At 35.0% G+C, this 120677-nt stretch overlaps 3 protein-coding genes and 1 long non-coding RNA gene across 7 annotated transcripts; 3 read left to right on the top strand and 1 right to left on the bottom strand.

Moving 5' to 3' along the window:
• The first annotated feature begins 3466 nt into the window (after window positions 1-3466).
• On the top strand, window positions 3467-4601 carry LOC105207976 (cytochrome c oxidase assembly factor 3, mitochondrial). Its single transcript, XM_011177680.3, has 3 exons — window positions 3467-3591; window positions 4055-4146; window positions 4219-4601. Exons 2-3 carry the CDS (start codon window positions 4137-4139, stop codon window positions 4497-4499), a joined length of 291 nt encoding a protein of 96 aa, XP_011175982.1. The 5' UTR covers window positions 3467-3591; window positions 4055-4136; the 3' UTR covers window positions 4500-4601.
• A 63-nt stretch (window positions 4602-4664) lies between these two features.
• Window positions 4665-6184, top strand: LOC105207978 (dimethyladenosine transferase 1, mitochondrial). The gene is made up of 3 exons (XM_011177686.3): window positions 4665-5352; window positions 5427-5580; window positions 5670-6184. Exons 1-3 carry the CDS (start codon window positions 4722-4724, stop codon window positions 5944-5946), a joined length of 1062 nt encoding a protein of 353 aa, XP_011175988.1. The 5' UTR covers window positions 4665-4721; the 3' UTR covers window positions 5947-6184.
• LOC105207977 lies at window positions 5972-114453 on the bottom strand. 4 transcript variants are annotated; one of them, XM_011177682.3, is made up of 15 exons: window positions 113810-114453; window positions 112366-112404; window positions 47682-47904; window positions 28199-28604; window positions 24311-25765; window positions 11627-13590; window positions 10798-11009; window positions 9404-9668; window positions 8646-8867; window positions 8419-8568; window positions 8245-8352; window positions 7963-8115; window positions 7773-7889; window positions 7190-7291; window positions 5972-7076 (listed from the first exon to the last, which is right to left on the bottom strand). In XM_011177682.3, the coding sequence occupies exons 3-15, from the start codon at window positions 47805-47807 to the stop codon at window positions 6948-6950; spliced, it is 5409 nt and encodes a 1802-aa protein (XP_011175984.1). In that variant the 5' UTR covers window positions 47808-47904; window positions 112366-112404; window positions 113810-114453; the 3' UTR covers window positions 5972-6947. The 4 variants fall into 4 exon arrangements, with proteins under 4 accessions (XP_011175984.1, XP_011175985.1, XP_039308278.1 ...); XM_011177683.3 differs by lacking the exons at window positions 112366-112404; window positions 113810-114453 and adding an exon at window positions 104406-104858; XM_039452344.1 differs by lacking the exons at window positions 112366-112404; window positions 113810-114453 and adding an exon at window positions 104406-104858 and having other exon boundaries at window positions 9404-9638.
• Window positions 114454-114618: 165 nt separating this feature from the next.
• On the top strand, window positions 114619-117854 carry LOC105207980. The gene is made up of 4 exons (XR_851486.3): window positions 114619-114888; window positions 114966-115122; window positions 115401-115446; window positions 117355-117854. It is a non-coding gene; the product is annotated as an uncharacterized LOC105207980 (long non-coding RNA).
• Window positions 117855-120677: the final 2823 nt, after the last annotated feature.

Genomic DNA, 120677 nt, shown 5'->3' with positions numbered 1-120677 from the left:
GTGTATACATTGCTTTCTCATTGTTTTCGAACTTGAACATATTATCATACGAATGTATGTACACTCGAATGTTTTTTTTTCTTGTTATTTATAACTTTTTATTCGGCTATACACATTTTGAGTTATGTAAAATTATTCAATGGCACAGCATTTTATTAATATGGCTTTTTAAGCGAGATTTTCATATCGAAATAAATTCTTCGATTATCACTCTAGAGAACTGCGTTCAGCAACATCAAAAATATTATTTTATCCTTGTTGTTCAATATTAAACAAGGATAAAATGATACCTCTAATGTTTCTGTACGCAGAAAAATTCTAAATGTTGGAAAATTAAAAATGTTTCATATAATTTTTTAACAAAATGCTGAGTATATTTTTAAATTTTTTAAATTTATTTTTGGGCTGGTCATATTATCACTTTGTTTTCTCTTCCATTATATTCGTCGTCATATTTTATAAACCACGCCCTAAGTAAAAAATATTTTATAACTTTGAGTCTAGAATTTATTCAGCAATACTTTGTCAATTATAATCGTTCAAGTTTCAATATAAAATATTGATGATTATGATTAATAAAGTTATTGAATAAAAATTGAAGGTGCCATATTATTATCTCGTCCTCTTGTAGTTATGATATAAATAACATATTTTTCTATAAACATTTAGACTATTTAGAGGATTGAATTTGAATCGATATTTTCAAATCACCGGAAGGTCGCAGCTTGAAATTATTTTTCCTCGCATTACTTCTCGATGCGTGGAATTTGATGCAGGTATATGCCGTTCGTTCGTGAAATATGTTTAATCCGTTGTTATGAAATATGCCAGCGCGCAACGTGCAACGTCGGTTACTGCGCGAGAGAGTTTAGCGATCCAATTGAAAATTTATCCGAGCCGCCTAATCCACTCGGGAGCCGGCTACCGATTGTACGTCAAATTTCAGTGGCGGATCGCTCGCAATCTATCGAATTCCACGCGTGCACGTCATTATTAACGTACCGAGTGAGTACGTGAGAGCACCACGCGCACCACGGCTCTGTCAGGCTCCTCTCGAAAAGGAGCAGCCGATCGATCGACGGCAACGACAGACAACGACGACGAGTCTTTCGGATATAGCCGCTGACAGTGAATATAGATTACTGTCTACAATACTCTATTATACTACAAGGAAATAGATTTCATATCATTAATCAGCTTGCGGAAGTGGACGCATTTTCTATCACTTACGTGGACACTTCCATAAAAAGTGCATCTTATATCGATATCTTATTAAATAAATATTGTCAATCATTCTTTTGTAAATTTCTTATTATGAATTCCTCTGTCTTTATCGACGATCACTCTTAATGTACGTGTTTAATAAATTGCATAAGTATTGAAAAGGATACGTCCTGTTTAAACAAAAGATCGATAAAAAAATGATAGAAACAGATTCAAACTTTATATTGACGTTTTATCTAATTTTATAATAAAGTTATTGTTTTAATCGGATTCACATTTGAGCTACGGTAGGAAAGTTATCTACTTTTATTGTTTTTGAAGAAATCTTATTTAAACAATTAAATACTAATTTGAACGCGTATGGTTTTTCTATACAACTTGTCGAGTTATCTGATCCAATCTGAACATTACGATTTGCTTCATGAGCAGCTGTCATCGCGGAGATCGCGTATTTTGACTATGTGTATGGTGACGTTGAGGTATTAATAGTGTAATTTTCCTTTGATCCTACGCAGGATCAATGTTTGCAAAGCATTAAAATATAATACAAAAATTGATTTCTGACTTACCGACCCGATGCGCAGCCGAGCGGAGTTACTCAGCCACGAAGCTGCGGTGATACACTGTAACACATAAACATAAGATTTAAAAATTAAAACTGCACTAAAAATAATCAATATTTCAAAAGTTGATTCTGACAGGCAGATCTTTTAAAATTTAACTTTTAATTAGATATTCAGTAATTTATTTGAAAAATACCTTCACAAAATTTAATCTCTGTACAATTAATTGTGTATGATTCTTCTTTCTTTAAGTACTTTTTTTAATTTATTGAGACAAAATCAAGTAAAAAAAGACTATTAATTTTATATAAATAAGAATATTTACCCCAAGGTTGCTCCGCCGGAGCCAGATGCCTCTCCCAGGCCCCCTCCTCCTCTCAGATCCTGTAAATCTGTAACATACAAGTATAACAAAAATTATAGCAGCAATCAAAATAATATTTTAAAGAATAATTATGTAGTTTGTTAAATTTTACTCATACTTTAAACAGATATTAATAAAATATAATTTTTTTAAATCTCTGCACAATTCTTTATTTAAATTCAAATGGACGATTAAAATCCTTTCTAAAAAAAAACATGTAAAGAATGTATCAAATATATCGAAATTATGTATTGAGAGATTAATAGCGTAATATTAAATTTGTAATTTTTATGAAATTATGTAAGATAAAATTAAAAACTTTGCAGCGCGCGTCTGTTTTGTTTATTAACATAAAAAACATTAATAATCTGATATTTATAAACTAAAAACACGATAAGATTATATAGATATTTCTTATCTAATTCTATCGGATTTTTTAAGCAGAGCAATTTAATTTTACATTGTTGGAATTTGTCATTAAAAATGTTAAATTTTGTGTTAGTTCCTTAGTAAAAAATTTATGATTTTGTAACTATGTATTTTATTTTTAACTTTGTAATTTATAATTCCTTTTCTCCCCTGCGTAACATTTATTCTAGCTATAATGCATTTATTCTAGCTATAATACCTGCTTTATCATTTACTTAATAAATTAAATTGTACGTTTCCACATAAGCACGATTTTATCTATAATAAAACAGTAGAAAGCTTTTATACGCTAATCAAATGTGAAAGATATATTTAAAGTAATATTCAGTCTAAGATTATTCAAACATACCTTGTCAAACATACCATCTGCCAACAGAGTACTTCATTAAAAAATTAATTAATAGACGGTATATTTATTTTGTGAAAGAATAAGTAAAAGAATTGTAAGAAATAAAAGTTATTTTATTAAATAGTGCTTTTGAAATAACATATATTATCAGGCTTTTTTACTTAAGGCATTTTTTACCTCATATTCTCCGGATATTTTAGTAATTTAGAAGTTTAAATTTTGGCAGCTTAAATTCTTGGATTTAAAATACCCTTCTTGAAAGTTTAATAAGTGCCATTTTTTTTATTTGATATTTTCTAATAACTTTATCGATTGTTATAAATTTTAATTTTTTATCGGTAATTATAAATGATCGGCAATTAAAATAATAATGTTCACTACAAATAAATTTAAGATGTTGTATACACATGTCTCATTGAGATTTCTGAATACTTTTTATATTTTAAAACAAAAATATATTAAAAACGTCACGATAAAATTAAATTTTGATATTAAAGCGTGATAATATCAACGGAGATACTCGAAGCTGTTTTGCTGTTTTCGTGCATTGCGCATAATCGCCGCTGCGATGGCAGCAGCGCACTAGACGGTACAGGTGTGTTGAGTTACGTATGATTTTGCAATGTGAGAGATATAAGTCGAGTTATAAAATTTTTTTAAACGTATGTATAACTTGCGAATTTTAATAACATTGTTAAGCGTGTAAAGCGTCTCTTAATTTATATTTAATCGTCATGTGCACAAAATAAATAATGAACAATTATAATAAATTTAACTTAACCTCAAAATCTTAGATAACACTTCGAATAAAATTTAGTTATTCTATAATTTTTTTTTAATTAATTAACAATGTCATTTAATTTGTATTCATAATTTTGTAGAAGACTTTCTTTATTTTATTAAATTAAAATTTTAATGTGTGTGCGTGTTGTCTGGAGATAACCTGGCCTATATTTAGAACGCACTTATAAGTATGTAGCGCGCTTTTTTGTCATATTATCTTTATCATTTATTTATTACATATAAAACAATAATTAGGCCACTATATCTAAGTTTTCCAAGTTTATTGTTCACGATATTTATATAAATAGATAGGCAATCTTAGATTTTTTTTCTGTTTATCAGACCTTTAAAAGGCTGGAACTGATATAAGAAGAAAAGGAACAAATAGCCGTTCTAATTAATTGAGGACGCTGGTGTGTGGGAAATGGGACCTGGTGAATGATTTAAGTTGAATATTTTACATGGTACCTTTCAGCATAAGTAAAATTTAATCCTTTTGTTTACAGATAATCGAGTTCAGCAAAGCGAGGCTATGCCAAAAGTTGATATATTAAGAGACGTGGGAAAACTCAAGTCTACAGATATAGTTTATATGAAACGCATGGAAGAACAAAACTTGCAGAGAGCAAAGAAAGTACAAGGATATCGTAAATCTAATAATCGTACCGCTATCCCTTTAGGTCTTATAGCGATCGGGATTTACGCTTATACAATATATTCGGTTAAACAAGAAAAGTTCTTGGACGACTTTGAAGTGCCGGAAAAGACGGTTGAGAAGGCTGCTTGAAAAGTTTGTTTAGAAATGTGAATAAAGAAGTTTACGACTTATTATTTTAAGAAGTTTATATTTTTTGCTTATATAATAGAATAGAAAACTTGTGTAAATTAATATTTTTTTCTTTCCTGGAGACTGCACTTTATAAATCATCCTGTTTCATAAAAGTGTTTGCAATAGAAAAAAAAGGAATACAAATTTCTGTTCTAATTAAGGATTAAAGATTTTTGGAAGATGGCTGCTCCACGATTGCCACCACTTCCAACCATACGAGATATATTGAAAATATATCGTTTGAATGCCATAAAACGTTTATCTCAAAATTTCCTCATGGATCACAATTTAACTGACAAAATTATAAAGAAGGCGGGAAATCTCGCTGGAAGTCAAGTACTGGAAATTGGTCCCGGCCCAGGTGGATTGACCCGATCTATCCTGAGAAGGGTCCCTGAACGATTAGTAGTCGTAGAAAAGGATGAAAGATTTAAACCCACTTTAGAGATGCTGGCAGAATCATTTAGCGCGATTAATGGAAAGATGGATATAATATACGATAATATCCTGAACACGAACATAGAGAGTTTATTCCCAGAGGAGAAAAAAAGGACTTGGAACGATAAACCTCCGGATATCTTTCTCATAGGCAATTTACCATTTAGTTTGTCGACACATCTTATAATTAAGTGGCTACATGCGATAGCCGAGCAACGCGGACCCTGGGCGTTTGGCAGAACGAAAATGACGTTGACGTTTCAAAAAGAGGTAGCAGAACGTTTGGTGGCTCAACCGTTTGGGGAGCAACGATGCAGGTTGTCAGTAATGGCACAAGCCTGGACATTTCCAACGCTCCGTTTTATTATACCTGGTAATCGAACAGCTTTCATGCACTCTATTAAATTTGTTTTACAAAATCTTTATATTCCAATTCGTAATTTATAGGCAAAGCTTTTGTTCCAAAACCAGATGTCGATGTAGGAGTGGTGTCGTTTGCGCCATTAGTTAAACCGCGCACACAACACGATTTTAAATTCTTCGAAAAAGTGGTGAGGCACTTGTTCAGTTTCAGACAGAAGTACAGCATACGATGTATCGAGTAAGTTCGTTTATCTATCGATTTATCTCTATTATAATAAACAAAATCAGTTTTTAGAAATAAGTTTTGTGTTGATTCTTTTCTTACAGAACTCTATTTCCAAAGGAACGCTGCAAAGATTTAGGTTTGATGATGTATAAATTGGCTGACTTGGAACCGACGCTCAGGCCGACGCAACTTACCGTGGAAGAAGTCGATAGATTGGCGACCGCCTACAAATATCTGCTGGAGAAACATCCGGAGCTCGAATTGTTCGAGTATCGCACGTCTCGACGCTTGTTACCGCTATCAAAAACGAAAGATATTATAGTAGAAGACTATACAGAGACAGAAATGCTGGAAGAAACAAGTAGTAAGAGTATCTAATCGGAGCGATTTATACTCGGAGACATGCATCAAATTTCACTTTTATTAAATCGCAGGTTGCAATGCAGCAGATTAATTCGTTACAATGGATTTCTGTTAGAACTGTGTGAGGAAATCTGTAAATATACATTTATATACATACACAGAGTATGGCTTAATTCTTAATTAAAAATATAATACAATGTACACAATTCGCATTTTGCTTTTGTTAGACGTAGTACAAATACTGTTAATTGGAGGGAGATAATAATTGAAGAAATAGAAACAAATGTATTCCTAGTTTTACAAGTTCTTGATTCACGCCAATTATACAAGACGTATACGGCACCCTGTATCCTTGCTGCTGATTCACGCGAATTTTTCGATACTATTAATCTGCGAACCCTATGACCTCGAATCTAATAAAATCGACCATGTTAATATCATTTCCATAAGGAGCGATACTAGTAAAAAGAATCGCAGATGAAAAATGTGACGAATAAAGCATTTTAATCCGTAAACATACTGCGAGAAGATAACGATACCCAATACACCGGTCAATATCACAGCTACTCGTCTCTTTTTGAAGGGTTTAATCATTAATATTAAATATTCCTACATATATATGTAGACATATATATTATATGTGTACTTAAAATTACTCATTAGGAATTATGCGCTCTCGAGGCCACGTAGCATTTTATTTTACAGTGGTCGTAGGAAACTCAAGTTTCTGCAACGTACTGTAATAATCGAATATAGAAGGTCATACCTTGATTACTTCGGTAAGAACTAGACTTTCATGTCGCTCGTCGACGGCCGCATGTCAACGAGCCGAGGATATCCTTTGGTCTAGCGTTCTCTCTCCGCGATAAATCATTACTAATTCATCTGGAGATCATGTACGTGAATTTATCGCTTAAACTTTTTCGTACTGAAAAATTTCAGTGTCGCTTAAGAATGCGTTAAGTGGGTGCGATAACATCGCGTTTCATGTACGCCTATTATATCTAAAGCCTTTGTTAGTTCCTCGCTACACCGCAGATCATGATATTAGGAAGGGCCCCTCGACGTTTACGCCAAGCACCAAGGGACTGTGCATGAGCCTGTAACGTTCTGCACCATCTTTTCGTTCTTGCACCGTCCTCGGCCTGTAACAAATCGGTTTACCATTTATTTTTACTGATGTCGATAATTTTCTCCGCAATTAAAACCCGTTATTTCATCATCTTTGCACTTAAAAAAAATTATGCTAATATCTTACCTTAAATATAAACGTCTCTTTAGAAGACAATTCCTGTATTTCGAAATAATCTTCGAGATCCGTTTCACAACAAACTATGCATTTATCGAGGTACAATGGCTCCTGAAATGATATTAACAGTGTTTGCTGTTATCTATATAAAATAATATAATCATCTAGATAAAAAAAATAATTTCAGCTTATTAACTTTGATTTTGTTTTGCGTATTGATTCAAATTCAAACAGAAATATTTTTCGTCAGATTATTTGACAAAATTTTTTAAGAAATAAAGATTTAAAAATAAAAAAAGAATAATTTTTTTCATATTCTAAATTATTTTGCTATATAACAATATATCTAAAAATTATATAAAACCATTTATAATTCTACTATCTAAATAAATTAAAATTAAATCATCTTTAGCCTACCTAAAATACATTTGCATGTAATTTACCTTATCTTTATCTAGTTAATTTTAAATTAAACGTAACACTGGATATCGATGATTTTAAAGAAAAATTGGCATTATTATGAAGCAATATAAAGATCGATATCATTACGAGGTAATATAAAAAAAAATTATAAAATGATGAAGTGACTCACTCGTAGTAAAGAATATCGCCCGAGTTTCTCTTTGACCAGAAGTAGGGTAGCTTCCTTGATACCTATGTGCTTTGGAAAGAGCGAGTCGTCGTTAAATTCGGGATACTCGGCATTCGGCTGAAAATAAAAATGTCATTTATTATACATAAAAATTGTATTTCGCGAAACATCTTTAAAGATGTATATTTACCTTGCCGTTTGTGACAAGCATGGCAGTAACAGGGGCGAGTTTGACAGTTCGACCGCGTCTCCAATTGTTGTCAGTCGGTTGCGCCACCAGAAGACGTCCTTCGAGAACAAACCTAGCTTCTTCGTGCGCCCATTCCAAGATCTCGACGGCCATCTAATAAAAATTTTATAAATATCAATAACGTAAGAAATTAAATAATTAAGACTCAAGTAGAAAATTGAAGATTTAAACAATTAATAACTTTGAAATTAAATATAAAATAAACTTAATTATATAACACACCTTTCTCAGCTTGATATTCACCATATCCTGCTCGCCGGTGGACCGTCTGCCATTCTGGATAATCGATATTCTCCTCCATAATTTTGTTGACGTAACATCCTTTGCCTCCTATTAATTAAGCGCACATTTATTTTCAATTTTGTATTATATTCGTACAGCGCAAAATATACTCACAGCATTCATGTGTTCCAAATGTAGCTCGATGTTCGTTTGAGCTTGTTTAAGTCTCTTTTTCGCTTCTTGGATGTCAGGTCGAACAGAAGGTGTCGCTTTAAGCAAACGTGCCAGAAGCAGAGGATACTTCGTAACTCTTTGTACAGGAACCTTAAGAATAATGATGCATAACATAATTTGGTCCTTAGGTAAAGAATTGCGTCAACAAGAAATGAAGTAATAGTTACCATTAAAAAAGAGTTCAGGTTCATCCTTCGCAAAACCGTGTTCTCCATTTGAGAAACCCTGAGGAAGATACGAAGAAGTTCCTTCTCCTTCTCCAAATTTTGTAGTAACAGACTGGCCCCGCCTTGACGCGTGCAGTAACTCTCGAAAGCGTGGAGCATCCTTTCCGACTCGAGGAAGATCTTGCCCACGTCCACCGTCAGGAGATCCTCGTCCCCGGATACCTATGCGATTGAGAAAATCAGGCATCACAACGTAAACTTTCAAACACGTTAATAAACCAATATTTATAAGCTATTCTTTCAAGACCCGGGGTAATGTTTTGACACTAGAAAGACCAAGGTGGCCAATTTTCTTCTACACCTGATATCCTTTTGTGGCTTTCCATTATTTCTCATGTTTTTAATTTTGGTAAAGAAATTTTTCAATTTTATATTATATTAGTTGAATTTTTATTTAATTGTCTACCTAGAAGGTCGTCAAATCCAGTCCTTCTAGTGTTAAGATGCTAACATAGCTCTATGATAGTCGATTTTTAGATTTAAAGAGTTACACCAGTGCAAAATTTAAAAAAAATCGAAAAAAAATTTTTTTTTGTTAATTGAAGCCTTAAACTAATTAATTCTTAAATTAACTATGAATACTGACCTATGATTGATTTATAACATCTTAAGATGGTCTCAAATAAGGACTGATTAGAAATACCTAGCGTGCAGTCAATAGAATAGAAATACATATTCCCCGTTTACGATTTCCTTACCTGCGCGAGTTCCACGCTGTCCTTCAGTTTCTCGGCTAAAACGAGATTGTGTTCGAGCAGCTCCTCGACGTTCAGAAAGATCGCCGACAGTTGTTCCGACGTGAGAAGACCCGCTCTCAGCATCGGCCGGTGGAACTCCTCGAGTATGATCTGTAGATCTCTGCCGTACTTCTGCTCGGTTTCCACGATTTCCGTGATAATCTCTTTCCGTTCCGCGCGCTTCTTCGAGCACTTCCTGCACACGAAAGGCGCATAAACCACACCGCTGGAAAAAAAAACACACAGAAATAGAAATATTTGTGCGACGCCGCGAAAAACACGAGCGTTACATACAAGGAAGTCGCTATTGAAAGAGATTTTGTTAACGTCAGACGAAAGCGAAGGCGATCGAACGCTCGGCTCTGCTATACGAATTTGTATGTATAATCTACGCGGATGAAAGTGACTGTCGCAACCTGCCAGACGCATATTGCATTATCCATTCATCAAGCGTCAACCGCGTTCTTCGATAACGACACTTTCGCTCTCGGGCAAACAAGACCGGTGGCGGGAGAAAGTGGCCCACTGCTGTCTCCCGCGTATAGCGTTTGTCGCGTAATCTAGCCGGGCGAATTCTCGGGTCAACGAATTCTAAACACGTTCAATAGCCTTGCTCTCCGCTTGATAAAAACTGAACGTAGATACGCGGATAATTAATCGCGGAGACCTCCCGCGAGCGTTTCCGCGAATCGATGCGCTGATTATTCATTCGAGAGGAGACGATTTTCCCCCCCGATTGATTTCTCACGATTGGACAGGAGATGGATCGGCGCGGATCGTCCACGACGACGGACGCGCAGGTGGATCACGTCTGCGGAAAGTCCGCGACCGTGACGAAACGGCATTCGTTCCTCGATTCGCGGGATTACTCCTGGGAGGCCGGGACGCAGAACGGCACTTTGTTTCTCGGATTTATAGTTCAGAGGCGAATCGAGCGAATCCCGGCGCGGAACTCGCGGCAAACCGAATCTCTCACGGTCGAAACTCGGCCGCGCGGCCACGGAAGATACGCTCTAGGACTCCGGACCGTTATGTCTTCTTCATCTTCTTCTCTCCCTGGATCATCGAGCGCTATCATCTGCGAATCCGGCTGATAACAGCGGTACGATTTAGGACGCCGGGACACATTAAGAACGAGTTTTACGACGCTCTCGCAGTGCGTTCGCATTCAATTTGCGCGTCCGGCGACTCAAACGAGACGTGAAGCTATAAAGATGCGAGACTAAAATGTGAAAACGACGTGTCCATCAAGATACCAAGAGACATTTCCCCGTATCTATAGCACCGGATCGCATCCGAACGCATCGATACTATAACGGTCTCGATTGCCGATATTTCAAGTCTGTGGGGCTCACCTGTCTGTTATCAGAGGGTCCAGTCGCTGCTCGCAGTCCTCGCACAGCTTCGTAGCTCCGGAAATCACCTGCGGCATTCCGCCGAGAAGACTTCCCGGCCCGGAGGAGACGTTGCCCGTCCTCCAGCGTCTCGCGACACAACGAGTGCTACTAGCTTGGCTGCTCTCAGACCCAACTCCGCTGTCCGTTCTCTCTATGTCGACCGTTCTCGACTGCGAAAACAATAAGAGTCATTGACTAGCACCGTTTGCCGATATCTATAAAATTGTCTAGATGAAGAAACGGCCAGAAACTTGATCTAAGTTATTAGAACGTATATATTACTTCTATCTTTATCTTACAGAAAAGTATTATCTTTTTAAATTATCTAAGTTAATGAACAATGACGAATACGAAGTACTGTACTTAGCTTCAATCCTCAACTTATCATTTATCCTAACAGGAAAATTTTTGTTTTAAGCGATAACAACAGGACCAGAGTGCACAGACCAGGAAATAGCGCAATGTACAAATAAACTCCAAAAGTATAATTAATTTGAAAACTTTTACAAAAAAAAACTTTGTCAATCGTTATAACGTAAATTGTATATTCTCTCTGCATTTTTCAACTTTTTTATTGATCCAAATCAAAAGAGGAGCTTTCTATTAGATTGATTTATTTGATAAACTCTTGTTTTTAAGAAAGATTTAGAAATAAAAATATAAATATGATATTCTTATAACCTAAATTGTCTTGTTCAACAGCTATATTATCATAAAATTATTTAGATAAAATACATAATTAAAAAGAAAAATGAATTTTATCGTTGATCAGTAGCTTCGAACTTACCTTCAATGCCTCCGGTGAGCTAGTCAGGATAATGTTGCACTCTTCGCTGCTGTCGGACACGTTGGAGATCTGCGAACTCTTGGAACTGAGATCGCCCAGACTGGTCTCCTTCTGCTCGTACAGAGCCTCCAAGTCTCCCTCGGTGTCGTCCTCCTCGTCTTCGTCCTCATCTTCGTCCTCTTCCGCGGGACGCGCGCGATCCTTGGAATCCATGAGAAAACTCAACAATTCAAACTTAGTGGAGATGTTATTCTCATCATCGGGCGACGTTGACATTTTTTTGAAGAAGTCTTCCGGACTCTTGGACAAGTAGGTCTCGGTCAGTTCCTCCGAGTTGGACTTCTTAAAAACCTCCTCGGACAAATAGGGACCGAGAAACTGGCTCGGCGTGACTTTCTTGTAATATTCAACATCGCCGAAGTAGATTCTGTCCTTGATGTAATCCTCCGTGGGTGGCGGGCTCAGGGGTAACGGCGGCGGCTCGTCCGGTATCTCCTCGTAGATCGGTTCCTTGATCACCTCGTACGGATTCTCCTCGAGGAAGAGGTTCGTCGAGATAAAGTCGCCATCCGAGTTCAGGCTGGACGAGCGCGAGTAATTTGCTTCCAGAGTGGACTCGGAGCTCTCGTACTCCTTGCTCTTCAGCAAGCTCTGCTTCAGAATCTTCAGGATGGCCTGGCCACTGTCCTCGTCCAGGATTTCACCGTTCTCGTGCGCCTTTCGAAGGGAATCTTCGAGCAGCTTGGAGATGAGAGCCTCCTTGGACAAACCGGGCAATTTGGGAGAACTTTCGACGTCCTTGAACCGCGTCTTGGACTCCGGCCGCGCCGTTCTTTCATCCGACGTGTAAAATCTCGAAGACTGATTAGAGTTGGAAGATTTTATCTCAACGTTCAGCCTCTTCTGCTTCTCGAAAGTCGCCGGCTGTTCCGCTTGACGACACGACGAGGAAGCACTGTCGCCGAACGATATTGGTACTTCGCCGTTCGTCTTTAGATTCGTCTCGCCGTTTTCGATGACGTGACCATCCTTCCTGATCTGCTTGGAACGCGAATCGTCATTCGCCGACTCGACCACGATGTTCGATTTGTAATTCTGGAGTATCACCAGAGTGCGATTCTCCACGGAGTTCTGGACCTTCGGCGGATTCTCCGAGTTTACGGAGATCACCGTCGGATTGCACACGCTATCCTCTCCGCCGACGCTTATAGTCACTTTGTTACCCGGCGTCACTTCCGTGTTTGCATTTTGATCGCCGTTGATAAGGATGGACGTTCTCCTGGCGCCCTTCGCACTGGAATCCGGCCCGATCTGCAGCCGATGCACCAGCGGCGACGCGCGCGGACTCACCGTGATCTTGCAGACGTTGCTCTCGGGCGAGTTGATCTCGATCTTCGAGGATCCGTAGGAGCTCGTCGAGTTCCACGAGGCCGTCGACGCCGAGGAGATCGTCCGCCGATGATCCCTGATCGAGTTGGCGGGACTCTCATCCGCGCTAGAGTCACCGATCTTGAAGCGATGCCTCTGCCTGCCTGGCGGCGGAGACCAGCTTGTAGGTCTCATCGTACGGAAATGCTCGTTGCTCACGTCGGAAATATCGCTGCGCGCGTCCGGCGGCGGTTCAGCCTCCTTTTCGGCATTATCGGCGGTCCTCTCGGGAATCTCCTCAACGTTCTTGCCGGTCTCGATCTCGCGATCGGATTCCTTAAACTCACCGCCCGTTTCCTCTTCGGTCTGCCGCGACTCGTCTCTTCTCGTCGACGAACTTTCCTCGTCGATGTCTTCGCGCAAAACTGCGCACGTGGGCGACAACGACGATGACGATGACGACGACGACTCCTTCATCTTCTTGCTAAGACTGAGGCGCATCGTATCCGAGAACAGGATGTCACCCGCCGAGATCTGCGGTTTACTGGACGACCGGTCGCTTTGACTCCGCGTTAAGAAGGATTTTTTCGAGTTCTCTGCAGACAGCGATCGAGAAGGGATTAACCGGTAATTAAAGGGAATAACGACGATGTGATATTTTAGTTCCGCAATGTATGAATATATTTACACTTGCCTTTTAATGGCTGTGTTCTCTCCCGGCAGAAAAAAAGCAGCTCTGCAACTGTCACGAGATTTATAAGATTTAAATCGTACTAAAAAAATTTTACAACAGTTGTAAAGCTGCTTTTCTTGCTGAACGTAGCCGGTGATTACACACGAAAACTATGCATGCAGTATTAAAAAAAATATATAGCGTGTTGCGATTAATACATGCATTTTTATATTATAATTCTTTGAGTATACTCAAGACGTGCGACATCCTAAGTTTAACGTAATCGAGAAGTAAAAAAAAGGCAGAATATTAAGTAGAATGTGCCAACATATATGGATGAGGATCTATGTAAATATACTGAGAGAAAAGATTCCTTTTAATAAATATTAATTCGTCCTAATGAAATATTTACTTACGGTGTACATATAAATATTTACTCTATAAGAAAAAGTTTATACTAAAATTAAATTAGTGGTTCTTGTACTAAATATAATAAATATGTATTTACATTTAGTAAATATTTCATTAATGCTATTCGAATAAATATTTATTAAAATTTAGTAATTTTTCCCTCAGTGTGGCACTTGAATCAATAATAACAACGTACGTATCCTAAGAAACGCGCGGTCCTAAGAAACTCAGATTAGTATTGCATTGAATTTAATTCAGCTAGAACCAATAACTCGGATTATTTTCCAATTATTTTAAGTAGAATATATTTCCGTTCTCCTTTTCAGACTTGATTAGGAAAAAACATCAATCTATTTTCCATCGCAAGACTCGAAAGTATCTGAATAGCAATAATAATCACGTATCACTCGATGCGAAAATCAACGTGCGATTCGTATCATTTCAAATGAAGGCTTTCTTACACTGAGAAAAAATGTATTAAAGAAAATATTTAATCCGATACGATCAACTAAACATTGGGTTGATTCGACAGTTATTTAGTTGCACCAAAAAAAAAGGTGGTTCATTCATGTCAATCATTCAAATTTTTTACCAAGACTCAATTAAACCAACTCACTATTCAGTTGTATGTATCGGACTTAATACTTTAGTTTTTCAACAAACTTTTTTTCTCGGTGCATCTGGCAGATCTTAGTATTTGTCTAGGACACTCTAGGAAAACGAATAAAAGCGAGCCAGTGCGCTCGTAGTAACCACTCTACAATTCTCGAACTCGGATTATGAAACAGCGAACGATCTGCATAATTTAATTTTACGTTCGAGTACTCGGCGGTTTATTTTCTTTTATCGTTTTTTTTACGTTTTGCGTTAATGAAATGGAGGCATTTCTTCTCCCTTTGTGCAACGCAAGAATTTCCGTTCGGTTCACGAGTCTAGAGAACGTTTGCAGCGCTAAAATGCACCGGAAGGAAAACCGCAGATGTGAAACATAAAGCTGGAACCGGATACCCGTGAAAAGTGTGTTCGGCGATTCGATACCAAAATTTACTCCGACGCGTCTGAGAAAGTTTATGCTACTTCTTAGCAGATTTATAGTGGTATCGCTTCATAATAATAATAATAATGTGTAATTGCATTCGCAGAAGGAAAGTACATTCAATTTATTCTTTCTAGTAAAACAATCGCATATATCCTGGTATAAGACGCGAGAAACAAAGTTAAATTCCAATGAAGTTAACGTGCTAATTTGCTTACACTCTTAGCGATTTGAAGTAGTTTTGATGTAACCGTATTTGTTTTTTTATCACTTGTATATTTACTTTAAATTAGAATTTGAAAGATATCCACACTTTTGTTTAGAGAATTAGAATCTTCTATTTTAACTTTGAATTTGTATCGAGAATTAAGAAAGACTTGCTTATCAAGTTACATTCAAGCAAGAATGTCCTCATTTCAATGTTCTGCATTATATTTTGTTCAAGTTTTTAAGATTTCAACGCTAATCTGAACGCGCAAAGTTAATATAAAGCCATCATCGAGCGCTTCTTTTGGTACGCATTTCTATAGTGATTGGTGAAAGTGCACCGATTTTGGGTGATTCGCGAGTAAACGAGCGAGAAATTTCTCGCCGCGAGAAAATTCAACGGTTTTTCCACGGCTGCCCCACTTTATGCAGTCGCCAGGAATTTCTGAGACGCGTGCGATTATCCGGCCGCAAAAGCGATTGCGCAAATCGCCGATCCGCCTCGTTTATGGCTTTATGACTTGGATCAACTCCGTGCACGCAAAAGAAAAGATGAACTGCCGCTGGTGCGAGGTTTTACGAAACAAAGCATTGTGCCGCAACACGACTGATGAGCTTTCTTTGATGAGAAATTCAGGTTGAGCATCAGCATGACGTTAAATTCGACGCCAGCACAGATGCCCCACAAAATGCTTTCGAAAATGGTAAGTGCGCCTGTCTCTCACCTTTAGTTTATCATATCTTAAATTGTACATATACTAATATTTTAAACATAATTAAATAAAAGAAGCGATATAACACTTAAAAGAGTGATGCTAATAAACTATGTGCTCCATTTGAATTCACAAGTGAAATCGAGGGTTAAAATGGGTGTCACATTAAAGGTCTCAACGAGCAGGTTACAAATAAGTTAATTTTTATGACGATCCGGTTTCTGGTTCTGGAGAGAAAAAGGACCAGAAAAATTCCAAATTTTAATTAATTTCAAAACGGATTTTAATACATAAAAGCCTGACAATTGCGAAGTAGCGCAGCGGAGAAAAGAAACCGTCGTCCTGCGACGTAAAATATGTGTATAAAAAAATATTGGACAGCTCAGAGAAATTATCTTTCTAGATCTTTCGTATTTAAAAATCCGCTTTGAAATTAATTAAAATTGGAACCTACCGATCTTAACCCTTGCTCTATTTCGTGGGGTCAATTGCGTCCGAGTAAAATTTCCCACGTTGCGTACATCGGTGCAGTACGTGCTAAAATTACATAGTTTCACCAATTGTTGTTGCCATTTCACTTTTTAATCGTATCCTAGAAGATTGAAATTAAAATTACGATTAAAGACAATCTCATTACGGCGTATCCCTTAATAGAAGCGTAAAACACGAATGGCCCCACGATGTAGAGTGAGGAACAAAAAATTATAATGTAAGAATTAACCTTCGATTTCACCGAGTCAAAATTTTGGTCTCACTCTTTTTATTAAAAGGCCAAGATCTAATGTTTAATATCAATAGATCAATAGTCGCACGATATCTAAAACTCCTTGGCTCACAGTACACGCTATTGAAAGACGGGAAAAAAAACCCAATGTTCGCGCGCATCTCTTTTCCCGAGAGTTTCAAACAATTATCCGGCAAATAAGGCGGACGCAAAAAGAACGTGCTTGTACATCACGTGTAGGAAATGTAAACAATGGATCGAGAAAAAAGAAGTGGCAAACAAAGAGAGAGAGAGAGAGAGAAGAAAAGCTTAAAAGAAAATCGTTCTGAAACATTCTAGACAACGAGACCCAGTCTTCTAGAAAGAAAAGAAACGAGATAAACGATGAACGACGACGAGGTCCCTCGTTCGCACGAGGATTTACGCCACCGCGTACAAAACGAAGAAGACCGCTGATGATGTACGGGGACCGTGAATCGCCACGGTGTGAAAAAGGTTTTATCGAGCCACCTCGCCGAGCGCGCCGCGTCGCGTCGGCGCGAACGAGTGAAAACGTGAGAGATCTCTAAAAAGCATATAATTACATGGTACTGGACCATGCGCGCGAGCGGATCAAGGGAACGAACCGATGATTTATGAGGCCTGTGGGTAAACAACGACGGCGCGAAACAGTCAAGGTTCCCCACGAGCTGTACATACGATCAGGTGCATCCATTACAAGCGCAGCACGTGGCTGACGCGGTCTATGCTTATGCATGATCGATAGGATCTCTGAAATCCTTCGAGCACGTATCGAAGAAAATCTTTTCCACGCGTTTCCACTTTGTTCACTTTTACGTTCAATCTTTTATATTTATTTTTTAATTTCATTTTATTTAACTTTACGTTTAATCTTTTCTTTTTATTTATTTTTCATTACTTACATTTAAATATATTGCATCAGAAGCTTATATAAAAAAGGCGCGTATTAACCAAATTACGATACGAAATATAGTATATATTATAATAATAGACTTTTTCTGATTCATTCCATTTTTATATTTTTCTAATGGATCGTTGTAATATATATATATAAAAAAAAAAAAAAAATCATGCTGGAAACTTTATTTAAATCGTTAATTAACAGTACTGAAATAGCAATTAAGAATTTTAATTTGAATATTCAAATATGATCCAAATAGCGCAACAGCCACGCCTCAATTTAATTACGGGAAGATGGGCTGCGGTTATTAATTTTTTAAGTGGAAAGAGCGTGGCGAAAGCAATCCCGTGTAAATCATCGTCATTGAGTTATTACATTACTACTGAATTACCGTACGCGCAATAACAAAACGTGAAACTGAACGAAAAATAATCCGCGATATGCATCGAATGCACTTGCACGAAGAGCGCTCGTTCGTTCGTCCGCCGGCGCGGGGAGGAGAAACGAGCGTAAAAAGATTCTTGCTTGGGAAAAGAAATCGGCGTTTAGATTTTATAATTCGAACACGCCGCGCTCGCTCGTGTCTGAGCTTAGAAAGTAGACTGGAAGTAACTAATTAAGACGCGCCGTGAAGGAAGAACAGAGATAGATTGTGTGCAAAACAAAGAACGGAGATATCCTGTCTTTAAAATCCCTTAAGAGAATTATACACGCCGAATAACAATGACCGTCTTTAAGGATGTTTTGGCTATGCAATACGAGCTCAAAGTTATCGAAATTTAAAAACTGAAGACTTGTAAAAGTTTATTTTTTTTGTCTAATCAACAGCAAAAAATTTTGGTCGCAAATGTCCGAATTTTGGCCTTCAAACTGCAAAGAAAAAAAAAACAATAGAAAAAGTTGATTTACAATAGTTGTTGCAGCGAAAATTACTATACTTGACTACGGTTTCAAATAAATAACTTTTAAACAAGTAAGGAGATCTAAATGAAGTTTTGCACGAATATTTATTAGAGTTTTATTAGTATATTGTAAAAATTTTGAATTGGTAATGTTACTTTCCAATCAAATTTGCAAATAAATATTATAAAATGCAATGTTACTTAATAGGAGTAAACGAAAAATTACACAGATTTTAAACCAATAAATGAATTGAATACTATAGAATATTCTATATTATATTGTTGAAAATGTTTTTTTCTTCTTTTTTTTGAGATATGACGTGCGTCCTAAAAAAAGAGACGTGAAGCCGATACTCACATTTGATTGCTTAAATGCGATTAAAAATTTTAAAACAAAGAAAAATTGGTTTTATTTAAAATTATCTTAAAATCTTTTAATTAAAACATTTAGTATTTTAAAAAAGGCTTATAATTTGCATTTTAAATAACTAACTGTAAAATTGTCATGACTGATAAATTATTATTTTCAAAAGCGATGCACTTAACGATTTTCTTCGTAAGATTAATGATTTGTATTAGTATGAAAGAGATAAATAACAAAGCGGATGCGAAGAGGAGCGGAAACCTCAGTGCGCGCGTCGCGCTTACGAGGCGTCTCGGTCGCTCGCCCGCAGTTATCTAACGTGTTGTCGCAAAGTGCATTTACACCGGAAACACGATCACCGGAAATCATAGTAGGCGATCTGTTTAAATTCTCCGTTATACGTGCACATTGTGCCGTAAGCACAAATATTCACGAGCACTTATTGAGGTCGAAGCAAACGTAAAATATAAAAGAAAAAAAATTTTCAAAAATAATTTAACATTTACAACGTGTTTTGTGCAAATCAAGTTTCATTTTTATTTCTCTATGACGGAATAAATTACATAATATTTTAAAAGAAAGTGGAGTTATATAAATTTTCTAATTACGAATTTAACTGCAAAGGGCGATTGTCAGAAAAGATTGTATAAACAATTATATTTAATTACAACGTCACGTTGTTTCTTGCACAGAGGAGTCGCTTTTTTTGAACTCAATTTTCCGAAGATGCGCATAAATTACTCGACGTTACTGGTTGGCTAAAGGAGACGTTCAGTTAATCGAGATCAACGTCAGCCGACGCTGGTGCAACGGGGCTGTAGTCTCATTCTAAGACAGGAACGACTCTTAACGTCTCTCCAAGAGAAACTGTCAGCTATCTCACGAACTTTACTGCCGTGCTCGATTATTGAAGCATAACTGCTGAGCTACATGTTAACTCGTCTCGATCACTCGACGTATCGCGAGCAAATAACATCAGGCTCCAAAAAGTGCATCGGCACGATCATTATGTACAGCAGTATCGTACAATCACTATTGCACCGTAACACGTACAATACTTTGCTGTATTACTACTATTACAACTGCTGATTAATAACAGTGAACGTGAATTATGACGGCAAGCGAAGATCGCGCGCGCGGAATGTCAATTAATCGCGATATTAATTAATATGACGTACACGTGAAGAGAAGTTGTACGCGGCGGAGTCGTTAACGCCACGCTCGTTCTATTAATAGAACGGATTCACGTAACTCACAGATGTTTTTTTTCCTTTAGGGACCGGCACTCAAACGAGCCGCATACAAATCGGCCGGCGCGGCACATTTCAGCGCTCCGACGTTACTGCCAATCACCCGAGTTAATTCGCACGACTTTTTTCCCGTCACGTCTTATCTCGTGTCCGCGTGCAGACTCAATCTGCACTGCGAGCTCTACATTCTCGAATCCGCTCGTCACGTCGTAAACGTCAAATCTGGTTCCGAGTCCTTTGCGAGAAAAATCTAATTGCGCGAGGTAGCAACGTGAAAAGTCAATTCGCAAACCAAGTTTCAAAAATTTTTTTTATTTTCTTTTTTTTTTTTAATGATAAAGTATTTTCTTTTTTTCCAAAAAACAAAAAAAATATATTTATATTCTAATATGTAATAACAACAATAACAGAAAATTCTAAATAACAAGAAAACAATTAAAATATAATAATTATATAATAATCATAATAAATTATTACATATATAATTATAATAATAATCTCTCTGTCAAATCAATTCCCTTCATAATTGAAGATCATGCACTGACAATGAGAGAAAAAAAATTTATAGTGGCAATTATAAGGGAACAATCATACAAGTTTTGTTAATAGAATTATAATATATAGTTAAGTGAACTATACTATAGTTATTGCAACGAAGTTAATGATTAAGAGAGCTAATAAAAAATAGTTGAAAGATAATTATATTTGTAATATATTATATATTACTAGATATATTATATAGTATGTACTATATTATATAGTATATTACAACTATTTTTCATCAGTTCTTTTAATTTAGTTGCAATAACTATAAAGTTTGTATGGTTGTAAATCACTATAACTTTTTTCTCAGTGTGGTCTTCACTTGTTGCATGGTAACTGTCTTGGCAAAAGTATTCTCAGGTTTGTCATTACCTTTCAAGAAATGGTGATCAATTAAAAATCTGATATGTTCTGAGTGTATTTAAACTTGAATCTTTGATTCGGAATTCAAATTCGCAAATCTTACCGCCATGATAATAACAACTTTTATTATAATTGTATTATCATATTCTAATCGCTTTTTGTTAATTAGCGCTATTTAAGTTTTTTCCGTTTATTCGAGCAAAATTGATATAATCTTAACAACAATAAAACAACATGTATCTTGAAGTGGCGAAAGAAATTGCCGATGGAAATTATTCCATACTCAGTCGGAAGCCACTAAGACTTTCACAAAATTATATTTTCAATCGCGAACTTCCGCGGCTCCGGAATTCGCATATCGCGGTAGTCTCGCAGCAAACCGGCGCTACGTGAGGCACTTTGTTATCGGAAGCACGTGCGAGCGCGCTCGATACGATCAGCGAGATCGTGTTTATACCGATCATAACCGGGAAATACGCGCATCTCCTCCTTTCCCCCCTTAAAAAAAAAAATAGACGACGGGATCGAGTCGGATCGTCGTCGATCGAATTAGTATGTAACTATTCCTCCTCCTCTCTCGAGGCGTTTACGATATGCCGAGCCGCCACCGATGTGCCGATAAATATGTACATGTCGTTCCGTATAAGGCAGACAACCGCGGTTCGCATTGTCCCCGATCGTTTCGTATCTTTCCCACGCGTCCACTTTCGCGACCTCTCTCTCTCTCTCTCTCTCTCTCTCTCTCTCTCTCTCTCTCTCTCTCTCTCTCTCTCTCTCTCTCTGTCTCTCTCATTTCATCACGAGTGCTCGAGAAACGCGAGCCCACTGCACAATTCCGTTATGGAGTATCGCTCGCGATAAGTACGCGACAATATCGTTTTTGTTAAAATAATTTAAAATATATCCTTGCCAAAATTATAAACACTCAATTTAACGTCCTCGTGCGAGAAAGCTGAAAGAGTCGGTATACCGCGTCACCATTACAATGGGTGGCAAAAAGTTCTCCTTTGTAGAAAAATATAAATAATAAATTATATTAATAGAAAACTTTGATCGATGTGTGAGGACACAGTATAAATAATCGAAACGCCTTATCGGTCATTAATTAATCGGTTAAGACATTTCGATTTTTTATATTATAAATGGATAAAATTGAAATTGCTACCTGCGACGCAGACGGACGAAAAATAAGTCAATAAAAATTTTATGATCGACTTAGTAAGTAAATATTCGCATATCTTGACGTTTAAAGAAGACATCTTTTTACATCTAAGAAGATACAGTATTTTTAAAAATATGTAACATTATTAGAACCAGATTGTATATTTAAAGTAGTCAGGATAATTTGTCAGCTTGATGCCAGCTAACCCTGACCTTATACACTTTCGAATGCTCCAGACACGACTCACGAGTCTCCTTTAGGCGACTCTTTTAACAGCCCGAGGATAAGACTCAGGGACGTCAGGATCTGCTAACCTTTCTCCCCTTGTCATCGGTAAAACGGTCTTAAGGACGGTTATCCGCAGATTTCAGTCGCGCCTTCCAGCCAATATCCAGCATTAATTCGTGTTAGCTTGCCAAACTTTGCGCGCGATAAACATTCACGACCACTTATGCAATAAACGATAATTATTTATGCGAAAAAAAGGAGAAAACCTTCTATGTTCATTGTACACATTGTGCGCATTTTTACCTTGCGCATTTTTACCTGAATTTCATCGAAAGAAAAAATCGCGTCGCCGGTTTCGCAAATCGTAGAGAATTTGCCGATTTTTAAAACCCTCGAGAAACCTCAACTGTACACAGTTAAAAGAAGCGTGCGCGAGCACGTTATCCTTGAATGCGTAACTTTTTTTTTTCGAAAGTTCAGGGACAGCCTGATAAGTCGTGTCAACCACAATGGTCCATTAATCACGCGTGTATTAGCATAATGGCCGGAGGAGAGGAGGCTCGTGACCGCGACGATAAGCGCTGATGAACCGGTGCAAAATTACCGATGCTCGCAGATCCCCTATCCGCGATATGAAACAACCACGCTGCGCTTTTAGCCCGCTAATTTCCGCATGCGAGATTAACCCTTAGACGACGGTACGCGTACCGTCCCTCCGGGGCGAACCGGCCCCCGTCAGAAATCATACACCGACCGGTTATAGTTATCACCGCAGAAAGAGAGAATCATTAATTTACTTCTATATTATTAATAGCTACTAATGCGGCCCTGAGATAAGAGTTATGTCATTATAAAATTTTACACTAATATTTCGAGAAATGGATTATATGTCCGGGAGCATCACCGTGAAACGCGTTTATCGTTAATATATGATCTTGTATAGACTGTCGGAAGATTATAGCTAATACGTGAAAATAAATAAAGGGCGATGTAGTATCAACCGTGACGAATGCCGCTAATCGAAGAAATGATACGTGTTTGAATTGCTATTCCATGAAACAACTCATAAAAATTATAGCTAATGTATATAATTTTTATAAATAGATAAGATATATAAATAAATGTTTATGTTGCATTCCATTGCATGAAAAGCATAACAAAAATTTTCGATACGTTAAAAGATTAAAAAAAAAACATTAGATTGTGTTTTCTCTTTGTCAAAATGCATATGAAATTATTTTTGTCAAGTACTTGTACAAGAATGTTATAAATTTTGTGAAAGCACATTTCTCTATTCTTCTCAAATTTAATTTTTCAGTATAAAATACATGATTCATAAATAGAATAAATAAATTATATTGATAAAAATTTTTAATATATTAGCTTTAATAAATCAATTTATATAAATAAATAATTTATAATATACTCCATAGCGTGTCAAACAATAAAGTATGAACAAGTACACCAAAAAATAAAAAAAGGAAAAGAAACAAAAAATCAGATTGTGTTTTCTTTTCGTTAAAAAATAATGACTTATACGTAAGATTATTTTTTGTCAAATATTTGTTCTAATATTATTATGAATATTCATAATTTTATAATTTTTAAGACCGATCAAAATTTTATTTTTAGAATATGGAAAGTGTTTCTATTTTTCTCAAAAATGTTCGGTATAGAATACATAATTCACAGATAGAATGACAGAATAATGTTAACGAAAGTTTGTTAATCTGAACTTGTGACTAAAATGTAAAACTTCAATAAGTCAGTTACGCATGCGATTGATTTAAGGATTTCATAATAAGAAGAATATCTTACCTTCGGACTTTAGGATTAGATCCTTCTCGTCAACGGCGATACCCGGCAGCCGATCCTTCAGCTCCTCAATCTCGATCTCCAGCTCCGTCTCGTCCTCGAGCCTGACGGTTCTTCCATCCGGCAATCTCCTCTCCTCCGGTAATATCCTCTTCTGCTCTGTGGGAACGCCGATCTTCGAGGGGGCTAGCGAGTTGTCGAGCGAAGATCGCAACTCGCTACCGATCTTGTCTTCTTGCTTCTTGAACGCAGCGGAACGATCCAACTTCCTGGATGGAACGAACTTGTCTATCTTGATCCTGTCGGGACCAGGTGGCACAATTTTCTTTACTTCCGGCACGATTTTCGGCTCCTTGTACTTGACTCTGTCCACCTTTGGGTCCCTGATGTTTGGAATCGTGATGAAGTTATGCTTCTCCTGTTGCTCCTGCGGCACGATTGGCGCCTCCGTCTCCTCCTCTTTGAGCTGCTCAGGGTTATTGTCCCGCTGTTCCTTGCCACAATTGGCGATTCGGCCGATCCTGCTCCACGAGAGCCGTGTCGCCTCGGACGGCTTCTCGGGCGCGAATATCACGTTGTCGACGTTGAAGAGCACGTTCTTTCTCTTGCTCTCGATCACTCGGCCGCGCTTCAGGATGCTCTTCAGCGTCTGCCGGGCCTCCTTCAATCGTCTCGGCGGTCTCTTTGGCGATACCTTCGGTATCGGGATCCTGGTGACCGGCGGTGGCAAGTCGTCATCGTCGTCCGATATCTCTCTGGGCCTCTCGTTGAACACTCTGATCCGCTGACCTCCTATCGCCGCTACGGCACTCCTATTCGGTATCCTCTCGATCGACTTCACTTTCGACGAATCGAACAAGCTGGACGACCGTGTTCGGAGATCGTCCTGCTCCAGCGCGTTGTCCGACAGATCGTCGCTCAGATCGTCCTCGTCCCTCTGCTTCTTCAGTAACAGATACGGATTCACGTCGCACTCGAGGATACTTTTCCGCGAGTCCGCGCTAATTGGCGTTGCTGGTCCGTTCTTCCAGTCGTCCTGGCTGATCCTCCTCTGATTCGCCTCCCTTGTTGGCTTCTTCGAGACGTGAATCAATCTGGCCGACGTCGTCGCGGTGGAATGAATTCGCGAATGATTCTCCGGAGTCTCGTCCAGCATCCACTCGTCCGAAGACGCGCCACCACCATTGGTAAAACTGGGTCGCGATTTGCGATCGTCGTACCTCACGACCGTGCTCGGTTCCTTGTCAAACCATTCGGATCTGGACGCCGGCAACGACGTACCTTCGGACAAGCCCTTCCGTTCCTTCACGAGGGTCCGCGAGACCATGCTTTGGCTCCTGGAATCTCGCTGCGAGGACGGCCGATGCGGCGAGATGCTGCGCGCCCGCGATCTCGGCTCTACCAGCCGGTTCCGTCGCATCTGGTCGTACGGATCGTCGGTAGCGGTCCTCAGCACGCCTAACAAATAGGTTTAACCGTTGTACTCGCGAGAGCAAATCGTTCCGCAATCTTTTCGACTCGACTTGTTACGCCGACCTAGATCTCTAGATCGAACGAATAATGAAATTTCCAACGACGATGATTTCGGTTTCTACTATGGATGTCAGAGAAATTATACTTGATCTTTTAAGATTTACAATTTATCCTATTTTGCACAATTAATATATCATTATCAAAGAAATTATATATTATTGTATATAAAAATAAAATCATATAATATAAATAACTATTAAAAAAAATGACAATTTTCACCCAGAAAAAAGTTATGTTTAAATTGATGAAATTGTTTGCTTTCAAAAAAATTTTTTTTTATTAAAAAAAATAATGTTAGCCTTTATTAAAGTAAATAAATTATTTATTCAAATTATTAGTTTAATGTAAATAATTTTTGAATTCAAATATAATACTAACAGAAATGTAAGAAATAATTTAATTGGTCCATATTTAAATATTTTTTTCATTTAAAAAAGGATTTGCGTTGCACAACCATTTCTTTAATTCTAATAAAAAAAACAATTAAAAAATTTCTTCAAATTAAAAAAATTTTATTTAATGTTTAGCAATGTCCAAATTTTTTTTATTCAAACCAAGTTTTTTCTATTCGAAGAAATTTTTCTCTGGGTGTAAACTGAAAAACCGATTTTTTTCATCAATTCTCCCCCTTTAAACCAGGTAACTTTAGTATAATTTAATTTAACACATTTTTTATTTGATCTACAAAAAATTAAAAGAATGATAGATTAAAATAGGGTACCTATATATGAACTTCCTAACGAAATAAACTTTTTGTACTTGTGTTATCAATAGATAACGTATATTTCATTTATCAAAAATAAATATTAGAAAAAAATATAATGTACACAAATTTTTTTAACTATTTATTATTATTATTTCTATTTACCGAGTGCCAATGTAAAAGAAAATGCAAGCAAGCCGACGGTAGGTCCACGTTTACATTTCACATAATAGTAGAAACAATCACCATCGCGAGAGTCATTCAAGTGTAAAGTATCAATTGCTTTAATCGAGAAGGTTGTTGCTCCACATGTCTATTCTCCAAGTATCGTTTGTAGTACACGTTTCAAAGCGTCTCTCTCTCTCTCTCTCTCTCTCTCTCTCTCTCTCTCTCTCTCTCTCTCTCTCTCTCTCTCTCTCTCTCTCTCTCTCTCGGCAAACGAAAAGATGTAATCTGGCATAAAACGATTTAAATGCAAACTAAAGTAGGTATGCGAGAGCATCTCGTCGCTGAATAAAATTCAGTTATCTTGCCTGCGGCCGAGAACTTTCTGCGCTTCGCCGCATGCACGCTATCTCGAACGCGAGCAAGGAGAAAATCTCTAATACGAAGAGCGCGTACAATTAGAGCATGAACATCATCGGCGGCACGACAGGCAGGAGCTCCCGCCCTTGCTTATCTTTCGAGCTCGGAACACCCTCATACTTCACGACACGCAGCAGGAGGTTCCACTTCGTAGATATCTCGTTCTCTAACGCGTCCTAGTATCGTACGACAGACGAAAGAAAGTCCTTCCATGTATCGTAAGAATATTGAGAATATCGTTCGCAAAGTATCAAAAAGTAAGAAGAACGCAATCTTTATCAAATAGTCAAGGACGTAAATTAATTGGAAGAGAAAACAAAGTATTAAATATTAAAGGATCAAATTTAAAGCCAATTAAATGAGTTAAATAACACTGTGTTATTTTTAACTTCCGCATGTGCGTCGAAATTATTATTTTAACAAAATATGTGGTTTAAGAAACAACTATATCTAATCAACTCATTTCTATGATTAAATTGCTTGGTTCTTAAGTAAATACTATCCACATCAAAGTAAATAATAAAATAAATTTGAATCAATAAGTAAGAATTGACTCCAGACTTATTAAAGAGAAGATAGACTTACATAGCAGAATCTTGGCGCTGAACATTCTTTGTGATTTTACACATAATTCTGATTTTTTCAAACTCTCCGCCGTTACATTCGATTTCAAACGCAGCTCTTAAATTAAATCAGAATAAGTAATATCACAGAATTAAATTGACAAGTCAGCTTTACATTACTGACGACAACATACCATCTTATCGAAAGAATCAGAAATTGTATGTAAAATCACAAAGAATAATATTTCAGCGTCAAGATCACACAGGCCTATCTTTAATTGTATTAAATTTGAATCCAATTTAATAAATTTCTCCAGCTAAATTGTTTTAGTTGAATCGACAACATATGAAGTAGGAGCAGTGGTGACACACACGGGAACAATTAAAAATAACTCAAATCGGGTATACGAATGTAATACAGTGAAACGTCCTGCTGCGTCCGTTGGTAGCCGAGTATTCGAAAACACGGAGCGAACGACTAAATGATCGAAGATGCAATTTACTTACCGGCGAGGCTTGGCCGAGACCTCGTGGACGGTGGTAGCCGGCAGGTTCCTCCGAGGGGCAGACCGGCCACCCGGTGACCGCCGCACTTGCGGCAGCTGCCAAGCTTCCTTACGGTGCCGGCGAGGAACTCCGGGCAGGAACATACCACGAGCAACGGCGCCGTGCCCGGCAGCGGCGGCGGTGTCAGAAAGGGTCGCGGCGGGTCATGCCCGGCGAGCCGCGACGATCTGACCGTGCCGTACAGCCACGGATCGCCGCTATAGATCATCTGGCGAGAGAGCACGCTGCCGCCGCTTATGGTGCCCCAGCCACCCCTGCCGGAGTCATCCACGGGGTTCTGGTGCTGCCGCGACAGACCCAGCCGCACGCTCCACGACTTCTTGCCCTTGCTCAGAGTATCGTAGCTCTGCGATCAGTCAAGAGGGAAAGGCAATTGAGCGAAGATGATAAATGAAGGGTCAGGTCGACGAAGGAGCATCAATCATATTTATATTATTTATCGCATATAAAGAATATCATACTCTCTTTTTCTCTCTTATAATATCCAAGAAGCATATCGATTTTAACGTAATTACAATACAGTTATCTAATATCGCGCGAGAATACTTCCTTCTCTATTTTCCCTTTTTTTCTCTACGGTTATTATTTCCGCTTCTACGCAATAAATAATAAAGAAAGTAGAAAGAGAAATACGATGCTTACGACGGTCGCATTAATAATCATAATCCTAAGTTTTGAAATGAAATAACTAGCGAATATACATTTGCGTACGATACTTTTGTCGTAATGTGAACCTTTCTCACTACATCGAGATACGACGGTGTAATTTTCCAGCCCCATAAATACGCGTGTATTTTTGATAATCGTCAATCTCCCCTGCAGCCTTTATACGAACGGGAGCATAATGTCCTCGCTCATCTTTACTAACGTAATACTATATCGCTCGAGACATATAAATTGCCTTAACCATACATTCGTCGTCACGAAACATCTAACATACTTTTTATCGACGTGATCTTACGCTTGTTTCCCTGGCCGGTCGAAATTGGAAGTCCCGCAATAACTCCCTCCGTAAGAGACGTCCGAATGGGTTCGCTACGTACGTCGTGTAATTTGCGGCAGTCCTACAATAAGTGACTATCGGTAATTACGGATGCATCATACTGCTGTGACTCTTCAGTTCGGTCCGTCGATACCGCGGGCGCCTATAATAACTTCCTGGAGAACGGAGAACACGCGACATTCTCTCCCCTGAATAGCCAGAGTTATATACGTCCGGTGCACAAAACAGAGAAGCCATTGTTGCCTCCGTCATTGTCCCGGCCATCATTCTTCCCTTCTTCGGGAACGCTGTTTACCGAAGGTATGCCGTAGCCACGGCATGCATACGACATCGGCATTTACGCCCGAAGAAACGAAATTCCGATGCATATCATTGAAAACTTGGCAACACGTGTGCGTCCAGTTTTAGAAATATATCTTCTTTACGTCAAAGTAATTTATCTCTTATGAAGAGAAGAGAATCTTTGTTATGAATTCAGGACGACGTTGAAATATATTTTCAGATGAAACAGTGTTCTACATCTACACTCGGAGAACAATTCATAGTAATGACTCCTATACACGTTTCATATGTAAAATTTATGTACATAGTTCAATAAACTATTTTATAGTTGTCACAACTAAAGTTTTAATAACAATAACTATAAAACAGCTTGTATCATCACGGTAATACTTTATGCAAGTATTAGTTCATAGTGAAATAGTACCTCAACTATAATTACATAGTTATAGTAGACTTTACTACAATAAGTTATGACAATTATAGTTTACATGGCAGATTAAATATACTAAAAGAAAAAAATTACTATAGTGACAACTGTAAAGGAACAATTATACAAATTTTGTCAATGGAATTATAATATATAGTTAAAAGAACTATACTATAGTTATTGCAACTAAGTTAATAGTTAAGAGAACTAAAAAAACTAGAGGAATAAACTATATTATATAATATACTATATTACTATATTATAATATATTACTATATTATAATATAATATACTATATCATATAATCTACTATACAATACTATATAATAAAGTATACTATATTATATTATATTTTACAACTATTTTTTATTAGTTCTCTTAACCATTAATTTAGTTGCAATAACTATAATATAGTTCACTTAACTATATATTATAATTCTATTAACAAAATTTGTATTCTCATTGCCACCACTACAATTTTTTCTCTCAGCGTAACTATGATAGTAGTGGAGTAGTGAGGTTCAATGTGCTAGGAAAAAGAACGAGAGATCCTGAGTTCCAATTTCAGTCGGTTCAATTTCTCCGTCACCCGCACTTGCATTACTATTTCTCTATAATTTATCCAATAATTTTACCACAAATGATTAATACTACTGTATTTTCCTAGTTCATATAACTCATTAATATTTTTACTACAACTTCGTAATACACATGGTTGAGGTGCTACTTGCTCACAAATTTATAGTTGCTAATACGATTTTTTTCTCAGAGCCTAAGTTGATTAGCGATACTAATGAAAATACTTCCAACTGGAAAGACAATATTTTCAATATTTTAAATAATAAGTTTGTTGGTAATGTTTAGAAGTACGTACTACGCGAGTCTGAGAGTTTATCGGGAATATTTTAGATTCAAAGATAATCAGCATTAATTACAAGACAACCTACTCTCGACGCGCGATTTTTCATAATTACCAGTCACCCATAAATTTCGCTTCCCATGTTCATAATCAACGCGGCGCCGAGCCTTATCGCGGTTTATCGCGGCAGCGAAAGCGAATTCTCTTTATGCATTAATCTCCCTGCCGTGGCGTGGAAATACAGAAGAAAAACGCAGGAGCAAAATGCAGATTGCGCAGCCTCTCGACCCGACGTGTCACTCTCGTCCGTGATTTTATCCGTAAAGGGAATCGCTTCGCGTTCGACGAGAATCGATCGACGAATCTGTCGTTTCGATTTCCCTTTAACAGCGCATCCAGCCAAGATACGCTCGATCTCCGCTCTCCCCCGTCGACCTCTTCGCGTTCAGAAGCATCGCGAATCCCTTCCGCAAATCGCTGCTCGTCAGCCGCATTGCGTTCTCCGAAGAAGGAAGAACAGAGAGGACGTACGCGATGTGAGCCTCGATGGGTAAGTACAAAGAACCACGACGTGGAAGAAGCCACAGCGAGAAGGGAAAAAAGACGAAGGAAGCGAGAGGAAAAGAGAACGAAGAGGGACAGAAGGCAAGCGCGTTTCAGGGAAAGTGAACGATGGTACAGGAATCGCTCGCGATCGGCAATTTAAATTCGTTTCCCCTTTAGAGAAATCGAAGAGATAACGTCGCGCGCACATCCCGCGTATGCCAATCTCACGGGAGAAAGAGAGAAAGAGATCATGCGTTACCAGTGAGGAAGAGGCTGCTCGTATTTGTACAGATGTACATACAGATTTGTTCGTTCATCGCGAACGAAGAGGTGATTTATTAATGTATGTTTCCAGGAAAATGAGACTTCTCGATGTAAAGTTTACGGCAAAGGAAAAGAAAAATTCTGTCATAGATATCAATTCATTTACGAATTATGTTACGAAGTATTTTTATTGATATTTGAATATTTTCGAGCAGTATTCTATTTTTTCTTATATTAAAAGTATTACTAAATACTTCAGTAAGCAGTTTTTATTTGTGAGAAAATAAAAGTGAATTTTTCTTTCCGCCGAGTACATTTTTGTTGCAATAATGTATGAATCTTTCTCGCGAAGCATTTTACTATGTTGCAAGAGAGCGAGACAAAAGTACTGATAAGAAAAGCACCGAGGAGAACGACGATGAGGGCAAAACTGGAAATAGCGCGTCCAGAAAAAAGTCAACAACCAGCTGTATGAAATTTTAAAATCACTTCCCTTTAGAATGGGTGTTTGGCACGAAACGAGGCCTGTCCCGTTGCGTCGATCGGAAAAAAAAAAAACTACCAGGAGCGAAATGCGAAGAGAGACAAAGAAAGAGAGGAACGTCTCGCGAAAGGCGAACGTTGACGAGATGCAAGAAGTCCGGCTCGTGTCTAAGCGCGTCTAAGCGCGAACGAAAAAAGTCGATGTCAGACCGGCTTGGAGAATCGCGAAGAAGAGGGATAAGACGAAGGAGAAACTGGAGAACTGTTCTCAGCGACCTGTCCGGTCGTCGAGGAGAACTGCCGTGCCGTATTTCTGCAGCACGGAGGCCTTCGAGGAAACCTGCGCGTGAAAAAAAAAAATAGCAGTGCACGTAGCAGTCACGATCGGGTGCGATAACATCCTCTCGGTAAGGACTTCTAATAACAAGGCAAAAATATTCTTGATATACTTAATCTTATTGAAATTTTATGCCGTATAAGAATAAAGCAATATTAAGATGAGGTCTATGATTCCTACCCTCCTTCGTCGAATTAAATAAGATTGACTTGTTTAAAAGAAAAGTAACATAGTTTCAGCTTGTTTCAGCTTATATGTCCTTACATTTGGAAGAAAAATTTATTCGCTTGATTAATCGCTGTGCACATTGAGACACCATTCGGGCACAAATTTTTATAGAAACGATAGATAAATTTAGATGTATAATTTTAAAGTTTAATTTGGAAGTGCATTACAATTAACGCATCCGCAAAAATATGCGCGAAGCGAGTTCTTTGATATTTTATTAGAAAAAAATTCTTCAATTTTTCCTTCAGATCAACCTATTGTTGTAAGAAAATATGAAATTGCCACAAATTTCCATTGTCTAATCTAAATCTGTCTGAAAAAATAAATGGGACGGCACCAAGATCAAGACATTTTATTCTAGATTTAAAAAATTTTTCGATTTAAGAATAAAATATTTATCTCCTAATAATTCTTCTAATAGTCCTGTATCTTATTTTACGATACATAAAAGACTAATAACATTGAATTTAGAAATCTTTTCTGTGGGTGCAAGTTTGGCACAAAATTAGCATCGACGATCGCCCGGTTACAAAAATCTGACTGAAAAAAAGCCCCTCCCTTTCTCACCTTCTTTCTCCTTTTTTTCTCTCTCCGCGAATTGTGAGATAACACCCCGTGGGATTGCAATTCCCGCGAGAGGAAAAAGCACGATGCAATTTCGCCGACGAGCGACGCACCGTACCGTTACGCGTTGTTCCGAATGGGATTCTGCGGGATACACGCGCTCTCTCCAAAATCGCGCGGTGATCAACGGTTAATGCGCGCGCGCGTGGTTAACAAAAGAGAAGATCGCTCGCGACGATTAAATCGTAAGTTCCCGTGGACGAACGGGACGCGCAACGTTGCGCCGGAGGATATTGTTATCTTTGTGCGTCTCGCGAAATTTTTTTTTTTTTTTAATCTAATCCATTGAGTTAATCTATTCTATTATTCTATTAATCTGTTACCCGTTCAGCCCGCGCTTTATAATTATATTCCTGCGCGCGCTTATGTACATATGCACTGCGTTGCATTCCCCAATGCAACGCAGTACATATGTATACGCGAAACGAGAATCACATCTCAACCGAGAGAGCGAAGCGCGTCGATTTGTTCGCAACACACGTGCTTGGAGGCCAAATCTAATCTGCGATCTGCCGAGGAGGTCTGCGCGATATGCACTCGACCCCTTTTTTTTCCTTTTTTTTTCTTTATTCAATTGCGAAAAGCAAGCGGAAATACGGGCAACTCATCCTGCAATTCTGCTTGGTGACGGGAAATTATTAGTATTCTCGAAATATATCTCTCGACGAAGATCGTTCACCGCTCGGTGCAAATTCTTACGAGGTCCTGAAAACACTCATTATAGAGATTGCAGAAGAAAAATATGTTAACAATAACATTTGTCTGCGCGACAAAGAATGTCGCGATGCGTTTTCTATCTCACACCTGTGAGCATAATTTGCATTTGATACCGCATGGGATCGCACCTGCTGATATAACGGTTCGTGCGTGCAAGCGTCTTTATATACGTTTCTCAATAGTATCAGCATTAAGTACTCTCGTTATAATCTATTATTAATAGATTATAATGACTCGGTGATTGTAAAAAAAAAAAAGGAATTGCTTATTAATTATTGATCAAAAGTATAACAATAAAACTCTATAAGCGCTTCAGTGTTATTTAATATTAAATAATATTCCTAAAATATTAATTAATATTAATAAAAAAGTGGTTACATGTGTTCACTTCTGATATTATATAAATATAACATGAATATTTACTTCAATATTTTTAATTAGCGGGAATATTGTAACTTTTAAATGCAATAAATATAAAGTTTATGAATATTTTATGCATAATAATTTACATTAATTTTTTACTAAAATAATATTCGTAGAACATTTTCATAATATTCCGCGGACATTGAAATAATATACCGCGAATATTATTATATATAAAAACGGATATAAAACATTAATACAATATCTCTATAATGTTAAAATAATATTAAAAATATTGAATAATAGTCTCGGAATGTTATTTTAATTTTTAATAATATTCATATAATATTCTAGGAATATTGTAGCGTCTTTCATCTCATTAAAATAAAATTCTAAAAAAGACTTTGGACTTTTTCGAAAATACTTTTAAGTAAAAATAAGAACAATGAGAATAATATTTAATAAAACTCATGCATTCTTACAAAGTTACTTGTTGTATTTTCCGTCTTATTTGTTTCTTTTTTTTCGCACTCGTAGCAACAAAGCATCGTGCAACGTATAAAGCGCATAAGGTCGGAAAATGGGGCAGCCGACTGCCTTGAGGGCAAACAGCGAAGTGCACTTTACTTTCTCGTCCACGCGGGACTTTCGTAAAAATCTTGTCCCACAAGCTCACGTAAGAGCCGCCCGTCGGCCGCGGCCAGTCGAAAAACAGAAAGTAAACTAGCGAGCAATGCAACTCGTATGCAAGCGAGTATGTACACGTAGACGGTTACCGTGTCTGCATACAACTTACAGGTGCAAGGCGAAAATGGGCGTGGTTGACGAAATCGATCTTAGATCGAAGTGAACGAGAAATTTGTCTTGTGGCAGTATAGAAATGTGAACAAAAACGATATCGTGCCTCTCAATAAAAAATATAATTTTTAAATATCCATTAGAAATCGACCGATGAAAAATGTCAAACTTAACAGGTTACAAATTTTTTAATATAAAGTTAAAAAAATTAAGAAATTCGAGAAAAACGAGCAATTCAAATAAAGACGGTAAACAGAAAATTATATTTTAATATTAAGTCATTAATTAATACGTTTCGACCTTCACAGAGCTTCCATCAGCTAAATACTGTGTACGAAATATTATAATACATTAAAATTTTTTTACGTAATTTATACAATATATATACGAGCTTTTTCCTAAGAGTCCCAAGAGTATTTCTTATAACTATTATAACTGTTAGGAATCTTCTGCATTAAGGTGCGCAATGATTTGCTAATTACGTAAAGTAAATATTTATTCGGTTATATCGTGATTATCATGATAGTCATAATCTTGTTGGATATTTCTTTCGTGACTATGCACACCACGATATCCGGTCCTTCCGACTACGATTTATCCGTCTTCGTACGATAACTCGTTAAAACAACAAACACAGCCTTATAAACCTTTTCATATAATGAAAGCTTCGAGACTACTTCCTTTAGAAACTACCGGTTCGAGTGTGCGCGATCTTCAGATGCGCCACTCGCGACCGGCTCTTCTTCGATGTTAGTCCACAACCAACTCTCGACAGAACACGAGATAAAATATTTTCACTGTAAATCATACACTGCGAATACAAGATTCAGGAGAGACACTTGCTACTTATTACATAAAATATTTCGCAGAGAACTCGAAAGAAAAAATTACACGTTTAATTGTGAGAATAAGAAACGGTGAGGAACTTTTAATATTGGAAATCGCAAAATTGACCATCATCTCTCAATTCTTTCCATTTGTTTCCTCAAAGGAAAAACATTATGGGTCAATCACCCAAGTATTTCAGCCTAAGAAAGAGAAATACCGAGCGCAAAGATATCAAATGGATCGAATTGTTGCCAAGCTTTAATGCCCCGTATCTAATCGATCACGGAGCGTTAAAGAGTCTTGGGAAAGCAATCCAATCCATGTATTTTTCTCCTACGAAATAAAAAGACACGGGTATCCGAGATTCCTCTTCCGATTTTTCTCTTCGCTAATTCACGATGTTTACCAGCGTATTGCAGCCGACGCGTTTTAACCTGGCTGAATGAAGAAGAGCATGAAATAGGCATCAAGTACCCTTGAAAGAACATGAGATCTCGCTTTTGATAAGATACGTTAATTCATATGGCAGTGCGTTCCTAAGGCGATCCGAAAGAAGGATGAGAAGCGCGGCGCATGAAAAAATCCGTCGCGGCGGAAAAACGACGACGGTTCTTGCGAAAGGAGGCAAATGGAGGAGAAAAAGAATGAGGAGAAAGAGGTGGCGGCGGTGGCGGCGAGGAAAACGAATAAAAAGGAACAGGTGAAAGAGCACTCGCGTGCATTTTACTTGCTCATCTCTCGAGGTCATCTCGAGATAGACGGTGGACACGCGGGGGGAAAGCAAAACTCCCCCTTGCTAATTAATAGCTGTGGCACTACTGGTCACATACGGTCAATTCTTAGCATCGTTTCTCTCATAATTCACTCACGCAATGTAATAACATTTTCAAATAAAAATAATCAAATCTTAATATTTACGAATTATTTGTCATTCAATTTGCAGCGTTAAGATATATTTTACTTTACATCTTTATAAGCGCTATTCCTAGAATATTATACGAATATTATTAAAAATTAAAATAATATTAAAATAATATTCCGAGAATATTATTCAAATCTTTTTAATATTATTTTAATATTTCAGGAATATTGTATAAATATTATATATGTCCGCTTTATATAATATTCGTGGTATATTATTTCAATATTCATGGAATATTATATAAAAATGTTCTATAAATATATTTTTTTAATTAATGTAAATTATTATGCATAAAACATTCATAAACTTTATAATTATTATATTTAAAAATTATAGTATTCCCGAAAATTTAAATGTTGAAGTAAACAACATTATTTACTTTCATATAATATAATATTAGGTATCAGGAGTAGACATATAACCATTTTTTATTAAGATTCAATAATATTTCAAGAATATTATTAATATTATAATTAATATTATTAATAATAATATTAATAATATTCCTGCAATATATTATTATATTATTAATATTATTATTAAAAAATATGAAATATTAAATAATATTATTAAATAATTGTAGCGCTAATAGAGATTGTATTAATTATTGGTTTAACACTAATGATTATAAATATAAAAGATACTGTGTGTTTCTCTAAATACTTCTACGAGCCGTATAAATTTTTCCATAAATTCTATTCTATTCTCCGTAAGGAAAAATACGATGAGTTTTCTCTGTAAACTATCTGCCTTCGATGATAAAATATCTCTCATTAATGAACCATAACTTATGCTTTAGCGTCACGTATTCACGAGAAGTCGTCTTAAAAAGCAGACCGGCGGTTCAGTGTGTCGACAATTACCTTTCCGGATGGAAACGCGTCTGTCACGCTCAAGTAAGCGTACCTTTCCGGCTCGGATATCGATACACCGTGGCAGGCAGGTCGATGACTCGCAAAGTGTTTGAGAAATTATCTATTCCACCTCCGCGCTAACGACATTGTCTTTCCCGAGATACGGCCGGCAGGCACACTCCCGCCCTTACTTTAACAATATCGGCTCGCTCATGCCAATCGCGCAAAACGCAATAGTCATAATACCAGTCATAACTGCGGTAACAATTTCATTCCGCCCGTTACCGCGGGATTCACCAGCCGCTGCGTGGAAAGAAAGAGAGAGAGAGAAAGAGAGAGAGAAAAAGAATGGACGCGAGTCCCGGCTTTTATGTTCTGTGCAGACCAGATGTTCCGCCTCGGAAGTATCGTGGCTTCCCTGATTTAACCCTTCATTGAACTCGTGTGAAGAAAAACACTTCGGGATTGTGAGGCGTTCTTTAAAAAAATCGCTCTTTCATCTCTTTAAACAATTTAACATTTCTTTCTTTAAAACGTACCAAGATGCCTTTTTACAGAAAAAAAATTAGTATCAAGTCAACCATTATTTTCTCACGCATATGCAAAGATATAAAATCTTTGAAGAAATCAATTTGTTACTTACTTGAAAAATTTTTGTTCCTTCATGTAAGTTGTGTCTGTTTAAGATTATCAAATTCTTTCGAGATTTTATATTCTTGCATATATGTTATGAAACAATTTGTCAAAATTGTTGATTTGATACTAATTTTTTCTGGGTTGAAATTATAAGCACTTAGATAATAATTTTCGCTTAATGTACGTTTCAAATGATAAACAATGATAAACAATGTTTATAATCAGAAGATTTTATTCTTTAATTAATTCTAATTAATTTCTCTGCCTAAATTTTCATTCATTTTCGTCTATGAATGTTAATAATGTTAGAAAACGAATATAAAAGAAAAAAATAATGTTGAAATAAATGTTTAACTAAAGCTAGCATTTATACATGAAAGAAACACGATGATATTGTTATATCTCAAACATATGTTTGCCGGTGCATGCAATTCTGTGACGCTAAGTGCATGAGTTGTTTTGCATGCATCACAAAGCAAATCATAACTTTGAGAATGACTGACCAATGGAAAAATTTACGCAAGTACGTGAACTGTTACCTGATAAATGCGCTTTTATTTCGAGAAGATCGTGCACGATAGTGCCTCGTGCTCGCGACCATCGACCGCCTTTATTCCTTTCATCTTGAGAAAAATACACGTTGTTACGTGTCATTCGTCATTAATTATGCAAATTATCACTCCTCAATACGAATAATTAACGGTTGCAGATCCTACTTAAATGATACTTTGAACGCTGCAGCGACAATAATTATGCAACCAGATAGAACTGTTTCCTAGAGAATATCTATTACTGTATATACAATCCGTAATAAAAAATTTCAATATAAAGAACGTTTTACATAACGGGGAACGCGAGTCGCGAGTCGCAAAAGCGGACGCGACAATCAAACAAAAATAATACCATTGATACTTCTGACTGGTCGTCCCGTCAGAATTTGCGACCTGCGACCTGCGACCTGCGTTTCATTGTAGGATGGTTTTTATTGAAATTATCCGTTAGTCAATTTCTCTTTGGCAAAAAGGTCGGTCAAGTGCAAAAAATATTGTCAATTTCTCTTTTTACAAAATTGTTTAATACTGTTAATCGCGTATCCTAGTATTAGAACAATATTTTATTATAAACAATCAAATTGCCTTATCGGTCATAGGTGATATTTATCACGTGATTTTATGCATCTTTTTATGTATCTTTTTATGTATACATATTATAATTCATGAAACTGCGCACTGAATAAATTTTTAATCGTAAAACACAGTTCCAAATTAAGCAAAAAATAGCAATATCACGTTATTAAATTGAAAATCAATGTAATAATGCTAATAAATATCTAATGTGGCAATGATGTCAAAAGAATTTTTTACCCTTAAAAAAAAAAAATTTGTTGCAAAAAAAACTTCAGCCAATGTTTCATTATTTTATTTATTACATGTGTGTAAGATATTAAGTATTTATCTGATTAATTAATTTAGTCTAAAACTGCAGGTGCTATTTGTAAAATAACACCATGTTGGATAATTTAGACAATCATAATAAATTGTAATTAGTATAGTTACCTACATAATACCTGGATTAATTATGGACTTTCTATAATTTACAGTTCTTCCATTTATATACGAGTTTACCTATATATATGTGGATGTGTGTGCATACATATATACATATATACTCATTTATTATATTATGGTATTGCGGAGATAGTTGCGTTCACGCGCGCAAGGCATTATCGCACGCGATCTTGTAGCCAAGTCGACCGCGTGTGCATGCGCATCCCGGGGTCACGGTAGATGCACCGTGGATACATCATCCTTGTGACTCCACCGGTGCGTCTCTGCGTTGCACAACCGTACGTCGGTGTGTATGCTAAAATTCAACGCGTTATTATGACGCCGCTATGGTAAGTACCCATCGCGAGAGCGTTTCGATACACGCACACTGATCATTTTCGTAACATCTCGTAGCGCGATAAAGCTATATTCGTATCGGACAGGTGATCACAAAAATAATAATGTTCATAAAAATTCACGATAAGTATGCACCATATCTGATATTAAGATAAGCAATGAGAAATATAATTTGATATTCAAAGGTATTTAATATTCAGTTAGTATCATCTCTATAAGCACTACAATATTATTTAATAAAAATGGGTACATGTCCATTATTTACTTCAATATTTTAAATTATCGAGAATATTATAACTTTTAAAATGTAATTATAAAGTTTATAAATATTTTATGAATAATAATTCACATTAATTTTTGAACAAAAATAATATTCGTAAAATATTTTCATAATATTCCACGAATATTGAAATAACATATCACGAATATTATAAAGCGGACATATAACATTAATAACAATATTTCAATAATATTAAAATAATATTAAGGATATTGGATAATATTCTCGAAATATTATTTTAATATTATTTCGATTTTTAATAATATTCGTGTGATATTCTAGCGGTTATAAGGATACGGCTAAAGATACTACCGCAATGCTCTTGATTTCTAATTTATATAAATCGAGTAGTACGTGTAAAATTGAAAAGATGTGATAACTAAAAATGTTTTACAAACTTATTAATTAAAGACGCAAGATTCTTAATGAACTTCCTCTTCTTTGAAAAGAAGAGATCCTGTTAGACGGGTTAAGCAACATCGAGATAAACGCAACCCGGCTGTCGATATAACGATCGATCGCAACTCCCGATTGTCGTTACGCACGTCGAATCTTCCGAGATGACGCAAAACATGCTGCGTAATCGCGGGAAGGATTAAAAGGCGCTTATTAGTCGCGATTGAAGAGAAGAGGAAGCGATAGGAAATCGATACGAGAAATAGGATCTAACTATTTCTTTGCGCAAAAATTACGTCAAGGAAAGGAAAGTGACACGCTCGGCGGCCTGCGGTGGGCAGCAAAATTTTCACCTCGCAAAGAAACTGATGCTGATGGACGGGGATGTTAAAGATTGAAGACGAGACGCGTCAGTGAATGCAATGACTAGTGTTCGCCATTATGTATTTAATATTATTTAGATAATGAAATGGTTTTATCTTATCTTCATCTAGATTATTAGAATGTATTATATATTATCTCCATCTTTATCTTGGATAAAAAGTGTTATCTAATTCAAATTACCCAAGTTAATAAGCATGTGAACAACAACGAGTATGAAATATTGTCCTTAGCTTCAATCTCCGGGTTATTATTTATTATCCTAACAGCAGAATTTTTTTAAGTGATAACAAATTGTTCAGATCAGAAAATGATTGGTAGCGCTGTGTAAAACTTGCTCTAAAATTATAAAGTCCGAAAACTTTTACAAAGAACATTATCAGAAAGAGAAAAGAAAGTATATATTTTCTCTATATTTTTTCAACTTTTTCTTTATTTGCGTGCCGATTGAAATCAAAAGAGGAGCATTTTTTGTTAGATTAAATTATTTGAAGAACTCTTGTTTTTAAGAAATAAGAATTTATAAATAGAAATATGAATACATATATTGTTTGTATATCCTAAATTGTTTTGCTCAACATCGATATTATCTTTAAATTATCTAGATAAAACAATGTATAATTCTATCTTTTAGCTAGATAAATTTCAAATTAAATCACCTCTTATCTCAGATACATTTACACGCAATGTGTCTTATTTTTATCTAGATAATTTGAAGTTATCTAAGCGCTACACTATGGTGATAACAATTTGATATTCGTAGAATCTGCAACGTTGGAGGAAAGATTAGATAAGGAAACCGGTGGGGAAATCGGGTTGCGAATGTGAAAACTCCGAGTTCAAGTGCGCTCATTTGATCAAGGGAACGAATCAACGAGTTGACTCCTAATCGCTTATTGGCGTTCCCACAAAATGTTAGTTAAAGTTGAGAGAAACTCGCGCGCGTACGGTTTCATGCGTAAAAAATACGATAATGTCGTTCATTACAAGCAAAAATTTCTTCTATGGACGTAAGTTGCAATACGGTGCAAGAATTTACGCGTAAAACTCGAATAAAATCTCACTTTATGATGTTCGTAAAAAGAAAAAGCGCACATTTCTCAGTGACTGAAAAGCAGCGGACGTTTTAGTTTCACATAATACCGACAGGCACTTGCATCTTTCATTCGTACGAGATGCCACGTTTATGCTTAAAGTAAATGTCAAAAATAAAAAGAAAACGATTTCGTCCCGCAATTAAATTTTTATAATTGAAATTAATATTTACATAAGAGAATGTATAAAATATCGAAGATAAGCATTTCTTTAAAGAGATATGGAAAAAAAACTCGACGTATTTAAAATATATTCAAAGTAACGACTTCTGTCCTCTTTTAAAAGTAAAGGGAAACAGCAACGTACATTCTACCGACCCGAGAATATATATATATATATAGAAGTATAAATATATAAAAGTCACGATCAAAGACAAGAAATTGCGGGGGAATAAAGTCTCGAAAGTTCCTCGTAGCGATGTGGGCCAAATACTAACTAAACCAGTTGCTCCGGCACGCAAGAACGGCGAACGCTCGAAGGAGCATGGAAAGTCACGCGCCTGTGAGAAATCCGTGCACCATGCTCGAATAGTTATATAAAGTATTACCGGTCACGCAGCGTGGCGCGGAATCGCCAAATCCTGAATTACAGAATTGCTAACGGGCAAGTGGTTACCAGATGGAGAAAGAAGCATGTAATTTAGCGAATCGTCGGGTTCTTAAAACGCATTCTGTTGTCATCGGTTCCGCCGTATTTTCACACGTAAGTAATACAAGTGGCTGTCAAATTATGACAATCGCTTCTGCCTGTATTCAATGTGCTCATTATTTTCCCAATGCGAGAGAAGCAGTCGCGATGCAAAGATGAAACGAGGATCGTCGCCCCACTTAACGTTGAATTTACGACGGCGATACTTCTCGCTGGTCCTTCAACGAAGAGAGGAAAAGTAGGAAATGTAGCTGTTAATAAAATAACATCTCGCAATTCATGCGCATCGATATATCTTATTATCGCCTCGTGCGCGATTTCAAACGTTTCTTGCTCCGCTCGGTTTTTTATTCAATCAGATCTCACGCTACTAGGTGCGAGCCTTCGCGTAATAAACGTTGAAAATGTTTATTAAGGAAAAGAGGAAACCAGATCGAGGGGAAATTACAGTGCAATGTTGTCAACCGCATGCTTTCGCGGCCATTTAAAGTCGTGAGATTTATTTTTAGGCAGTTCCGTTGTAAACAGGGTATTTAGATGGTGCGTGAGGTGCGTAATTACAGCGCGTGCGCTTATAGAAGCGGTGATTTATACGCCAACGATCGTGTAGAGTTTGTTCCTCTTACTTTCGCAAATGTTCGATTCGCGATATCACTCTCCGCGGCGCCGGCCTTTTGCCGCATAAGCGTGCGGGATTACTCGCGGAATTGCGCAAATTTATCCCCATTCGTAACACTTGTCGATGCGGTAGAAAGTAATGATACTTACAAGCGCCGAGTAATGATACTTATAAATCCTCTTGCATTAGTTATAAATGCGCCGCTTATAGATCAATGCGAGTAAATATAACACCTACGCGAGTTTTCGTTTATTGTAACAGCGTCATCTTTATCGTTAATCACATTTAGCACATACTTAGCACATACTAAACACGTTCACGCACACACGTAATAATGTATGTTTCAAAAAACTTAAATTACTCATAATAATTTATGCAATTTCATGCATAATAGCTGATCAATTTAGCGTTAATCGATCTCATGATTGAAAGTACTTTATTTAAAAAGCTGCATTCTTTCATTATTGCAGTCTCACGATATATAATCGTGTAATAATGCAAAATTGTTACTCGATAAGAAAAGAATTGTATGGTTTATTAAAAAAATATATATAATTTATGCAAATTACGTATTAATTATGTACAATTATACGAAGAATGTATGTCACGATTAATATCAACCGGCACTTTGGTACCGACTAAAGCTACTGACACTCGAGATTTCCGCTGAGGCAAACCCGAGAAAGGATACATCGCGATCAGGATGAAATAAATACGAAGCATTCAATCTCATAATCGACAACGACTGGTTTTAAGATAAAACCGAGCGAGCCATTGTCCAAGCGACAGAAGAACCGAAGCACGTAGCCTCAGCTTTACGAGCGCCTTTACATCATTGTGATAGCCGTCCTTCGCGAAACGTTTTCTGTTTCAGAATTTCTGGTTTTATGTTGCGCGCCAAGTTTCCCTCTTCGGGTTCTCTACTTTCTTCTTTCGTGATATGAATCTCGTAATACGATGTATCAAGTTCAATTGTATAGAGTTGGAAATCGTGAAACGTTTTAAATAAAAAGAAAGACGCAGCTTCTACATAAGCTACATAATAGTGCAGATAATAGTGACACTAAAATGATAATTATACACTGAGAGAAAAAAATGTGGTGGCAACTATAAAGGGACAACCATACAAATTTTGTTAATAGAATATATTATATAATTTTGTTAATAAAATATACTATATATAATATACTATAATATACTAGAGATAATATAATACTCACAACTATGTTTTATTAGTTCTTTTATCCATTAACTATAATATAATTCACTTAACTATATATTATAATTCTATTAACAAAATTTGCCAGCACTACAATTTTTTTTCTCTCCGTACAAAAACAGTTAACGTAATCTGTTATCTTGTACCAAATATTCTCACTTTTTAAATACTTTTATTAATATTAATATATAAAATAAAGAAAATCAGAAATATATTACAAAACAATTTGGCATTTTGTTTCAATTTATGCTTGGTATGTGACGTCGATATTACAACTGACGACTTCTTTTTATTGTACTGACATTTGATACCTGAACATAAATAGAGAATTTATTGATATTAACATACCACTTTGTTGGATTATACTTCATAAAATAAAAAATAAAACTGGATACATGCATAAGTGCAAACTGGAAAGTATCTTATGAGATGATAGCAGTTTTTGTATCATTTCAAATTTTGCAATAATACTAAATTAAGTTTTTTCAAAATAAACCTCACAAAGTCGACTTAACAGGCAGTAATTTTACTTTTTCGCCTTTCACATGAGTCATCTGTACAAAATACAAGTTAATATATGTAAAAATTCCCAGATGTCTGTTACTTTTATGTAAAACGTTTTTTATACAAATACATTACGCTGTTCCGCAAGACGCAGCATGTAGCGCGACATTACATAAAGATTAAATTAAGTTATTAACGTAATTGATCTCATAATGTTGCGCTTTTTAGTCTCTCCTATATGTTTTTTATTATCTTACAATCTGTCTCTTAGAAAAATATAAATAAAACAGTTTTAGGACTATAGACCTGTAAAATGATCTAATGTTATCAGTAATATTCACTATTATTTAAACTATAAGAAAAAATCATGAGAATATTATTTTCGCGTTTGAAGAATTCGTTTTTAACTGATTTTAAACAAAAACAAGTCGTGCAAATAAAGTGCAATGTTCAATTTTCGAAAAAAAATAAGAAGGCGTCAATTTAAAACTTACAATTGGTATTGGCGAATTTATATTAATTATTATATTAATTACATAGTCAAAATTCAGAGATTTTTTTCAATCAATTAATTTCGTTTTAATGGAAATAAACACCACGATAAAACAAATGCCACAAGCTCTACCGTAAATTTTGTTCAAATCTCTTGCGACGTAGGCAGGAATATAGAAATCCAAACCGCAAACCCACAAGCGATAAGTTTTTTAACCGTCAGTGATGGTTCGGCGGACTGTCTATCGAGGCAAGTGTTAAGCGGCACTTTGCGTGTAATTCCCGGCCATCGTAAAACGTGAACGCCAATTCACGCTTCTTAAGCGATTCAATTCTCGGTCGATAGTAAAAATCCTCCCGCATGGCGATCGTAGCGCTGAATCGCTCATCGGTGGTACGATGACGGCAATTAAGCGTCCAATAAAGTATCACGTCGTCACGAAGGGTACTTACGTTCAGCGAGCGTACATCATAATATTGCTTATTGCAACAGATCCGGGCTACTCCGGGACGTGTTTATTCCTGCCTTTAGATTCCACTTCACTGGCTGACGAGCCTCGCAAATACTTTGAATAAAACATCAACGCGATTAGATACACGTATACGTGACGGAGAAATTTGCAATTCGCGATTGCAATCACGTGCTACCGCGATTACGTAAGAGAAAATGAATACGTCTCGGAAGAAGAGAGAGAAAGAGAGAGATCTTTCCCTTTTCTGTTCCCCTATAAATGTTTTACCAAGCTTTATAAAAGAATATCGTTTACTCGTAGCTTTCGATACGATGAATTATGAATAAAACAATCGTCCAACACGCAGGCAATGCATCCTTTAGCTTCGCTTTAATGTGATACTCTGCTCACTTTATAAATGTGCTGAGGAGACAACACGTGTCGGATTATTAATCCACGTTGACGACTATCAGCGCCAATGTTGCTCAAGAGTAACGCGGTACGCGGAACGAAATGGAAAGGACGAAGGCAGAAGAAGAGTGGAGGTACAAAAAAAAAATCCGCGATCCGGGAGATAGGCTACGACGTCACGTTCATTCATCCCCGCGTTATGCAAGCGGCTTATATACCCAGTAATTAACCTATCCGCGTGCACTTTCCCTATTTTGACACGCCAGCACGGCTCATGCATCGTTCTTCCTCTGCTGCTGCCACTGTTGTTGTTGTTGTTGTTGTTTGTAAACATTCGTAAAACGATCGATTTGCTTTTTGCAAAGAAAAACTCTAATACGCCATGATATTGACTTTCCCTCTAAATACTTGGCCGTACAAGCGCTCTGTATCTAACTAATTACATGCCACACTCTCGTTACGTAAAAGCGTTTTGCCCCACGCAAAGTGTCTCGAAAAAAAATGACGACTATCGAAGGCCTCTCCTTCGTTCGTAGACGTAAGAAGAGAGCCATTCAGAGCTGCAAGGTAGCAATTAGACTACCCGGAGAAATGCGATACTACAGAAGAAAGCTCTCCTTAAGAATCCGCTACAACTTGCCACAATGGCTGTATCTAATGACCGACCGCAGATGAGGTTCCACGATTCCAACCTCGGTTGTGTCCCGTTACGTAAAACGCCGCCGTAAGAACGTCTCTCTCGCGCATCAGACACGCTCTCTCGCGCATCGCGTCGTCGCGCGACTCCAATCGGACATCGAGGAGATCCCGGATATCTCGCGGGCTGTGACGGATTTCGAGGGCTATCTTACCTTGCCGGAGGTGGGCGAGCCAGACGTCGGGCTCAGGCCCTGTTGAAGATGATACATTTTGGGAGTGAGCATAGCTGGAGGTGCGCCGAGGCTACCCGGGGCGACAGCCACGCTCGTCATGGTCATTTCCCGCGATGGTCGCAGACCTCAGTGTCTTCGCAGCACCAGCAGTCCGCGTCCTTCTGTCCCTCGCGCAATCTCGCATCCTCAGGTTGTGGCGAATCTGTAATGTGACCAAAAAAAAACATTGTCTCCTTTAAATAGGCCGGTAATTATCTTTTAATAGAGATGTATTACACACATTTTACAGTTGTGTTAATATTTAGTCTTTGACCCCTTGCCGTACCATTTAACTCGACTAGAACTAAACCACGATTGTAACTAGCGAAGAATCATTCCACGAATCTGACTCGTGATATTCATGTTTGGTACAAAATTTGTATCACGAGTCAGACTCGTCAAAGTACGGCCAGGGATTAAATAATTAATAAACTGTTGTATTACCCCGCGGTGGTTACAATCAAGATATTATTAGTCGGGATTCGTGGTCTTCGTCCTGAGGATTAGGACCCACGAGAAAGGACGTCGCTTGGATGGACCTCTGGATGTGGCCAGATTTCCGGTTAGAGAGTTTCAGACGCTTCTTTTCTTTTGTTCTTACGTTACGTATTTCGGTAGTTGTACATACACTGTTGGTTCTTTACAGGTAAGCGCCCGAGAAGTATAATCTCGATGCATGTTATCAAGGTGTCACGTTACTGCTCGACGAGGAAGTCTCGCACGGCCGTAACATGTCTCGTGTCGTGTTCTAAGTAACTCTTCGATCACCCATCATTAGGCAACCTAATTTATACTGCATAATAACGAGGCATCGGATGTCGACATTGCCAAATAGGGTCACCGCAATTCGACATGACCATATATGGTTATTGTTGAATTTAGCTTAGGCCGCTCGCGCGACAACCGAATTCTGCCAGCTTGCATTTCCGAAGCAACAGGCACTCGTAACGTGATTGTTGCTAAGCGGAAATGCATGTGCTACTGAGGCTATAATAAAACTAACATATGGAAGTTGTTTCCAGCATATTTATAGTTTATTTATTTTATTTTATTATCTTTTATCGTTGTAATACTAAAATTTTTTTAATTAATGACAAAAATCTTAATGCTTTTGTACAACATGCTTTTGTATTTTAAACATTCAAGACAATTTTTGCAAAATTTCATTGAAATTTTAATTCTAATTTTGCAAATAAATAAATTTTGTTTATTTACAGAATAACTGCAGTGCAGAGCAATGAAACTATACTTAAGTCATCCCAAATACAATACATAAAGTACTTACATTTAAACAAATTTTTGTCATTATTTCTTAATGCATTTTTATTTCTTAAAACACATTTCTTTGAGAAACAATGTTTGATCTAGATAAAAAATCATCACCAAATTTTTTTGTATTATTTCCAAATGCAGTATACAGACGATCTGTAATTTTTTCATTTTATCAATATTTTAAAAACAAATAAACGCGTTTTTTAATAAAAAAATATTTAAATAAATAAAGACACTCTAACATAAGATTAAATTGCTTCATAATAATTTATTATGTAGCTTTATAAAGAGCTGTATACAATTAATATTACTTTCTTTATATCTTTGATTGACATCCGAGAAGATATCTCTCATCTTAGCACATCAAATAAATTTCTATTCTAAGCCACATTTACTTGCGTTATATAAAGAGGTTTTAAGCCATATTTAGATATACAATAAAGATTGAATTAAAATCTCAATAGTGAAATCTACGTTTCAACGACGAAATGATGAGTTCGCGTTCGACAGTAGCAAAACGGTATTTTCTTGCATAATCGCGATGAATTACGGCACCCGACGATACTACCGTGCAATTTCTCTCGTCAGAAGATCACGATTGCACAATTTTATCGTCGCGCCAGACGATATTCGGTCGGCCGGACCTAGAAAGCGTCTAGGAAAATGTTAATTCGCCAAAGTTACGTGCACTGAATACTGCAGAATATGTATGTTTCGTTGATTCTACGCTTGGCTAAACACTCGCATAATATTCGTAGTTGACATTTTCGACATGCGGTTAATACATCTGTGTTAAACCGCTAATATTCACGGCGCCACATTTCGATCGCGATTTCGTCACTCGGTTACTTTATTTAGGCACGGCAATGCGTACAGTTGTAATTTTCAACATTCTTTACTCTTTACTTCTAATTAAATTCGTATTTTTAATTTATTATTTTATTTCATTGAAGTATTATAAATCCAATTCTAATTATTAGATATAATTCCTACTATTTTAACATTTATTTTTTTACATCAGCAACACACATCAATGTAAAATTTATAATATAATATAAATATTAAATAGGATTAATTTGAAAAAATCAATACGTAATCACGTTATTTATGGTTGCAAAGCACAAATTTGAAAATCGAATACAAAACGCAAACTCAATCTAAATTATATGCAAACTCAATCTAAATTATATGTATCGTTTAATCAATCAAAATAGATATCAGAATTTATATAAAAATCTTACGTAAATATATGCTGTATTATGAACTTGATCAATTCTAATATTCTATTTAAAAACTTTGATTCTCTCATTTACGATCTAAGATCCAAACATAAAAGAAAACAAATTTATCAATGAAAAAAAAATAATATGTTATAGTTTAATAAATAATGTATCAGCTAATTATTTCAGTCTCTCACGTATGGAAAACAGTACGTTAGTTTCGAAATATTCAAAACGAAGAGAATGCATTTAAATGATTAAAATATAAGAAGTGAGAAAGAGACGAGTCACACGTGAACCTCTCTGGATCCACACGTATCGTTGTTGAACGAAGGAAAATTGTAAATAAGAGTGTAAGCCACTCAACGGTCTGCGACTAACAGTCGATGCAAACGAGCCCCACAAATTAATTCCACAAACGAGGGAACGCAATGTACGAGTGACTCTGTAGCATTTAATTAACAGAGCGAGAGACTATCGAATAAATGGAGCGGATAACTGTTCCAGAGAAAAAAAAAGAAAAAAAAAGGAGTACCGGCGACCCGAGCATTCATCTAACGATGACAACTGCGTCGTGATGCACGCTGCATTTAACGGTAAAAGTCCGATAAAATTTTGGGAGCGATCGTCATTTAATTTATTTGAATCATTAATTAAAGGAGAATAGAAGTGCAAGCGCAGATTCCTACGGTTCTCGTGGTTAAAGAGGCAACGGCATCGACCCGTTTTTGCTTAATTTCGTCCGACGCACACCTGCATTAACGACGAAACGAATTTAAAATTTACTTTACGGCTCTGACGATTTGTAAAATTCGCTACAGTTCGCGGAACCCGTTGCTTCCTCGCGGAGTGCGGCCCTGCACGAACTGCATTCGTACGCACGGGGCTCAAATAAAGATGTCTGCAGCGAAGCCACCGACCGAGCCGACGCGTTACGACCGTGGAATGCATTCTCGAGATTCTTGCTCGTCGATGCACCACCGGCCGCTCGTGATGTATGAGTAAACACACGCCGGGCAATAACGAGACGGGCAATAAAAGCCGACTAGTCGGGAGCTATTTTTGCGCGACGTCGCAGGAGAAGGAACCGCGAAACGCTCATTAAAATCAGAATGAAGGCGACATTAATCGCACGAGATCGCAAATGGCGTCGATTTATCACACGATACAAATTATACGACAATTATAAATGTGAAGCGCGTACGGTAGATAAATGCTAATGATAATTACATCTTTTTTTTTACACACTGAACTATCTTACGCCTCTAATACCTTCTTTCTTATATTTCTAACATTTAGGAGAGCGCGCAATGTATTTTCCACACGTGGAAACACAAATGACCGTATTACACGAGCCGCACGAATGCGAATCGCGTTTCATGAATTGCAAAACTGGAAACGAACAAAGAGGAGCAAGCGCGCCGACTCCATAACGGGGAGTGCGCGCGACTCGCCGAAAGACAATGATCGGCCATTCGCTTTCGTAATGATACGGTACGGGTCTAAGACCTAACGTCGAAGCGTAAGGTATAGCAGAAACAGCCGAGGGCAAAGTCAAGACACGTTGCAAAACGAACTAAATAATATTGAGCTATCATCGGGACCTCGAAATCGCCGCTCGATACTTTCCCATCTGTCGCGCCTCTTTCTCTCCGTCTACGAAAAATAAACTGGTTCGTAATTACGCGTTGCAGAGCAAAACTGATTCGAATCACGCTATCCCCCCCCCCCCGATACTCGCGTCGAATGAAAATGCCGGTCTGACACAAATACAATGACGAAGAAACGAGAGGCTTTTTCAGCTTCTCACCGCAAGAAATTTTAAAGAATCCAAATCGATATTTTTCCCATTAAAAAGTTTTACGGTGTCATTTTATTGGGTGGGTACAAAAATAATTGTTTCTGTTATTTCGAACTTTGATGGCTGTAAACTTTAATTTAACTGCGTTCACATGTGATATAGCATTTTAAAGCGCGCAATTTAGTGGCTTGTTTTCACAGTTTAATCTTGTTTACTTTGGAAAAAAGACGCACCCGCGACCTTTCTCATTCCCAAGGCTCTCGTCTCTGTTACGAAATGTTTGGCACCAATATTCGGCGATGGTTTCCTAGCAAGGTGTTGAATATTTTAAATTTTAAATCGCTCGAACTTGCTGCTTCCCGATCTTTAATTTCACAGCCTAAGATAAATAAGAATAAATAAAAGTACAAAAACTGCAATTATTTTTGCACCAAATAACTACAAAGTTACATAACGACAGAAATTAAAGAAGGTAATTAAAATTGGCTCGATTTTTTTTATTAACTGACAAAATATTTATTCGGAAAAATTAGAAAGTAGCAGGAAATAAATTGTTATTGAACTTTCGCTGCGAATAAATTGCCTCTAAATTCCTCGAAAGGTTTTCCATCAATGAGAAATGGGGAATGATAGTGGAACATCCTGTATGGTGTGTTTGGTGCGATAATGACGTTGCGATCGTGCGTCACGAGCAATCAGCGACGGGAATGATGATGTAATCCACCGTAAAACCGAAAGACCGCGCATTTCCTCGACCGTGTAAGCCGCGAGCCGAGGAGGCACGTGCATTCGCACGGTGTGCACAGCTCGTTGTACATCGCCGATAAATCGCCGCGGTGAAAAGTAATAGTCGAGGAAATCGCGCATAACGGACAATTATGTCGTTACCGTACGGCAATCAGCGGCGCGCGGGTCTATCCGAAACGCCGAGCAAATCGCAACGCCGCGCCGTGCGAAATCTTACGACTTTACATAACGAGATGTTTTTCCTACGGGCCCTTGAACGAGAACGACTCTCGGACCGAATTTTCGGCGCACCGACGCAAGTCTGGAAGCGACGAATCGAGGTAGGGCCGTGCCAATTTTTTAGAAAGAGAGAAGAATGCAAATATAAATTGATAAAATTTATTATAATTTTAGTTGGATCATTATCGTAATTTATCTTGACAGTAACACCGAAAAATGTGAAGCCAAGATGTCCTCCAACTATAAAGTCGTGCCGATACTCAGATTACGGAAAGCGAGGTGAATGCAAATATGAGTTGATAAAATTTATTGTAATTTTTGTTGGATCATTATAACATAATTTATCTTGGCAATAACGACGAGAGAGATGTGCAGTCAGATGTCCTCGACTACAAAAAATCGCCATTATTTACATAACGAATAGAGATTTTCTTCCGTTGCGAATGTAGAAAAATTCATACGGGGTCGCGGATTCTTATTGCAGATAATCCTCTGGTTAGCCGTGTCGTACGATCATCTTTCAGCCTTGTCATGTGCGCGCTAATCACGTTCCCTAGCGGAGTAATCATCGACGTAAATTGTAGAGGGATAAAAACGTGTCAACCTTTCAGCCGATGTGCGATGCCAGCTTATATGCAATAATGTGCGACAACGTAAAATATCACGAAAGAAACATCGTTTATCATTTATATTGCAGTTAAAATAGAAAATCACGGTTCATGGTTGAAAGATATATTACTATTTTGTGAATCTTCCTTACTATTTCTCTCTTACCCCTTTACGTATTTAATAATTGAACATGCTAACGTAATTCTAACTTTAACAGAGACGAAACGTTTAAACAACTTTATTAACAACTTTAATTTGAGAACGATTTGACAAACATGAATAAATCTAAATTTTTCAGAAGAAGATATAAAATATAATGACAATTCGCAATCAATAATTACTTATTACCTTATAAGCGCTACAATATTCCTACAATATTATAGAAACATTGTTAAAAATTAAAATAATATTAAAATAATATTCCCGGAATATCAATTTTTTTAAATATTTTTTTAAATATTTTTTTAAATATAAGAATATTGTATTAATATTATATATCTTCTTTATATAATATTCGTGATATGTTACTTCAATATCCGTAAAATACGGATGCAAATGTTCTGCAAATATTAATTTTATTCAAAAATCAATGTCAATTATTATGCATAAAATATTCATAATCTTTATAATTATCATACTTAAAAGCTTTAATATTCCTGATAATTTAAAATATTGTATATATTATCAGATGTGGATATACAATCACATTTTATTAAGGAGGAACACCACGGTGACGGTTTCAAAAAATCGATTTTTTTTTTTGCATTTTTGTGATGTTTGGAGTCTTAAAAATATGTCCCTATAATATTATGGTGAAATTCGTAACGGAACTATAGTAAATATGTCATAGAGTAGAACTTGGTCAGATGCCGCTAGTAGAACCGGCCGCGCGCTACCTGAAAAGATTCAGCAGTCCCCTTGATCTGTCTTGTGCGAATATTAAATAATATTTCAAGAATGTTATTTAATATTGAATAATATTGCGCGGTTATAGTGTACGTAAAAGTTGCAACAATTGATATTAAAGCGGTACTCCATGCAGAACTTATAGTAATTACAAGAGATCGAGGGAAATGATTTCGTCCTTCACCACTTTCCACGAGCAAAGATCTACGGATTACGAAAGTCCGAAGTCTCTGCACGACTCATCTTCCGGAAGAAACGCGCGACATGCGGCAAGCCGTTGATGTAGGTTAACACACCTTTCGAAGGACAACATCAGCGCATACTCCGAGTACTGTTAATCCACCGACTGAATCTCATCGTCATGCAGCGTCGCGGCCTGACAATGATTTTTATTGAAGCAATGCCGCGTCGTGCATTCGCAGCCAGTGTTGGATGCGCAGTCTATGCAATAAATGAATGTGTGCGGTGAAGAACTGCCGTAATGCACTAAAAACGTCAGATGTGGAGATTTAAATTTACTGTGACTCTAAACTGCGATATAAATCGTTTTTATATCAAATTTTTCATAATAAATTAAATTATGATTTAAAGTATAAACTTCGTGCATCATTTAGCTTGTGTGTAAATCCAGTCTTAAGTGAGTAAATCTAGTTTAATAACGTAAGTAACAGCTCGCATTAATCACTCGGAAGCAAAAAAGTGCAAGTGGTAGATTTCACGGAAGCAAATTAAGTTCTAGCAAGTCAGAATCAGGAATAAAACATAATATACTGAGAATAAATGCTATAGCATGAATTAAAACGTAATTTGATTCAATTAAAAACGAATCACGTAAGTAATTTCAGTAATATATGTACTAATAACTGATTCAACTAAATTTTATTCAACTATATTTGTTAACGTTTTTATTTTTATTAATGTTTTTCTTTTTATTTCATTAATATTATCATTGAATTAACAAAATAATTCCAATTAAATTGATGCTACTAATTTAACAGCATTTTTTCTCTGTGTATGAAATTGATTTTTCCCCCTATTTAAAAAGCAATTTTAAATCTTTGTACAATTAAAATAAAAAAATATAATTGAAAAAAATGTTAATTACGACTTTGCGTGTTCTCTGTCTATTTTTCATTGATAATTTTTGTAACACAATTTCTATTATGATCTATATAGAAAATATATGACTAATGTTTTTAAACACACAATAACTAATCGAGGTAATTGTGACAGTGGAACAAATGTGAAATCGCAATGTTTTCTACCAATAAAATTAATAGTCATTACGTTCTAACGATATATTTTATGACTGTTAAATAAATAATCATCTTAAATAGACATTCTTTTTTAATTTTCAAGATATCTAAATCATCATCTTATAGTTTAAGCAAATAAGTAAAATAGAAAGTATATATGTATATAACCGCTGCTTTTTATTTAACCAATAATACCACATACTTTAAAGCGAAAACGTTTGTATTGCGGCTGCAACGTTTCTTTTCTTCTACTTTCAACTCGTAGAGTACCTGTCAATAAATATCAAAATTTCAATCCTCATTTTCTACACATACTTTTTTCCTCGTTTCCTTCGAGATATATTACTCTACATATAAACTATATCATTTTGTTATAACTGTTAATATTTGTCAACATAACTATCAATACCAAAATAATAAAAAAAAATAATAAAGTAATAATGTGTACATGAAAGTAAATTAATATATGCCAGCATAAAATGACAAATTTTCCAGAGAAAATATCTACACTATCAAGAAAAGGAGATCAACGAGCAAAGGTATCAGCACCAAAGCAGAGCGAGTTGGAAAGATGAAAGCCAACATGAAGGCTGAGACACATTAACTTTCCCATGGACCATGACCACCGAGTGACAGTCCAGTGGCTAATTGATCAAATAGAGAATTATTCAAAACTCAAAGAGGTTCTCCTCTCAACAGCCAATTAACTGTCGCGGCGCATCGTCTGCCGCTCGGTTCTCTCTCTCTCACAAATTCCCCGAAATACACTGGTATACCTTGGAACTTTGTTTTCACAAATCCCAGTAAAGTCGAATGGTGATCTCGATAGGTGATGGTTAGGTCGGGCCGATAACGGTTCTCGAGAGGAACGGTTATCGACGCCGCGCACGGAACACAGAGCGCAAGATCGACGCGAGAACGGCAATGGATGGAAGAGGCCGGTGAGACAACGTGCCGGCGGATGACCGCTCTCGACAGGTTCGTCGAAAGCTGGTAACGGATCGTCTCCTGTGAAAAGGGATAGAAGACGCAGGGCGAGAAGACGCAGGGCGAGAAGACGCTATCCCGGGGGCGAAGTTCGGTGACGCGAAGCGTGAAATTGCCGCGATCGGCACGCGTATGTCGAACGACACGAAAGCGAATAATGACCATCTCTCTCTCCTCATAACTACGAATTGCCGCAGATTTATCTCGCTCGAGTCGCGCCTCGATGCTTCCCGCGGAGATATTGCGGCACAGCATCCTCTAGTCGATGCACCGGTGCGTAACTCCGGTCAGCGTTGCGAAGGAAATTTGGAAAAGCAGATATCAGAAGTCTATCTTCCTTGACATGTAAAATTAATTTCATATGTATGAGTTTCTTAAGATCTTACGAGGATCTATTTAGATACTTTTTTTCAACATAACGATTATCAATTTATGATTTCCAGTTTGCATTAATCTTCTTCATAAATCTCTCTTCTTTTTGTTTAATATTATTTCATAAAAAATGCACTCAATATCAATTATATAAAAATTAAATGTAAGTTGTATAGAAATCTAAAAAATCACAAGAAAATTTGGAAAATAAAATATCAACACTTTATCCTTGACATATAAAATTAATTTCGCGTACATAAGTTTCTTATTTAGATCTTTCAATGAAACGAGCAATTTCTAATTTCCATTTTGCATCAAATTTCTTCACAAATCCCTCTTCCCTTTGTTTAATATTATTTCATTAAAAAATGCATTTAATATTAATTATAGATTATATAAAAATTAAATGTAAGTTATATAAAAATCTAAAAAGTTACAAGAAAATTTGGAAAATGAGGTATGTACCAACACTTTACCCTTGGCATATAAAATTAATTTCGCGTACATGAGTTTCTTAAGATCGTGTATCTGTTTAAATCTCTTAACGTAACGACTATCAATTTCTGATTTCCGGTTTGCATCAATCTTCTTCACAAATTTCTCTTCCTTTTGTTTAATATTATTTCATAATGCATTCAATATAAATTATAGATTATATAAAAATTAAATGTAAGTTATATAAAGATCGAAATAGCCACAAGAAAATAAAAGATATCAGTAGTCACCCTCCTTGACATTAATTTCGTATACATAAAGTTTCTCAAGATCGTATAGGTATCTGTTTAGATCTCTTAACGTAACGGCTATAAATTTGCATGAATCAAATGTTCTTCACAATGCAAATCTCTTCTATTCATTTAAATACTGTTTCGTAACGCATTCAATATAAATTTATACGGATTATATAAAAATTATAAATATAGTTACATAAATGAGATAAGTTGTACAAAAATCCAAAGAGTTATAAAATAATTACGCAAGCACGTTAAAGAAAGAAACTTCTTTCACATTTGGCATCCTTTAAATCATTCAATGGAAAAATAAATGAACGTGGTCTGCGATTTGTAGCAGCAATATTTGTGACATTATGAAAGAAATAGAAACTTATTAAAGAAAATATTATCGTAATAACGCGTTTACGAATGAAACACGCACACAGATACGACACTATTTACGGTAGCGAATGACGGTGCAGCGATAAATCAACAGGATGCAAGACTTATAAAGCGACGTGCGTGCAACATCAACGCCGCTCGTTCTGTGTATTTCGAAAAGATCGTTGGGAAAGTGCGAATCCCCGATGAACAGTGCGATATGCGATCTATCCACCGACAAGTTAGCGCGACCACTCGATTGAGACGGCGCGGGTTGCGAAAGGCGCGAGAACAGCGTAAATGAAATAATGCACCGCGGAATAGAATGAATGGACGGTAAATATAACATGTTGTTGTGCCCGGCCGCGGCGCGAAGAAGGTAAGAAGAAATCGTAGGGCGACGGAGGCGGAGACCTGTGGGCTCTGCCAAGCGTGAAATTGGCACGTATCGGAACGCGTTAAAGTACATACGGAACGAGTGACCGGCGGAAAGCACAGCGAGAGAGATCTCCAAGCTGGAGCAGCCTCGGATCGAAGTATTCGAACAATCTAACCACTTTCGACTCGGATTCAAAAATAAAACGGAATAAAAAAAAACTTGACAGCTCCTGAACTTTTGAGATAAAAATTCAAGTCCTCATTATACTTCGCTCCTTTCTCTTAAATTATCCAATTATTTTATCTTCTTTTGTCTATTTTCTATAGAAATTCAGTCTCCCCTTTTCCTTTATCTCCTTTTTAAAAATTCCTTTTCGTTGTTTATTAAAATTACTGCGTTACGTAAATATTTGCCTGCGATTCTTAATGAAGAATTCTATGCCGTGGACAACAAAAGCCAGAATTGCGATAATGAAAAGGGAAATAATGGACACGTGAATGTCTTCCGCGTGACAGCAACAAGGACGTTCGTCGCGGAGAAACGCGAGAAGCGTAACGCGAATCCTCCCCTGAAGATTTGCTGCCATTGCAGCTGGCGCAGCGCGGAAATAAGAGAGGAGCGGAGAAGGATTTATTTGCCGAGCTTGTGCGCTGCGGTTGCGAAAGTATCGCGAATTACGCGTTATAATTACGAGCGCTGATTGCATTTCTGATTGGCCGCCGCCGCGGCGCAGAGCGCACGGAGAATCTCCTGACGTCGTAATACAAACGATTAGCCCACCGAGCGTGCACTATTAAGATAATGGACGAGCAATTTGCTGTTGTATAACACGAGACTGATTTTTAAGGAAAAATTGGATAGTAATTGATCAGGCTTTTCTATTTGTCCTGAAAACATCGCAAGCGCGCGCGCGAATGTGGAATCCGTGCACACCGGCCGCGCGGCTCATTGTTACATTTAATTAAAATTTTTTACACCGTCCCTATAAGCGCTACAATATTAAATAATATTCCTAAAATATTAATTAATATTAATAAAATGTTGTTACATGTCCACACCTGATAATATTGTATGAATATTATATGAGAAGTAAATAATATAATTATTTACTTCAGTATTTTTAATTATCTAGAATATTATTGCTTTTAAATATAATAATTACAAAGTTTATGAATATTTTATGCATAATAATTCACATTGATTTTTGACCAAAATAATATTCATAGAACATTTTCATAATATTACACAAATAATATACTGAGAACATTATATAAAAACGGACATGTAACATTAATAGAATATTCCCGTAATATTAAAATAATATAAAAAATCTTGAATAATATTCTAGAGAGGAATATTATAACGCTTATAGGGATACAGCACTTTACTATCTTTCTGTCTTAATTTATCACTTACAATTCGTTACTGTACATTATTTAACGGATATTAAAATTCTAAATCCAATATTTAAAAAAATATATAATATAAATAAATTCTTTTTATATCGTTATGGTTATCTTTATTACAGGATCAAAAAATTAACGTCCTAATTAAAAGGCATCAATCGAGATCACGTAGGCACACAATCACACGCGCGCGCAATAATTAATATTCGAGAGGCCGCGGCTGCAGAGAAGCTCGGTAACGGGACAATTTTCAACATGACTGACCCAGTATTAGTTAGATGGATGAATAGGAAAGCAAAATCGAGCAAAACGAGAGTGGCTGTACGGATTCCAGCGGAAGTAGGCTGGGCGCGGGAGAACAAGGGCCGGACGCACAAAGCAAGATTGAACTTTCGACGAGACGCAAAAATGAAATGAAATTTTATAGTATCCTCGAGGACCAGTCCGAGCCCCACTGCGTTGACCCACTTGTAAGCTTTATCGTGGGCCTTCGATCACTTTCATACCGGACAGCCCGACCGACTGTGGCAACTCGATTTAGATCCTAGGTCAGTGAGTGTTCCCGAGACGTCCCTCTCTTTTTTTCACGATGGAATTGGATTTTTCCTTCCGTAATCCGAGACGTCTGAAGATATGCAATTGACTTAATCACAAGGCGGTGCACGAAAGTGTAGTTCCAAGACTAGTACTTTCACGGCATTAATTACTGTTACTCTCATTATCGCGAAGAATTGCAAGTATGAATTTCCAAATATCTCAATGCTCCGCTTAATTACATTATATTGGTAAAATTTAATTTTAGAATTCAATTAAATCAATTTAATTGTAATTAGAATCAAATGTATAGGAATCATAATTAACATTAATTTATATGGAAACTTACACAGGAATTTCGAAGACTTACGCGAAAGAAAGCAAAACTGAAATTTAAACATTCGATATATCCAAATTGAGTATTCTTTAAATTCGGATGCGTGTTTGATCCGAATCTCGATTTCACTCCGGGAAAGATACATTTCGAGATTTCGCAAAGGAAGATTCTGGGAGATGGACGTCTCGCGTGTTACAGCTCGAGTATTCGAGACAATCGAAGATCGAGAAACAATCAGCGAACGATAACCCCGATGATTCAGGAAACGATTCCGCCCCGAAGCAACTCGCATTTTCGCCGTTTTCGCCATAGTCGTTTCACATGTTTTCAAGAGCTTATCGAAGCGAGTCCGACCGTTCGAAGCGGTCAGATATATTTATATGACAACGCCTTCTCGCCGAGCAATACGAGCAGTCGACCGTGAATATCGCGCGTTGTGCTCAAATTAAATAATATTAACAATACACTTAGAGACGATAGGCCAGACTTTCTCATCATTAATCATGTGAAATAGCGCTATTAATAACTGATGCATCGTTGAGCAACGGTGATACCGTTACTATAGACTTCAATAATATTCGCAAGGTTGTGTACATAATCCTACGCCGTTTTTTCTAACTCATTACGTCTGGCGCGAATTTAAGTGAAAAGTCACTTGTGCCACAATCATACTTCGAGATCTGCATTCACACTTGGAATTTACCGTTAAACATGATCGCCTATCTCGTATCATCTATTTCTTCCATATAATAACCATTCTACATAATAATTACGCTGCGTCCGTTGAGAAGCAGACGACTACTGCTAAATACGGGAAGCGGAAATGACCTTAATACACAGCGAGATCACTTTTAGGTCGGCACTTCTATGCGACGACTTGGAAAGAATGTTGGACAGATCCTGTCACCAGAGCGTCTAAGCACGCGTGCGACGAGGTCGCGCACGGTATAAAAATTGAGATGCGTTAATAACGATCCTTGAGGCGAGAGGACATTGCTTTTTCCGAGAAGAGCCGGTCGTCGCGGTCGCGTTTATGTCTCGCTCCTCGGAAGAATGCTGTTTATAGGCCGTACATTACGTACCTCGTGTTACGTTGCGAGCGCTGGTCGTTGTTAAGCGTGCGGACGAACGTGCGGCGAGTCGCCGGGCTAAACTGAATAAAATACAATTTATTGCGCGTCCGGTGATATACCGCCAGCGTGAGTAATTACTTAGGCAACGCAATCGCTTGAGACGACTTCTCTCGACCGTAAGCCGGAATCAGCGGAATACCTTCTGCTGAAATTAATCCGCTGCTAATGACCGGTTACGGCAACGTACAAGGTCACTGGATGATTAACCTTTTTCGATACCACTTTGCCGGCATGCAAAAATTGTAAGCTCATCCACTATTTTTTGTGCTACATAAAATCCAATCTTCTAATATTGAAACCGGAATACGTTCATACTCCACTGATTCATGAAACTACATGACAAACACTATCATTTTCGATATTTTTTAATATTTCTTCAAAGACCTCTACGACATTGAAGAGAGAAATTAAGGAAAAAGAACAATTATTTATGTATAAATTATACAAGAAAGATCAAGGATGTTTTGGTTATATAATACGAGCTAAAAGTTATCGAAATTTGAAAACTGAAGGCTTCTCTACGTTTGTTCTTTTTTTTTTACTACAATCAACAATAAAAAATTTTGGCCGCGAATACCCAAATTTTGATAAAATTAGCTTCAAAGAAGAAAACAATAACAATAAACAATTTGTCATGATTTTTGCAGCAAAAATTATTATAAATATAATTTACTGCAGTTTTAAATAAATAACTTTTAATCAAATAAGTAAATATAAATGAATTTTTGCACGAATATTTATTAGAGTTTTATTAGTGTATGTAAAAATTTTGATTTAATTGGTAATGCTACTTTCCCATTAAATTTGCAAATAAATATTGCAAAACGCAATTTTACATAAGAATCAAAAGTAAATAAAAAAATTAAATAACTTTTAAACCAATAAATGAGATGTGCTTAAATTTTATGCAGACACTCAAACATTATTAGAATATTCTATAAAATTTTTATATTTTTGGTAATGTTTTGAGATATAATAACCCATACATCCATAAGCGAAATTCGAAGATAAATGTTTAGATATTTGTACATGGATTTATTCAATCAGATATGTTTCGCTGCGAATCTCAGTTCCCACCCAATACAATTTATCATGTTTATCATACGATATTAATGCTTTTAAGAATTTAATTTCCGCTTCCAGGATCACGTGCGATCGTAACACAAAAGAAACAAAATTTATATTAGCGTACATTTCCGGCAAGATCGTCCGACCAAATCCTGAAATCTCGCTAGCGTGTTCTTTCCAGACGAGTTCTTCAGTCCTTGCTTAATGTCCATCGAGACTGGTGCCAGTCATTAGCCGCACTCCATTCACGATTGAGTCTTCTAGCGAACCCCTTATTACGAGGAAATTCGGAGGCCTTATTTGGCTCGTGTTTTTATATCACACAGCGACGCGCGGCGGTCGGTCTTGCTCGAGTGACCGCGTTATGACGAGGAAATTTGTGGACCTTATTTAGCTCGTATTTACCATACGGTGGCACGATTCTGCTCTTCCCTCGCTTTTACCTTTTCTCGCGACGTCAAGTAAGGAAATGAACGAACGAGTTTCCTGGCTCGTGAAACCCGAGTCGCTCTCGCGTACGTCTGAAAGTCACATGTCCTACGCGTCTTCGTGTTTACTTCGTTAGACGTTAGACTAATCAGACGTTTCAGTATCCAAGCACATATCTCTTCTTTCGAAATACTTTCGGACGCCTCTCGACGAGAGTTATTGGAATTTGTCCCGATTTTACGTAAAACTCGTTAAAATTTTGAATTTCCAAATATCAGATATCATTGCTAACGTCTATTTTTTAATTTTGATATACAATTTATTTTAACATTATTTACGCAAAAAAAGTGTATATAATTCTTAATTAATGACAAACCGACCTATAAAAGAGAAAGAGGTGAAAGAGGTTTGACGATGATTTTGATGACAAGATTTAAAAAAAAAAAAAAATGTGAACATCCTAGATCTCTTTTTCTATTGTCCTTTCTCTATTGTCGCACGCAAAAAGACACGCTCGCTCCTGCCTGACACGCAGATGTAGCCTGTCTACCGGTGCACGATGTAGGTAGACAGCTTTCCTCGCTCCACGAAAGTGGCCTCTCTTCGGCGATTCGTTACGTACGGCACGCGTAAACATTCCTCTCAAGCAGTCCCGGGGGTCCCTCTCTTTCTCTCGTTCTTCTCCTCTTTCTTTCTACCTCTCCGTCAGTCTCTTTTCTTCCCTTTTCTTCCAACCATCCTTCTTCGTCCACTTTCATGACCCCTGACTTCGCACCGTCAAAGATATTTTCGTAACACTTCCATGAAACCGCGCGCGTGGCTTTTACGTCCATTAAACATTCAGTTCATAATTAATTACTATGACGTGTTTATTAATTATTTCTCGGATAAGATTTACGTTTCACTCAAACGGCACAAATCAATAAAAGTTCTAAACAATCATATTCATCGAATAAAAAAAAAAGTTCGACACAAGTTTCTTAAGACTTAATAAAATTTTATTGTATCTAAGAAAAATTAATTACGCGGAAAGAACAACTTTGCCGAAATACAGATCTGAAAATAATTACGTTGTACCATTTAAAAAATTGTACCGGGCGTTTAACTTGGTTGTTAGAAATGTCAAAACTGTTTGCAGCAACGTTATCATGTTAAATTTCTTACATAATTATTTTGATGGTCCAACATAAAATTATTTTCTAATCCGTATCTAGCTAAATTTTTAGATCTTGCAGTAAAATTGTTCTTTCCGCGTAGGAATGGTCCAGAACAATCAATGTTTGAACCAGTATAAACAATTAACAATAAAATTATTTTCGCCAGATAACAGATGTTGGTTGAATAAAACAATATTTTTATTCAAACAGCTAATGTTTCGTACAAGCATATGTTGTTTCAATGAAACAACTTTCAGTCAAATAAAATAGAAATACTAATAAATGGAATCCTTTTCTCTGTGTGTAATGTATCTTGGGATATTTAGAGCTACCATAGTGCAACGCTCGCACACGCGCGATTAACTTTAACTGTTCGTATTCCAACGGAATGTAGCGCTACGAAATCATTAACGAATTAATAAACAAGAAATGAAATAATTCGAAAGTATTTTCTCCCGTCGCGTCGATAAAAGTGGAGTGATAGTAGCCTCTCGCGAGTACCCCGGACTCGAGAATGCGTTCAGGTGAGCGGGACGCCTATTTTGAAAGAAGCGATGGTGATCCGCGCAGTGACAGTGTACATAAATGCCATGCCGAGCTGTTCCAGATCGATTCTCGACTCTCGTATTCTGCTGCTGGCGACAGCGACACGGCGCGCGGCGCGGCGCGGCGCGATTGGTGCGCGAGATCGAAGGCACGCCGCATTCGTATTAATGCCATGCAAACACCATGCAAATTACCACGGAATCCAATCTCTTTTTTTCGATGCCCCCGCGCGCGCGCACACTCCCGTCTATTCCCAGACCTAACATATATGCGCGAACGCACGGAATGCCGTCGACGATATCGACGCCTTTCCTCTCGTAACGCACGCACGCGATCGCCGACACAAAAATTCGCGAAAGCGAATGCGACTCCGTTGGCTTCTTGTAAGGGAAACGTAAAGCACGAGAGTTCCAAGCAATTAATTTTGAAAAAGATTGCTTGAAATAATGGGTCTATTAAGGATGTACAAGACATTTCTCAAAACATTAAGGAAAATTATGAAAAAAATTACAGATGTTTTATATTGCATTTAAAAGTAGTAAAAAAAAATTGACGACAATTTTCTATCTGGAAATAAAAAGTTGTTTCAATAAGAAGTAAATAATGTACTCTAAGAAAAATATAATTAATAATAAAATAAAATGAAATAAAATGATTAAAAAAAAATAAAACTTTTTTTATTTAAGTACTTTAAATATTCAAGACAATTTATGAAAAATTTCATTGCGATACAAAGATCAGTTCTGTAAAATAAACAAAATTTATTTATTTACAAAATAACTAAAAAGACAATCATAATAAAAATTTGTATAAATCATCTTAAATTTTTTTTCATGTTGTAAAAACTAATTTAATTTTTTACTAACAAGTAAAGTAAATAAATTATAAAAATATGTTATTAAATAAGAACTGATATTAAATAAACATATATCTGAATTTCATTTACTTTGCAGAAATTGTGTGTCCGAGATGCATCTAAAAAATTATTTTCCGGTTGAATTTTCAACCAAATTGTAATATCAGGGCAAGGTAAACGTTCTGAAAATGTGACATTCTAATGGCGAGATAGTAAAAATTGGTTCGTCCAGATAGGCCTTTACGCTCGAAATGATTCACGTTTCGTGATATTCCTCGCATGAGAAAGTAAAACTATTCGAGAGGTAAGTTATCTTGGTAAATCGACCGCTCTGACTGCGTCTTCGTTTCGTATCGGCGAGTCGCGTTTTTCCACGACCCAGTTAACACTATCGGTTAGGGTTTTGGATCAATTAATTATTGCATGCCCAAAGAGACGTATCGTCGTCACGCTCTCGCGTTGATGCCGCGCGGCATACCGTCTTGGCAGGCGAATCGAGGGCCGATTTCGATAGGAATTCATCGCGCGTATCGCCGCCGCATCATCGTGGCATCATCCGAGTAACACGCATCGCGTAAAGTGATACGTGCTTTCGTGCTATTCGTAAACGTGCAGTATACCGTATCGCATAATTTATAAATACAGTGTACCGACACCGAAGACGCTTCAATATTTAATGTACCACCGCGCGACAATATACACTTTCACTTATAGAGAGTTGCGCGGCTCTCCCGAGAGAGTAATCGAGCTATATCTACGCAATTTATGTATTTGCGATTAGAGTGACAACTAAATTGGACTGTTATCTCGCAAAATGAAGATTCGTCGTAAAATAAATGTTACTTTGGAAATTAACTGTCTAGTATTAAAGCGATAGTGGCAAAAGAATTAACTTTTTCCACATTACGCGTTCGTTAAAAATAATTAAAAAAATAGCAGATATAAAATCAATTTACATTTATGTAAAACGAAATATTGTTAACAGCTCGCACGAGTTTCAAAAAATAATAATTTGTACAAAAGCCGAATTCATAAACAAGCAAATATACGTGGCAATTTAATAAAGTATTTTTAATCTCGTGTAAGCATCTATGAAACGATGCTTCGAGTCTTTCTCAACACGCATATAATTTTATTAATAATTCGGAGAAATACATAGTGATGTAAGACCTTTTTCTCAAATAATTAACTTGAAACGTTGTGTATAATTATAAAAAGAGGTCCTGTTGCAAATATTATGTTAAGCAGGATACCGTAAAAACAAGTTGTGGGGTATAAAATATTGCATTCACGTTTATTAACATTCAGACCCGCTTGATTAATTCGCGAACAGAAAACGAAGAATCAATTACATTTCACCACAACTTACATTGTTCTTATGGTTTTGCGTTTAACGTACGACTCGCAACAAGACCTCTCTTTATAAATTATACGTCTCGATGTTTTTGTTCAAGTTAATTATTTGAGAAAAAGGTCTTACATCACTATGTATTTCTCCGAATTTTTAATGTAAATCAAATTTATTATATTCGATGCTAAGAATTCCGCAGAGTCGAAACCGCAGAGTCGTCCCGTGTACTTATGCGAAATTAAAGACACTTTATTAATAAAAATTAAAAAAATAAATACTTTATTAAATTGAGTTACATCTTTTTGGCTCGTTTATTTAGCCTTAGCAATATTTAATGATACATGATATTAATATTATCATAGAAAATCTTAGTTTATAAAAATATAATCGAATTAATCAATATATCTTTCAACTTCAACGTGACGACGAGAAACGCGATGAAAGTCTGAAGCATGTAAACCAGCCTTCGAAATCCGATGTTGTTGCGAAAATGGCCTTGATGCGAGAGAGTCACCCACGCACGGATGTATTATTACTAAATAACTTTAACGGATAATGTGACACAAGCAAATTCTTCAATCCTTCATTACCTGTTACCCAAAATAGCCATCTGTGCGTGAATACTCTTCATAAAAACGGTACACGTAAATAATATCAAAATAATATAAAAATTAATGTAATAAAATCTTGCAAAATATATTAGATAGAGAGCTATCTGTTTGCTTTATATCGACAAATTAACCTTAATTGATATTTGCTGCGAAATTTCTTTAACCAACCTATTCGCGGATCCAGTGTACACTGACTTTGGCCTAAAGCATCTGTGTTTAAAGTCAATGTAATTCAATTTTTTTCCATTTTAACGATCAATATCCAAGAAATATGATTATCTAACTTAAAATTATGTAAGGTTGTAAAAAACATTTCTTAATAATTCACATTTATCTGGAGATTAGACGCGTAATTAAAAAAAAACAAAAACATCCAAGTCCATTGGACTCACGAGTACCAATTAGAGTTAATAAAAATCTAATATTAAATTATAGTTATCTGTCGAACATTGTACATTATCCCTATCCTGTATTTCAATTAAATTTTCACTTGATTTAATTAATTAAAAGTATTGTAAAGTAAACAAATAATATTTACCGTTATCTAATACGGACATGAATTGTAAATTAAAAAAGAAATAAGAAAAAGAAATGCATATGTACAAAGTAAGGAGAGACGGAGATTCTATTTATTTACGTAGAATTCAAATATATCGAACCATATTGCGTACATCAGAATGTGGATATTAAAAGTATCAATAATCGTTGAAGATATTTGTTAATCGCGTCCTCCTCGCGCGCACATCACTCTTTTATTGACACGCACTCGTATCGAGGCCGTTTACATGCACTTGCCAGTCGCAAAGAAAGCAGGCAATTTGCTCATGCGCCACGATAAGAGATCTACCAAATAAATAATCACGATCGGGAACGCGCAAGTGAGCTCATAATGTGCTGTCTTGGGCAGGGAAGTCGCTGTCCTCTCCGTTAAAGTGCCTTTCCTCTCACGTATACGCGCGTATACGCGCGAATGTGCGTGCCGGCTTGCTCTTACAACAAATTGGTGCCGCCCTGTAATGGTTTTGCCGTCGTCGATCAGACCGACGTTCACGCTCCGTTTACCGCGGGTCACCCCAAGAAGGACCATACTTAGATGTATCAGTTTCCCATGAATCATAATTGTGATGCATGTGAGCTTCCGTTTTCATTAAACGTTCGACGTTACCTCTTTAATCCTTCGCAGAAAAAAAAATGATAAGGGAAAATTATAATTCCCCGTTGTAGCATTAACGTGAAATTATCATTCGTGAGAAAAAGGTTTGAGCAATGGCGATCAAATTAATTAATCCTATTAATTCTCGGTAGAACCCGCGTTGTTTTCCGCCACTTTCTTTACACGCGATCGGGACGAGACACTTCCGAGTTAATTTTTATTACTTTTACAAGTATAAAAATATTTTTTAAATTCTTATATATATTATTTAACATGTCTAGAAAATATTTGTATGGTTGTTTATTTAAAAAAGTTATACATAAGTGTTACGACTACGTAATTACAATACTCTTAGTTAAAAAAAGAAAAACATGTACACTGAAAAAAAATGCGGTAATATAAATTAAAATGTCTGATTCAATTAAACGTCGACTCACGGACTGTCGCTAATATATATAGTCGATTTAACTAAATTTTATTCATTTAACTACATTTGTTATTACCTTTACCTTTAATCTTTTTATTTGAATACTGCTATTAAATTGGCAAACTATTTCCAATTAGAATAATGCTGTTGATTCAACAGCATGTTTTTTTTTGCATGAGATACGAATCACCAAATCGTGCGATTTAAAATATCAAAATCTGAACGACATTTAACCTTTCCTATTTATAATGTTTTCAGATTTAAATATTTAAATTGCAAGCAAACACATCGTTACATTAAAATAAATATCTGATTTTTGCTTTAAGATAAAGAAATTTGGACAACTAAGATACTTTTTTTTAAGAGATCGTGTCTTGTAATTAATTAAATCTTTCACAGCATTCTCGTAATTTTAAAAGTAAAGGTAATTCAAATAAATATTGTTAACACTAATACAACAAAATTGTAATAATCTAGTCCGTTTGCAAACTGTTAATTACGAGCAATATTTCTGTGATATTAATATTAAAAACGGCTGCTGTATCGCTCGCCTTTGAGCTTTTAGATTCTGACGTTATGTACCAAGAAATATCAAATAAAATTCCAGCTCTTGCTTTCGCTGAACTTTTACGCGTCGTCATGAAGAACTTCGATCTCGTTCAAGGCAAGGATCGGACGTTCAATTTAATTCGCCACCGGTATGCTCTGGCTTGCAATCTCGCGCTTAATATACACTACGTCATACGGGAGATCTCCGCTGACGCGTATATACCGTGTATTAACGAGGGGCCCGATAAATTTTACGCGCCAGGATACGGCGCGGTCGAAACGATATCTCAGCGTGGAATATTCACGGCCGTAATTACCGTTAATTGATACGCGCATGGTTTTCTAATAATTAAAACGAACGAACGGGATAGAAAAAGTTTATCTGCGATCGCGCGCGTTTCCTGAAATCTCCCAATACGCCGCTGAAACCCGTACACGCCCCATCCGCGAGGCACGATCGTAAATAAGCACGGCCGTGTTCCTCTACATCGCGTAATAATGGACACTTAATCGTCGTAACAGGTCGTAATTAGAATATATCGCGCGGATAAGATTTCCCGTTTAACCCTCGGCGATATCTCATCGCGGGCGCCGCTGCCACCGCCGCCGGTTTTCCCGTTGCAGTGGGAAGTCGCACGGCGCGGCGCGGTGAGACGAATCGCCATTTTGAAAGATATTACGCGGGAATTGGGCAATGTCGAACCAGAGATAATTGAGGTTGCCATAAGAGGTAGGCTTTATTACGATGCAGACAAGGTCTGGCGCCGCGGCCGGTACAACAATGGCATAAACTAGCGAAACAAAACGGGGAACGATAAATCTGGACCAGAGAGGCACGCAGAACCGTAAGCGCGTACATGTGAAATTATGTACATTACGTCCCGGCAATTTTGCGTACAATCGAGGCCACTTAAATAAAGGTGTTTACATATTTTTCGTATGAAAATAACTTCTTCATGGAAAAAGGAAGATTAGTTGCAATTAGTTGCAGCAGCGAGAATCTGCGTGTAGTAGCTAAATTTTTAGCTCTATACAAGCAAAATTTCACTATAGCACACAGATTCTTGTTGCTGCAACTAATCTTTCCTTTCCGTGTGTATACTATGAAGTAATTTGAAATATTACGATAGAGATGCGTGCAGAAAATTTATCTCTCCTGATAACTTTATATTTCCTTCTATAAATTTCAAGAAGAGAATAGAATTATACGAGAAAGAGAAAGGGAAAAAGATAAAGATTACATCGTATAAACTGTACAATATTTAATATTAAATAATATTCCTGAAATATTACTTAATATTAATAAAAAGTGATTACATGTCCACTTATGATAATGTTATATGAATATTATATGAGAAGAAAATAATATTATTTACTTTAATATTTTCAATTATCGGAAATATTATAAATTTTAAAAACAATAATTATAAAGTTTATGAATATTTTATGCATAATAGTTCACATTAATTTTTTTAACAAAAATAAGATCGTAGAACATTTTCATAATATTCCGGATATTATATAAAGAGAAACATATAAAATTAATACAATGTTCCTATAATATTAAAAAATATTATACTCTCGCAATAATATTCTCAGAATATTATTTTAATTTGTAATAATATTCTAGGAATATTGTAGCACTTATAGAGCAATTGTCAAGAATATTTTAACAATTTCACACATTTTAGAATATTATGTGTACTACATATTCTTTGCATCATTATAAAAATTAGGTTTCTGAACGTTTTTTAAATATATCTCGAATACTGTCTTCTCTACCGAAGAAGAATTCTTCTTGAAAGGAATAGTTACACGCCTTGCGCGCACGGAGGATGAAGACTAAGTTTTGCGCTGCCAGTCAATTATTAAATGAGTAGCCTAGCCGTATCGTACGTAACGCTAGTAATCGAGAAAACGGAGACAATGGCCGCCACGCCGTGTCGCGGATAAGGTTAACAGCCTCCATCGCGACACTGCACAAATGTTTCCTACGCGCGGCGTACACCAACAACCATGCGACGTATGACTGATGCACTCGTGGAAAGAACACGTCCGGCTCGATGCTAGATAACGTTCGCGACAGTAACGAGAAAGTCTGCAAGCTCTTTCTAAAATTTTTCCGCTTAGAAAAATAAATTAACGTTTATTTTATTTCCGCGTCACCAGAATAAAATTTTTAGCGTGATTTTGACAAAAGATAAAAAGAGATAAGAGAAAAATCATAATTATTACATAATCTTTCTACTAGATTTCTATATTTTCGTCTATATTTAAACAAAATTTTTTTCCTTTACAGTTACGTAAAAAACATTTCAAGTAATAAAATATAAATTTTTTAGCATAATTTTAACAAAAGATGAAAAAATATAAAAGAACATAATTTCATTACATAATTTTTCCTTTAAATTTCTATATCTTCTTCAAAAAATTATTTGTTTTTCTCTCTACTTATGTAAAAAACATTTCAGATAGTAAGATCAAGCAGATCACTACTATGTATTTAATTAGATTTATTTATCTCCAACTAGATTCCATTACCACTTTGCCACGTAATTATAACTCGTACTGTTCTATTTTTAACTATTATCGATCACACATGGTATTTTAAATACACAGATTAGATAAGATGTATCACACCTAATGTAACTTGACGTAGAACTCTTATCGAAATAAGAGTTAACTCACTGAAATACACAGCTTAATCCGGGATAGATCAATGGAATGGAGCAATCGATCTAGTACATTCAGCTCGCCGCGCGACATTGCCAACCAGGCATTGAAGTCTCCTCTTTTCTCGCAACTACATACGGCGACGCGCGACCATGCGGTAACGGTGGCTGATGTACGACAATAATGAAGACGCGAAGGAAAAGGAACGGGTTAGAAAAGCGACTTTGGAAAAGCGGCGAAGGCGAGACGGAGCACTTCCTTCTCTCGATAGCGAGTCAATTCGAACCGGTCGCACCGCCATTTTCCCAAGTTTTTGCCGACGCGGTCAACCGTTCGCTCGGCACAAGCTCGGGCCAACCAGGTCACGCCTCATTCTTTTCTCAAGTTTGTCGTAAACCCTCCCGGTGACGTCGCAACGATGCGATGTCGTCGGGAAGAAATGCGACAATGCAGGTCCCAACGTTCCGGTATGCGACTTAATGTCGAGAATTTACCCGAGTACTTCATGGAGATAGGAATTCGTTAATCAAACGGGGTGATCGGACCGCTTGATTAACGGAAAATTTATTTTTAGCTCGAAAAAGAAAAACACATAACACGATGAAATACATCGGCGATTATTATCAGCTCGCGCTAATTATCAAATGTTACAGAAAAATCGAATAGAAACATCTACTTTAAAAATAAAAGACATTTATCTTCTCAGTTAATTATCCTTAACAGTTACTGGGAGTCTGTGTGATCCCAACGAAAGTTTCAGCCATATATAAATTTTCTTTATGGTATTATTTTAATGTCGGGCTTCTATCGCTTTAAATTCCCTCTAAGCGAAACGCGTCAGTTTATTTTCTCGAAAATTACTCTCTCTCTCTCTCTCTCTCTCTCTCTCTCTCTCTCTCTCTCAAAATAAAAATCTTTTTTTGAAACGTGCACTATGACAATTATTTTTTCTTAAAGTGCTACATCTGAAGAATATACCCTAAAAAAATTTTCTTTTTTAATATAAAAATTAAAAAATTGTATGATTTTTTTTCTAATAAAAAAGTCACTTTTTACGTTCTTTTTATTTCAATAATTTTTTGCTATATTCGATTTAAAATTTAACATTTAATAAATTAGTTCACATTTTACACTTTACTATTTGAAGAATGTTCAGTAATTTTTTTTTTTTACTTAAAAAAATAGTTTAGACACGACAATCGTCCAAAGTCAGTGAGGTCCTTTGATCCCACGTGACCGATATGATATTTTACTGAGGTATGACCGTTAAAGGTTAAAAGGATGCTAAAGTGATGTAATACAAACGTATTACAGACATTAAAAGTTGGAATTTTCTTTGAATTGGCTTTACACAGTTAAAAAATATTTTCTTAAACAACAAAAAATAAACAATTATATATAATGCATTGGCAATTTTTTTAATTATTTTTTCTAAGCTAAAGTTAAGAGTATCTTAAAATTTATTCTTCTTTGTACTTCAAAATTATGCAAAAGATCTTTCAATTCTATAAAAGTCAACGCGAAAAAAAGTTCAAACCTGTAATGTCGATAATTCCATCACTCCAACGTCACCTTAAATTCTATATATCCTTAAATAAAGAGGTATATTCTTAAATATACGTCAACGATCCACTTAATCCCTCGCACCTCTTCGTTCTCCTCGAGTACCATTACCGCGGAGCAAAAGTGTCATTCGTCATCCGCGCAAATACTACAAACGCTCGTTGTTCCCAGACGGTATTTCCGAGAACCGGCGGCGTTCCGGTATCGAGCGTAGACCCGAGAAGTTTGTGTGCCGCATTCCGATCTGCACCACCCAGACCGGTATTAATTACCTAAGTCGATAAGTCGCCGAGGCGACAAGCTGCGGGCCACCGGGTACGGTGACGGACGTCGCATTACGGGACTTTTCTGCCGAGACAGAACCGCCACCGTCACCGTCGCCGTCGCCGTCGCCGCAATAGAAAGGAACTGTCGCGTGATTGCGCCGGGCATAAAAGGTGATATCTGGCGGTTACGTGGACGTTCGGATTAACCTCCGTTCGCCGCGCGCCGCGCCGAGGTAGCACGCACCAGCTGCGAGGAATTGCGAGCGAGCGACAACAACGAATGCCCCCGCGAATGATCCTCAATGTGCGTGGAATTTTTTATGCGCGGCGTTATTCTTCGTGCACTTTAAACCTTTACGGTTTTCTCCGACGTGTATCGTAAGCCACGATATGCTTCTTACCGCATAATACGAACCGTACGCCTCGCGGCTTTGAGTACTTTGAATGTGGGTCTTGTCTATTTGTGTAACACAATTACTAAGGATTATTAATGATAAGCCAAGCATTATCTTTTCCCGTTTAAGTGATTTTAATCGCAATCTGATTCCGTAACATAAATTCAGAGTTATTAAGCAGGCTTCTAATTCGCGATAAGATTAAAAAATGGGAGCACTCGAGTATTAGATATATATAATCATTCACTTATTGCAAACTGATTATAATGACAAATTAATTAAATAAGGAATCAGTACATAAGAAAAAATAATCAACTGTATAAAACTTCTAATAAAGTTTAAAGCAAGAATTGTTCGAATAAATTCCCGTTATACTTTCAGCGTTATTCCAACTCCGATTAGAATTACAGTACTTCCTCGTGGCTTCAGGTGTGTTCGCCTTTGCCCCCAATTCGTCAAATCCTTCGGCAGACAAAAGGTTCGCTATCGGCGAGTAGATGCAGTCTGGCGGGCATCGAAGTCTCCGCAGGCCGGCCGGCACCTTATACGCCGACTTTTGGTGAGTGGGTTAGTCACGAGGAACACATTCGTCTGTTTGTTCTCCTATTGACACACTTTGCAGGCATGGCGTAACACACGGCGCGACCAGAGACGCTCAACCGCGCGTTACTTTTCGATCGGCCGCTGGGAGTAATGTCCCAACAAGGAGGCCGGGCAGCCCCACGACGAACCGGTCGTGGTTACCGCCGGTTGAGCCTCTCTGGTCGGTTAACGGTCACCGGCGTTCGTAGCCTGCACTGAATCGCAACGCGGTTTGTTCAACTCGAAATCGTCATCGTCGCCGTGGGCAGTCATCGGTTCACCCGCAAATGGAAACTCAGCCAAGGTAGAGAACAACAAGAACGTCCTCGTGTACCTAATCCTATTGTATTCGCGAGATGATGAAAAAGCGTTCTCACACGCTCGTGGAAAGAGAGCCGAGGGGAGAACAGCCGGACGTGACCACCCATTGTCGACTACATCAGTGTTCTATTGTAATTGATACTTGTTCCATTGTAATTGATACTCGTTTCTTTCAGAATTGCGCAATGCGCTGGTGTCGCGCTAATGTCCTTCGTGAGCTTTCGTATCACTAATTTATAACATTGTATTGTACACTTAATTGTCAAGTAAGTAAAAAAAAAGCAAGTGTCTCGAGAAGACACGTAACATTCTTATAAGAGCGTAACTTATATTCAATTATTACTAGAGTTCAGCCAATCAAGTTTGAAAATCGATGATTTCTGAACGCCACACAAGCGTGACATACTTTCTTCAGTCATTCGGTCTGCTATAAATAAAAATGGGACTTCGAATACGTAATAACACGGAATTGCACTTGCTTCTGCAAACGTGTGTCACTTAACGCACCAGGTGCTAAATTTGAAAGTACGTAATTATAATTAAGCGCTAGTATGTGGATCGGGATAAGCCAGATACAGAATACGGTAACGTGGTGAAAGGATCAGGATTTCCTCCCGAGAATTTGCATACTCGCCTGCACGATCGTGTTAGGCGCGCAATTATCTACAAGCCTCTTAGATTGGGTGGAATGATGGAAAGGTGCTTCTAGCGTATCGAGATCGTCGTGGGATCCGAGTAACGCGCACAAGCAAAATAGAATTCCAAAAAATGTAAAATAGACATTTATACGTGCACCTAAAATGGATATACCTATTTAGAAAATAAAATAAATAAAATACACTATTAAGAGTGTTTTGACTATGCGAGAAACGAGCTAAAAGTTATAGAAATTTACATACTGAAGACTTCTAGATTTTTCTTTTTTTTTTTCTAATCTATAACAATTTTTGCGAATGCCCAAATTTTAGTCTGCAATTTTAAATATAAACTTTTAAATAGATTTAAATAATTTTTGCACGAATATTTATTAGTTTCATTAGTACATGTAAAGATTTTGATTTAATTGGTAATGCTACTTCCCCATCAAATTTGCAAATAAATACCACAATTTTACATAAGAATTAAGAGTAAACTAAAAATTAATTTTTAAATAATTTTTAAATCAATAAATGAATTGTATTTAAATTTTATGCAGATAGGTACTCAAATTAAAATATTCTGATATTTTTATAGTTTTGGTTATATTTTGAGATATAATCCATTCTCAAAAATGTTATAAATTCAATGTATTTTTAAGTTAAACATCAAATTTAAAGTACATTAAATTTAATGTATCTATAACTATGAAAAGTATGTGCATAAAATTTAATGCCCTTTGGAAATGTTACATTGAATGTTTTTAATGTAACTGCTTGAAATTTGCTTCTACATTAAATTCTGTCTATTTTTAACATTAAGAACTGTTATTTCTAAAAACCTTATATTTTTTTTTGTATCGATATTACATATATTTTGAAACTGCGTTCTACATTTTTGAAAGACATAACAAAAACGTTCAAACGGTTAAAAAGTAGGCTATATAACATTTCTAAAAATAACAATCTTCTTCGCACGATTTCACTTTGCGTTGAATATCAGGTAAGAAATCTTAAAACGCAAAAAAGTTTTGGCGTTACGAAAGTAGAGAAAGATATCGTAACATCTAAAACATGAATTCCTGCGGCTTTTGTACATTCGTATCAAGACGAATCTGGCCCACTGTACGGCACTCTTGTAGGATTTACACGCGGCGTGATATTCGGCGCGGCATCGGCAGGAGTGAATTAACGGATGATATATTCGTAACCTGTTTCCATTTTCCCGCAGCACACTAACGGCACGGCCGGTCGTCATGAATAACGATTTAACTCTCTAGAAAAGAGAGGTGGGGCCTCCTCGCGCGGATTTCTACGAAAGTGGCGTAATCGTTCTTTCAAACATAATCGCGTCTTGAAACGTTACTTATTGCATTTTCGTTGCATCAAGGCCGTGCACCGTTTGCAGGCCGCGATTTTCTTCATGCTCATCATTCTGCGTGCAGTTGAAAAGTTTCGCTTTCGGGTCAAACGAATGCGGGTTATTTGTACCATTATTGAGAAACGCTATGATTTCCATGAAATATTTACCCCATTAATTATTCACGATAGCATCAAATACACAAATTTTTTTATTGTTACTTTGAGAATCATAATTAGAACTAATTGTAAAGCTTGCAAAGAATTCGGAATAAACATTTAAAAAAAATTTAGCGTTAAGCGTTGTAAAAAAAATGTTTCTTATAATTTTCACAATTTTTTATCAATTATACTTTTAACATTCTGCATACACGTTTTTTTCACATGTTATTTTATTTTTTTTTTTTTACAAAAAGTATAGTGAATTAAATCATGATTTGATCCGATAAGTCCAAATTTCAAAGTATCATTTAAAAATATATTTCAAGAGAATTTTGAAAGATGAGCGGCAGCATGTGAAAAGTGATATGAAGAATCTGTCATGTTAGTCGAGACATGTTCATCGTGACTTGTTCGAGCGCTATCGAACAAGTGACCTTAACAGGATAACGTGCGCGCGCATTATTACGTGGCGCGAAGCAGCATATATTATCTGTTCACGGCACCGTCGGTGCATCGAAACACAAAAGGTTACTGGGTTTCATATTATGCAACCGCGTCGTCACTCCTTCATCCTGAAGCGTGATGCTCTTCAAATTCGAGTCTAATATGCGCGAATATCAAAAATACTAGATATTTAATTGTAGTATTAATTCAAGTGCAACATTACGATTCGTAAAAATTTCTCCGATTTTAACGATTTCAACCCTCAAACACATATTGAAAATTCCCCTAGATTTTCGATCGCTTACTGTGTGAAGACGGATTGAGAAAAAAGATTCGGGTTAGGTGGAAAAAAAGTTTAAAGTCTCCTCTATCGACTGTTACAATTGATCAACTTCATTGCTTAACTAAAATAAAATGGCACAAAAGTAAAGTTTTTTCGGGAAGGTCTCCCAAACCCACTTATGTGTTTAAGGGTTAATTTGCAATAACATATTATGAAAATTGATTCGTGAATATCTTGGTTTCCCCTTCCCTACTTTCCTGGGTATTTTGCGTCCGTTCGATTCTTGTTGCTACAAGTTTTATCCAGCTTATATAATAATTCATGTATTTTCTGAATGTTCTCGCTCGTTATTTACTATCCGTGAAAGATATAAAACTGTTTTATGAACAGTCACTTGAAATTGCGATTAGACGCAATTGCAGCATAAGCCTATTCAAACAAGTAAATTGATTGTTTTGGGTTTTATGCAGATTTAATTATTTAAGTAATAATAAATACAAAACTTTTATAAATAAGACTGTGATTTTCTCAAAACTGTAATATATTTTGTGTGATTTTTAGTGAAAGGGAGTATAATATAAAAGAGTAAAAAAAATTAGATTAACACATTTTCTAATTATTTCATTGAGTTCTTTCAAAATATTGTTTATTTATTTCTGTTTCAACTACAAGTTACAATTATTCTATTATTGAAATTTTATTCGCTGTATTTTTCAACGTCCAAAACTTTCCTGCAGCAGTACGTGTAAATATACAAATGTATATCATATAAATATTACATATGAAAATACTATTATGTCACCTTTCATACGCGAAATGGAGTCAGACATAAATAATTTCTCGTACTTGGAAAACATACGAAAAAGTATATAATCGTATTACAGATATTAAATTCTACAAGATTTGCTTTCTGGATTTTTTTTTATATTGTGTACAGAAGAATTTTTGAAAGTTGAAATCATCCACCAATAAATTAAATCGAACATAAAGCTATGCAGTTCCATAATCAAGAAAAAAATTCAAAAATAGAAAACTCGTTTATTCCCAGATAACACAGAATAATCGGTTCCTCTGTATATTCAAACGTTCGTAAAATATTTACAGACATCCTTAAGAACGTTCTGTGCTATATGGGTTTAAGTTACTTCTTTATAACAATTTATGTTTGTTTCAATTTATTGGTGGGTGGCTCACAAAATTCGTCCAATCCCACCTTCTAAAAATTTAATAATCGGATAATGTGCAAACTAATTGACTAGAAGAAAATAATGCTGGTTTACGTTTCCATCTATGCTTATATAGTTATTCACATATTTTCTGAATACGAGAAATTATTCATGTCTGACTCCATCTAGAGTTTGAAAAGTGACATAACAACATTTAGGTACATACGTGTACTTATATAATACATTTGTGTACATACACGCTGCCCCGGAAAAGTTTCGAATATCGAGAATACAAACAAAAGTTTCAATAACAGAATATTTGTGGCTACTAGTAAATCAGTATCCAAAAATGTGTTTAGCATTTGTTTTATCAAAATATTTTCTATGCACTTTTGCAGAGATATTTGTATTTAAAATCAAGTTCATAAAGTGTTTATCTTAAATAATTTTTATATTACTTTCTAAACATTAATTTGTAATAATCACTTTTATGTTAGGTAAAAATCAATAAAATGGTATGACAGATTTTTCGATATAGGAGAAGTAGAAACAAATCATTTTTAAGCCTATAATTATCAAACAGATTTTTTAATTTCTTAACATTTTTAAAATTTCTTAAAGAAGTTTTTTAAAGAAAAGAATATTCTTTTTCATTTAAAAAAAAAACCGTTTTCGAAAAAAATACTTGATTATTAAGAGGTCCATTTTTATTTAAACATTATACACTGCCGTTCGGAAAAACTCGTTGCCTCATTTAGCCACGTCGTGCATACAAAATGCTCCCTAAGACAAAATATTTAAAAACATTGTCTTTTGTTTTGTGTTCTTCTCGCACGTCATATACTATCCATGAAAGATATGCAACTGTTTTATGGTCAGTCATTTGAAATTGCGATTAGACATAATTACAACATAAATCTATTCCAAAAAGTTTCTTATGTATCCAGTTCTAGATTGAAAATTTTATTAAATTAACTGTTTTGAGTTTTATACAGATTTTATTATTCAAGTAATAATAAATATGCAATTTCTTATATAAATTTATAATTTTTTTTATTTCACACGTATATCACTTTTATGCTGTATTTTATTCAAAATTAGGGTGTGTAACTTGTTTTAAAAACTCTTTTAATGTTAAAGCTATGTAGTTACATGATCAAGAAAAAATTTTGAAAATAGAAAACTCGTTTTTTCCCAGATAACACAGAACAGTCAGTTTCTCTGGATATTCGAATGTTCATAGTACATTCATAGACATCCTTCAAATATTTTGTGCCATCTGGGTTTAAGTTACTTCCTGTTAACAATTTATGTTTGTTTCAATTTATTGGTGGGTGGCTCACATGTGTCGTCCAATCCCACCTTTCAAAAATTTGAAAATCAGCCAACTGCCATATGACTAGATTTTGGTTAATGCTCGTTAACGTTTCCATCCATTCTTATATAGTTATTCATATATTTTCTGAATACGAGAAATTATTTATGTCTGACTCCATCTAGAGTGAAAAGTGACATAACAACTTTTAGGTATATACGTATATTTGAATGATACATTTGTATACATACACGCTGCCGCGGGAAAGAATATAGAGGATACAGTGAACAAAAGTTTTAATAACAGAATAATTGCGGCTAATAGATCCCCATTCAAGAATTTGTTTAGCAAACAATTTTTTCAAAATTTTTTTCATCCATTTACAGAAATATTTGTAATTAAAATTAAGATTAGAAAGTGTTTTTCTTAAATGATTTTTATATTACTCTTTAGACATTGACTTGTAATAATCACTTTCATGTTAGGTAAAGCTCAATAAAATGATATGGTAGATTTTTTGATGTCGAAGTAGAGACGAATCATTTTTAAGCCTCTAACAATCAGATTTTTCAACATTTTTAAAATTTCTTACAACTTTTTTTTAAATAAAAGGACATTCTTCTCCATTTCGAAAAAAAGTAATCCTTTTCGAGAAAAATACTTGATTAGTAATAGGTACATTTTTATTTAAACAATCTACACTGCCGTTCAAAAACTCCTGTCTCATTTAGCAACGTCGTGCATACAAAATGCTCTCTAAGACAATATGTTTAAAAACATCGTCTTTTGTTTTGTGTTTTTCTCGGTCGTCATTTATTATCCATGAAATATATGCAATTGTTTTATGGTCAGTCACTGAAATTGCGAATAGACGTAACTACAGCATAAACATATTCAAATAAATTTATTTTGTATTCATCTCTAGATTAGAAATCTTATTAAATTAACTGTTTTGGGTTTTATGCAGATTTAATTATTGAAATAATAATACATAAGAAATTTCTTGTATAAATTTATAATTTTTTTCTATTTTATACGTGTATTACTTTTATGCTGTATTTTATTTAAAATTAAGGTTTGTAACTTATTTTAGAAACACTTTTAATATTAAAGCTATACAGTAACATGATTAAGAAAACAATAGAAAACTCGTTTATTTCTAGATAATACAGAACAGTCGGTTGCTCTGGATATTCGAACGTTCAGTGCTATATAGTTTTAAGTTACTTCCTGATAACAATTTATGTTTGTTTCAATTTATTGGTGGGTGGCTCACATGTGTCGTCCAATCCCACCTTTCAAAAATTTAAAAATCAGGTATCCGAATAGATTTTGGTTAATGCTCGTTAATGTTTCATTCTTATATAGTTATTCATATATTTTTTGAATACGAGAAATTATTCATGTCTGACTCCATCTAGAGTTTGAAAAGTGAAATAACAACATTTACGTACGTGTACTTATATGATACATTTGTGTGCATACACGCTGTCGCGGAAAAGTTTTGAATATCGAGGATACAGAGAACAAAAGTTTCAATAACAGAATAATTACGGCTAATAGTAGATCACCATCCAACAATTTGTTAGCAAACAATATTATCAAAATTTTTCCGTGCACTGTTGCAGAGATATTTGTATTTAAAATTAAGATTAGAAAGTGTTTATCTTAAACAATTTTTATATTACTCTCTAGACATTTATTTGTAATAATCACTTTCATGTTAGGTAAAGATCAATAAAATGGTGACAAATTTTTCGATGTCGCAGAAGTAGAGACGAATCATTTTTAAGCCTCTATTACAACTTATGATTACTTCGGTTATTAAAGTATATGCTATATTTCATTATTTTTTAAGAATAAAGTTTATTCTAGAGAACTGAAAGTTGGTGAATTCGTGAATTTATGGATATTTTAAACTGTTTTAAATGGGTGAAAAAATGAACAGATTCGAAATACCCAGGATGATAGAAATGAGGCACCGTTTTGAGCGTGGTATCGTAAAGATTAATAAATGTAACTATACAATAGAAATTTTTATTTTAAATTCGCAGACATTATTTTTGTATGTAGTTGAAGTTCAGAACGTTCTTGGAGCGAAAATAAAGTGTTTTGTGCCAAATATATAATCACGAGGATAACTCTGAAAATTACAAAGGTATAAAAAAATAGTTTATTAATATTTGAGGTCCGGAGATGCCCCGTTCAACTAGAAGTAGTAACGTATAATAGCAAACATGAAAATAGATTCCTGTACGCCTTTCCTGGGTTTTGTGCCAAAATGTAAAAGAGTGAAGACAAGCTTTAAATCCTCTAAAGGTAAAAAAAAAATAATTTGTTGAGATTAAATATTAATAAACTGTTTTTTTTTTTTTATACTTTTGTAATCCTCGGAGATTATTCTCGTACTTGCATATTTGGCACAAAACACATTTTCATTTTCGCTTCAAGAACGTTCCAAACTTCAACTGCATATTTCTGTAGCAAACTAAAATCCGGTATAATTCCCAAATATAAAATCAAGAATTAAATATCATCAATATTAAAAAGACTTAACACAGATCACACAGATGTAAACATTTTTAATTTCGTGTGATTTCGTAATCCATCCAGAATTTTAGGAATAATAATAAATATACATAAGATTGTACATGTATATCTTTTATATATTCGATCGCGGCCATCGAGACGATCTATCAAGGCTTTAAATTCTGATTACGCAAGAGACGTCGTATAAGCAAATCGCAAATCCATGGTCGCGACGGAGTCAAATTAATTCAGAAGTTCCTCCGTCGTTTTTGTTCGCAAGTTAATAACCTCGAACCGACTAGTTTTCAGAACGTAACTCGGAACTGGACGAGCAACCAGCCAGTTTAGAGAGCAAGGCTCTCAAACCTTATTCTCCTCGCTCGTTCTTTTTCGCCATTCCGTCATTACTAGTTGCGCTTCTTCCTAGGCTATCAATTGTTTGCACATCCCGCGAAATCATTTCTCCATTTCCTATCACACGTACTCGCGGATAGTGGATGTATCATGGAAAATTCTCGCGTCGTCCTTGAGAGAAGATAAACGCTAAGATCTCCGTTAACGAGGCGATAATCGGCGCGAACTCAACCGCAAAGATAACATTAATCCTGCGTCTACTGCGTATATTACATTTGAGCAAAAAACGTTAAAGAAAATGGAAAAAAAATCGGAACAGAGTTGCACTACATTCTGCGAATATGTAACACAAAATTTTTGATAAAATCGTATCTTCATATAAAATATTTATAAGCAATTAGTATAACGCATATACAAATATGAATAAAATTTTATATATAATTTAAATTACCGGAATATAATAAAGACAAACGAAAGTTAAGCGCTGTAGTTGATGCGCATATATTAACTATTCAATATTTTGTTTAGCTAGCGAACATTGCACCTTATTAGAAATTATTACTAATAGTATTGTATTGAATTGTTGATATATGCGCATAAACTATAGCGCTCGACTCTCATTTGTTTTCATATTATATTAATTTATTGTTTGGAAAGTCCTTTAATTATCTATATTATATTTCGTTATGTAAAATGAACTTTTATTCTTTCTCTCATTTTCTCTCCGTTTTCCTCCCTGTCTTTCCCCGTTTCTCCACGCATGTCTCTTCTTACAATATATTCACTATTTTTAGCTTTCTTCGCGGAGATAAAGTGATAAACACACCAGGCAATTTCTTACTTCAGATGGAGCATAAAGTTAGTTGAAAAGCAGTAGTGAATGCAGGAATTTCCGTTTTTTTTTTTCGTTTTGCAAAAACAGCTTTTACCGCTATTAGGACACCTCTACGACAGAAAATTCCGATATCTCTCTTTTTTTTTGAAAATCTATTCCGCATAGCAACGGTGCACGCCCAAAATAAAAGGCAAGTAATCAAGTTTCGCTTCTACTCCAATCCGGTTTTATTCCAGATATTTAATAAGGTAAACTGATATTTGTTGAAAAACCTGGAATTGTTATAATGCCAACGAAACGAGTATTGCATACGTTATTATTTTATGAGCGTATGTTATATAACATATTTTCTTACATCAGTCTTGTCTACAAATCCGTAAATCGTAATCTTCTTATATTATTAATCTTAACAATTATTATTCGCTACATGTCGTGTGTAATAAATTAAACTGGCAGTAATTGTAATATATTAATACCCTCCTGTAGCTTGTTAACTTTAAGTAAACAGATAAAACACTTTATTAATTCATCATTTTATATAATTTATGTGAAACCGTGCTTTTGCGAATAAAATACTCTTCGATATACAATTACGTACGCAGAAAAAAAGAATTAGTATTAAATCAACAATCACATTCTCAAGCAGGAGTATAAAATCTTCTTGAAAGAATTTGATAATCTTAAACATAATTTGCTTGCATGAGAAAACAAAATTCTTCACATACTTAAGAAACAAATCTCTTCGTGTTAGCAAGAGATTAAATATTCAGTTAATATAATCAAATATTTAGAAATACTCAGTAACCATTTAATAGCCGATTAATTACTATATTATTATATTTGACAACTATTATTATAGTTACTAAATATTACTAATTGTAAGTATTAGATTATATTAACCAAACATTAAGCTCTTTTTTTTCCAGTGATCGTTGATAGGATAATAATTTTCTCTGTGTAGGGTTCACGCAAAAAGTCAACTGAACACGTCATCCGATATAATTATTATGATATTAATGTCATTATCGCGATTTTAAATCAAACGGGAATTCACGATCGGATTTCAGCCGCCACACACAACGTCCGTCCGTAGGATGCATTTTAATGGCATGTCCACTGAACATCGAATGCCGCAAAGTGCTCTCGACGTGCGAGATAAGATGGGATAATGCACAGGATAAAGCACAGTCGAGTGATGAGACACAAGCCACAGTAAGTCCGATTTTTGTATCGTCTGACTTTTTCTCCCCACCGCTCTACCATCAACCTCGTGACTGATGGTCACGTTATAGCGACGTCGGATGTGTACGTCGGATGCATCACGTATCCTCGCGTCTTTGGAAACCTGTTCCGTCGGTGCTTTGAAGCGTCGATCGTCATTCGCCATTCGTTCCGTGACGCGGACCGAAAATTTTCATTTTTATGGTACGGCCGGAATGACCGTGGAAAAAAGGAAGAGAGAGGACACGAAGGAGAAATTCAAATGCGGAAAGAAATGGGAAGAAAAAGGGCTCGTGACAAGACTTTGAGAATGACGGCCACACGATGCCTGACGCTCGAAGCAACCGACACATGCGTTTATTTCGAAGATAATATAAAAGATAAGAATCGCCTCGGAAGATAGCATCTTTATGTTTCTTCAAAATGAGCGAAAAATTGGCATTTAAATGTTTTTTAATTGACGCGGTCGTGCATTTAAATTGAATCGACGGTTGAGCAACCGGTGGGAGTGTCAGTGTGACTAATTTTAAAGTAAGATGGAACGGCAAAGAAATAATGTTTTATGGAAACCTACAACGACCGATTTTAAACCATGAAAATAATGGAAGTCATAATTATTTTAATTAATGCCTAATAAATGCTAAACTTTAATCGTTAAGGTTCAATATTCTTAAAGAATTCTATCTCTTGTGATCAATTAAACCATGATTAATTGAAGCCAAACCCCTCCGATAATATCTCGATAATTACCTCAGTATTTCAATAATTAAATGAAATTCAAATGAATCGAAAATGGCAATTTATTGTAATTTATTCGAGTTCGCACTTTAGAGCCTCGGAATATTTTTGGGGTCAAATACGAAATGTGCTATTCATCATTTTGAATTCGGATGGATTTATGTCTTCGTTATATTATTTTTTTTTTTAATTCAAATAAATTGAAATACGAAATGGGCTATTCATTATTTTGAATTCTGGTGAATTTATACACAGTAAAAAATAAAATGTCCCAGAAAGTCCACTCTAAATTTTAAGTTAAAATAATTCTTATTTTAAGTTATTTTAACTTAACTTTTGACTTTCTGGGACATGCAAAAATGTTAAAATTACATTTTATTTTTTACTGTGTATCTAAATTATTTTTTAATTGAAATGGATTTAATGTCGTTTGCTGGGTATAATCGGATATAATAAAGGAAAAAGATAAAAAATCAGATGTATACATCTTTTCGAAATCCGTTAGATATTTACCGTTCGAGAAAATACGTGTCAGAGAAAGTCGGATCCGGAAACGGTACAATTTTCGGCGGTGGCTGTCGCGCTCGTTTCCGGCCACGAATTTAGCCTGAATCCGTCACAAAAGTCCCGTCCATCACGTCGGGGCATCTGAGCGTGAAAACAAAACTTAATTCGCGAATTCCGGTGTGAACGGCTGTGCGGCGGTCGTTCGCGCGAGAGACAGGGAGAAAAAGAAAGAGAGAGAGAGAGAGAGGGTCGGTGAATTCGTGAAGAGGCGCGCTCTTACTTCGTTTCGTGTTTACTTTCTACGGGAGACAATCAAAGGGAGGTTTCTTCCCGGGATGCTTTCACGATTGTCTTTCGCTGCCGTTCTCATGCTACCAGTGTTCGGCGAGCCAATCATGCCCGTGTGTTAACACTGGGCCCCCCGACACAGCAACGCGCGCACAGTTTGCACACGCGCGTGCTCCTTAATTTCGACCGCGGCGAAAGTGTTTTAACCTCGATCGAAAGTGCACCGAAGATGCACACACGCACTCACCACCGACGGAAGACGAGGCGAGAGATGGCGACGAGATGGCCCCTTTTGAATTTTTATTAGCCCGATCCGCTCGTTTCGCCCGCGGTGGGACATTTATGCGCATCCGCTCCGTATAGCGGTCACCCCGGCCGTATCGTTAACCCTGAGACCAAGATAGCCCGGCCCCCTTCGACAACCACTGCTGTCACCGCTACGTTTTAGATGGCATCCTAAAATCCTCCTCCGCGGAATGTGCGAGAATAAAGATATTACGGGAGTGTAACGAACACAAAGTCAGCACAGAGATAAAATCTATTCTGTCGCGCTTAAATTATCCTGCGAACCACCTTATCGTAAATTATTTAACGAATTTAATAGATATAACGAACAATAAAATAATCGCAAGAGCAGAAGCAGTATCCCTGGCGCGAGGAATTGGCGCGCCGCGTGTCACATCGATTTCCAGAACTAGCGAGATAATTTTGGGACGCGATCCGTCGGAGAAATTATGAAAGGGACCGAATGGCGCCTCGCGCCATCACGGTCGACCGTTCCATTTCACGATCAGTCGAAAACAACTGAAATTCATACACGAAAGTTGGCCGCGCTTAAAAAATACGGATCCAGGGCGGGTCGCCGACCACCCATCGGTGGTTTTCACCGATATGAACACGGACACACCGGCGAAACGCGAGTGAAACGTCGTAATAATTACATATTACGCTCCCGAAGAAGTAACCGCGTCGGTCGCCGCCAGAAATCGCAATTTTCGCGAACAAGTTGCCGTGAGAAGCTTTCGTTTTCGCTCTACACCGCTATATCGTTACGAAAATGCACGCATTTCGCTTCCTGGTTAAAAATTACTCTCGTGCCTCCCGTGTGCGTTTTAATGTATGTTGGAGCTTGTAACTCTAATGTGTCACATTCTAATTGTATTGGAAATGCGAATCAGAGTTTTTTGATAAATCGAATCGAATCGACACAATTTTACCTAAATCGAATATAATTAGTACATCAAATCGTACATACATAACTTTTAATTAACAAAATTATTATTAAGTTGAATACGACTATATATGGACAGATAATAACAAAAAATTTCTGTATTGAAGAAAATAATATTGATTATACAGAGAAAAGTTTCTTCAAGTCAAAACAAATTAGTTTAAATTAAAGAAATTTGTGCATTACACAGTTAAAGAAAAGTTTCTTCGATTTAAAAACATTTTTTCTTTGTTTCTTTGATTAGAATTAAAGAAATAGTTTGATTGTGCAATACAATTTTTTTTTTTTTATATAAAAGAAATGTATTTTAAACCATAACAATTAAATTATTTCTTGCATTTGTGTAAATACTTTCTTTAAATTAAAAAATTATTTACTTAAATTAAATAATTTGAACAAATAATTTATTTACTTTAAAAAAGATTTATTAATATTATTTCTTGAAAGCAAATAAATTTTTATTTTCTTCAAAAGCTTTCACTTTAACTTTAAAAAACCGAGTTAAAAAAACGGTTTTATTAAGTTAAACATAACTTTTCTCTGAGATTAATGATTGGAAAATAGGCTAATTAATTGTTTTCTCTGGGATGTATGATATAGTCATTTAAAATATGATTTTACAAGATTGTCGATACACATCTGTGGTAATTCGTATTCAAATCGTAGATATTGAAATCCAAATCGAATCTTGATTCGGATTTGAATATCTGTGATTCGAATACGAAATACCTGATTCGATCTGATTCGATTTGATTTACGCTCGATAATAATTTGCATATCTCCAAACTGTATATATAATTATTAAATATTAAACAAAAAAATAATATTCATTTCATTTCAAACAAAACAAAAGAAAAATGACCAACGCTGAAGAAATTAACACCCAAAGATATTAATTTGATGGAAAAAAAGTGAAATTTCCGCTGACTAACCACGAAGATACTATCGTACGTTCGATTGCGAAAGCACGTGATAGTAATACGATATGAATAAATGAAACGGTCGACAGTGGTAAGATCAGCTAGAAATCTTTTCCTTATCGCGTGTCCATCGCAATGTCTTTTATTTCGCAAGATCCTGTCCCACGACAATTTTTGCCGACGCTGGCATTTTTTTTTCCTTCTTGATTCCATTTTGTGGCCGCAAGACGCTGAAGAGACTCGAGAGAGAACGACGAGATGTAATTCGCGGTTGCTCGTCACGGATTGTATGACGGAAGAGGGATCGGCTTCAATTTATCTGCATAAATGACGGTACAATTTGGTCCACATTGTAACGGCATACGCATCGATAGCATCAATGACAATTTAATTTACACTCGATCGCATTCCGTTATACATATTTCCGTTAAAATTATGTATGTTTCCGTTACACTTACACAAACATAAATATCGAACACTAATTCAGATTATTCGCTTTTTTTACTATTTCAACAAACTGACGATGTATAATATGTATCTCACAATTAAATTACATTGATAAAAACAAATCGTCATTAATCCGCGCGCGAAGAATTACGCAGGTAATTATCACGTAGTGAAGTATTCGTCTGTTAAAGCTGACATGAATCTAATAAAGCGATTATGTTGCGAGAGATTGATAAATTAACGTCTTCACGCATGCTAGTTTCTCTTCATCAAAGCAGCGATATTCCAATGCGATATTTTTTCCGCAATGGAAATAAAAGCCTGGATTTGCATTTACGACGTCTCGGCGGCGCGACGATCGCATCTCTTATTGATACGCGCAATTAACGAGTATAAAATGCAATTGCGTCACAAGTCTGACGGTGACGTTGACATCACTGCCGGCCCACGAGATTATTTCCGTTGATTACCATTGACGACAACTATAAATGACGACGTCTATCTGCGTGCATACGCGAAACAACATCCGAGCGAAGCGAAACTTGGGAGAAGCTTGATGCTCAAACGGAGGAGTATCGACTTCCCTTGGTTTATTCATGTGTGCATTAACATAGAGAACGAAGGGCTCTCTGCGTGGACGATACCGTACCGTATCGTATTATACATTCGCCGGCAGTGATAATCCAGAGCGATACATCACGTCGAGGGCGTAAGAGAACTTTTTTGAATAGGCTTACGCTGCACTTACGTCTAGTTGCAATTTCAAGTAACTGACAAAAAAACAGTTGCATATCTTTCACGGATAGTAAGTAACGAGCGAGAACACAAATCAAAAAACAATGTTTTTAAACATTTTGTCTTAGGGAGCATTTTGTGTACACAACGCTGCTAAATGAGGTAAAGGACTTTTCCGAACTGCAGTGTACATCGTTTAAATAAAAATGTACCTCTTACTAATCAAGTATTTTTTTCAGAAATGGTTGTTTCTTTTCGAAATGGAGAAAAATCTACCATACCACTTTATTGATCTTTACCTAACATGAAAATAATTATTACAAATCAATGACTAGAAAGTAATAAAAAAATTTAAGATAAATACTATTTGAACTTTAAACTTAATTTAAAATACAAATATTTCTGCAACAGTGGATGGAAAAAATTTTGATAAAATTATTTGTTAAACAAATTTTGGGACGGTGATATACTATTAGCCGCAATTATTCTGTTGCTGAAATTTTTGTTCACTGTATCTTCGATATTCGAAACTTTCCCGCGGCAACGTGAATACAACGTGTATACAAATGTATCATACAAATGTACACAAATGTATCACACAAGTATACGTATATACGTAAATGTTGTTATGTCACTTTGCAGATACTAGATGGAGTCAGACATAAATAATTTCTCGTATTCAAAAAATATATGAATAACTATATAAGCATTGATAGAAACGTAAAACAGCCTTATCGTACATCTACTCAGGTTAGTAGAGTAGATTGGTCAATTCATTGAATTTTTGGAAAGTGGGATTGGAGGTAAGCCACCCACGAATAAATTGAAACAAACATAATTATCATCAGGAAGTAACTTAAAACCATATAGCACAGAATGTTCTAAAGATGTCTATGAACGTTCTATGAACATCCGAATATTCAGAGAAACCGCGGCGACTGTTGTGTGTTACATGGAAATAAACTTGTTTTCTATTTTCGAATTGTTTTCTTGATCTGTAACTGCATAGCTTTAATATTAAAAGAGTTTCTAAAACAAGTTACAAACCCTAATTTTAAACAAAATACAGCATAAATGTAATATAAATATAAAATAAAAAAGTAATATTAAGAGTCTAGAAAGTAATATAAAAAACAACATTTAAGATAAACACTTTCTAATCTTAATCTTAAATACAATTATTTCAGCAACAGTGGATAAAAACAAATTTGGTAAAATTGTTTGCTACGCCAATTTTTGGATGGTGATATACTATTAGCCGCAATTTTTCTGTTATGGAAACTTTGGTTCACTGTATCCGCGATATTCGAATCTTTCCCGCGGCAGCGTGTATATATACAAATGTATCATACAAATATACGTATATATGTAAATATTGTTATGTCACTTTTCAGACTCTAGATGGAGTCAGACATAAATACTTTCTCGTATTCAGAAAATATATGAATAACTATAAAAGCATAGATGAAAACGTAAAGCAGCATTGCATAGCTTTGGTACCATTCATCTAGCTTTGGTACTGTACCCCTATATTGAATTTTTGAAGGTGGGATTGGATTAATGTAAGCCACTCACCAATAAATTGAAACAAACATAAATTGTTGTCAGGAAGTAACTTAAACCCAAATAGCACAGAACGTTCTAAGGATATCTATGAACATTCTATGATCATTCGAATATTTAGTGGAGTCGACTGTTTTATGTTATCTGAGAATAAACGAGTTTTCTATTTTCGAATTTTTATTCTTGATCATGTAACTGCACAGCTTTAATATCAAAGAGTTTCTAAAATAAGTTACAAACCCTTATTTTACATAAAATAACACAGAATAAAAATAATATTTTTGTATAAAACAGAAAAAAATTATAATACGTAAAATAAAGCCAAAGATTTCATGAGACGACAGGAGGCAACAAAAATCCAAAGTTGAGGTTGAAAGAGTCATGAGCCTTTAATCAAACGAAATTCTTCAAAACAATCTCAATATCGATTGCTTATCAATAAACGTGAAATACACTTCAAATTCTTTTATAGAACTACACGCGCTTTTCATCTCGATCAACAGATCACGACACCCGTTACATGGGATCATCAGTGATAATCCAGAGCGATAAATCACGTCGCGGGCGTAAAACGCGAATTACTAACGAGATCCGGTTCGCTTTCACAAAGACGGCGAGGGCCTCGCCTATTATTCCCGTCAAACATTCGCGAGCGTATACCCGCGTAGTCGGAATTGCCGTATCGTGGACGAAAATGCTAAATTGAGAATCGGGTACTCGACATGCGAAGTGCGAGCGAGGTTACAAAATCCCGCGTACGACGCGTCTTCGTCGATCTGGAGTTGACTTTTCTTCAATGAAAACGTCGCGGGGAATTAGCATTCAATGTAACTTTCTAATTCTCAACATCCTTACAATAAAGTCTCCAATTTTTTATGAGGAAAAGTCCATGAAAACAAAGGACAATTCCATCACTTATTTACTCTCTTTCGAGATTCACCGATTCCCCAAAGAGAAAGTTCTTATTTTTTCCGTCACAAATTAAGCTGAAATCAAGCTACAAAGTTAATGCGCTTCGACACATCCGTCGAGAATAAAATCAACATCAAATCAACGTCAAACAATCCGTTATTAAAAAAGAACATATAAAACCCGGCTATCTCTTCTCTCTATTTATACACTGTATGCAATTATATATAGCAGTTAAATAAAAGTTTCTAACCACAGTGTACACCATCTAACGTTTAATTATACACGCTATTTTCAGGGAGAGTGAAAGAGATGAGCTGTGGAACGGCATATGCACACATTAAATTGATAGCCGCTAAAGTGCAAGGTTTTGTGATCGCGCGAAGCAGTCGCTCGTCGCACCGACGCGACACGGACGCCTTCGCGGAGAAATCCACGCGTTCGCGCGCAAAGCCATGCTGCCTACGTCCGGTCAACGGACGCTTATTAATCCAATGATCTGCTGCGTAATCCAGCATCGTTTATTAATCGCTATCGGCCGTGTCGCGAGAGGGCCGAGAGAATATCGCGCACTCGCAAGGGACTAATGAGGCCTTCGCCCGAAGACGCGAGCGTCCGCGCGGTAATAAATCGCTCGACGGCGCGAGCGCGCGTATCGCGAGAAAAGAAGTCTCGATGCAAATCGATCGACACTCCTTTTTGTTCCTGTTCCCGCGCGCTCGATCGATAGGACTCCGGCTCCAAGAGAGCGTTCCGATCCAATAAATAAGGAACGGAACACAGCGCGCGCCGCGGTCTGTATAATCTTTGTCGCTCATGCGAATCGGTATTGCCGGCGCGATCGGCGACAATCCGCCTCTGATCGGCCATTTCGCTCGCGATCGGCGAAAAACGACCTCCCTTATTCTCCTCGACGAAACGTTCTAAATTATATGTCTGCCGTTAGTTACAGCCCCGCTCTGACCCGTAACCGTAATATAATAATCGACTGTGACTGTGCAATGGGAAACTGGCTCTCAATACGCGAGCAGAGTTCATCGAAAATCAAAATACTTATGTAACAATCGATGTAAATACGTGTATATACGTTACAAATATCATATCGTCCGTTTTCTCGTGCTGATTCATGCAAAAAGGTTGCTTGTTCTTAATTTTCTTCAATGAATGTCTTTTATATAAGTGTGTTGAGAGATGCATTAAATTTTTTTTAAAAAGTGTACATCTGTAACTCATTATGAACATGCACTGGGAGAAATTTGTTTTTTTTTTTTAATGAAAAATGTATATTTTCTGAAAACCATATTTCGATGCAAACATTTGTTTGTTCTGTTTAAATAAATGAAAATATTTATTTTTAAGTAAATAGCCGTATTACTTTAAATATATAATTCTGTACTTTTACATTTTTTGAATAATTTTATAAATAAACTAATAATTATTGAACTTAAATTGTTTTCTTAGATTAGAAAAACCGATTAGCATATAAAATTATATGCTAATCAGGTTTTTTAATCTGAGAAAACAGTCCAATAAATAACAGTAAATACTTTTTAAAATTGCAAGAAAAAAATTACTTGATTAAATTGTTAATTGTTTCTTTATTTTATTTACCTAAATATTTCAATAAAGAAATTTTTAACTTGATTACAAGTGAATAAGTTATTAGAATCTACCGAGTAAATAATTCATTTTGTGTTAAGTAAAATTTTTTTAAGATATTTTTTTCTCTCATCAGTATATATATATATATATATATATATATATATATATGTATGTGCATACACTGAGAGAAACATTGTGTGTATATTTAACGTACATACTTTGAATAAATAAATTTCTTTTCGTCAATTTCTTACATCGTTATTTTATGCTGATTAATATAGAAACGATACGTCAAGATGATTTATCATAATTACGGTACATTTCTTGTTTGTCAATAATTTAAAAAAAAAAAAAAAACTTCACATGTCACAGTCGAAAGGTTAAATGTCTATTTAATATAAGATAAATTTAATGGAAATACCCAAACAAAAATTGTGCTTTTACGTCGATATATCATTACTGTCTGAGCAAAGATAAAAAGTGCACGCGCACAGGAAGAGGACGAAGAACTTTAGACGAACCTCGCCGATGTTTATCTCGTCTAGTCTGTCTGCGATAATTATATACATTACGTTACAAAAAAGACTTGCACGGTCGAGCAACGCGAATCCACTGCGCGCCTGTGTTTCTGAACATTATTGAGTCTATATACCATATCTACGTGCCATACACGGTCGTGTTTCCTGGAATAACGCTTAGAATCCGGGCTCTATATTCCACGAGAAATTTATTCGTATCACGAACCTCGAGCACGGAGGTTGGTCCGCTCTTGACGGCGCGGCGCGGCGACGGCAGAAAAGTTCAGGATGTTTACTGGAACTGAACATACACTGGATACTACTCGCCGGTGTGCCTATGCTAGGCTATGAAAAGGCGATTGCGAGATATTCGCGAGGTATCCCGCGGGCATTCGCGCTCTTTGAAAGCGCGGAGGCTTACATAAATGTTCTCGCGATGCCACCGCGGGACTGGCACGCGGGATCGACGTCGCGGCAATAAAAAGGCGTAAGCGTTTTCAATTACGTTTCCTCCACCCGGCTCCTTTCGCGGTTCCGTAATCCCGGTACCGAGATGATAGACGCCGGTACACGCCCGCATTTGATATATTTCGAAGCGGGCATCGACGCCACCGACGATTTATTTCAGGCCTACGCATATTCGTCTCACATTCGCGGCCACCTTGAAAGGCCAATCCCCTTAGATCGCGTGGTTTTTTTCAGAAAGTCACGACTCCTTCGTGCATGACAGAGTAGAATATATTATACCGATAGTATGTATTTAACTCTTACGGACGCATTCAAGTCATGTAATACAATTAAACTAAAGATTAAGAATTCGTAAGAGGTATTACGAAATACCGAAAGTCGCGAATAAAATATTGGAATCCACCACGTTAACCTTCCGCAATTATTTTTCACAATATAATTAAAAAAAAAGGATATTTGAGCAAATTATTGAGATTTCCTCTTCTTGCTAAAAAAACTAACTTTTTTTCAAATTCGTAAAATTAAAATTAACTCTCAATTGCAATGTTAAAGATCAATGTAATTTTTTTAGAAAATGTCCGCAATATATTCAAATGAGTGTATATCATTAATGAAGAGAACCTATAAATAAGCACACAAGAATTTCTTACATTTATTGCCCGCTCGAATCGACCTTGCATTAGAGAAAGATAACAATCACATTACGAATTGAATGTCGAACGGAGAAAAGCGGGACAATTATTAGTAGCACTCGCAGATTTTGTGATGAAATTTTCGAAAATATCGATTACAATTCGAAGAACGAAATATATAATAGTTAGAACTAACAAAGAAGCTAACGCACGTAATCGACCGTATTATAAATTTACGACAGTCTTGACATGCGCTATGAACTGTAACAAGGACAGGCGGAAACCGGATGAGCCGGATGATATTCCTCGAAGAAAAATAATGACCCACAAATTTAACGACTGTACTGAAAGTTTATTTACGAGTCCATTTACCAAGTCCAATCATGGAGTTTCGTCGCTTTCACGCGCACGCGGGATGCATCGACGTTCATTTCGAGAAGAATCACGACATCTCTCATCATCATCCCTCATTTCTTTGGGAAGAGACAATTATTGCACACAATTCTGATCCGCAAAAATAAAATTTTGTTATGGATAAGTGTTTAGAGTAATTTCAAAGATAATTCATCGAAGTACACAGATTCAAAAATAATTTCCAAATTTATTAACAATTTTTCAGACATGTTTATCATATTTCACGCGAATATTTAAACTCAAATTATTTTAATCAATTAGTTACTAATAGAATACGCTGCTGTAACTTTTACTCATTAAATTATTGTATTTATGTACTATAATAATTCAAAACTATTTCAAGTTTTTTTAGTTAATTTAATTTAAATTAATTTTTAAATATATCAACTTTAGTGTTGCATATAGATTATAAATTTATTTGTCATATATTACTTATTATATAAGTATATGTTTAATTTTTATAATAATAATTTATCATAAAATTTATTTCTAATGATACAAAGCTAAATAATTATATACATATAAATTCAAGATTTTAATATTATGTGTAGAAAAGAAAACTTTGCTACTAATGTAAGTACAATTTTTTAAAGTGGGACGCGATATATATTTACAAGCAACCGTTTTTCCGACACGAGGAATGTTTTGCAAAATGATTGACGTAAGCACTAATTTAATAATTGACTAGTACACGTAAATAATACAGTAAGAATACATAAAAGAATAACTCATAAAATAATCAACGAAACCAACATGTGACCTTACTCCAAAGGCTTATATAACTTATATTTTGCTGATCTTTGCAAAATATTTTATGTCTCAAAAGAATACTGTTCAGAATGCATGTACATATGGTTAGACTTAGAATATAATTAATTATATTCTAAACAATATTTTCTTAAGGTATTACATTATTTTTACAAAAATCAGCAAGAAGAAAGCTTCAACAAGATCAATTGTTATCAGACGGAAATAATAAAAAAAATAAAAAAAAATTATATATATATACCCACTTTTTCCTAATAACAATTTATGTCTTTTTCAATTTATCGATGGGTTGGCTCACATAATTTGTCCAATTCCACCTTCAAAAATAAGCAGTGCAATACAAAAACATTGACGCCAGTTTACATATCCATCAGTGGCTATATAGGTAAATGTTTGTATATTTTTTGAATACAAGAAATTATTCATGTTTAATTCCATTTATGAAAGATGACAACAAGCATTACACATACACACACTTATATGATATACATCAATGCAAAATAATAGCATTATTTAAGAAAGCTGATGGAATATAATTCGTAGAGAAGATTACAACAATTTTGAGAAAAGCACAGTCTTATTTAAATAAGAAATTTATAATTTATTATTACTTAAATATTTAAATCTGTGTAATATCCAAAACAGTTAATTTTATAAGATTTCTAATCTAAAACTCGATACGAAATAAACTTTTTTGAATAGACTTATGCTACAATTACGTTTAATCGCAATTTCAAGTGACTGACCAATTGCATATCTTTCACGTAATATAATAAATAACGAGCGAGAACAACACAAAACAAAAGACAATGTTTTGGTGCACACAAAATGCTCCCTAAAACAAAATATTTAAAAACATTGTCAGTGTATATTGTTTACATAAAAATGTACCTCTTACTAATCAAGTATTTTTCTCGAAAAGGATTGTTTTTTTCGAAATAAAGAAGAATGTTCTTTTATTTCAAATAAAAATTGTAAACAATTTGAAAAATGTTGAAAAATAAAAAAAATCTGATTGTTAGAAGCATTAAAATGATACGTCTCTACTTCTCCGACATCGAAAAATCTACCATATCATTTTATTGAGCTTTACCTAACATGAAAATGATTATTACAAATGTCTAGAAAGTAATATAAAAATCATTTAAGATAAACACTTTCTAATCTTAATTTTAAATATAAATATCTCTGCAAGAGTGCATGGCAAAAGTTTTGATAAAACAAATGCTAACACATTTTTGGATGGTGATATACTATTAGTCGCAATTATTCTGTTACTGAAACTTCGTTCTCTGTATCCTCGAAATTTCAAACTTTCCCACAGCAGCGGGTATGTATACAAATGTATCATAAATATACGTATATAAGTAAATGTTATGTCACTTTTCAGACTGTAGATGGAGTCAGACATAAATAATTTCTCGTATTCAAAAAATATATGAATAACTATATAAGCATGGATGAAAACGTAAACCAGCGTCAGTCAACATCTAGTCAAATAGAGCGTATTGCATCGTTGAAGAATTTTTGGAAGGTGGGATTGGACGACGAATGTGAGCCACCCACCAATAAATGGAAACAAACATAAATTGTCATCAGAAAGAAACTTAAAACCAGTACAAAACATTTTAAGGAACTCTGTAAAAGTTCTATGAACATCCGAATATCCAGAGAAGCCAACTGTTCTCGTTATCTGGGAATAAATTAGTTTATTTTCAAATTTTTTTCTTGATCATGTAACTGCATAGCTTTAATGTTAAAAAAAGTTTCTAAAACAAATTACAAACCCTTATTTTACATAAAATACAGCATAAAAGTAATATACGTATAAAATAGATAAAAATAATATATTTATACAAGAAATTTATTATTTATTATTACTTAAATAATTAAATCTGCATAAAATTCAAAATAATTTAATAAAATTTTTAATCTAGAACAAGATACAAAAGAAACTTTTTTTAATAGATTTATGCTGCACTTGTGTCTAATCGCAATTTCAAGTGACTAACCATAAAACAGTTGCATATATTTCATGGATAGTAAATGACGAGCGAGAAGAACACAAAACAAAAGACAATGTTTTTAAATATTTTGTCTTAAAGAGCATTTTGTGTGCACAACATTGCTAAATGAGGCAAGGAGTTTTTCCGAACAGCAGTGTATAATGTTTAAATAAAAATGTAATCTTAGTAATCAAGTATTTTTCTCGAAAATGTTTTTTTCGAAATAGAGAAGAATATTCTTTTGTTTAAAGAAAAAGTAAGAAATTTTAAAAATGTTAAAAAATAAAAAAAATCTGATTGTTAGAGGCATTAAAATCATTCGTCTCTACTTCTTCGACATCGAAAAATCTACCATACCATTTTATTGAGCTTTACCTAACATGAAAATGATTATTACAAATCAATGTCTAGAAAATAATATAAAAATCATTTAAGATGAACAATTTCTAATCTTAATTTTAAATATAAATATCTCTGCAGAAGTGCATGAAAAAATTTTTGATAAAACAAATGCTAACACATTTTTGGATGGTGATATACTATTAGTCGCAATTATTCTGTTATTGAAACTTTTGTTCGCTGTCTCCTTCATATTTCAAACTTTCCCGCAGCAGCGGGTATGTATACAAATGTATCATATAAATATACGTATATAGGTAAATGTTATGTCACTTTTCAGACTCTAGATGGAGTCAGACATAAATAATTTCTCGTATTCAAAAAATATATGAATAACTATATAAGTATGGATGGAAACGTAAACCAGCATTAATCAACATCTAGTCAAATAGGTGGTGCGTCATTCTCTCGTTAATGAATTTTTAGAAGGTGGGATTGGACGACGAATGTGAGCCACCCACCAATAAATTGAAACAAACATAAATTGTTATCAGAAACTTAAACCCAGATAGCACAGAATGTTCTAAGCATGTCTATGAAAGTTCTATGAACATCCGAATATCCAGAGGTGCCGACTATTCTCGTTATCTGGGAAAAAATTAGTTTTTTATTTTCAAATTTTTTTCTTGATCATGTAACTGCACAGCTTTAATATCAAAGAGTTTCTAAAACATGTTACAAACCCTTATTTTACATAAAATATAGAATAAAAGTAATATACGTATCAAATAGATAAAAATAATATATTTATTATTATTTCTTATTTATTATTACTTGAATAATTAAATCTGCATAAAATCCAAAATAATTTAATAAAATTTTTAATCTAGAACAGGATACGAAAGAAATTTTTTTTAATAGATTTATGCTGCAATTGTGTCTAATCGCAATTTCAAGTGACTAACTATAAAACAGTTGCATATATTTCATGGATAGTAAATGACGAGCGAGAAAAATACAAAACAAAAGAAAATATTTTTAAATATTTTGTCTTAGGGAGCATTTTGTATGCACAACGTTGCTAAATGAAGAAAGGAGTTTTTCCGAACGGCAGTGTATGTTTAATTAAAAATGTACCTCTTAGTAATCAAGTATTTTTCTCGAAAATATTTTTTTCAAAATAGAGAAGAATATTCTTTTGTTTAAAAAAAGAGAAACTTTAAAAGTGTTAAAAAATAAAAAAATCTGATTGTTAGAGGCTTAAAAATGATTCGTCTCTACTTCTTCGACATCAAAAAATCTACCATATCATTTTATTGAGCTTTACCTAACATGAAAGTAATTATTACAAGTCAATGTCTAAAGAGTAATATAAAAATCATTTAAGAAAAAAACTTTCTAAACTTAATTTTAAATACAAATATCTCTGCAACAGTGCATGGAAAAAATTTTGATAACATTGTTTGTTAACAAATTGTTGGATGGTGATCTACTATTAGCCGCAATTATTCTGTTATTGAAACTTTTATTTTCTGTATCCTCAATATTCAAAACTTTCCCGCGGCAGCGTGTATGTATACAAATGTATCATACAAATATACGTATGTACGTAAATATTGTTATCACTTTTCAGATTCTAGATGGAGTCAGACATGAATAATTTCTCGTATTCAGAAAATATATGAATAACTATATAACCATGGATGGAAACATATACCAGCATAATCACATCCAGACATCTAGTCATTTAGGTACTTTACATTAGGTATTTTGTACACAAGGTATTGTCTGAAATTTTTAGAGGGTAGGATTGGACAATCGATGTGAGCCATCCTACCAATAAATTGAAACAAACATAAATTGTTATTGTTAAAGGTGATTATATATACTTCAGATAATTAAATGCTCCAATAATGAACGTTCTCATAATCGGACATAATTAGGATAATTGGAAATAATAGTTCTTATACCTGTCAGGTTCTATTTACAGGTAATAGCTCTACTGATACACTTTTGACAAGGAAGTTCGTCGAAGATTCGAAAATCATTTCAAGACTAAGTCAAGTGCGCTACGAAGCGACGTGTATACCTTCATCGTTTCACGATTCATCTCTCGTGCTTTGAATTTCGATCTCTAAGATTTCACAATTAGAACAGCTGCATAAAATGTTGTTACTGTCGACCGAAATAAATTACGACAACTGTGACAAGTAGCAATTTACTTCAGTCTGACACTGCCATTATAATGGAACATTTGCAGTGATGATAAGACAGTCAACGGTTATAACAATTAGAGTGCGAAAATCCTATGAATTTCTTTTATAATAGCCACTTGTAACATTTTATAAGTTTACGGTAAATTTTATTCATTAATTTTATTCACTTTGAATACTAGAAATCTAGTTTACATACAATCTTTACTTCAATATTTCGATATAAATAAATATAAACAAATTCGTAATTATAATTATTAATTATTGAATTTAATTGATATTAAATAAAGAATTTTAATAATAATGTGGTGGGTTGTAAATAAATATTTATACCTTAAGTTTCAGTTTATAAGTTTGGATTTTAAAAATATGTATACATCTATAATGGCAGCACAAAAAAATAATTTTATGGAAATATCACATTGACTGAAAATTAAATTGTGTTGAAAATTAACAATAAAAGAATATTCGCTTCAATTAAGTTTTGATAATTAGAAGGCTTGAAAATAATTCTCTGTTTAACCTTAAAAAAAAGGTAGTCTTCGTCTACTTCGAAAAAAGCTAACTATTCTTAAAGAAAATTGACTGTATAAAAAATATACTTTTATTTAGACAATATATGTGTATCATGTAAGTATTATATATAAATACATACTATGTTATGTCACCTTTCACATTTTAGATGAAGTCAGACACAAATAATTTCTCGTATTCAGTACATATACGAATAATTATGACATAGATATTCAATCACGGATAGAAACATAAACCGGCATAATCAAATATAACAATTTTTGTTGATACAATTTATTAGTGGGATTGGCTCACAAACCTGTACAATTCCGTCATCAAAAATTTGTAGCTAAGATTTATGTATGGTACTTATAACTACTTAAAACGAAGATTAAATTATGCCAATTTATTCATGATTATGCCTCGATATTTAAAACTTTTCAGCAACGGCGTATATACATATATACATATGTATCATGAAAGCATTATATATAAACATGGTTGAGTAAGTTCATATATTTTGTTAACTAAATTAAGTTAAAGTTAATGGCTCATAAAATTAGTTACGTTAAAAGTTATATGAACAAAAAATTAACTAATCCAAAGTTATGTTAATATTAAATTAACTTAAATTAAAATTTAATTTTGAAAAACATTATTCATATTAGAAATTCGTAAATTTTTAAAGTTAAATTACTCGAAAAACAATTATATAATACGAATTATATATTACATTAAATCATTAAACAAATTTTATATTTTACTTGTAAATTAAGTTGATGTAAAATTATAGCAAAGAAAGACTGTTCTTATGTGGAAATGTATTTTTTCTTTTATAATTTTTTTCTTTCACATAGAACTTTTAACTTAGGAAAAATAATAATAAAATAATATTTATATGTGTCAAAAGTAACTAGTTGAAGTTAAAAATTAAATCATGAAAAATTTACGAAGCTAAATTAAAAGTTATTAACTGTTTAACTTTATTATTTAACGCCATTAACTAAAAACCCTGTAAGCATATTGTTAAACAAATAATTTCTCGTATTTACGAGTCAAATCGTATCACTATCAAATGAGTGATCTGTACAATCACCAAATTTGTGGAAGGTGAGACAACTCACCAATAAATTGAATCAAACATAAATTGTCATCAGAGAGAAATGACTTCAATAATACATTTATTGTTAGGCTTAGATTTTTTGAAACGTTATCAACACATGACACATGACCTACTTTCAGAAGACAGCAAATTTCAATCTTACGTCAGGAGATTTAAAATGCCGGTCCACAATCGCGCAGCAAGAATGATTTTAAAAAAGCACACTTACCCCCGACGACGGCTTAATCCATCCGGCATCGTATCCAGCGTGTCGCGTGTGGCACAATCAAAAAATGAGAAAAAAAAAATACAAAACTCTTCACCACCAAGCGCAATACGGAGCGGAACTCGCGGTCTATCCGGGATAGCCGCGCTCGCTCGCGCTATCCGTGTCACCGCGTAAACGCACAACCGCCGTGTTCTCGTTGATGTCACTCCCGTTCGCGCTCGAGTACGAATGACCGTCGAAACGCGACGCCGGTCGTCACGCCAAGTCGAAGGGTTCAACTGTTCGTAATCTTTTTTTTTCTGTTTTTCTTCCTTACGCAAAACTTTATAAGTCGTAAAGGCTGAGAGGAGCGATCGCGGCGCGGGCTGAATCGAGAGGAGAGACGCGAGCGTACGGAGCCGACGGGCGCGATGAACCGAGCGTGCCGAACGTCGGCGACCAAGTGAGAGGCTAGCGGCACCGCCGCGCAAGTCGCGTGACGTCACAGCGTCTCCTCTCTTTTTTGCCATTCCACGGCGAGCGCCGCGCGCGAGAAAGGTGCCCGTACCACCTTGCGGACCCCTTCTCTCCGTTCGCGATGCCCTTCTTCTTAGCCGATTCCACCGCAGAGCGCGGAGGAACGTACTCCTCGATGATAACCCACGCGCTTATCGGCCTTAACGCTTCCGCCAGTCGAATTCTTTGGCATTCGCCATTCGCGCACACGGTCGCACGGTCGCCCGACAAACCCGGCGCTCGTTTCTACTGGTTTCGACCCGATAACGCTCCAATTAAATTCGGGTTCAGCTCGAAGCTCGATTTCAAATTCTCGATTTGCACCGGAAAAAAAAAAAAAGAGTACGATTGTTAACACTTCATTCGCAGCCTTGCGCGTAGATAATAGAGCGGTGACACACTTTGATGCTTATCGAAAGACTAGACAAAAGCGTTCATTGTAATCTGTATACGTGTCTCAAGATTCTAATCCTTTGACGTGAAATTGAAATTTGCTGTCTTCGAAGAGTAGGTCACGTGTGTCATATGTTGATAGATCTTAAAAGCATAAGTTTAACAATTCACACAGGCACGCGCGCACATACATAAACTTCAAATTATATATACAATAAAATATAATTTTATATAAATACAACGAAAGAACAATTATACTGTAGTATCTAAAAATTTAACTAGATACACATGAGAAACTAATTTTATGTTGGATTATCAAAATTATTATATAAGACATTTTCAAGTATGATAATATTGTTGCAAAATTTTGACATCTTAATAATGAGCTTAAACATCCAATATAAATTTTTTAATGGTTGAATATAATTATTTTCAGGTCTATATTTCAACAAAAATTATTCTTTATGTTTATAAAATATACGAAACAGTATATAATCGTGAAGAAAAACATAAAGTGGCATTAATTTTAAGTTTTAAATTTTAGGTTCATTTTTAACTTCAAACTTTTAATTTTCTTCTTAAATTTTAGAGATTTAATTTTAGAAATATATATACAGTTATGTTCAGTTTTTATACATTGTAAACAGCTAGCATAAGCAATTATTGAAAGATGGAACAAAATAATATATATGCATTTTTTTGCCTAATAATTTATGTTTGATTCCATTTATTGGTGGACTGTTCCACCTTTCAAAAAATTGCGGAATAAAATCTTACGATGGTCTTAAGAATATACTACGTAATTATACATACTTTTTTTAGAAAAAAAAAAATTAAATCTAAAAATAAAAAAAGAACTTAAATCTAACATTAAATTTAATTCTAAAAATTAATGACGATTTATGTTTCCATCCACAATTATATACTCTTTTTGTATATTTTTCGCATATGAGAAATTATTTATATCTAACTCCATCTAGCGTATGAAAGGTGACATAACAGAATGCTTATATGTAATATTTATATGATACATATATATATATTTATACGTACTGCCGCACGAAAGTTTCGGACAACGAGAAATAAAGTTACCAAAATTTCATAATAGAATAATTATAACTAATAGTTGAAACAGAAATAAACAATATTTTATTGACAGAACTCGACTAAAGAGAGAAAATGTGTTAATCAATTTTCTTTTACTCTTTTATATGACACTCCCTTTCACCAAAAATCACACAAAATATCTTACAATTTTGAAAAATGCAGTCTTGAAGATTTCTTATTTATTATTACTTAAATAATTAAATCTGCATAATAAAATCTGCATAATAAAACCCAAAACGGTTAATTTAATAAGATTTCAAATCTAGAACTGGACACAAAAGAAACTTTTTTGAATAGGTTTATGCTGCAATAACATTTAATCGCAATTTCAAGTGACTGACATAAAACAGTTGCATATCCTTCATGGTATAGTAAATGACGAGCGAAAAAAATATAAAACAAAAGAAAATGTTCTTAAATATTTTGTCTTAGGGAGCATTTTGTGTGCACAACGTTGCTAAACGATGTAAGGAGCTTTCCTAAACGGTAGTGTATATTGTTTAAATAAAAATGTACCTCTTACTAATCAAGTATTTTTCTCGAAAATGGTTATTTTTTTTAATAGAAAAAAATATTCTTTTGTTTAAGTAAAAGTTGTAAGAAATTTTTAAAATATTAAGAAATTAAAAAATTTGTTTGATTATTAGAGGATTAAAAAGAATTCATTTCTACTTCTTCAACATCGAAGTCTACCATACTATTTTATTGATCTTTACCTAACATAAAAGTGATTATTACAAGTCAATGTCTAGAAAGTAATAAAAAAATTATTATTTAAGAAAAACACTTTCTAATCTTAATTTTAAATACAAATATCTCTGCAACAGTGCACAGAAAAATTTTGATAATATTGTTTGCTAACAAATTGTTGGATGGTGATCTACTATTAGCCGTAATTATTCTGTTATTGAAACTTTTGTTCTCTGTATCCTCGATATTCAAAACTTTTCCGCGACAGCTTGTATGTACACAAATGTATCATATAAGTACACGTACGTAAATGTTGTTATTTCACTTTTCAAACTCTAGATGGAGTCAGACATGAATAATTTCTCGTATTCAAAAAAATATATGAATAACTATATAAGAATGAATGGAAACGTTAACGAGCATTAACCAAAATCTAGTCGTATGGCAGTATGGCTGATTTTTAAATTTTTGAAAGGTGGGATTGGACGACACATGTGAGCCACCCACCAATAAATTGAAACAAACATAAATTGTTATCAGGAAGTAACTTAAAACTATATAGCACTGAACGTTTGAATATCCAGAGCAACCGACTGTTCTGTATTATCTAGGAATAAACGAGTTTTCTATTGTTTTCTTGATCATGTAACTGTATATAGCTTTAATATTAAAAGTGTTTCTAAAACAAGTTACAAACCCTAATTTTAAATAAAATACAGCATAAAAGTAATACATGTATAAAATAGAAAAAAATTATAAATTTATACAAGAAATTTCTTATGTATTATTATTTCAATAATTAAATCTGCATAAAACCCAAAACAGTTAATTTAATAAGATTTCTAATCTAGAGATGGATACAAAATAAATTTATTTGAATATGTTTATGCTGTAGTTACGTCTATTCGCAATTTCAGTGACTGACCATAAAACAGTTGCATATATTTCATGGATAATAAATAACGACCGAGAAAAACACAAAACAAAAGACGATGTTTTTAAACATTTTGTCTTAAAGAGCATTTTGTGTGCACGACGTTGCTAAATGAGACAGGAGTTTTTGAACGGCAGTGTAGATTGTTTAAATAAAAATGTACCTATTACTAATCAAGTATTTTTCTCGAAAAAGATTATTTTTTTAAATGGAGAAGAATGTTCTTTTATTTAAAAAAAAATTGTGAAAAATTTTAAAAAAGTTAAAAAATTAAAAAATCTGATTGTTAGAGGCATTAAAATGATTCGTCTCTATTTCTCCGATATCACAAAATCTGATATACTATTTTATTAATCTTTACCTAACATGATAGTAATTATTACAAATCAACGTCTAGAAAATAATATAAAAATCATTTAAGAAAAACACTTGCTAATCTTAATTTTAATTACAAATATTTCTGTAAATAGATGAAAAAAATTGTTTAAAAATTGTTTTCTAAACAAATTCTTGGATGGGAATCTATTAGCCGCAATTATTCTGTTATTAAAACTTTTGTTCACTGTATCCTCTATATTCTTTCCCGCGGCAGCGTTTATGTATACAAATGTATCATACAGATATACGTATATACGTAAAGGTTGTTATGTCACTTTTCACTCTAGATGGAGTCAGACATAAATAATTTCTCGTATTCAGAAAATATATGAATAACTATATAAGCATGGATGGAAACGTCAACTATCATCATCAGTTAGTTTGGCGATGTATACGTTCGCGTATTGAATTTTTAGAAGGTGGGATTGGACGAATTTTGTGAGCCACCCACGAATAAATTGAAACAAACATAAATTATTATCAGAAAGTAACTTAAACCCACACAGCACAAAACGTTCTAAGGATGTCTATGAACATTCTATGAACATTCAAATATCCAGAGGAATCGATTATTCTGTGTTATCTGGGAAAAAAACAAATTTTCTTTTTTCGAATTTTTTTTCTTGATCATGTAACTGCATAGCTTTAATATCAAAGAGTTTCTAAAACCAGTTACAAATCCCAATTTTACTTAAAATACTTTACTTAATATAAAAGTAATATATGTATAAAATAAAAAAAAATTATAAATAATACATAAAATAAAGTCAAAAATTTCATGGGACGATACAATGCAATAAAAAAACCACCGTTGAGGTTGAAAGAGTCATTGGCCTTTAATCCGACGAGATTCTTCAAAACTATACCAATATCGATTGATTATCAATAAATGTAAAATACGCTGCAAATTCTTTCGTAAAATTACACGCGATTTCTATCTCGATCGACTGATCACGACACCCGTTACATGGGATCATTTGCGCGCGTTCTTTCGTGATGGGCGGGGGGAGAGGGGGAGGAGGGTGCACAAAGCGAAGAGCGAACACTTTCACGCGGAGGCCGAGTTAGTAAATATCATGGCCATATTTTCTATCCGCTCGTCCCATTCGCTCGTGCACAACTACCGACACAACTCCTGCTCGCTCGCGCGTCATTACGCGTTCTCGCCTCCTTACTTATTCGTTTTCCCCCTCGTATCGCGATGCGAGATAGACGCGGCGGCCCTTCGTCGCTCTTCTCCCTTCCTCCGGATTATAATCACCACGCATAGAATGCTTCGGCATTCCTACACCTTGATTATCCTTTATTATGGCAGCGCACGCCGAACGCGACATGTGCTCGAGCTTCGTTAACGTACTTTCGCGAATTACGAGAGGGATTACATCATTTCTGCCGAAACGATCGCAATAATCGCGAGTTAAGTACAGGATTAGAAACCGTATGCAAGCGGTCGCCTCTGCACTCACGATCGTGCACGGGAAAAATCGAAAAGTCGGCTTCTCCTCAGATCTAATCGCAAAGACGCAAGTAGTAACGCGTATCATACTTCGATTAAACTGCGAGCTTGAAATATTGCAAGCACATAACGTAATGAATGAGATGGGAGTATTTATTTTCTTTATTCATACCTGAACATTTGCTTGAACACACATGAACAAACACTTACATCCACAAACAATAACGCAATGTTATTTTAGATATATGTATTTAAAAAATGTGAATAAAAATATTTTTATATAAAAAAAAATTAGTTTCATTTATTTGCAGCAGCAAAAATCCTTGTAAGGTAGCTAAATTTAGCTATAAAGTACTATAACTAATCATTCTTCTTCATGCAAATATAATTATAATTCTCAAATATAACTGACTTCTTTAAATACAAGTCAGAGTACTTGCTAATTATTTGATTTGATTTTTCCTCAGTTCAAATATACATATATATCTTGATATTCACATGTGTAAAGTTTCATACTTAATGACTCAATATATATATGTATGTATGTATGTATATATGTATATAATTAACTTAAAATATATTAATCTACCTGGACTTCAGTTTAAGTATTTATATATTTAACTTAACTTTTTTTTAGTGTAAAGTACTTTAAATCTTTCTTAAGAAAAATATCTACTTCTTGAACTATTCACTTTCTTCAAAACAAGAGTGAAACATCATAATATTGTTGAATATATTTCAGTATAAATATATACTTATAAGTAAAATACTATGAATTCTAAGGATAAATAATAAAAAAATTTTTTTAAAGTAATAAAACAAAAATAAAGATATTGTAAAAAAAGTGTTTAATTAAGTTTTTCTACTTAAATATTTGCAAGTTAATTGTGATACAAATGTTTAAAGTTTACAAAATATTATTCAAATTATTATGCAAGTTATTGTAATTTTAAATATTTAAGTTTACAATATTTAAGATTTTTTTTAATATTTTTAAAGCGAATAAAATTATTTATTCTTTTATAATTTCAAAATTTACTTGGGATATTTTCATTCCAATCTACTTATATATATAGTATTAATTTATTAAAAATCCTGGTGAATAATTTTGTTAACTTCAGTCCGTTCATTAATTTTTATTTTAAACTTTATGAATTTTTTATAGTTATCTTAACGTCTTGTATTGAATTCTTGTTGAAGTATTAATAAAATAATACTAAAAATAGATTAATTAAAAGAAATTTTTCATATTCAATTCAGTAATATTTCAATGTTGCTTGACACAATTTCAGCAAAATATTTTCATCAAAGTAATGTTTCATTTTATTTTAGTGAACAAGTATAAAAAATAGCGTATCTAAGAATGAGTTTGGCCAAACTTTAATTAACTTGATCAACAATTATGTTATCAAGTAACATCTATGACATTTTAATTAACACAATATAGAAGGATAGAATTATTAATTCTTTTGTCTAGCGTATTAAAAAATTTAAAAGGTTAAGAACAGCAGACTATACATCTAGAAATTTTGATGTAAACAATTTCTCTCAAATTAATTGTCAATTAAATTAATCAAACTTTCCTTCCTATTTATATATAAAGAATTTTTGATTTATAGTTATATACCTATTTGTCTAAACAAAGTTAATATTTTTTAGTACCTACATCTGTAAAAAATTTTAATTTACAGATGTAGCTACTAAAAAATATTAACTTTGTTAATAGTTTTTAACAGAGCAAATTTAAAGAGAAAAATATGGAACACAATGCATTAAAAATTAAAAACCAACATTTTGCTAACCGTTCATAAAAACTCGTAAGTTAAAGTTTTTTGAAAAATGAATATTCATTATTTCATATTTCTTGTTTTGGACAATTTTTTCACCAATTTAAGCAAAATTATCAGAAAAATAAATTAAAATGTTTAACAAAAATGAAATCACTCATAGACAATGAAAAGAAAAAGTTAATAATGTCAAAGTACATGAGTAAAAAATAAAAAGATAATTATAAGTCGTGTGGAAAAATCCTGAAAAGTTAATTGCATCAGTGAATTAAATCTATGCTCATTATATATATGATATAATTAGACCTTTATTAAATATAAAAAATTGTATAATCATAAAAATCGATTTTTAATTAATTCTTTATTATATAAGTATTAGCGATTATTTCCTCTGAAATAATTTTTCATTCTTATATTTTTATTGGATTGTTACAATAAATACACCTCATTTATATAATTTATAGTGTAGTTACACATTAAAATTAATTTCTATTAAATACATAATCACATTACTTTAGCAAATTAGAAAGCAAATCAAAGAGAAAAACTTTAAACACAATGCATTAAAAATTAAAAACCAACATTTTGCTAACCAATCATAAAAACTCGTAAATTAAATTTTTTGAAAAATGAATATTCATTATTTCATATTTTTATGTTGGAAAATTCTTTCACCAATTTAAGCAAAATTTGATTGCAAAAATATAATATCAGACTTACCAACACTGATGCGCAACAGCGAAGTTGAACTGCATTAATCTGTAACACATAATAAATAAAACCAAATTAAAATAATAATTATTGTACCACGAATCTCGGGCGTATATTTTTATTAACAAATTATTTCAAGCATATTCGTATCAATGTCACTCTTGCATAAATTTTGAAGGTTTGATGAAACTAAGAGAAGAGGGACTTATTTTTCAAATTTGCAGGTAACTTCCACATATTACCCAGAAATTCTGTGCAAAGTTTTAAAAATAAGTTTCCCTTAGAAAGAAAGTCAAGTGAGCAAATTAATTTTGAAAAGAAAACATGTAAACCTTCACCTTTAAAATTAATTTGCTCATAACCTTCTTTCTAAGAGACTCATTCTTAAAGCTGCACATAATGTCTGAATAATATGTAGAGATTACCTACAATATTTGAAGAATAAGTCGCTCTTAGGAAAAAAGTTTAAAAGTTTAAAATTTACTTCAAAGAAAGACATTGTGCTCTTCGAAATTAATTTGGTAATAAAATTTTAAATTTTGTTGGATTTGAGTAATATCTTGATCCGCTATAAAGGATCTGCCATTATACATTTTGAAATTTTACTTGTATTTATAATCAGCAATCCTAAAAATCTCTAGTAAGACGTAAATTAGATACTAATTATTCCTAGAAAAGTCAGGCACAAAAGGATTAAGCAACATTTTATTTTAGAAAGAATATTTTCTAATGTATCGACACATGAGCATGTTTATTTCTATTGATTGATGGATTTAACTGCTATAGACAAGGATATTCCTTGTGTTTAGTTTAATAAACAAGTAATTTGCCCCTGCTACCAAGATATGGTCATGTAGATGACTAAATATGACAGGCTGTGTTCCAACATACATTGCCAGTACTGAAAATCCATAGTTCATGTCACGTATATTATAGATTTTCAGTACTGGCAGTGAATTATATATGCAAGAATGCAGAAATACAACAATTAATAAAATATGACAGGCTACACTCCGATATACACTGCCAGTACTGAAAATCTACAGTATACGTGACATAAACTATAGATTTTCAGTATTGGCAATGTATATCAGAACTCAATCAGTCATATTTTATTAATGATTGTATTTCTGCAATCTTGCATATGTATTTTTATAATTTAGCTAAAAATCTATAGTATACGTGACGTGAACTATAGATTTTTAGTACTGACAGTGAATTTCGGTACGCAGCCACAGTGTAGACTATGTCATTTACAATTCACAAGTATTAATACACTGTGCACATTTCATGCGTCTTGTTTGTTCACATGTTTTCTATACTAAATTATAAATAGAATTCTATCCCAAATTCTGTAAATTCGCAAATTATATAGATCGTCCAAAGAGAGCTTTACGCTATAATTACAAAAATACATACGCAAGAACAACACAACAATTAGTAAAATATTTACCATGCTCCACGGATGTAGTTTTCTGACTAAAAGTCTGCTGGCAACTCTTTCTGCTGTTCTCGAACCGTATACACATTAACCGTATACACGACCGGCCGATTCGGCACTTTCGATATTACACGCGATCGCACACGATCGCAAACGCGAATAAAAGACGAAACGCGCGCGAGAGTATCTACAGACACAAAATTGCGAAAAGGAACGAGCGGCCAATGCGTCACGTCACCCGAGACAGCGGCGAGAGTCGTTTGAATGAATGCACGCGTAGATAGAAACGAGACGAACTCACTCCCGATCGCAAATCTTGTACTCGACATCATCGCACGACGACTAAGAACGGTTCACTTGATATTCGCGATATTTTACTGCGTGAATGAAGTATCCTCTTCCAGCAAACACGTTTAATGCGCGCAAACTTAACCTTGAAGCTACGCGACAAGCACACACGATACTCGCGATCACGAACGAAAACAATCATTTCTACGTTTGACAAGGCGACTCACTGTGTATCGGAATACTCGTCCGCAATCACACCGACACTCTCGAGACCGTATTTGCGCACAATTCGGACTTGGGACACGCGAGAAGCACGAGGCCGCTTCGTTACAACCAACAACCGAAACTACGACAATATGACGCAATTCGCGCAATATGGCGACGCGACGGGAGCGCCAGTGGTAAGAGTGTGGCGGTGGCGTGAGCGACTGAGCGGAATGAATGGGCGACAGCGGAAGCTCAACGACGACTGCCGAACGGCGGCGGAGATAGCCGAGCCGCCGAGACGGCACGCCGCGTGAGTACGCCTCGCGTACGTGCGTAGTAAGGGTAGTGGGGGAAGCGTCTGAGCGGCCTAGACGGCGCGTCACGGCGTGGCCTTGTCGAACGTTGACCTTGCGCCGCAGTCGACACTCGTTCGTCGGTTAGCAGCGTACGCCTCAGCTAACGCGGTTTCAACCATTCAACTCAATGATTTTATACTGTTAAGACTTGCTTCTTCCTTCGAACCGAATTCTTGTATCATTACGAACTCTCATATCGTCTGTTAAATCTGCTTACGCGTACCGACACTGGCGAAAATAGTAAGTTTATTAAACATACATTGAAGTGTTTATTAGATGTTTTTGCTGATAAAATTTCGCGTTATCGCATCTTTTAGCTTTGAATTCGAGAGTGCAGTGCAAAATATCATCATGATCTGCTTTCGTGAGTGTTATATAAAAAAAAAATTGTGTCTGATGCTGAAAATCCGAGCAATCTGAGAGGAGGAGGAGGAGGCTTAATAAAGGCATTGAGCACCGGCGGAGCAACATGCGGTAAATATATTTATTTATATTATTATATCTTACGCGCGGAAGTATTGTTCATTTTTTTTTAATTGAATATTCAGAAAATAAAAATTAGAAAAAGAATTTTTTTTCAGTTATTAAATTTTATAGAAAATTGTATCTAATAGAAAAAGTATTCTAAAAAATTACATGATCATGCTAACATTCACTTAAGGAACATATTAAAATTATATAATGTAATTATTTTTTAAAATTTTGAATGCCTTTTCTGTCCTGCTTTAATTTGGATTTTACACATGTTACAGAATCATCAAAGCGACGTAGAATAACTCCACTGTTGCGCATCGGTCGGTGAGTGATGAGTAAACTTTTACAACTGAGGTAATGGATCTGTGATAATTACTTTAAATATAATGAAAAAATATTTATATTAAACTATACAATAAAAAATTATCACATATTATATTTCATAGATCTAGTGCCTTAAAATGAGTAGATTAAAAATGAGTAGATTAGGATTTAACATTTAATTCTGGAATCACATAAATAAATTTCTATGCATTTGTTATTTTAAAAGGTAGAAAAAAAAATAGTATAAATAAAATAATCAGTATATAAAAGTAAAGTAAAAATGAAAGAGAGAAATAAATAAATAGTAAATAATATAAATATATAAATACAATTGATAATATTGACAATATAAAAAAATTAGAAATTTAATATTAAATAACAAATATTTCATTTTATTTTTTTATTTTTCCTCTTTCTAAATAAATTCTCCAAGATTAAATATAACATAAATTGATGCAATATATACATGCTTTTCAGTATGCAAATATTTCAATCAGAAATAAAAAAATGCAATGTTTTAGTTAGTATCTATTTAACATATAATCCATATAAGCTATTTAACAAAATTATGTGTTCATCATCAATAAGTAAAATTATCTGTCATGATGTGCCAATTTAAGCCTAAACTTTTATTGTCTATCCATATATAGATAATTAATTTTTCTACCAGTTAAAGTTATATGACGTGAAATCCAATAAAAGTTATTTACAAAATATAAAAAAATTTAGCACTTATTTTAAAGTTAATCAATTTTGTGTAAATTTAAATACTTGATTTTAAAAAATATAGCTTTTAGAAATTTACTATTTTTAATACATTAAAATAATTTTACAGTATTACATTCAATATATAATGACAAAAAATATAGTTATCAAAATTCAAATTATTTTTGTTTGAGTATGTAAAATATTCTAATCTAATTATACGAGAAATTTATTATTTTTTTGAAGATCACGTCATTCTTTATTTCTTACCTGCATCGGTGAGATTCGAAATAATTTAACAAAAATGTAAGCTTTAAATTTTCTCTATTTGCATTTCAATTTTTATTTCTATACTTTGCATTGTTATTAAAGTATACTTATAACATATTTAAAATAAAATTTGCGAAAACTAATTAAATTTATTCAAATATTTATTTTTTAAACTTATTTAAAATTGCACATATTTATATTTTATTAAAACCTGTGAAAAATATAAAATATATTCAATATAAAAAATTGCCAATTTGCCATAAAAATGTATGTTTAATTGTTATAAAATACACATATTTGATTTATTACAAAGATAAGCAACGTACGATAATTACTGTACAAATTTAACTCTTTTTACACACGAATTTTTTCTTACACGTAATTATGAGAAATTATGTATTAAATTGAGAAAAAAGTTCTTAGCAATTTTTGATAAAAATTACATGCTTGATGTAATTTTTACAATCAAATGCTTGGTTTCACGTGCGTAAGAATATTAAGTAATAGCTGCGACTACTTAGCTATTCATGCTAAAATTTTTAATTTTAGCTAATAATTTATATTCCATAGTAAACGTATACTATGCTTTTTTTTCAATAGCCAACTTTTAACAACAGAAAATTTTGAACTAGCTATATTGATATTTAGCTGATAACCAAATCAGTTCTTTATGTGTTACAAAGAAATTCCAATCTATATATGTATTTTTTCTCACTCTACTTCATTTTGCCGCATAGCTACGCGATTAGTTTCGATAAAATCTTTCTCGTATCGCCTATCAATCGAATTAAGAATTTCCTGAAATTTCCATTGTCCAGTCGCGGATTTCCGCGAAGCGCCGTGGCCGCGAGTCTAATCGCGAGCGGCGAAGCTATCGCGAAGTGCGGAAGCGAGGCGGGTTTTACGATCAAGACTTTTTCTACGACTTTACAGCGCGCAGCGGCATTGGTGAGTCTCGGTCACTGGACTTGAGAGGAAGAGAAAGAGGAGGAAGAGCGGTAGAAGAGAAAGAAAGAGATGAAAGAAAAGGTGCACATATCTGCCCATAAAGAACGACAGGATGACCCTTTCTCGAGTGCATCGTCAATTGCTCGGATGTTCAGGATGCGTTATGTTCTTGGGCAGTTTATGCAACAGGAGGACGAGAATGATCTTGTTCGATCCTAGATTGAACTTCTATCGCCATCATTTCGATCGTTTATTTATAAATAGACCGGTTATCGTGCATTATGAGTAATAACGATACACTGAGAAAAAAACCCACTAAATTTTAAAAAGCATTTGTTTGAATAGTTGCAATGAAATATTTACTTACATACTCAATAAAAAAAGTGATGGTTAAATTGAAATTACTTGTTCCTGTGCTAAATAAATATTTAGTTACATTTAGTAAATATTGCAATTATTTAAACAAATATTTATTAAAATTTAGTTAGCCTTCTTTTAGTGTAAAAAAATTGTCGAAAATATAACGTGCTAAAATTATACATTGAGAAAAAAATTTATTTGAATACTTGCAATGAAATATTTACTTACGGTACATAAATATTTATTTAATAAAAAATATGATAGTTAAATTACATGAGTGCTCCTTGCACGAAACAAATATTTACTTTTAATAAATATGTTTATTGCAAGTATTCAAACAAATGTTTATTAAAATTTAATAATTTTTTTCTTAGTGTAACAAGTTGACCTGATTAAAAAATATATAAACATGAATAAAAAAAAATATAGAAATGAGAGACCATCTAATCGAAGAAAGTGAAAAGATGTCTTGAACAATCGTTTCGTTATTAGACTTCGATATAAAAGATATCGAGATCGGTACAAGGCCATGTATCCACTTTTTGCGGATTTGATTTTACTTTAGTTAACTTCTATCGAAATCCGTGTTGCAATTTAACGAAAACTCGCACAATAGCGCAGCTTCCCGCACGATCATCATTACCCTGGATTTCTCCATTCTGATATAGGAACGATTCTTTTCATGAATCACTCACTTTTTTTTTTTAATATGCGAGGAAAAAGATGAAGCGAGCGAGAGGAAAACATCGCTGAAATTCAATCGCGACTTCTAAAATGGAAAGCGCAAGTTTTCAGCGAAGGAGATCGTCAGGATAACAAGCGATTCAATGTGACGCCTCTTCAAGCTTCATTGAGCGTAAATACTAATTAGGAAGTGTTCGCTAAGTCACTTTCCAGTGTTCGCACAATAGAAAATGCACATCTCCGTATACGTAAAAAGAAAATCATAGAAAAAAAAAAATAGGAAAAGTAACTCACACGAAAGAAATTTTCCTCACATTTGTAACAAGAAAATGAGCCTCTCGTGCAGAGAACGTAAAACCGCGCCGAGTACTTGAAATATTCTTCGATGTTCGCACGATAAAACAGATATATTCATTCCTACTGCCTGGAAGCGGTTAGCGGAAAGTAAGAAATGTAAGCGGCGTAAAGGGAATCTGCTTCGCAAAAAAAAAAAAAGAGCGGATTTCTCGGAAGTAGAAAAGGTAACGATGGGCTAATATTAAATTGCTTTAATCGTCCGTCTTTGCGTCACCCGAGGAGAAGTGTGACACGGGTGCTGGGTCCGCGTGATATTTGAAAGTCACAGTATTACACTGTAATAGCGGCACGATCCGCGGCGCGAGATAACGGCGACAGTTAAGCGAGCACGCTTCTCATGATTTTCTTTTTTAAATTTCCATCTACCGCATAAATATAATCGCTTTCGATCTGGAGATTTCACTGGCTGCGAACTCGATTCCGCGAGGCGACGACCCTGCAGGCATTTGGGCCCGCGCTTTAAGAGTCGCTCGGGCGACAGCAAAGGATTCTTGTTAAATATTTAGATATAAATATCTAGACATCGCACGCGCGCCTTATTCTCTATATCTCTAATTATCACAGGCATACAAGTATAATTACCAAGATAATTATAGGCAAATTGATTCGTAGATCTTTTCTCGATATCCTTAATAATCACTTGAAAGCTTATTGCGAAATCATTTTTGACATTAATGCTATCATTAAATAATAAAAAGTAATTCGTATTTATTACTAAATACCAACATGTGTAACGTAATGATTTTTGTAATTATTATATTAATAATATTCGGACTTTCTCAAAATATAACGCAACTTCGCAGAACATATAAGCTTCCATATCGGTACCTGCATCGGAATACAAGTATCATTATCTGCAACCGGATTTTCTATTTTACAAGTAACTGTGATATTTCATCTTGAACAACAGCAGCAGGAGAAGCAAAGTCGCGAAGGTGGAAGCGAAGAGGAAAACGTTGGGAATAATTAAGAGAGTCGTCGACTGGCACGACCGTAAGTCCGTGATCTTGAAGCGGCATTCTTGTGTCGTGGGAGTACTTCACATAGTTAGCATCGCGGAAGAATGCAAGCGAAAGATAGAAGGACGCGGAGCGAGGAGGGAAGGAGAGGAAGCCAGACAGAAACGGAGTCACGTAGAAAAAAAGGGAGAGGAGAGCGGCAACGACATAATTAATGATTTCTCCGTGATAATTAGCGTTTTCACTGATCTTGGCTTTAGTCTTTAGTTCCTATTGGGACACTTTTCTTTTGCATAACGGAATTCACGAGGCGCGAAACAATTTTTTGAGACTGATCTCGATTAAATGTTGCTTAACGTTTAGCTATGTTTACTTGATTCTATGCACAGAAAAAATTAATATTAAATCTATAATTTATTGTTTAAATTATTATCTTCTTGAAATATTTATTATTTTGTACAGTCACGTAGAATATTTTTGAATTTTAAATTATTTTATAATTACATTTAATAATATATAATAAAGCTAAAATTTTTTTACAATACTGTCCACACAAAAAAAATTAGTATTAAATCAACAATTTATTGTTTTATGTTCAGCAAGAATATAAAATTTTCTTGGAAAAATTTATCTGTTCTAAAAAATTGTCTTGGTGTAAACAAATTATATCTGTTTAAGATTATAAATTCTTCCAAGAAGATTTTATATTCTCGCTTATATATAAAACAATGAATTGTTGATTTGATACTAACTTTTTTCTGTGTGGGCAGCAATATCGAAATAAAAAATCTAGCTTTATTATGTATCATTAAATATAATCACATTACAAAATAATTTAAAATACAAAAATATTCTACGTGATTATATAAAATAATAAATATTTCAAAACAATAATTTTTGTTATTACACGTATTTTGTACGCCGTCGACGAAGAAAAATAAAGATCAT

Source organism: Solenopsis invicta, chromosome 8 (assembly GCF_016802725.1).
Source record: "Solenopsis invicta isolate M01_SB chromosome 8, UNIL_Sinv_3.0, whole genome shotgun sequence".
Lineage (NCBI taxonomy): Eukaryota > Metazoa > Arthropoda > Insecta > Hymenoptera > Formicidae > Solenopsis > Solenopsis invicta.
This window is presented reverse-complemented; position numbering and strand designations above follow the sequence as displayed.

Excerpts from the sequence above, each read along its gene's own strand:
- LOC105207978 (XM_011177686.3), top strand. The coding sequence starts at position 4,722 with ATGGCTGCTCCACGATTGCCACCACTTCCAACCATACGAGATATATTG. Across the intron at positions 5,353-5,426 it reads GCTCCGTTTTATTATACCTG|GCAAAGCTTTTGTTCCAAAA; the intron begins GTAATCGAACAG and ends CGTAATTTATAG. Across the intron at positions 5,581-5,669 it reads TACAGCATACGATGTATCGA|AACTCTATTTCCAAAGGAAC; the intron begins GTAAGTTCGTTT and ends CTTTTCTTACAG.
- LOC105207977 (XM_011177682.3), bottom strand. The coding sequence starts at position 47,807 with ATGACCATGACGAGCGTGGCTGTCGCCCCGGGTAGCCTCGGCGCACCT. Across the intron at positions 9,669-10,797 it reads GACCCTCTGATAACAGACAG|CGGTGTGGTTTATGCGCCTT; the intron begins GTGAGCCCCACA and ends TTTTTTTTCCAG. Across the intron at positions 8,353-8,418 it reads ATTTGGAACACATGAATGCT|GAGGCAAAGGATGTTACGTC; the intron begins GTGAGTATATTT and ends CTTAATTAATAG.